Source organism: Acinonyx jubatus, chromosome E4, assembly GCF_027475565.1.
Source record: "Acinonyx jubatus isolate Ajub_Pintada_27869175 chromosome E4, VMU_Ajub_asm_v1.0, whole genome shotgun sequence".
Taxonomy (NCBI): domain Eukaryota; kingdom Metazoa; phylum Chordata; class Mammalia; order Carnivora; family Felidae; genus Acinonyx; species Acinonyx jubatus.
In genome coordinates, this window is record NC_069395.1 from 20,956,259 (window position 1) to 21,078,154 (window position 121,896).

At 37.2% G+C, this 121,896-nt stretch overlaps 3 protein-coding genes across 15 annotated transcripts; 1 reads left to right on the forward strand and 2 right to left on the reverse strand.

The window, feature by feature from the left end:
* Positions 1 to 35,726: 35,726 nt before the first annotated feature.
* UCHL5 (ubiquitin C-terminal hydrolase L5) lies at positions 35,727 to 77,482 on the reverse strand. Of its 4 annotated transcripts, none has more exons than XM_053209577.1 (11): positions 77,030 to 77,482; positions 68,544 to 68,607; positions 67,495 to 67,600; positions 54,053 to 54,178; positions 53,900 to 53,961; positions 53,694 to 53,824; positions 52,828 to 52,891; positions 47,929 to 48,031; positions 46,690 to 46,803; positions 43,822 to 43,920; positions 35,727 to 38,073 (listed from the first exon to the last, which is right to left on the reverse strand). In XM_053209577.1, exons 1-11 carry the CDS (start codon positions 77,256 to 77,258, stop codon positions 38,029 to 38,031), a joined length of 1,143 nt encoding a protein of 380 aa, XP_053065552.1. In that variant the 5' UTR covers positions 77,259 to 77,482; the 3' UTR covers positions 35,727 to 38,028. The 4 variants fall into 4 exon arrangements, with proteins under 4 accessions (XP_053065552.1, XP_053065551.1, XP_026930754.1 ...); XM_053209576.1 differs by having other exon boundaries at positions 46,690 to 46,800; positions 77,030 to 77,462; XM_027074953.2 differs by lacking the exon at positions 77,030 to 77,482 and adding an exon at positions 76,581 to 76,790.
* RO60 (Ro60, Y RNA binding protein) lies at positions 77,024 to 102,965 on the forward strand. 4 transcript variants are annotated; one of them, XM_027074947.2, is made up of 10 exons: positions 77,024 to 77,164; positions 81,455 to 81,528; positions 86,834 to 87,433; positions 92,106 to 92,326; positions 92,824 to 92,970; positions 93,225 to 93,362; positions 94,131 to 94,247; positions 94,564 to 94,677; positions 94,955 to 95,101; positions 96,660 to 102,965. In XM_027074947.2, exons 2-10 carry the CDS (start codon positions 81,522 to 81,524, stop codon positions 96,810 to 96,812), a joined length of 1,644 nt encoding a protein of 547 aa, XP_026930748.1. In that variant the 5' UTR covers positions 77,024 to 77,164; positions 81,455 to 81,521; the 3' UTR covers positions 96,813 to 102,965. The 4 variants fall into 4 exon arrangements, with proteins under 4 accessions (XP_026930748.1, XP_026930749.1, XP_053065550.1 ...); XM_053209575.1 differs by lacking the exon at positions 77,024 to 77,164 and adding an exon at positions 77,496 to 77,619; XM_053209574.1 differs by lacking the exon at positions 77,024 to 77,164 and adding an exon at positions 77,639 to 77,659.
* On the reverse strand, positions 94,869 to 115,098 carry GLRX2 (glutaredoxin 2). Of its 7 annotated transcripts, none has more exons than XR_008293287.1 (6): positions 114,948 to 115,098; positions 111,178 to 111,241; positions 108,360 to 108,536; positions 107,329 to 107,440; positions 95,892 to 96,038; positions 94,869 to 95,083 (listed from the first exon to the last, which is right to left on the reverse strand). XR_008293287.1 is itself a non-coding variant. In XM_053209578.1 (5 exons), the coding sequence occupies exons 1-5, from the start codon at positions 115,067 to 115,069 to the stop codon at positions 95,037 to 95,039; spliced, it is 522 nt and encodes a 173-aa protein (XP_053065553.1). In that variant the 5' UTR covers positions 115,070 to 115,093; the 3' UTR covers positions 94,869 to 95,036. The 7 variants fall into 7 exon arrangements, 4 of the variants coding, with proteins under 4 accessions (XP_053065553.1, XP_014932587.3, XP_026930747.1 ...); XR_008293286.1 differs by having other exon boundaries at positions 95,892 to 96,044; XR_008293288.1 differs by lacking the exon at positions 114,948 to 115,098 and adding an exon at positions 114,504 to 114,717 and having other exon boundaries at positions 95,892 to 96,044.
* Positions 115,099 to 121,896: the final 6,798 nt, after the last annotated feature.

Consider the following 121,896-nt stretch of genomic DNA (forward strand, 5'->3'; position numbering starts at 1 on the left):
TGATGTTTTGTGAAACCACGTCTTTTTTTTTTTCCACTGTTTTTTACTTATGATAAGAGAGAACACAAAAACAGAATGAGTCACTCCATGGCTGCCACTTCCCTTTCATTTTCCTTCCGGTTTTCCCATTGGAGGCTGTTTGTAAGGTCACTGATGGGCTCATTAGATTCTCAAATCAGTGTTAGATAAAAGTATTGAACAGATATTTCGTCCTTCATTCAACAAATATTTTTTCCAGACACTGTGCCAGAGAATAAAAAAATCCAAATAAGATACAGACATCTACTTTATGCAGCTACTAAAAACAATAAAATAAAAGCACATTTATTGGCATGGAAAGATGTTTACAATAAATGAAAATACATATCTATAAGTATAGTTTACTTTGGTGTGTAAGTGTATAATATCAAGATATTTTTTAGTTCATTATTTATATATATATACATATATATGCATATATATATACATATATATATGCATAGATACATGTGGAGGTGGAGAATGTTATTTTAAGAAAACAAAAACACTTGACTGTAGTCATTCTGACTTCTAAGGGTTGGTGGGGGTGGTAAGGAGTGGCAGAATTTGTGCGGGGGGGGGGCAGGAAATAAACCTCTGTTCTACTTCCTTTTGCTTACACAAACCAGTGCAAACCAGTTTTGCCTGAGAAAGATAACAATCAAAAGAAAGATTATAATTTCAAAACACCCAGGTAGATTAATTTTGCCTGATACATTTTAACTTTCCAGCAATGTGCACTATTTGTATTACAAGAATCTAAAATAATATAATTTCTATCTTCAAGGAACTCTTCTAGAAAAGAACTTATAAATAAAACATTGCCATACAATATGATAGGGGGCATTGGAGGGGAGATACATATACAGTGTATATTCATGAAAGCCCAGAGGGAGAAGCCACCAGCTCTGCCTGGAGGCTCATAGAAAAGCTTCCCCTAGGATTTGGCTTCTGAATTGGGTTTTAAACCAAAATCTCTCAGAGAGAATACCACATGTTAAAGCACAAAGAAGCCTGACAGCCCAGTAGGACTGGATCACAGATGGGTATGTATGGAGACTCACATAGGGAGGGAGAAGTGAGAAAAAGGAGAGGCTATAATTGTAGATGGTGACCAGATAATGAAAATACAACTTTACTTCATGAAGAAGCCATTGAAAATTATATTTTTAACCTTTTTTAAGTTTATTTCTTTTTGAGAAGAAGAGTGAGTGAGCACACAGGAGAGGGAGAGAGAGAATCCCAAACAAGTTCCACACTGTCAACAAAGAGCCCGTCACAGGGCTCGAACTCACGAACCATGAGATCATAACCAGAGCTGAAACCAAGAGTCAGAAGCTTAACTGACTGAGCCATCCAGGTGCCCCGAAAATTATATACAAAAAAGTAAGCACAATTTTTAAAGTTTTTTAATGTATATTTTTTTGTAATCATAGAACAAAAAGAGAATTAACTCTTTTCATAACATAAAGCTTTTGATCCTTTAGACTAATTCTTTCAGATTAGAGTAGTATATCCAAAGTGGGTCCCCAGATTAGGATCAGCCAGTGATAAATTTTCATCAGTCTAAGAAGCAATAAGAGAAGTAAGTACAATGTAGTGAATTTTGTATACAACTTAATATCTTCAATTTTTATATCATTCATTAACAACAAAAAAATTTGACAATCCTATGTTAGTGCCCCGAGTTTGTTTGTACTTTCTCATCCATGAAAGAAAGCTTAAGTTCAGTAAACCACTAGAGTATAGCTGTCTAGTTTCACTAGACACTGAAAATAACCAGAAAAAGGAACATAAGCTGAGCAAAAACACAGGAAAAACAAGAGAGGAATCAAAGAGTTAGAGGAAATTCCAATGGTCTAGGAGAAAGTGTGGAGGGGGAAAAAGAACTAAATTTAATAGCAAATAAAGCATTTGTTCCCGGCATGGTTGGAATAAATCTTTAATTTTATTTTAAGAGAGAGACAGTACATCTTTCTTTTAGATTTTTCATGCCAAAAATCTAGTTTACACATTTGTATTTCTAGGAGAATCATTCGGGGCCTGAAATACAAGGCGGCGGTATAAATTTCCTCTTTAGGAGATATGTGTCTTCTGCACAACTGGCTATCAGGAAAATTTTTTACCACATGAATCTTTAGTTGCCCATTTTTTTTAATGCTGAAAAACCTGCCTCAGTAGGTTGTGTTGACAGGTCTCACAGGAAGGAATTGTTCTGGCTTGTGGAGTGCAGCAGAATGGCAGGGTATTTGCTGGGAGTTTCACCTTATAATTCACTTTTCCTCTGCATGGTCTTTTTTCAATGTTGTTCGTGTTCTTCATTCTGTAGTCCATCTACTTGTAAGGGCTGGTTTGTTCTTGACTGGTTGTATTCTGCCTGCTACTGGCAGGTAAACCCCTTGAGGCCACTTACCTCCTCTTCTGTTTGTATCCCTGCAGGGCACCCAGGTCCACAGACTCCTGTAAGTCTGTTTGCCTTTTTCTTCCCACAGAAGCAATAAAGACAATGACCTTAGCTCCATAATCCTCATCCCTGATTTACAGACTGAGGTTAAACCATGAGTGGTTTTCATTTCAATCCTATCAATCAATGTGTTTTGGCAGGATATCTCAAAGTCAAACATCATAAAGCTAGATTTAATGTTAATTTATTGTTATATAAATGGAAATATCCTTTTCATATTTCACTTTCCATTTATGTTAGATCATAATAAAAATTAAATCCATCTGTCCCTAGCATATGCATGGTATGCTTAGTTAGAGACAAGAAGAATAGAAATTAGAAGGGTAGATTTGAAGACAGGTTTGAAAAAGACAAACAGATTTTCAAATTAGATTTAGCCTTTTTTAATATCTTTTTTTTTAATGTTTACTTATTTTTGAGAGAGATAGAGACAGAGCATGAGTGGGGGAGGGGCAGAGAGAGGGGGAGACACAGAATCTGAAGCAGGCTCCAGGCTCCGAGCTATCAGCACAGAGCCCGACGCAGGGCTTGAACTCACAAACTGTGAGATCATGACCTGAGCCGAAGTTGGATGCTTAACCAACTAAGCCACTCAGCCACCCCACCAATATCACTACTTCTTAAGATTAGTAATAACTACCATTTAATGAGTACTTACCATACAGAGGGCACTATGCTAAAAACTTCACAGACACATATTCATACATACATAACAGACATATGTAATTGTGTTTAGTCTTTATAATGACACTATAAGACAGGTGCTTTTAATGTCCCCATATTACAGATAAGGAAACTGAGGCTTATTGAATGGAGGCACTGGTTAGTAAGAGACAAAGCCAGAAATGAAATCCAGGTCTGTGTGTGTAACTCTGAAATCCGTAGGAATAGCCTGGATAATTATAAAACATGTAGGCCTACCTATTGGTAGCCCTATAACTCATGGTCACTCAACTCGTATAATACCAACACTGTCTGACAACCTTATTATAAATTCTTTAGTAAGAAAACACCCTTACCCCTTGCAAAGACCATTTCATACTTCCTCAATGTTTGGCACACTGGAGCCTCTCTCAATAAATAGTTGTTTAATAATAATAATAGTAGTAGGGACACCTGGGCAGCTCAGTCGGTTGAGCGTCCGACTTCGGCTCAGGTCCATGATCTCATGGTCCATGAGTTCAAGGCCCATGTTGGGCTCTGTGCTGACAGCCCAGAGCTTGGAGCCTGCTTCGGATTCTGTGTCTCCCTCTCTCTCTGCCCTTCCCCCACTCGCACTCTGTCTCTCTCGCTCAAAAATAAACATTAAAAAAATTAAATAATAATACTAGTAGTAGTAGTGATAATAATAGCAAGCACTTCGATAGCACCATACTCCAAGGACTTTTCTAATTTCATGTATTTTAACTATTTAATCCTCACAACAAACTTACAAGGTAGGAACTGTTGCTATCCCCATTTTACAGATGAGGAAACTGAGGCACAAACAAGTTAGAAAACATGTTTTGGGTCATATAAGTAGAACGTGGCAGAATTAGACTTCAAGCCCAGCAGTGTAGCAGTCTCTGTTCCATAGATCCATAATCTATAGCCTAACTAAATAGATGAATGAACAAACCAGAATGATTTCTGTCAACATAAATGAAATTATATCATTGCTTGCTTCAAACCCTTCAGAGACTCCCCATTGTATGTGTAATACGAATGTTAACTTCTTAGCCCAGCCTGTAAGGTGTTGCATGATCTCCCAACTTCATCTTTTGCCTCACTTGTTAGGCCCCTCATTCTCTTCAGTCAAAGACAACAGATTTCATTCAGTACTTTCTTCCCAATTCAGGCACTTCACACATGCTGTTTTTCTTCTCTCTTGGAATTTCATCCCCATACTCTTACCTGGTTCATTTCTGCTCATTATTCAAGGCTCCATCTAACTTCTTATGAGAGGCTTCTCTAATACACCAATATAACACAGATGTCCACTTTTGTTATATAATCTGAGAGCATTTAAAACAATTTCAAGTTGTATGTGTGTGAGGGTGTGTGTGTATAGATCTGATTGTCTTTCTCTTTTGACAGCCTATAAATTTGATGAGGGCAAATACCATGATTCTTTTTTTCTATATATGGCCTATACTAGGTATTTGATAAAGGGTGATGGAAGTAAGAATGAATTCATGAGTGAGTGAATGAATGAATGAACAGCTCAATGAAGAGCATTATTCACAATGAATTCTCATAATATCGTATGTGTATGTGTGTGACAGCCAACCAAATGTATCTTGCCAAGCACTAACTTAAAAACCAATACAGGCTGAAAGAATGTCTACCGTGTGTCTGAGGAGCTAGGATTGAACATGGTGATCAAGTCAAGGATAGAATGAAAACAAAGGCAGATTTACCCCCTCTTCTCTTTCTCACAATGCAAAATATGGTAACTGTCATTTTATCTGCTAAACCTGCAGTAACAGCACACTCCCTCTTCTTGGAGAAAGATCTCTTCCATATCACAGGACTTTGCCCCAGGTGGGAGCAAGGGATCAAGTCAAACCAGTCAGGGTCTCCTATACCTCTAATAGCAGTGATTCATTCAGAGATGAGCATAAAGTCCCCCCATGGGCCAATCAGAGCCTTCCATGTGCCTGTTAGGTTAGTTCAAATAAGGCACATTCCTCTTTGTCTTTGGAGTCACAGATATGGGAAGATTTAAATTTCAGCCTGCTTAACTGTCATCTTCCCAAGTCACATGGTGGAAATCTTTCTATATTACAAGAAAAAGAGGCCAACGTGCTAACATAAATAGAAATGAACAGAGATAAGAAACAGAGAGAAACCACCAGTGTCACTTAAACCCTTGTACCCAGCTATACCCGAAGTCAGCTATATCCCAGACTTCCAGGTATGTGAGCAAACAAATATCTCTTTTTCAAGAAATTGATTTGGGAAGTCCTTTCTATTACTTGCAGCCGTGGGCTCTGACTCACACAAAGTCCCAACCAACAACATTTCTAACACTTGAAAGCATAAGACCTTGAAAAGAACTGTTTTCAAGATTTGCAAATAACTTAAAGGTTATTGTTTGGATTCAGGTTTACAGTGAGCTTACACACAGTGTATAAAAACAGAAAATACTGTCCCAATCATAATATCATACCAGGCCATACAAAGGCAGAGAAAGTAGAATATCCTCCCTAGGGAAGGAAGCAAGAAGGAAGAAAGTACCCCTTCCAGAGAAGAGCTTCTGTCTCCCTCTCCACCGAGGGCAGTTGCTATTGCAAGGAAGGATCCTGGAAATCTGCTAACCATGGAAAGAGTCCAAATGTCCATTGACAGATGAATGGATAAAGAAGATGTGTTATGTATATACAATGAAGTATTACTCAGCAATCAAAAAGAATGAAATCTTGCCATCTGCAACAACACGGATAGAACTAGAGGGTATTATGCTAAGTGAAATTAGTCAGCCAGAGAAAGAAAATATCATATGATTTCACTCGTATGTGGAATTTAAGATACAAAACAGATGAACATAGGGAAGGGAAGCAAAAAGAAGATAAAAACAGAGAGGGAGACAAAACGTAAGGCTCAAATACAGAGAACAAACTGAGGGTTGTTGGGGGGATAGTGGGTGGAGGGATGGTCTAAATGGGCAAAGGGCATTAAGGAGGACACTTGTTGGGATGAGTACTGTGTGTTATATGTAGGGGATAAATCACTGGATTCTACTCCTGAAATCATTATTGCACTATATGCTAACAAACTTGGATATAAATTTAAAAAATAAAAGATGAAAAAAAAAAAAAAAGAGTTACCGTAGGGGTGGCTGGGTGGCTCAGTCAGTTAAATGTCCAACCCCTGGTTTCAGCTCAGGTCATGATCTCCTGGTTCATGAGTTTGAGCCTCACATTGGGCTCTGCACTGACAGCTTGGGGCCTGATTGGGATTCTCTCTCTCCCTCTCTGCTGCTCCCTCACTCTCTCTTTCTCAAAATAAATAAATAAAAACACTTTAAAAGTAAACAAATAAATAAAATGAGTATTATATAAAATTCGTACCACATATCTGTGAAGGTAGATCTCTATGTCCTTTCTTCCCCACTTTTGACCTCTAATTAACCCAAGACAGACCCTTAAAGAATAATTTAATCAAACCCTTGCAAAAAGGTAGTTTTCCAACTTCTATTTTGTCATTATGTAGCTAGAGGTATGCTGAAAAAGAAATACTCAGTAAATGGTCATCTACCTATATTTCTAACAGACTCAAATCTGCACAATTCAAAACTTGGGACCAGAGTGGGATTAAATGAAATACTCTATGTATAATATGAATTATACATTTGGAGAATAATTTGAATTCACAAATTTGATAATAAGAAAATATTTTTCTTCTTTCTTAAAGGTTTAGTCTGTCTTGGAGGGGTTCATGTGGGTCATTTTGTTTTTTGGAAGGAAGGAGCGGATTCAACAGTTATTTGTGAGACAAGGGAAAGAATAAAGAGAAGACTACAACTTACACTAGTGGAAACCTTAAAGAGGACCAGTCTCAAGACTGACCTGATCAGTTCTTCAGGGTCCTGGGGTACTAAGGTATCTGATGCAGCCATTATCACTCCCAAAGTGCCCTAGGGACTTAGAGAGCACCAACATCCACCAAAGACTGCCCTGTATGAGTCCTACCAGATTTTATTCTGAACGGATCCATTCAGATTTGGCCAATTGATACTGCTGAGAAGGAAAGTGTAAATCTTGAGGGGAATGTCAACTCTCATGATTAAAGACAGAATTACCTAAAAACTATATGCAGAGTGATTGTGGGTTCATGAATGTATACTATCCCCAAACTCATAGAGTTGCATACACTAAATATGCACTTTAAATATATATATATTAGAAATAATTCCAAATACATCACAAATCACACACCCAAAAAAGTACATGGAACACCATGGGCAGACTTAGAAGGTAATGTTCCTGCAAAGAGGGGAAAAGGGTTGATGACAAACTCTAAGGTAACTAGTCCATGACAGATTCAATTTTGTACATGCTTTTCCTTTGGACATGAAGAAAAGTCACATTCACAAAGGTTTTTTTCTCATCCTACCCTATAATTTCCATTCATCACCCAAACTCATCAGTAAAATCTAACATGCCTCCAAAGTCTTCTGTGTGGTATACAGAGAACAAAGGGGCAGGGCAGTAAAGGAAAGTATGATTTGCCACACATCTCATGAGTACCTTTTGGTACGCATAGGAACAGGGCTGCTACTGCTCTAGAAAATTGGGTTAAGAGGCAAAATTTGGCTTGTAATAGAAGTGGAGATGGCAAGAAGGAGAACATGATTTGGAGAATATTTGCTGGACAGAAACCTGAGAATAGATATAAAACACTCTCCTTTTTGACACTCATATACCAGCATAAGAGGACATTTAAGGAGAAGCAAAAACTGGCACCTGAGTTATAGCAGTTATATTGAATGATCTAGATTGGTGAGTTCTTACTCACCAAGGTACTGGTGATCACAATTAAGTGGTTTGGGTTAAAGGAACTGACTCTGGGCTCAGAGGATCTTTGGTTTCCCTCAAGCTGTTCTGTTAAGATTTTTCTGAGATATTTTAATCCTTCTTTGAGACCCTTTGCAGATTGGTCTTTGCTTATTAGCCCTGGAAGTGACTGTGTAATATTCTGTTTTCCTCCCACTGGAGTGACCTGATTCGTCGTTATTACATGTGCTCTCCTGAGTAATTACCTTCTCTAGGCAGAATTAGCACTCTTTGATCTGACCCCTTTGTTCTCTTGTTTGTTGTGACAATGGGAGACATTTCAAAGGTTCTCTGGCTAAAAGAGACTATTCCTGCCTGGAAATGAGTCCAAATGAAATAAAATGAGTCCAAAATGAAAATACATCTAACACTTGCATAGTGCCATTAAATGTCCTTCAGTAGTGGGAACTGTGGTGACCACTTAGGCACTCACTCCCTTAACTCCTGGCAGTGCTGTCTGCTCACAGCTGAGAACCTCCCAGGGAACTGGCCTCAGCTGAGGAGGCTGCCTTGACTATGTTCATGTTTGTCTCCCCACCCCAGATCAACCTGCTTCAAAACAGATACAAAGGCTTGGCCCCCTTGCCTTAATTGGGACAATTTTGAAGGCCACCCAGTTCCAGAACTCCTGTAGGATGGGCTAAAATCATGGCAGATCAATTTCTTGCTCTCTCTTCCTTTTTTATAAAACTTCTACATGCGACCATTCATCTCTGAGTTGTCCCAGGGAACCCAACCTAAAGACTAATACTACTAAGGTTTAATGATCACTCCATTTTCAATATCTTATGGGTTAGATAGATCTCTTGAAATTCATTAGACCTATTGAAATGTGGAAACAGAAATTAATAATTGAGGGCAGATTCTGCCATTAGGAAAGAAATACATAATTCATAATTAAATATTCATTCAAATTATTGGTCATTTTGCATTTAGTAATTTGTATTTACCAACATTTAGCTCTTTTAATAATGAGTTTATAGGAAATATGAATTAGATGAGAAAATCTCACTGACTTGTTTTATTCAGTTCTGAATATTTCATTTGTCCTAATTTTAGTGCAAAGCATTTCTATATAATTCAAAAAAGCTTGTGCATAACTTACCATTGTTTTTAGTTTCAAAGCTTTAGCTTCACTGTTAAATATGAAGAATTTTTTTTTTATCTCAAGAGACACTTCAAGTGTACTTCTGATTTTGTCTGTCCAGCATCCCTTCCTATGGAGAAATTCCCCATCCCTACAACTTATGGTCCTGATGGGGTGTCAGTCATGATGCTGCTCTAGCCCAAGGCATGAGCAGTGATCTGGGCTGTGCAATAAGAGTACTCTATCTCCTTAGCAGAGTGAGTTTATGAACTAAATAAGGCAAAAGAGAATCTTCCCTGGGATTGATATACACATGATAGAAAAGAAAAAGGATGTAGCCATGGACCTTCCTGAGCCACTTTTTCCTCCACATGCCAAGATCTTGCCAACAAAATGAAGCCAAAGCCCAGGGAGAAGCAAAGCTGAAAGATGATATCATTCAAGCCCCTGGTTACAGAGGGGAGGGTGGAGGGGTCCAGCCTGTCTTTTGCACTTCCCAATTATATAAGCCAATAAATTCTATTTTACTTGACAAGTGAGTTGGGTTTTTGTCACTTCAAAAGCCACCTAACACAAAGGTTTTTTTTAATGTTTATTTATTTACTTTTGAGAAAGAAAGAGAGAGAACAAGCAGGGAAGGCACAGAGAGAGAGAAAGAGAGACAGACAGACAGACAGAATCCAAAGCAGGCTCACAGTGCTCAAACCCACAAACCATGAGATCATGACCTGAGCCGAAGTCACTCAATGGATTGAGCCACCCAGGCGCCCCATACATCACCAACTTTACACTCACAATCATCCCTCTGAGGACTCAATTTCCAGAACCTTTTTTCTAAGAACAAAGGCAAGGGCCACTGCATTCCATACTCAACTAGACTTTCCCAGTCTTTTTTCCACCCTCCTCTAGCTATTTTCCTTATGCAGCCATAACACCTGATATTTTTAGTCAGCCGGTGCTTACATTTATTCATAAAGCATTACTTTACCATTTTGCAGCAAAAATCATTTCCCACATTTGAGCACAGACCAGTTTCTGTTCAAGAGACTTAAGTCCTGGTGTGCTACATTTTCTTAGTAATTTGTCTGTGTGCAAATGAGCTTTTGGAGTAATTTGTCTGTGTGCAAATGAAACTGCAACCAAAGCGCCGTGGTTTCCCTGATGGCAGTTTTTCCCAACTGCTGACATATTGCTTAGCAAAAAAATAGCCTCTGTAGTGCTAAATTTGCAAACCTCAATCTGTTGAGGCAGCAAATATAACATGCTTCATTAGAATAGTGAAGGGAAGTCAGTCATAGGACAATTAATTATGGAAACCTGCCACTCAAGTGCCTAATACATAAGCATTCCAAAGACTCTGTGGTGCTGGCTTTTTAAACCATTTTAAATCTGTTCAAGAATCATAGTGACAAGATTAGCTCATCAAACAAGTGATTTTTGCAGCTCTAGAGTAAAATTATTCTACAAATGAAAAGCTCATGACTTGGGTTATAAAGTGAGTTTAAGTTGATGTTCAACACATCTGTTAACTGCTGACATTTTCATAGGTGCTCAAGAAGCGTGAATATGGAGGCTCAAATAGAAGCACAAGCAGAACACACAGAGTAGACATCTCTTTGGCAGTCACAGGGGAGGCTATGGAGCTTATATAAAGCATGATTTGTACCCTATTTGCATAAGCAATTCTCCATTACAGAATCACAGGATGTTAGAATCAGGAAGCACATAACAGATCATCTAGCATAATTCCTTGAAACTGAGACTCAGGGAGGTATAATGCTTCACCTAAGATTTCACAGCTAGTGAATGACACAGCCAGGAGCGAGCAGATCCATTTCCTTACAATTTGTCTGGAGCCACCTTACTACCTCCCTTCCGTAAGCTGTTTCTGCAGCATAAATCACTGGTTTGCTCCAGCCTCTAGGTGTGATTTGGTGGCAAAAGCATTGGACATCGGGTGAGAGAGCCTAGATGTAAGTCCTGGCCTTGACACTCCAGATTTACGCTCTTGCTCAAATCACGTAACCTTCCTGAGCTTCATTCTCTGCATCTTCGTCTTTTCCTCTATCTTACAGGGCTGTTATTACAATTAAATAAAATAACACATAAAGGTATACATAGTTCTGGTGAACTATAAACCACTTAGCAAATATGAGGTATAATCTATAACCAAATTACAACTGTGGTTAAAAGAAAAAAGTAATCATCAATAGCTATTCAGTCACTGTTCCTGGCATAGCATTGAGCTAATTTTTCCACAAGGAAATTTCCAAGACAGTGAATCCCTATGTACAAGCAGCTGATATTCCAAAGAACAACAAAGGAGCAAATGAGTTTATGTTCTTCGGGTTACGCAAGTCAGAGTATTTTGCCCATTAAACAAAGATATAATGAATCTGGGAGACTGTCACTTAGGAGGCCTTTGGCTGTGAGGACCAGGAAGCCCTGACTCAGAGTATCCAAAAAAATAAAGGTAGGACAACTTCAGCTATAGTTTCTCAGGGCCCCAGTTCAGCTTCTTAGCAATTCTCTTGGGTCTGCCCTTCTTCATATGTTGTTTCTTCCTCAGCTGGTAGCAAGATGACTATAACTTTTCTGAGTATCACATCCCAACAGGATAAAATTGTTGAAAAGGTCTACATCTTTAGTGTCTCCTACTTAAAAGCAGAGAAGCTTTTCCAGAAGCCTCCAGTAGGCCTATATCTCTTTAGCTTGAAATGGATAACACAGAACTACTATGAATGGCTTAGGATAATTAGAATGCATTTGCCTGAGTGGCAGATGGAGCCAACTTTTCTTTGGGCTTAAGTTGTATGGTGAAGAGTTGGATACTTCAGCAAAATCAGGAAGAAGAGATGGGAGATTCTGGTGCCATACCTTCCTCATTGTTCTGTGTCTTTGTCATTAGTCATGCCTCCTAGGCAGCAATTATCAATAAAGGTGGTGGCCCTGGCAGAAGCACAGCTTGTCAATTATTAAACAGTGGGGAGTCCCTAGAAACTAAATCAGCTGGAGTTTGGTCAGTATTTTGTTTTTCTATTGTATGTTACCTTGCTGGGTGGCATTAGGAGAACCATGCTGAAAACATAAAAGCAAGGTGTAAATAATTATAAGTTTAATGGAGAAAACAGATTTTCAGAAATCTAGAAAGAAGAGCAGCATCAGTTTGGAAATTGTGGAAACTTATTATCTGAGGTAGAGAAAATGGCATCAGATGGATCCAAGAATGACATAGGAAATGTGTTTGAACACATGAGGGAGGTCAAGCAAAAAGTGAAAAATCAAAGAGCAAGGTTGTCATGACAGTCCAAATGGAGAAAGACATTCACATTCAAAACAAGCTTGAGAAAACTGCAAAAGCAGGGGCACCTGGGTGGCTCAGTCAGTTAAGCGTTGGACTCTTGATTTCGGCTCAGGTAATGATCTTGGGGTTTGTGAGTTAGAGCCCAGAGTCAGGCTCTGTGCTGGCAGCATGGAGCATGCTTGGGATTCTCTATCTTCCTCGCTCTCTGCCCCTCTCCCTCTTGTGCTCTCTCTCAAAATAAATACACTGAAAGAAAGAAAGAAAGCTAGCTGTAAAAGCAAAAAGAAAACCACTGGAGAGCCAGATCTGGCTCTTGGGCTGCCAATCTTTGACTATTGGTTGAGAGGACTCAACCAATTAGATTGAAGATGTCTAATTTCTAATATTCAAATGTAGAAACATTTGCAGAAGCCTAAAGTTTGGTAATTTTTTTTTCTAAAACATTTCCATCCTTTATTTTTTTTATTTAAAATTTTCATATATCCAATTCTTTTCTAAAAAAAAATTCTATTTGGTTCTATTTCATTTGTATGGATTTCACATATCATATCAACTGTAAAGAGTTTATCTAAATTATTATCCCAAACAACTTTATGTTTTGAAGACTGATTCTCAATATAAGTAAAATAGCCCATGTTCCTCAGCAGTAAGATTCTTAAATAACCAGGCAATTCAATCATCCTGTCCATTTCTACTCAAGTGGCACTGAATTGAGCAGGAATTTAATGTACTTTTGTTCTATCCAGTGAATCAAAGATGGCTACTTTCCACCTCTCTTTTAAGCATTCTTAGCTCTATGTGCCAAAAGTATTCAAAGAGAGTGGATGTTTCCTACATGATTTTATACAGGGTTTTGTTTTACAACCATAGTGCTAATAGTCACCCTGCAGCTCAGCTTTGCAATCTTATTTCTTCTCATACTATTCTTCACCCCAAATTGAATTACCATAAAAGACAACTGCAGTCACTTTCTCAACCATGTCAGGAGACCAGGGAGATGACTGCATAAATGTCAAAATAAGTCAGCGTTCATAAATGCATTGAGACAGGGCAAACGTACCTGAATCTATTTTTGGCTAGAGAAAACTCTTACCATTTTTGGCGGTGTGAACAGTCACGCGCCTGCAATCTCAGCTCAATGCAAACGCCGGCAGTAGCTTTGATTTGTTTCTATGGTTTCAAATCACTGCAGATGACACTCGTGATGCAGCTTACAGTAATGTCTCCTGCTAAAACTCAGGTTGTGACACCCTCCTTCTCCAGCTCCCTTTAAGAAATACTGCCACAAAACCAGCAATTCTGATTTCTGAGTTGTTTTTGTTTTTTTTTTAAATCACTACTTTAAGTGCTTGATATTTCGTTAATTATGGTCTACCAAGAAAAAGAGTTTGGGTTGGGTTAATGAAATATCTAAGTACTAAACAGGAAAAATGTGAGTTTTGAATTTCAAGAATAAAGCACTAAGACTCCTTTTATGTTACCTGGCTGATTCTCCTGACTCAATAATCATCATTGATATTTAATGAGACCTCAATGCACCTGCTCCAATCTTTCATTTGGTTAGTATTTTGTTATGTAACTATTCACTTTGGTCAGTTGAAAACATTTAAATGGAACATTATCAGATAAGTCAAATACATAAGGGTATCTCTAAGAAATTTAACAAGCCAGGGGCACCTGGGTGGCTCAGCTGGCAAAGCATCCAACTTCAGCTCAGGTCATGATCTCACAGTTCATGAGTTCGAGCCCTTCCTGGGGCTCTGTGCTGACAGTTCAGAGCCTGGAGCCTGCTTTGGATTCTGTGTCTTCTTCTCTCTGCCCTCCCCCTGCTCGCTCTCTCTCTCTCTCTCTCTCTCTCAAAAATAAATTAACATTAAAAATTTTTTTAACAAATTTAAGAAGTTGCAATCAAAGTTAGATGTATTCATTATGATGAGGGTAGCAAGAAGAAAAAAGAATTTATTATGATAAGAAGAAAAAATTTGGGGGGGATTCTAGACCCACAACCTCCTGCCGTAATCAATTTGTGAGAGACATTTGCAGAATGGATACTCTACAAATATATATACTTTATTCTATAGGGCTTAGACTAAAAATTCCTATGAGACTCTCACTCTTAATGCAATGGGTTGAATAGTGTCCCCAAAAACTTCATGTCTGCTCAGAACCTTGGAAGTTCATTCTATTTGGAAATAAAGTCTTTGCAGAGATAATTAGTTAGGATGAGGTCATACTGAAGCATGGTGTTGGGGACCTATATCCAATCACTGTGGTCTTATAAGAAAAGAACAGACACATGAGCAGAAGAACAGAGCAACACATGAGGAAGAAGTCTATGTGACAACAGAGGCAGATATTGGAGTTATGTAGCTATATGCCAAAGAACACTGAGGATTACCAGAAACCACCAATAGCTGGGACAGAGGCATGGAACAGATTCTCCCTCAGAGCCTCCAGAAGACATCAACCTTGATAACCCCGTGATTTCAGACCTCTGGCGTCCAAAACTATGAGAAAAGAAATTCCTATTGTTTTAAGTCACCCAGTTTGTTGTACTTTGGTTACAATAGCCCTAGGAAATTAATACACCTTGTAGGGGGCTGAGCCGTATATGCCATAAGAAGTCCCTTTGCCCATTTTCCTAAGTCCTAGACTAAAAGTTGCCCCATAGCTACTTTCTTTAAGCCTACATCCCACTGTTAGCCATCAAAGTCTTCTACCTTCCACAGAAGAATGACCAACTCAAAGAGAGTTTTTTCTTAAAGTCTTGAGCATACGCAACCTAATAGTCCATCCATACCTCCATTCCCACTAGATTCCACCTTGACCCTGATAGACAGCTAGAGAATCCCTTCCAAGTCAGAGGCTCCACCTATACCAAGGCCTTCTTATGATATCAGCTAAAGGGGAATTTTTTTTTTTTAACATTTATTCATCTTTGAGAGACAGAGAGAGACAGAGCATGAGCGGGGAAGGGGCAGAGAGAGAGGGAGACACAGAATCCGAAGCAGGCTCCAGGCTCCGAGCTGTCAGCACAGAGCCCAAGGCAGGGCTTGAACTCATGAACTGCAAAATCATGACCTGAGCCAAAGTCGGACACTCAACTGAGCCACCCAGGCACCCCAGCTAAAGGGGAATTTAAAGAAAGGAATTTAAAGAGCAGTCCAAGTTAAAGAAAGGGTTCTTATTTCTTTGGGTTTTTTTAATTTTATTTTTTAAAGGTATAATTGATGTATAACATTGTATTGACTTCAGGTATACAAAAATTGATTTGATATTTGTATATGTTGCAAAGTGATCACCACAATAAATCTAGCTCCTATCTGTCCCCATACAGAGCTAACCTTTAAGATTTACTCTCTTGGGGTGCCTGGGTGGTTCAGTTGGTGAAGTGTCCAACTCTTGATTTTGGCTCAGGTCACAATTGCATGGTTCGTGAGATCCAGCCCTGTGCTGGACTCTGAATGACAGTGCAGAACCTGCTTGGGATTCTCTCCCTCTCTCTGTCTCTGCCTCTCCTCAGCTCTCTCTTTCTCAAAAATAAATAAACTTAAAAAATATTTACTCTCCTGACAACTCTCAAGTATGTACTACAATATTACAGACTATAGTCACCATACTGTATATTATACCCCATGACTTATTTACTCTATAACCAGAAGCTTATACCTCTTGATCCCCTTTACCATTTCACCCATGCCCCAGCCTCCCTCCCCTCTAGCATTTGCCATGCTCTTCTCTACGAGTTTTGTTTTGTTTTGCTTTGCTTTTTTTCATTTTTGTTTCTAGATTCCACATATAAGTGAAGTCATACAGTATTTGTCTTTCTCTATCTGACTTATTTTGCTTACCATAATACCTTCAAAGTCCATCCATGTTGTCACAGATAGCAAGATTTCATTATTTTCTATGGCTGAATATTACCACATCTTCTTTATCCATTTATCCATCAATGGATATTTAGGCTGTTTCCATGCCTTGGCTATTATAAGTAATGCTACAATTAACATAAGGGTACATATACCTTGCCAAATTAGTGTTTTCATTTTCTTTGTATAAATACCCAGAAGTGGAATTTCTGGATCATATGGTAGCTCTATTTTTAATGTTTTGAGGAACCTTCATACACTGTTCCCCAGTGGCTGTACCACTTTACATTCCCACCAACAATAGGCCATTGTCCTCTTTTCTCCACATCCTCACCAATACGTATTTCTCGTCTTTCTGATAATAGCCATTCTAACACATGTGAGGGAACATCACATTGTGGTTTTAATCTGCATTTCCCTAATGATAAGTGATGCTGAGCATCTTGCCATGTGACTATTGGCCATCTGCATTCTTTGGGAAAATGTCTATTCAGCTCCTCTGCCTATTTGTTAATTGAATTATTTGGTTTGTTTGTTGCTTGCTTTGTCTGCTGCTATTGAGTTATGTGAGTTCTTTATACATTTTGGATATTAACCACTGAGGTTAGGTCATCAGTTAACTTGAAGAGAACGGTTTCCATGCAGTAATGGCAAGTATCTGTTGCCATGGTTTTAAGAGAAAAGGAAAAGAGAGAAATTGATGACAGTCAGTACAGGCAGTGCTTTTAAGGAAGTTTGCTGCAGAAGGGAGAAAAGAAGCTGAGTGTTAGTTATTGAGGAAACAGAGTCAAGATACTTTTTTTTATAAGCTACTTGAAATAATCCAGTAAAAAAAAAATGGAAAAAAAAATGATGTAGGAGAAAGAGGAGAGAATTTCTGGAATGCTGTCCTTGAGTAGACAAGAGGGGATAGTATCTAAAGACAAGTAAAGAAGCCAGCTTTAGATTGGAATATGGGGAGTTCATCTGCAGGAACAGGTAAGAAGGCAGACAGAAGTGTTAATGCTTTTAAGTAAGTAGATGTGGTGGTGGAAGTCTATGAAAATTTTCTTCTGATTGGTTCCATTTCTCAGTAAAGGATGAAGTATGACCATCAGCTGAGCACAGGAGGGATGATGAGGTTTAAGTAAAATGAAGAAAGCTCCCATATAATCACCTAGAAAAGAGAGATGAAGTAGCCTAGGAATGTATAGAATGTTTACCTGATAGAATTAAGGGCCCACTTGAGGTTCATGATCAGAATTTCAAGAGAGCCGAGGTAACTTGGTTTAGTGTTTTTTTCTTCAGTGGATCAGATGCAGGTTCAGAAAAATAGTGATTTGGACTTAACCAGAATGTAGTTTTGCCAAAAAAAAAAAAAAAAAAAAAAAAATAGCACAAAGAGAAGGGAAAAAGAATGAAGGATGTATGCAAGAGAGGGCATGTAATAACTGACCATTAAACTTAGGCTGGGAAAGGAGAGAATAAAGATATCAAAAAAAAAAAAAAAAAAGGAAAATTGGAAATGTTATGCAATTGATGGAAATGAAGACTCCAGTGGAGTCAAAAGATTGCTGGAATTAAAATGCTGGAAGGAGTGAGATAAGGAAGATAAGAGGTGGTGTTGAGAAAGAGGGACATGAAATTCAGGTTAAAGACATGCAATTATTGGTGATAAAAAAAAAATCAAGGGTATGATTACAGCATTGAGTGGCTTGAAGGCAAGAATAGAGAACACCACTGAAGGGAAAGACTTCAAAGCACTGAGTGACCAGGCTGCTGTACACTGAAACCATCAAGAATTGAGACAAGAGTTGTGTAGGAGTAAATAACATGATTCAGGAGTTAAAATTACAAAAAAGTGAGGGGTGTTGACAGCAACAATGAGTCATATAATTTGATGACATGAAATTCAAAAAGATCAAGTTTCAAGGAGGAAAGAAGGAGAATGAAAAGAGTCAATGGTGAACAAGGAAGATAAGACCTACTCAATCTCCAGACCAAGTGGAAGGAAGAAATAACCACCACTATTCAGCACTGGAGAAAGTCACATTTTCATTAGAGAAAGAACGTGCAAGAAATGTTGAAAATCCAGATTGAGAACACAAATGACATAAATCACACTGTGGGCACTATGGGTTTCTGAAGTTGGGGAGGGTGGCAAAAGGACACATAGAATCTAAAGATGATTACAGCGAGGAGGATAGGGAAGCAGGAGTATGTGGAGCTTTATGGTTCATAAATAGGTATAAAGAGCATCGTGAGCACAATGCTTTATTTGCCCATTCTTTTCCAGATCCACATTTGCACAGTCTTTATCAGTTCTCTATATCACAGCAAGTGTGATCTTATACAAATGTTAATTTGACCATATCATTCCCTTTCTTAAATCTCTTTAATGGTATCTACTAATTTTAGTATAAAGACTAAACTCCTTATTGTAATTCACAAAAATATGCACAAGCACTGTTAGCTCTCCAGACTCAACACGTGCATTTGCTTTGTGCACTCCAGTCACGACATTGCCTTTTTAATATTCTAAAACACTCTAAACTCTTTCCTATCTCACAGACTTTGTACTTCCTTCTGCCTAGAATACTTCCCTTCCCACATAACCCCCAGGTTTGGTCTACTTAATTCCCACTTGTCCTTCAGATTTCAGGTCGAACTCTCACCCAGGTAGGTCAAGCTCCCCTGTTTGATGATCTCACAGAACTCTTTGCTTTCATAGCACTTATAATAGTTTACAATTATGTATTTGTGATTATCTGGTTCATGTCTGTCAACCTCACTAGATAAATCCCATAAGGACAAAGATAGTATCTGTTGTTTTTACCATTACATGCCCAGAACCTCATTAACCTGATGCTTAGTGCATGTTCAATCAATATTTATTAAATGACTTGATCCAGAAGACATTGTCTCTAGGGACACCTGGGTGGCTCAGTTGGTTAAGCGCCAACTTCGGCTCAGGTCATGATCTCACAGTTCGTGGGTTTGAGCCCTGCATCGGGCTCTGTGCTGACAGCATGGAGCCTGGAGCCTGCTTCAGATTCTGTACCTCCCTCTCTCCCTGCCCCTCCCCCACTCACGTTCTGTGTGTGTCTCTCTCTCTCTCAAAAATAAATAAACATTAATTTGTTTTTTTGAAACAGATATTGTCTCCAGCAGTACAATGACACCAATATCATTAGCCTTAAGCCATCCATGTCAATGTTCCTCCTTCCTATTGATGGAGAAATCAATAGATTTCTATTTCTATTAGCTCCACTAATAATTAAGGAACATGGAATCACAAAGTATGCCATTACTACAGATATAAAACTACATGTTATTTTTATATTTTTATTTGAAACTAATAAAGCTTGATAGTTTTTTATTTGAAAATAATAAAGCTTGATAGTTTTTATATACAGAAATGAAAAGAGAGGGAACTTCTTTGTCTACTAATGCTGTCCTGGGAGTGGCCTAGATCTCCTGCTCACAGTAACTTTAAAGCTAATTAAATTTTAAAAAATGGATGAAATGAACAAAGTACCAACAAAATAGTAAGGAATTACCAGACCAAAAGAAAAAAGAAAAGAACAGTTTAAAAGAGAAGAAAACAGAGGAGCCAAGATGGTGGAACAGCATGAAAGTTTTTTTGTGTGTCTCGCATCCATGAAATACAGCCAGATCAACTCTAAACCATCCTGCACACCTAGAAAGCTGATCTGAGGATTAACACAACAATCTGCACACATCTGAACCACAGAACTCAGCAGGTACGCGGCACTGAGGGGTGAACTGGGGGAGAGAGAAGCCACGAAGGGCAGAGAGCTGTTTTTGCATCCAGAGAGGATGGAGATGGGGGTGGGGGGAGAATACGGGAAAATCACCCTTCCCTTGGCCAAAAGCAGCTGGAGAGAAAGTGGAAAAGTGGAAACAGCCGCAGGGACTGAACTAAAAAGGGAAAAAGGAGAAAGGAGATGGCTTAAATTCCATTAAGACTCTATAAACAGAGGGGAAAGCAGAGTCTGAAACTCTACAGCTCCATACCTGGTGGTGCTCTGGTGGGAAGGGCAAATCCCCAGGAGCAGAGTGAAGTCCGGGGCTTCGAGCCACATGAGGAAAAGCGGTTCCCCTGCTGGGAGGACGTCTGGTAGAAGCTGTGTGGCTCCCCCAAATGCAAAGGCGCCAGTGGACCCAGGAGAACAACCACATTCGCTGGTGCTGGAACAAGGTCATTGAGGGTGAAGCCTGGTGCCAGATGCGTGTTGTGATTTGCCATAATCCCTGAAACGCTGCTGCCACATGATTGTGTGAACTTTTTCTGGGGTGGACTGGCACCTGGCCGCAGTCTCTGGGCCTCAGCAGCAGCACTGTCCCGCGAATGTTCCTGGGTGCGGCTGGCAGCTAGCCATTGCTCGGTGAGACCCTCCCACAGAGAGGCAGAAAGGGTCAAAGCCGCAGTCCCACAGAAGTAAGGGGTCGGGGGAAAAACAGCCGCATCTGAGACGAAACTCAGGAGAGAGGTGCTGCCTGGGGCTTGGTCACGACAGTGTAAAAGCAGGGAGTGGACGGAAGCCGAAGGCAAAGGACAGGTGCGCGATTGCTGGTCGGGAAGAACAGAGGTTTGATACTAGAGACTGGTAGGTGGGCGACGCCATTTTCACCGTTCCCGCGCATGCGCATACACACCCACAAGCACCGCAACAATCCACCCTAGTAAGCTAAGCAGCTCCATCTAGTGGAGAACGGAGCCATTACACCAAGCCCCGCCCAACTGGGCCCAACTCACTCTTCAGGAACCCAAGTCTCTCTGCCTGCTTAGTTTACAGACTATAAAGCGCTTCATAGTTTGGCTTCTAGGGGAAAACAAAGCAATTTCAATCATATTTCAGTCTGTTCGCTGGTCCATCTAATCAATTTTTTTCCTTTTATTTTTCTCTTTTTCATTTCTTTTCTTTTTCTTGAATACAGAAAGAGAAAAAAAATTTTATTTTCAATTTTTATTAAAAATATTTTTCTTTAATTTTTTTCTATATTTTTTACTTCTGTGTAAATTTTTCCAAATTCTATTTTACTTTCATCTTTTCATTTTACTCTATTTCAGTGTATTCATTTCTTCAAATTTTCAAATGATTTTTTTTTCTTTCCCCTTTTTTCTCTAATCTATCAAGCCCCTTTCAACACCCAGACCCAAACACGCCTAGTATCTAGCATCATTGATTTGATTGTGTGTGTGTGTGTGTTGTTTTAACTTTTGAATTTTAATTTTTTTTACCTCAATAATTCCTTTCTCCCTTTAAAATGACGAAACGAAAGAATTCACCCCAAAAGAAAGAGCAGGAAGAAATGACAGCCAGAGACTTAACTAACACAGATACAAGCAAGATATCTGAACCAGAATTTAGAATCACTTAAATAAGAATACTAGCTGGAGTCAAAAATAGATTAGAATCCTTTTCTGCGGAGATAAAAGAAGTAAAACCTAGCCAGAATGAAATAAAAAATTCTATAACAGTTGCAATCTCTAATGGATGCCACGGTGGCAAGGATGGATGAGGCAGAGCAGAGAATCAGCAATATAGAGGACAAACTTCTGGAGAATAATGAAGCAGAAAAAAAGGGGCAGACAAAAGAGCATGATTTAAAAATTAGAGAAATAAGTGACTCATTAAAAAGGAATAACATCAGAATCATAGGGGTCCCAGAAAATGAAAAGAAGAAAAAGGGATAGAAGGGATATGTGAGCAAATCATAGCAGAAAACCTTCCTAACCTTGGGGAAGACAAAGACATCAAAATCCAGGAAGCACAGAGGACTCCCATTAGATTCAACAAGAACCGACCAACAAACCATATCATAGTCAAATTCACAAAATACTCAGGCAAGGAAAGTATCATGAAAGCAGCAAGGGAATAAAAGTCCTTAACCTACAAGGGAAGACAAATCAGGTTCACAGCAGACCTATCCACAGAAACTTGGCAGGCCAGAAAGGAGTGGCAGGATACACTCAATGTGCTGAATCAGAAAAATAGGCAACCAAGAATTCTTATCCAGCAAGGCTGTCATTCAAAATAGAAGGAGAGATTAAAAGTTTCCCAAACAAAAATTAAAGGAGTTCATGACCACTAAACCAGCTCTGCAAGAAATTTTAAGGGGGACTCTCTGAGGGCAGAAAAGATGAAAGAAAAGAAAGAAAGAAAAAAAGAGAAAGAAAGAAAGAAAGAAAGAAAGAAAGAAAGAAAGAAAGAAAGAAAAAGACAAGACTGAAAGCAACAAAGACTAGAAAGGACCAGAGAACACCACCAGAAACTCCAACTCTATAAGCATCATAATGGCAATAAATTCATATCTTTCAGTACTCACTCTAAATGTCAATGGACTCAATGGTCCAATCAAAAGACATAGGGTAACAGAATGGATAAGAAAACAAGATCCATCTATATGCTGTTTAAAAGTGACCCACTTTCGACCTAAAGATATCTTCAAATTGAAAGTGAGGGGATGGAGAACCATCTATCATGATAATGGTCAACAAAAGAAAGCTGGAGTAGCCATACTTATATCACACAATCTAGACTTTAAAATAAAGGCTGTAACAAGAGATGAAGAAGGGCATTATATCATAATTAAGGCGTCTATCCACCAAGACCTAACAATTGTAAATATTTATGCTCCAAATGTGAGAGCACTCAAATATATAAATCAATTAATCACAAACATAAGGAAACTCGTTAATAATAGTACAATAATAGTAGTGGACTTCAACACCCCACTTACAACAATGGACTGATCATCTAATCAGAAAATCAACAAGGAAACAATGGCTTTGAATGACACACTGGACCAGATGGACTTAACAGATATATTCAGAACATTTCATCCTAAAGCAGCGGAATATACATTCTTCTCCAGTGCACATGGAACGTTCTCCAGAATAGACCACATACTGGGACACAAATCAGCCCTCAACAAGTACAAAAAGATCGAGATCATACCATGCATATTTTCAGACCACAACACTATGACACTTGAAATCAACCACAAGAAAAAATTTGGAAAGGTAACAAATACTTGGAGACTAAAGAACATCCTACTAAAGAATGAATGGGCTAACCAAGAAGTTAAAGAGGAAATTAAAAAGTACATAGAAGCCAATGAAAATGGTACAACACAACCCAAAATTTCTGGGACGCAGCAAAGGCAGTCATAAGAGGGAAGTATATACCAATCCAGGCCTTTCTAAAGGAAGAAAGATCTCAGATACACAACCTAACCTTACGCCTTAAAGAGTTGGAAAAAGAACAACAAATAAAACCCAAAACCAGAAGAAGACAGGAAATCATAAAGATTAGAGCAGAAATCAATGCTATCAAAAACAAAACAAAACAAAAAAAATCCAGTAGAACAGATCAATGAAACCAGAAGCTGGTTCTTTAAAAGAATTTAAAAAATTGATAAACCACTAGCCAGTTTGATCAAAAAGAAAAAGGAAAGGACCCAAATAAATAGAATTAAGAATGAAAGAGGAGTGATAACAACCAACACAACAGAAATAAAAACAATAAGAGAATATTATGAGCAATTATATGCCAATAAAATGGGCAATCTGGAAGAAATGGACAAATTCCTAGAAACATATACACTACCAAAACTGAAACAGGAAGAAATAGAAAATTTGAACAGATCCATAACCAGTAAAGAAATCGAATTTATAATCAAAAATCTCCCAAAAAACAAGAGTCCAGGGCCAGATGGCTTTCGTGGGGAATTCTACCAAACATTTAAGGAAGAGTTAACACCTATTCTCTTTAAGTTGTTCCAAAAAATATACATGGAAGGAAAACTTCCAAACTCTTTTTATGAAGCCAGCATTTGATTCCAAAACCAGACAGAGACCCCCACTAAAAAGGAGAACTATAGACCAATTTCCCTGATGAACAAGGACGCAAAAATCCTCAACAAGATATTAGCCAACCGGATCCAACAATACATTAAAAAAATTATTCACCATGACCAAGTGGGATTAATACCTGGGATGCAGGGCTGCTTCAATATCCACAAAACAATTAATGTGATTCATCACTTCAATAAAAGAAAGGACAAGAACCATATGATCCTCTCAATAGATGCAGAGAAAGCATTTGACAAAATACAACATCCTTTCTGGATAAAAACCCTCAAGAAGGATCATACTTCGAGATCATAAAAGCTATATACAGGGGCGCCTGGGTGGCTTAGTCGGTTAAGCTTCTGACTTCAGCTCAGGTCACGATCTCGTGGTCCGTGAGTTCGAGCCCCATGTCGGGCTCTGGGCTGATGGCTCAGAGCCTGGAGCCTGCTTCTGATTCTGTGTCTCCCTCTCTCTCTGTCCCTCCCCCGTTCATGCTCTGTCTCTCTCTGTCTCAAAAATAAATAAACATTAAAAAAAATTTTTTTAATTAAAAAGAAAAAGCCATATACAAAGAGACCCAACGCTAATATCATCCTCAATGGGGAAAAACTGAGAGCTTTCCCCCTAAGGTCAGGAACAAGACAGGGACGTCCACTCTCACCACTGTTATTCAACATAGTATTGAAGTCTTAGCTTCAGCAATCAGACAATACAAAGAAATAAAAGGCATCCAGATCAGCCAGGAAGAAGTCAAACTTTCACTCTTTGCAGATGACATGATACTCTATATGGAAAACCCAAAAGATTCCACCAAAAAACTGCTAGAACTGATTCATGAATTCAGCAAAGTTGCAAGATATAAAATCAATGCACAGAAGTCAGTTGCATTCCTATACACCAATAATGAAGCAACAGAAAGGGAAATCAAGGAATCTATCCCATTTACAATTGCACCAAAAACCATAAAATACCTAGCAATAAATCTAACCAAAGAGCTGAAAAATCTATACACTGAAAACTATAGAAAGCTTATGAAAGAAATGGAAGACACAAAAAAAATGGAAAAATATTCCATGCTCCTGAATAGGAAGAACAAATATTGTTAAAATGTCAATACTACCCAAAGCAATCTATATATTCAATGCTATCCCTATCAAAATAACACCAGCATTCTTCACAGAGCTAGAATAATCCTAAAATTTGGATGGAACCAGAAAAGACCCCAAATAGCCAAAGCAATCTTGAAAAAGAAAACCAAAGCAGGAGGCATCACAATCCCAGACTTCAAGATATCCTACAAAGCTGTAATCATCAAAAGAGTATGGTACTGGCACAAGAACAGACTCTCAGATCAATGGAACAGAACAGAGAACCCAGAAATGGGCCCAGAAACATATGGCCAACTAATCTTTGACAAAGCAAGAAAGAATATTCAGTGGAACAAAGACAGTCTCTTCAGCAAGCGGTGCTGGGAAAACTGGACAGCAACATGCAGAAGAATGAACCTGGACCACTTTCTTACACCATACATAAAAATAAACTCAAAATGGATGAAAGACCTAAATGTAATATAGGAAGCCATCAAAATCCTTGAAGAGAAAGCAGGCAAAAACCTCTTTGACCTCAGCCACAGCAACTTCTTACTCAACATGTCTCTAGAGGCAAGGGAAACAAAAGCGCAAATGAACTATTGGGACCTCATCAAAATAAAAAGCTTCTGCACAGTGAAGGAAACAATCAGCAAAACTAAAAGGCAACCGACGGAATGGGAGAAGATATTTGCAAACAACATATCAGATAAAGGGTTAGTATCCAAAATCTATAAAGAATTTATCAAACTCAACACCCAGAAGACAAATAATCCAGTGAAGAAATGGGCAAAAGACATGAATAGACACTTCTCTCAAGAAGACATCCAGATGGTGAAAAGAAACTCCAATAAACCTAGATTTTTGGCTCTCTCAAAAAAACAGAAATATTTGGCAATACTAGCCCTATTTTTACTTGGAAATAATCAGGTACAGCTGAGGAATAGCTGTTCCATTTAGATAGAGTGGAACACTCTAGAGTGGAGTACTCTCCTGTTTCCTAGAGTCTCTGCCACCCTGGCCAAGTGTCCCTTGCTATTTATCTGTATATGTTCTTTCTTTCTCCCTCTTAGAGTAAACTTGAGAGAAAAATAAAATACTTGTTCTATCTCTCAGATGAAGGAAAACAGTAAATTGGACAAAGAGTGGTCTATATGTTATGAAAAATGGAGGAAAGCACATAACTGGTGGAAATGGCGAGTATCACTTTGTGGTTAGTATGCCAATATCTGGTCAGCTTCACTCCTTTATATTACTCACCTAGCTAGGTAGGTGTTGTTAACGACCTCTCAGTTACAGTCACATCCAAGTGGTTTGGGAACAGTCTGTCCCCTTCTAGGAACTTTCCCAATTCATACTCTGTTACGTGATGACTTTACAATTTAACTTTCAGAATACAATCTTCTCTACTTCCCAAGTTTCTGGGAAGGACCTCAGTAACCCCCGAATGCTAACAGAACTTAAAAGTTGTAATTGCTACTTATTCTATACCTTAAACTTTAACTGAAATTCAGCTAAGACCCCTATTCTATTTTCTCCTCATTTCCTCCTCCCAAAATAAGCTGTTACTGAATGTTAAATAAGAAAAAAGTTGACAGGAATATTCATACTGTGACCACAAAATATACTCGTAAGTTGATATCTCAAGTGTAAGTCAATCCTCATAAATATTTGTCCAAACATTATTACTGTATATGGGGCAAAACAGACTTAAGATTGTTTTGTCTAACGCCCTGGCAACAGTTACTTACCATAATGTTGTCCCGGCTCTTTGAGGAAGTTATCACCAGTGAGATTTATAATCCTACAAGGCTAAATCCCAGCCTAAACCCACAAGAGCAAGACTATGTCATTTCACCCATGTACCCCCAACCCAGCATTAAACCTGACTCATTAATGAATGAACAAGCAGACACTGAAGCCTATCTTCAATCTTGCCTCTTCTACTATAACACTCTCATGTGGTGTTTATAGTCGGGCTTCTGTCCTGACATTTACTGATGCTAAAATATATCATTCCAAAGTTCTTAAATGGTAATTCTATCATAAGACCCCAGAATTGTCTACATTTATTTAAATATGTTTCCAGAAAGGAGTTGATTTTCCTTTTGTGAATAAAGATTGTGTATACAAATGATTAGATTTAAAATTGGAGATGCTGTGTCAGAGTACATAGTTTATACAGATGTTCCCCAACTAATCAATTCAACTTACAGGTTTTCGACTCTTCCATGGTGCAAAACCAATAAACATTCAGTAAATTTTGAATTTTCAGCTTTTCTTGGGCTGGCTAATACACAATACGATGATCTCTTATGATGCTGGGCTGCTCCCAGTCAGCCACGTGATCACGAGGGCTAGCCCAACTGTAGGCTAAAAGAAGTGTTCTGAGCACATTCAGGGTAGGCTAAGCTATAATATTTAGTAGGTTAGGTGTATTAAATGCATTTTAGACTTACAATAATAGGTTTATCAGGACTTAACCCCACCATAAGCTGAGAAGATGTGTACTAGCTTACAATCTTCACACCATCTTAGAGATTAAAATTAGCAAAAGAACTGCTTCAAGATAATAATACAAATTAGATGTGTGAGTTTGTAAGGTTGTCAGTGTGGGGAGGCAGAGAGGTCCCCAAAACATAGGGATAAAAACTTAGGAAACTTTTTCTGAACACCATCTGTGTTTTAAAAGAAAGGCACATAAGCATGATTTCTTTTGTTTAGACTCAACCATGAGAGAGCGCAAGAAGGGCCAGAAGTGTTTGTGTCTAATCCAACAAAGCTTTAATAGAGCAGTATTTGTTTTAGGGGTTAGTCGTATAAACATATGTGAATTATGTTTGCTCTTTAAGTGCTACTTAAATATATAAGAAAGGATAAAGTACATTTCTGCAGATAATAGAACATAGGCCAAGATCATACACTGGTTAATAGCATAGCAGGACTAGACCCAGGTCTCCAAAGTCCAAGTCTGGTAGTCTGCCCTCCAACATACCACACCATTAGGTTACAACTGGAGAACAAATTGGTATGCAGAAAGTTCAGTGTTTCACTTGTGACACTGTTGCCAACTTCAAGAAAGTTCTTACAGGGGTAGTAGAGGCTAGAGTGACCAAGTCACTCATGGGACATATAATGAGGCTACTTAAGTTGACACACCATTGTTTTGTGTTTTTATTTATTTATTTTGAGTGTGAGAGAGACAGTGTGTGTGTGTGAGGGGAAGGGCAGAGAGAGGGAGAGAGAGAGAGAGAGAGAGAAAGAGAGAGAGAGAGAGAGAGAATCACACGCAGGCTCGGCACTGTCAGTGCAGAGCCCGATGTGGGCTGGATGCCACAAACTGTGCGATCAGGACCGGAGTCAAAATCAAGAGTTGGACACTCAAATGACTGAGTCACCCAGGTGCCCCAACACACCTTTATTTTTTATCGCGTTAATTCAAGTAGATTTTGGCCTAATATCTGAAAGAGTAACTGCATCACCCAAGGCATTCAGTATATTAGCAACACAACTACCCCAATAACGATCCTGTGTGCTCTAAATGAAACACTTCCCATCATTGTAAGGGTGCAGGTCATTCCAAATATGTAAGTTAATTATAAACTAGTTCAGGTGTGCAATATTAAGAAAGGTCGTATTGGCGATATTACAATAGAAACTGATTCCTCACACACAGGTGTTAAACAAGTTATAGAAAATCATCCCTTTATTTAGAGACAGTTTAAAAAATTAAATTACGGAGGCTGTCCAAATATCATGAAATAAAACTGAAATAAAATGAGTATAAACTGAAATTACAGCATTTTTTAAAAACATTTGTTGATATGAGAAGGGGAATAGGAAAATATCAACCAGAAAAGTGATCGTTAAAATTCTGTCATTGTGCCTGTAGCAACATACAGAAGGATGCAGTAACATTGTGACCAAGGGTGCGTGTAGTGTATGAGGCACATTTGGCTGGTGTGTTGTCTGGCAAAACATCTCATAGGTGGTCACAGCCAGTGTCTCTAAAAAATAAATAATTTCCTTTGGACCAATTCTACAGTTAACCAACCTTCTGGTCTTAATTTGGTTTCCTTGGTAAATTTATCTACCAGGGAGAGAATGTATTGATAGGAGTGTCTGGTCCACTTGGCAGTTATAATTGTAAAGTAAATTGGTGAAGTCTCTTTCAGGTGTACATTAGTCTACAAGTTTTATTAAGTTGTCTCAACTACCCAATGTCCTTATCACCTTCAGTGAGTGTACACTCAATGCCTCCAATCATAAGCTGAAAGGGCAGATCCTGGACTTTGGTAACTTCACTAGGAGACACACCCTGGGAGGCCCAACCTGGAGCCTGTTAGTCTCTAATCAAAATCGTAATTACCAGCCCACACAGAGCCCCTGGATCCCAGAGCTCATGATTACCACTTACCCTATGTATTCCTTAATAATTCAGCAAAGGTAATTACTGTCTCTTATAAAGCTTTTAATAAATTTTCACTGTATGATTCTGTCCATAATGCAACTTTCACCCCTAAGAATGCGGGGGGGGGGGGGGTTGGAGGAAGAAGAGAGCGAAGGAGGGAGGAGTGGAAGGGAGAGAGAGGGAGGGAGGGAGGGAAGGAAGCAGGGAGGCAGGGTAGGGTAAAGGGGGATGATAGGGAGAGAGAGGAAGGGAGAGAAGAAGGAAAGGAGGAGGGAAGGTAGGGAGGAAGAAAGGGAGGGAGGGAGAAAGGGCTCAGGAGCCAGTTAGTTGAGTTTGAATCCTAGGTTTACTGCTTACAAGTTGTGTGAACTTGAGTAAAATTACTTCCTGTTTTAGTGCTTTAGTGTCCTCATATGAAAAATGAGGGTAACAGGATCTACTTCACAGCTTATGAGAATTACACCATATGTAAAAATACTTAGAACAGTACCTGGCACATTGTGAATGGTTTTGCATTTTCCTTCTTTTTTTTTTTTAAATTTTTTTTTTTTTACTTAAGTAGGCTCCACACCCAATGTGGGGCTTGAATTCATGACCTTGAGATTAAGAGTCATAAACTCAGGGCAACTGGGTGGCTTTGTCAGTTGAGCATCTGACTTTGGCTCAGGTCAAGATCTCACAGTTCGTGGGTTTGAGCCCCATGGCAGGCTCTGTGCTCACAGCTCAGAACCTGGAGCCTGCTTTGGATTCTGTGTCTCCCCCTAACCCCACTTGCGCTCTCTCTGGTTCTCAAAAATAAACATTAAGGGAAATTTAAAGAATCATGTTGTCTACCAAATGAGCCAGGCAGGTTCTCCCCCCCGCCCTTTTTAAAGATTTGAGTCTTAAGTAATCTCTGCACTCAATGTGGGGCTCAAACTTACAACCCTGAGATCAAGAGTCACATGCTCCACTGACTGAGACAGCCAGGCACCTCTTGCATTTTATTTCTAATCAATTTTCTAATCCATTATGCTTTTGAATTTTGCTACTGAAACTGCAAATATCCTAAAATCAATAAAATCAAGTTCTTAACTGCAGAAAATATAGCACACTGCCCACTGATTATGAAAACATTTCCACAAATGTAAAAATAACCAATGAGGCTGTGCTTAAGTTTGAATGAGCACAGAAATTAACTGGGCGTCTTGTTAAAATGCAGATTCTAATTCCATTCGCCTGGAATTCTGCATTTCCAACAAGTTCCCAGGTGATGCTGACATTGCTGGTCTAAGAACTACACTTTAAGTAGCCCAGTTATAGATGGTTTGACTCTAACTAACTAAATAAATAAATAATAAACAAATAAAATGAACAAAGTAAAATATTTAAAATGCTAGGCACTGGGTGTTATGTATAAGTGATCAATCACTAAATTCTACTCCTAAAACCATTACTACATTATATGTTTACTAACTTGGATTTAAATTAAAAAATAAAACAAAATGCTAGGGATGGAGCTACAGAGTATTATACTAAGTGAAATGAATCAGCTAGGGAAAGACAAACACTATATGATTTCCTTCATATGTGGAATTTAAGGGAAAGAAACAAATGAAAATAGAGGAAGGGGGAAAAAAGAGGGAGGCAAACCATAAGAGGCTTGACTATAGAACTGAGGGTTGATAGCGGGGAGGTGGGCAGGGGATGGGTTAAACGGATGATGGGGATTAAGGAGGGCACTTGTGATGAGCACTGGGTGTTACATGTAAGTGATGAGCACTGAATTCTGCCCCTGAACTGATATTACACTATATGGTAATAACCGGAATTTAAATAAAAACTTGAAACTAAAAAAAATAATAATTAGAAAAATAAAATGCTAGGAGGATGGCTACCAGTGGGGAGTGCCCTGTAATCATCAGTATTATTGTTGTTAGGAAGACATTACAGGTATGCCTCAGATTATACAATAAATGTATTACTCAAATGTGTATGTCCATATACATATATATATACTGCATTTATTTAGGTTTTGTTCATGTTTAACTGCATTTTAGGGACATCTTATTAAAAGAAATTATAGCAATACTTTTGTCACAAGAATAATTGGCTAGCTTACTGATATGGTTTATTTACTTATTGTTTAGAATACAAAAGTAATATATTCTGGTAGGAAACATTTCAATCATCTCAGAACCCTATAAATTTAAAATGAAAAAGTCCCCACGTCAACCTTCCACTTCCCTGGGCCAGTAACTGTTGAGAATCTGGTGTGATACTCTCAAAAATTTTTCTGTTCTTACGTATACACATTTAAGGTTTTTCTTCAGAAAATGAAAATGGATTTATACTATACCACTATAGTGCAACTTCCATTTTCCTCAAAAATATATCAGACGTCCTTCCATGTTAACACATAGAAATTTATCTCATTATCTTCAGTGATTTGCATAGTATTCCAACAACATACTATAACTTATCCTCCCATTCCTTTTTGCTATGCTTTTAGGTTGTCTCTAATTATTTGTATCAAGAATAATCCTATGATGAATTTTCTTACACATGTCTGTATATAGTTTATAAATATATGTCTTTATATATAGTTCATATAGTTCTGTGAATACAAAGGTAATATGGTTCTTGCAAGTGAAATTACTGTGAGGATATGTACCATCTAAAGGTGAGAATTGCTGAACTGTTTTTTTTAATTTTTTAAAGTTTTATTTATTTATTTTGAGAGGGACAGAGACAGCACTGCACTTGGGGAAGTGGCAGAAAGAGAGGGAGACAGAGAATCCCAAGCGGGCTCCATGCTGCCTACACAGAGCCTGATGCGGGGCTTAAACTCATGAAACTATGAGATATGACCTGAGCCAAAATCAAGAGTTGGATGCTTAACTGACTGAACCAGCCAGGCAACCAGTTAAACTGCTTTTCAAAAAGACTTCCACCAACTGGTTCATGAGCCTGCCTATTTATACCCACCCTGTAAAGTGGGAGTTTACAATCACTCTAACTTCTTGATAATCCGACAGGAAAAAGGCATCCCTTTAATATTTTGATTTGCATTTTCTTGATCACTTGATCACAAAAGATTTACCATCTTTTATATTGCCTCTAGCCATTTTAATGTTTTCTATGAATTGCCTGTTCATATCACTTGCCAATTTTTCTCCTGAGTTACCTTTCCTTCCCTTTTCTTTGAGTGGGGGGGTGGTGAAAGCTCTCTGTATATTAGGTATTAATTATATTTCTAATATATATCTTACATCTTGTTATGATGAAATTTTATTGTCTGGCTTTTAAGTTTTTGTGTATAGAAACTTCTATACAGTCAAGTATTTCTCTTCTGGATTTTGTTTTATTTCTTGCTTAGGAAGCTTTTCTCTATCCCCAAATAAAATATTACCCCATATTTTTTCTAAAAACTTCAGTGTTTTAGTTTTCATGTTTACTTCTTTAACCATGGTATATATCAAATTGTTTTTAAAATACACTTGCATGAGACTTTTCCCACTGGTTTTATGGCTTATGTAATATTATACTACAATGCTACAAGAAAGTGTCACATAAGTTTATTATGGGGAATATCTGGATAGCCTAAAAAAGCACATAGGCCAGTGGTCCTAGCCTTTTCTATATGCAATTTTTATTCAACCTATTTTCATATTGAAAATCAAATCAATCATCACAAATCAACTTTTATAAACCAGTTAACTATCACACATTATTAAAAATTAATATTCAAAATTATTGCATGTTGGTTGTCTGTATGAAATCCTCTTTCATAGTGCTGAGTCAGTACTACAGAGAAAATGCTCTTCATTTAGATCTCTGTTTAAATGTCATCTCTTCAAAGGCATTTTCCATGGCCATCCCATTAAACCTCAGCTCCCTCCATTCTTTTGAGCTGCTTTATTTACAGTTTTGGGGTTTTTTTTTTTGTCTTTTTTTTATAGTTTTTTAGTTTTTACAGGTTTTTTTTTTTTTTTTATAGTTCTTACTACTACCTGTAGTAGTAGGCTTGCCTATTACCTGTCTCACCGCAAGGGCAGGGGCTTGACCTTGTTCGCCAATACATCTTCAGCATCTAGAACAACTCAGATATATGTTGAATACGTTATCAAAGAAAGTTCTCAAGACATTAATATAATCAAGTCAAAAATAAAAAAGTACTAGTATGCTAGAAGTGGTGAATCCGTCACCTATCAGCCACTGGATTTAGGCCAATTACCCACGAGCTAAGGAAAAGAACAAACTGAAGAACCTGCATGTTTGACTGATCTAGGAATTCATATCAGTTTAAAAACTAAATTCCTCCCCCCAAAATCAAACTATCCAGTTTGCCCATTTTATTTCTATGCTTTACCCCACACTACTGCAAGCCTGTTAAATATAGCATACCTACATAATGGAATACTAAGCAGCTATTTTAAAAAGATGTAGTACAAGCATTACTTTTCAACATGAAAGGTTTGTGGGGAGAAAAGCATGCAACGAAATATTTAATTGTAATCCTGCTTTCATAAAAATAAAGTATCTATTATTACACATGTGAGTGTAATAGTGCTGATTATCTCTGGGTAACAGGATTAGACTTGATTTTCACCATTTTTTTCTTCTTAACATTTTCTCATTTCTCCAAAATAAACATCTCACTTCAGTAAAAAGAAAAATTGTCACTGTATAAGAATGTAATAATGTGTGTTTTAGTGGATTTACCAGCCTCCTCCTAGAATGCCTTCCTACTCTGCAGAGCCTGGAGAGCTAAAAACTAATTTCCTAGATTCCCTTGCAGAAAGTTAAAAGTAAGGCAGAGGCCATCCGACCTGGTGCTTTACCTGTTCTGAGTGGCATCCTTAGCCGCGGAGAGGTTGAATTTTTCTCCAGTTCCAGGGTCTAGTCACTCGGTGACAACACACAGCTGCACCACATTCCTCATTGTCGGACCACAGCTCCCACAGCACGTCTTATCATCAGCGACTCCAATCGTGAACCCCCTGGACTGCTGCGGATGCCGCAGTTCCCCCGATATGGGCAAGGAATAGATGTTTTGCTAGGAGTCCTTTCTGGAGACCCAAACTTCAGCCTGTTCCTCCATACCTTCCAATGACTATAAGAAACTAAGTAGTTTCAAAATTCCCAGTATATTCCCCATTCCTCTTCAAATAGCTGGAGTGGCCTGTTTCCCGCAAGTAAGTTGTGATACAAAAATGATAAACTGCATATCATCTGCTCTAAAAATAATTTATACTGAACTCTACTCCTGAAACATATTGTACTAGCATGTTGGCTAAAATTTAAGTTAAAAAAATAAAAATAATTTGTACGACATCAATCTATTTTGGAAATCGGGGAGGACATGCAAGACTAACACACAAAAACATGCACACATATGGGGAAAAAGGATCACACTAAAATGTCAATGTAGGCATCCCTGATGGTAGAACTATGGGTGATTTAAATTGTATTTTTGCTTATATTTCTTGAATTTTTTTTAAAGGAAAAACCTTAAAAGCCATTGTTTTTCCTCAAAAGGCACAAAATCTTCTTGTAGAGAAGGAAAAAAAACGGAGTAATTTCTGAACGCATCTTGAAATGTTTTAGGCAACTAGGTTAACTGAAGTTATTAATCTGCATGTAACACCATATACACACTGAAGTATGGATCATGGTCTAAAGAGGGGAGCAAGTCCCAATGGTTCATGATCTCAGAACAAATATTTGTCTATTCTAGTGGCACAGTCAAGCTGACTGCTCTCTGCTAGAAAAAGGACAGCTATCTTGGGAACTAAACATATGAGGTGAGACTACCCAGTACCGCAGCTGTTGGCAAGCTTTCTTTGTTTATAATAGCAAAAGTATATTGCTTACAGTTGGCTAGCTATTTTAAAAGGCACACAACAGAATGGAAGTGCTTTCACCTACTGAAGCATTAAATGAGATTTTAGAAAAGAAAGGGCAAAAGTGAAACGAACAAAGAAGACTTTAAATACTTTTTAAAAAAATTTTTCCACATTAAGTAACATTTATATATTTCTGGATTGCTCTTTACTTGTCCATTTTCTCTACTCACCAGCTTCATGACTTAAGACCCAGACAAAGGCAAGTCATATTTCTTTATTCACTGGCAGACATTACCATGAAGGATCAGATCACAAAGCATTTACAGTCATCAAAGAAGCAGATAAAATAAATCGTTCTTAAGCTATGGAAATTCCTATCAAAGAATTTTATTAGAATTAGATTAATAAGAAAATATCCTTATACCTATTAACACAGTTTTATAAAGCTATTTTTAAATATCATTTGATACTAGTCACTCTTGTTAAAAGCATCTTTCAATGACAAGTTTTTAATTCCTATAAACACTGATTTTGGATCTTTTATGGTTATTGTTTTCTGTGACCTAAGAAAACTATGGCTATCCTCAAGTCACAAAGATATATTCACCCATGTTTCCCCCTAAAAACCTTTGTATTTTAACTAGTACATGAAGGCCTATGATCCATCTCAAATTCATTTTTGTGAAGAATGGGGAAGGAGCGTCTTGGTTCATTTTTTTCCACATGGATGTTTAGCTGTTTTGGCCTCATCTATTGAAAAGACTTTCCTTGTCTGTCAGATTGCTTTGCTACCTTTGTCAAAAATCAAGTAACCATATAAATGTGGATTTGTTTATAGGCTCTCTCTTGTATTCCACTGATTTACCGTTAATCCTTATGCTAGAATAACACTGTCTTGATTAATGGATACTACTGACTACAATATTCCTTGTATTGCTTTACAAAATTTGGGCCTCTATAAAACAGGATATATAAGGGCACCTGGCTGGCTCAGTCAGGAGAGCATGTGACTTTTGATCTTGGGGTTATGAGTTCAAGCCCCATACTGGGTGTAGAGATTACTTAAAATATCTTAAATACAAAAAAACCAGGATATATAAATTAAGTTGAAATAATTGAATGATCTCAAGATGAGCCTAAAATAATCTTTATGAAATCATTTTTTAAAATTGTATCATGGTTTTGAAAACACTCCGTAATTACTATTGTATCCAGAGCAAAATACATTTACCCACAAACAAATGAGAAACTACAAATTCTTCTTTATTACCTTCAACTGAAATTATGTATGAAAAATATTCATTAACTTTTCTACTCAATTTCCCACCAGATTTTCTCACATTAGTTTTTTAATAATACCACAATGTAGTTAAGTTTTAAAACAATCCTTAAAAAACTCATGTGTTTGAAGCTAGAAGATGAATACACAGTCCCCCTACATATGTTTAAACTTTTCCATAATAAAATGTTAAAAAGTCATGTATCAATTTCAGAAACATATCTAGAAAAAAAAAAGTAGATAATTGCCTTTATAAAAAGAAGTTTTATAAAATCTCCTTTAAAGTTTAAGTTGGAAAAGATTAGGAGCAAGAATACAATTATTTCATAGAATCAAAAACAAAGCAAATCCCAAAAGCAATTTTAAAAAATCCACTGTCAGCTAACTATACATGGTCCTTGGAAACTATTGGCTACACCAATTTCATTCAAATTGCCATAGAAGGATCCTCCACCATGACATCATATTATTTTAAAAAGCAGATAGCCTGAATTGTCAAACCTCTGATTTTCTTATAGATACATACAGCTTAGCAGTTTGAAAAATGTTGCCAAACTGAGAGCAACACTGAAAGTCTTGAAAATTTATCATTTGTTCTTAATCTGAAATTCTGTTTTGAAGAATAATACTCACACCTTCCTAAAATAATTCTATAATACATAAATAAATAACCCCAAACACTTAAAGAAAGTCTGCTAAAATAATTTGGACGTTTATTACTTTTTCTACTGGCAGCAATGAAAATCACTAAAAACTATACTTTTGTCTTTTTCAAATGGTCTGCATTAAAACCATACTTTCTCAAGATAAAATTCAGCTTTAAAATCCTCAAAATGTTTAGATATCAAAGACATATACCAATTTTCTTTTCATGATGAAGAGAAAACAAGAGATCCAGTTTAATCAAGATCTGACATTCATAAATTTTAAGCTTGTAACTGAACTAAGATTAATTTTAACAATTACAGGTAGAGAATATCATTTGTGCAATTTCTAGGTTCATTGTGATAGTATATATCCAGAGAACCAACAGAAGTTCTCAGATCCAATGTCAAATAATGGGATTTGGGCAAGCACTCTCAACATCACTTTTATTTAATATGCACCACATGCACATGATGCAGGTAGGGAAGGAATCCATGCATTAAAGACAAGACAGACTGGTACTACGCCAAACGTGCATTGAGTCAATTAGGATGTTGCTCAAAGTTCTTTATACTTAATGGTTTCCATGAAAATAAGTGCAGAAGCAGAAATGTGGACACATCCCAAAGCATCTTCTTCATTTGGTTTCCTGCGCTTTCTTTGCATTCTGTTTTTCTTTTGCCTAGAAGTTAAAGATTGTATTCTATAAAATCTTAAAAGTCCATTTTAGGTCACATTAAAATTTGTGTAAGAGGGTATCCTTAAGTTAAAAAGATTGAAACGCATCGTTTTTAAGATTTCTAGAGCATTATCTTTCATAACTCGAGAATTACAACAAACTACTGCGGACAAATTATAGTTATGCTTTACCCTCAGTAAAAAAGGATCATGTTTGGTTTGTAGTTCTTTCCTATCTGAAGTTAAAATGTATGATTATAATGATCTAAAAATACATAATTACTAATTCCATAAAATCATACTCACTCATAAATATTTCAAAACAATATATTTACATATGTGTCCATTTCTCATTCAAATTGAGTAAAAGAAAAATCTTACATTAGTTTCTGTATATTTGAACAAATGAGTTTAACATCTCACTAAAGGATTATGTATCTGTAGTATTGATAAACTTTATTTATACAACCCAAAAAATGCTCTCACACTTTATTTTATTTATCCTCATAACAATTATATAGCTTGAACCCAGTAATTCTATTTTATTTTCAGCAGATGAATAAGACAGAGCTTACAGATAACAAACTTGACCTAAGTCACACAGCTAGAAGAAAATAAAACCTCGAGAGGTCAAAGACACCTGTTCTAGAGCAGTGCTTTTCAATGTACATACCAATAACCTGGGGTCCCTGTTATAATACAAACTGATTCAAAAAAATAACTGAGGTTCTAAGTTTCTAACAAATTCTCATATGATACCAATTCTGCTGGTCCTCAAATGATACTTTGAGAATAATTCAGAGTACTAGAATATAATAGTCTTTCCACTATGCCACTTGAATCAAAAAGGAATAGAGTTTTGCTATTATACAACTAAGAAAAAAACATCCTTAGATTAAAAAATAGGGTAATTAGGACAATTACAATCTTTTTTATAATTCATTAGGTAGGGGTGCCCTTGTGGCTCAATAGGTTAAGTGTCCAACTTGGGTTCAGGTCATGATCTCACACAGTTTATGAGTTTGAGCCCCACAACGGGGCTCTGTGCTGACAGCTCAGAGTCTGGAGCCTGCTTCATATTCTGTGTCTCCGTCTCTCTCTACCCCTCCCCTGCTCACACTGTTTCTCTCTCTCTCTCTCTCTCTCAAAAATAAATAAGCATTTAAAAAAATTATAATGCATTAGGTAGTATAATTATTATACAAATAGTGTATTTTATTATGATAAAATAGAGTGCTATGACTTAGAATATTAAGAGGAAATATGTTATGTGTATCATATAAAATAAAACTGCTGGGGTGCCTGGGTGGCTCTGTCAGTTAAGTGTCCGACTTCAGGTCAGGTCATGATTTCACGATTTCTGAGTTCAAGCTCCACATCAGGCTCTGTGCTGACAGCTCAGAGCCTGGACCCTGCTTCAGATTCTATGTCTCCCTCTCTCTCTGCCTCTCCCCCACTTGTGCTCTGTCTCTCTCTCTCTCAAAAATAAATAAAATGTAAAATAAAACTGCTTGCATGAACATTTTTAGTTAACAAGCATAACTTGTAATTTGATATGTATACAATTTTTACAATAGAAATTGTTTCCAAATAATGAAAATACAATTCAACTTCAGATATAATTTGAAATTAAAATACATATTTTTCCTTATTGACCCCTGAATATACAGAATGTTTAGTTGGATTAACAAAAATAAATTTACTGGTTTATGACATAAACTTTATAACATAATTAAATGAGCAAAAACATAATGCAGAGCGTGTCCATATAATTATTAAAATATATAATTCAGATAAAATTAAGAAGAAGTTAAATAAGTTTTATAACTATGTATTTTTAGGTTTCATCCTGAGCAGTGTTTATGTAATGTATATTCAACACCTCAGATAAGAGTAGAAGCCTTATGTAACAAAAGTACTTAAAAGCCAAGATCTTAACCTAATTCATTATAGCCATATGCCCTTGGAACAAAGTCTTGATCTTTTCTTTATTATTCTGTAAAACAAATAGATTTCCAAACCCAAACACTTTCATGCCATCACAGGCTATAAGCAACTGTCTCAGTTACTCTGAGATCTGATCCTGGACAGGTTTGGCATTCAGCATCACTGCCGAGAGTAGTCTCATCTTTCCTGTTTGGTTCCTTCTACCCCTTTTATGCTTTGTTCCTTTATTCTACTTTCCCTTGGCATGGGGGTTTGGGGGGGGGAGGGGAGGAGCATTTCAACTTACTAATTTCTTAGTTAACTTCAACTTATCCATTTCTGAATTCTACATGTAATTTTTCTTAGAAGTATTACCATTAAGCATTTATCACTATTAAAGCCCTTGTATATAATTATAAAATCTCATCTTTATTCTTTCATTTGTAACATTAGCAGAAAGTGATATTCAATATGATACAATAACTCCTTTTTTCCAAATAAGATGAACAAAATATATTTGTGCTTAAGGAAGCGGACTTATTGGTAGACAATAAGCATTTGATTCTAACTACAGATTTAAAGTTTTGTGGATGTGAAACTTCAAGGGGCATAGCTATTTAGGAGCCCCGCTGTGCTCCCCACTGATCTTCAGCATGAATTTATTCTGGCACCTATCAGAACAATTCTATTCAACACGATACTATAGTTGTTTATTCCTTGCCCCAACTATATCATGAATTGCTTAAGAGGGAAGACATGTCTAGACTTTAAGAGAGGTCCAGGAATAAAGCTGCAACTAGATAAATGATGAATGATTTTAAAATTTCAAAAATTTTTATCAAGTAATGCATCTGAATTCCTTTAGGGGATACTCCTTAAAGGATATATTCCTTTAGGGGAATCCCTTAGGGGATAACAGATATTGCATATACACGAAGAATAAATGTAACCTCAATATTGCTTATGCAATATTATTAATCAAAAAACAGTTGGAAGAAAGAGGCAAGAGGTAGAAGATCAATAACTACCCCCTCAAAAAAACAGATGCAAACACAAGAACACACTGAGCTGGCGTTCCACCAACACCAGACGCTCATACTGCCACCCTGTGTCCAAACTAACGTCAACTCAGAAATTACAGTTCCAATGGAAAAGCTGAAAAGCTGTTCCAACTACACTTTCAAAAAACTCTGGGGATATACAGTCATTAAAATCAAACAAGAATGGTCGTTTTCCTAATTTGCACCAAAAAGTTTATTCACAGATCAATTTTGAAGCAAAATACATACATATTAAATTTCCCTAATAAACATTTGTCTGGCCTTTAATAACACTTATGTATATTTAGAATATGATGTAACATGATTTAACATAACAGCCTACATATTAATATTTTAATATTTTTAAGTGAAATATTTCATAGTGTCGCATGCAAAGAACACACTATGGAGGTACTTCGGAGATTCACAGAATCCTAATTGTTAATCTGAAAACCTAAAAATCAGTTTCCCATCTTACACTTTTATAGCTTTAATACCCTGGGATACATGAATAGAAAACCTATATGGAAAAGAGAAGATTGAGGGCGCCCTGGGTGGTGGCTCAGTCAATTAAGTATCCGATTCTTGGTTTTGGCTCAGATCATGAACTCATGGTTCCTGAGATTGAGCCCCGAAATGGGCTCTGTGCTGACAGTGCAGAGCCTGCTTGGGATTCCCTCTCCCTCTCTCTCTCTCAAAATAAATAAATAAACATTTTTTTTAATTTTTATTTTTTAACGTTTATTTATTTTTGAGACAGAGAGAGACATAGCATGAACAGAGGAGGGGCAGAGAGAGAGGGAGACACAGAATCTGAAACAGGCTCCAGGCTCTGAGCGGTCAGCAGAGAGCCCGACGTGGGGCTCGAACCCACGGACCGTGAGATCATAACCTGAGCCGAAGTCGGACGCTTCACCGACCAAGCCACCCAGGCGCCCCAATAAACATTTTTTTAAAAAGGAGAAGACTTAGCAGTTTTCTGCAATAATTTGTGTACTTAGTGCTAAAAGCAGAAGCACACATTTCAGGATCTGGGTAATAGGTATACACAAAAACCATAACTTTCACTTCGTATCATTTAAAATTTAAAATTTATGATGATATAAAAAAGCTGGGTTGAAATGTATCTTTGCTTCATACTTCAATTTTTTTTTTTTAACGTTTATTCATTTTTGAGAGACAGAGAGAGATACAGCATGAGCGGGGAAGGGGCAGAGAGAAGGAGACACAGAATCTGAAACAGGCTCCAGGCTCTGAGCTGTCAGCACAGAGCCTGATGCGCGGCTCGAGCTCACAAACCGTGAGATCATGACCTGAGCTGAAGTTGGACACTCAACCAACTTGAGCCACTCAGGCGCCCCTCTTTGCTTCATACTTTAAAATTAATAAGAAGCACATACCTACCATGTGCTCTGCTCTTAAGTTAATGATCCAAAATGTTATTTGCCTAGTACTGTCTTCTCAAAGTGTTTCTCAAAACGTGGTACACAAACAAGCTGCATTAGAGTCACTTGGGGTAACTCTAATTAAAAGATTTCTTCCCCTATATCAGAATATCTGGGGAGGGGCCAGGTAACATGTATTTTAAAGAGTATCCAGTGATGGTCACTTTTAGAAACACTGATTTACAGTATAAACTTAAAAACAATTTAATTGCATTGCATTTATTCAATAAATATTTAAGTGCCTTGTTCTGAAGATAAAAATCTTAGAAATCAGAATTTTTCACAAACCTTTGTTAGTTTTTCTTCAGCGGAAAGAATACTAGCTTCGGAATGAATACAAAAAACCTATTTCTTAGTCTAGGCTATGGTTATTTTTTCCCCCTTCAATGTCCATTCTAGTTTTAAATTCTACGATAATTCAAATTTTTCTTAAACTAAAGAACAAAGAATCAATTATCTCAATTATTAACATTAAAAATTTGCTTTCAGAGGGGCGCCTGGGTGGCGCAGTCGGTTAAGCGTCCGACTTCAGCCAGGTCACGATCTCGCTGTCCGTGAGTTGAAGCCCCGCGTCGGGCTCTGGGCTGATTGCTCGGAGCCTGGAGCCTGTTTCCGATTCTGTGTCTCCCTCTCTCTCTGCCCCTCGCCCGTTCATGCTCTGTCTCTCTCTGTCCCAAAAATAAATAAACGTTGAAAAAAAAAATTAAAAAAAAAAAAAATTTGCTTTCAGAGGCACCTGGGTGGCTCAGTCAGTTAAGCGTCCAACTTCAGCTCAGGTCATGACCTTGCAGTTCATGAGTTCAAGCCCTGAGTCAGGCTCTGCTGACAAGCTCAGAGCCTGGAGCCTGCTTCAGATTCTGTGTCTCCCTCTCTCTCTGTCCCTTGCCTGATCACACGCTGTCTTTCTCTCTCAAAAATAAATAAACATAAAAATGTTTTTAATAAACAAATTTAATAAACAAAATTTAATAAACAAATTTGTTTTTAATAAGCAAATTTAATAAACAAAAAAATATATTTTTTTTTAAATGTTGCTTTCAGCTTAAAGAAAGGAAAATGTTTTAAATTTTATTCTAATATATTAGGTACATTCTGAGTTCGTAACACTAAGGATTCCGGAAGGCTAAAGCAGTAGGGCAATTCCTTATTTTTATTTTACAATATCAGGTTGAATTAATGCTTATCTAGAATATAAAACAATAGGAGAAAGCCAAAAAAATAAAATAAAAATGCTTTAACAAATTTCACCTCTACTCAAGCCAAAAAAACAAAAAACAAAAAAAAAACAAAAACACTGTTTTGGGGGAATCTAAATCTAATAAGTATTCACCAGTAACTTACCTTTTCTACTAGTGGTATTAACTGCTGGTGTTCTGCTAAAGTCTTTAATAATTCCATAATGAAAGGCAGATAATTATGCTTCCTTCTGATATTTTCGATCTGAAAGTAAAACAAATATCAAAACACACTAACTTTACATTTCTACTAAGTTCCTAATATTGTAATTTTTGCAACCTACTCAATAGAAATGGGAAAAAAATCTTCCATTCTCATGAGAAAAAATATTAGAAATAATGAGATTATATCCCCACTGAGAATAAAGACTAATACAATAAAAAATACGAGGAGTTTCTTGGGTTATGGTTTCCCACCCTTGGCTTAGCAAATAGCAGAGGCTTTTAAAAGTCTAAAATTATTTATGAAAACTTAACTTATGAAAGCAAACTTAAGAAGGTCCACGTGGTAAATTAACTTGCTATTTGCTACTATAACTATGCAAATAATCAGGAAAGCCTAATGAAAGCAGCTTTATTCTGTGATCAAGAATAATTTTTCTCTGAATTACTTTTAATCAAAATAGGGTGGACTATAGGGAAAGACCTGTACTTCAAAGGAAAACTATGCATTGTCTAGGACACCTCTCCCAAGTTACCCAATTCGAGTTTTTCACTGCCATTAAGCTATTAAATATTCTGTCTAGCAATTTATTTCCCTTCTCCCGTAGAGAAAAGTTCCCATCTTTAGTAAATTCATTTCAATATTCCTTCAGATAAACTTGAGCTTCTTGACTTCTCACTTGAACTAGCTGTGACATCTTACAGGTTCCTCAAATTAAATAATGAATTTAATAAAATCTTAACATATGCTCATTTTATATCAGTAGGAGAATCATTTTACCTTTTGGAACAAACCATTCTCCAACAGTGTAGCAGGTAGAGATTCTGAAAACCAAGTGTGTGTTTTACTTTAGGCTAATATTAAAACTTGGTTAATTATGGAATAACCCTGCATAAGAATGCATAAGTGGTGGGTAGTTATTTTGTGTACCACATAAAATGGAAGATAAACATTCAAGCTTTTATTCCTTACCTCCCTGTCTGCATGAACTTGGCCCACCTTTTTCCTGCCTGGAATACTCGAGCCAGCCCCTACTTCCAACTAAAGAAATCTTACTAGTTCTAGGTTCACTTATTTTATTTAACAGTTATTTGTAGACTGTTAAATATGATGCAAAGCACTATGCTAACACTGTGATGATCAATTAAAAATTTTTAAAAAGACAATCCTTGCCTTCAAAGTGAGATTCAAATGAAAACCAGTGCTTTTCCTACTATGATACACATGAGAGATAATATAACTACCATTTCCAAACTCACACAAAATTCAGAGCTCCCTTCACACTTTTTACTGTCTCTGAAAAAAGCTTATCAGATTGCAAATGAAGGAGAATGACATTATTAAAGATCACATTGCTTTATATTTGCCTTTCAATTACATAAATGTTTGCCATAATTAAAATTAAATAAAAAAAAATTTAACACCCTAAAAAATTAAAAAGGAAAATAAAACAAATGAACCCAACTGTGTACCAAATTGGTGATAGAATCACACCAAGAGAAAATTTTCTGAAATTACTTTAAAAACATAGTAATTTGATTATATATCCAAAATGGGATATATCCTAAGAAAAAACTTTTCAGTTGTTATTAATGCTACTTACTACTATTGCTATTTCTGTACCTTTATATATATACACTTACATATACTTATAAATATACACACATGTTATATATATATAGCATAAAGCAAATAACTATTTGCTTATACATGAATATACTATATATATACAGCATAAAGCAAATAAGTAATTACGTTAATATTGTTAGGAATCAAGATTTTCAGCTTAAGGGAGAGAAATGTGAGGTGCCTGGGGGGCTCAGTCAGTTGAGCACCCGAGTCTTGATTTCGGCTCAGGTCATGATCTCAGGATTCACGGGATGGAGCCCCACATAGGGCTCTGTGCTGATAGTGCGGAGCCTGCTTGGGATTCTCTCTCTGCCCCTCCCTTACTCATGTATGTACTCACATGCTTTCTCTCTCTCTCTCTCTCTCTCTCTCTCTCTCTCTCTCCCCTCTCTCTCTCTCTCTCAAAATAAGCATTTAAAAAAGAGAGAGGGAGAAGATGCAAATAGTTAATTTCAAGTATAAAGCCATTTAATTCTTTCTTTTTTTTTAAGTAGGCTCCACATGCAACATGGGTCTTGAACTCATGACCCTGAGATCAAGAGTCCCATGCTCTACCAGCTGGGCAAACCAGGCACCCTAAGTCTTCAATTCTAAATTTGAATACTGAATTCACATTATATTTTCTCTTCAAACTAAAACAAGCAGCAAACAAAAATGTATTTCTTAGCTCTGAAAAGGCCTAGACATAATGACCAATTGGTATCAATCACTGTGTACCCAAAGAGTGGTTTCTAAATACCATTTCCCAACAATAGGACAGAGTTTCTTGAAAAAATGGCCAATCCAAGTCTGAAGCAGGAGATCTACAAGGTGATTCTGAAACATCTAGTCATGCTAGAAAGCAAGGAAACTATCAGAGATGAAGAGAATCCCATCAAAAGAACTTAGGAGACAGCCTGAAGTTGATCCTAATGGCCAAAGATGAAATAATCTGATCATCCATAACTGCAGTGAACTGAAGCATCAAATCAGTTAAAAAATCTGTTCATAACAACACTTCAAAAAAAAATTAAAAAGAAAGAAATCTCACGAGTTACCTTTGTGGGGTGCCACGGAATCAACTCATTATTCTGAAAACTAGTAATTGATGGGGGAAAACAATCAAGTATTCAATATACTTTCATGTTAAAATATACTACTCTATATTAAAACAATAAAGGAACAAATAAAAGGAAAACATACCTTATATCTTTTTAGTTTCTGTACTTCTTCTTCAATAAGCATCTGATTTTTGGCAACCTCTGACTGAATAGCACTTAACATATTATTACCCTGATCTGTATCCATGGGTTCCTCCTTAGGGTAAAGAAAAAGAAACACCATACCCTAATGATTGAGGCTTGAGTCCAAAATATTTTAAAATTATATACATAGTACAATTATTTCCAAATTTTACTCTTAATATTGGTGACAGAATTCCAGCCTACTAACTGCAATATTAAAGGACAAAAGCCCTAAGTAGTACCATCCATATTTCTATGTTCTACAATAACACATATGCATTTTTAACTAAAAACAATCTATACTGCAATATGCTGTGTTGCTATAATCTTTTGTTCAGCTATAAAATAAATATGCTTAAATATGTTCTTAAGAATATGGGATCAAAGAATGTAAAAAAGGTACTATTACTAATTATCTTCTCCAATCATATTTACTACAGAGAGATAATCAATCATATAGGCTAGTAAAGATTACATGTATCTAAATGTACCCAATTAATTCTTTGAGAAATATATTCTAACTTGCTTAATTATATAATGAAATTAGTTAATTGCTAATACTTATATCCATTTAATACTTGTTTTAAGTGGCTTACATATATCATCTCATTTAATCCTCACAACAGCCTTATAAGGTAAATACTATTTTCATTTGACCTTAAGAAACTGAAGCACAAAGAAATATTCCAATTTATGCATCCATTAAGTGACAAAGCCAGGAGCTGAATCTAGGCAACCTGACTCCAGAGTGTATTCTCTTAATCACCACTCAGGACACTTGATTAAATCAGGAAGGAAGGAATGAGGAAAGAGAAGGAGGTAGGGAGGGAGGGAAAGAGAGAGAGAGAGAGAGAGAGAGAGAGAGAGAGAGAACAAAGGAAGTAGAGCAAGAAAGAGAGATAAAGAATACTTTCCCTAAAATAACTAAACTAGAACTTTGCACTTAAAAACATAGCCAAAAGGGGTGCCTGGGTGGCTCAGTTGGTTAAGCCTCCAACTTCGGCTTAGGTCATGATCTCATGGTTCGTGGGTTCAAGCCCCGCATCAGCCTCTGTGCTGACAGCTCAGAGCCTGGAGTCTGCTTCAGATTCTGTCTCCCCCTCTCTCTGCCCCCTCCCCCACTCATGTTCTGTCTCTCCCTCAAAAATAAATAAATGCTTAACAAAAAAAAAAAAAAAATTAAAACATGGCCACAAACCTCAGCAAGTTGTCTTTGTAACTCTGCTATCTTCTGTTCATATATCATTTTTCTGTCAGACACAATGGCCATTAAGTTAAATCGAATTTCACCTTCACTGTACCTACAAAAAAGTTAAAGTTTATAATGTAATAAAGAATTGTAACACTATTACAATTAAAATAATCTATTGTGATTACCCTATGGCTCTCTAGGATAAACACAAATCTATCAACAGCTAACAATGAAAACAGACATTTAAAAAAGGCTTTCATATATGAAAGGATACAACTGCAGTAAAAAAACAACAACAACAACAAACACCTGGCTAAATTTAATCACAAACTTTTAAATGTTCTGACCTCAGAAAAAAATAACTAAACTAAGACCTCACATTTGTTAGATTAATTATACTGGCATTTTTATGGTAATTAACCACATTCCTAACTTACACTTTTTTCTAAGTCATTATTTCTAAGTCTAAGTTGCTATTTTTAATTAATATATTTTTAAATTTCACTTTATACTTTATATTTCATTATAAATAAGTTGTGAAATATTTATGTATTTTATTAATGTGATTATATCCTGTTGTAAAACTTCCGAATGCCATTTTCACTACTCTGATACCAGAGTATCACAATGATATAAGCTTGTTTATGATAGGGATTGACAGTAGAAAAATTACTGCCAATATTACATGAATGGTGCTTATTCAAGATGTATATAGAAAATGTAAGCCTGTCTTTGCATTATTCACCTCTAACATTTTCTCATATAAAATTCTATCCACTGGAAAGTACATGGCCCAATATAACCTATAGTGCTTTGAACTACGTACAAATGTTGTTTATAAAACTGCTATGGAACTTCCATTTCCCTATTCCTCCCACTAAGAAAATAACAAACTAAAATACTAGACATAATATATACATGTATATATGTATACATATATACACATATATATACATACATATATATATATATACATTTTTTTTTTTAAAGGCAAGGAAAAATGAAAATTCTGAGAGGTGGAGAGAAGGCAGGCAAGCTAGGGAACCAGGACCCAAAAATGACACAGTGGTACACTCCTTGAGTTATCTCATTTGCCTTCATATATCCTAGACTTGGAGAAGAAGCCAGCAACCAAGAAATGCCAACAGGCACAGACCAAAAAGAAGTACCAAAAAAAGTCTGATCTTTCTTATCCAAATCGGAAAGGAGCAATTCATGAGACAGAAAACCTTTAGACAATAACCACTCTACCAGAGCTAAACACAGTGGAAAAACTGTGGCCCCAACCCTATCTACAGCAAAGGCTGAGCAGGGAGATGGGACTTTCATCCCTGTGGGTGTAATGACACCTATGTGCAGTGTCCAGAGGAGACCAAATGGGAAGCCAAGTGGGAAGTCACTACCATACCGTGGTGAAGAAGCCTCCCCCACTTTAGCGACAGTGAAGCCACATAGCAAGCAGTAACAAGGCAAACCCAGCCAGGGTGGTATCAGCAGATACTCTTTTAGGGGCCAGAACTTCCATCCCTGCCTAGCATAACAAGGAAACCCTCCCACCTTAGGTATCAATGGAGGGACAGTGAGGAACCTGAATTTCTACTCCCACCTGCAGTAATGAGGTAGCATCCCTGATATACCCTGCCAGAGCAGTGCCCATATAAACCAGCTTAACAAGAAGTTTTATTATACAGAGTCCAGACGCTTATTATATAAAACCCCAAATGTCCAGGTTTCAATCTGTAATCATTTGTCATATTAAAAATGATGAAAATCTCAACTTGACTGAAAACACTAATCAAAAATAAAAAAGCAAGACTGGCTATATTACTATGAGATAAAGTAAATTTCAAAACAAAGAAAATTACTAAAAAGGGACATTATGTAATGATAAAAAGATCAATCCACCAAGAAGAAATGGCAACAAATGTTTATAACTCCAAACAACAGACCTGCAAAATATGTAAAGGAAAGCTGATAAAACTGATAAAGCTGATAAAATCCTTGGGGCACCTGGATGGCTCAGTCAGTTAAGATCTGACTCTTGATTTTGGCTCAGGTCATGATCTCACGGCTGTGAGATCGAGCCCCATGTCAGTCTCTGCACTGAGCTTCGAATTTCCTCTCTCTCTCTGTCCCTCCCCAGCTTGTGTATATGTGCACGCTCTCTCTCTTTCTCTCAAAAAAAATAAACATTTAAAAAAATTTTTTTAAAAGTAGACAAATCCATAACTGCCCTTATTTGCATATGGCATGATTATCTGTGTAGAAAATGCCAAGGAACTCATAAAAAAACCTTCTAAAGCTGGTGGGTAAGATCAGCAAGGTCAAAGGATACAAGAAAAAGAAAGAAAATAATCAACTGTGTTTCTACATATTAACAATGATCAAAGAAATCCTATTATTTGTAATCACTCAAAAGACTAAGAAATGCTTGGCTGTAAATCTGACAAAACATGTACAGGATTTGTATGCTGAAAACTACAAAATGCTGATGAAATAAATTAGAGAAGATCAAAGTTAATAAAGAGACATACCATGTTCAAGTCTAGACTGGAAGACTCATCATAGAAAAGATGCCAATTCTCCCCAAATGGATATAAATGTTTGACACAATTCCTAACCAAATCCCAGCAAGAATTTTTATAGATATGAACAAGATTATACTAAAATTTATATGAGAAGACACAGGAACTATAATAGCTGAAACAATTTTGAAGAAAAAGAATAAAGTTGTAGGTGTCAGTTTATCTGATTTTGAGACTTATAATATAGCTAGAGTAATCAACACTGTGTAGTACAGGGGCATGTAGGTGGCTCAGTCAGTTAAGCATCCAACTCTTAATTCTGGCTCAGGTCATGATCTTACAGTTCATGGGATCAAGCCCCATGTTGGGCTCTGTGCTGTCAGACAGGCTCTGCACAGAGCCTGCCTGGATTCTCTCTCTACCCCCCCACTCTGCCCCACCCCCACTCATGCTTGCACTCCCTCTGCCTCTCTCAAAATAAACATTCAAAAAATTAAAAATAAAGGTGAAAAAAGACTGTGTAGTACTGGCAAAGAGCAGACAAATAGGTCAACAGTTAGAACAGAGTAGTGAACCCAGAAATACCCAACACAAATATACTCAAACTGGTTTTTTACAATTCTACCCAAATTTCTACAGGAAGGACAGCCTTTTCAACAAATGGTGCTATAGCAACTGGACATGAACAGGCAACAAAATGAACTTAGACTTACTTTACAACATATACAAAAATTAACTCAAAGTAGATCACAGACTTAAATGTAAACTGTTAAAATATAAACTTTTTAGAAAAAAAGACCAAGAGAAAATCTTTAGGATCTATGGCTAGACAAAGAATTCTTAGACTTGACAACAAAAATACAATTCATAGTAGAAAAGATTCATAAATTAGACTTCACTGAGATTAAGAGCTTTTGCTCTGTGACAGACTGTGTGGGAGAATTAGGGGACAGGTTACACACTAGGAGAGAATATTTGCAGGCAATGTGTCTGATGAAGGACTAGTACTATCCAGAGTATGTAAAGAACCTCAAGGCTCAACAGTCAAAAAAAAACACACACACAATCCAATTACAAAATAGGCAAAAGTCATGGAAAGATTTTCAACATCATTAGTCATTAGAGAAATGCAGATCAAAGCCACAATGAAACATCACTATCCACCTACTAGAATAGCTAAAATAAAAAGTTTTGACAAAACCAAATGCTAGTAAGGATGCAGAGAAACTGGATCACTCATACATTGCTGGTGGGAATGTAAAATGGTACAGCCACTCTGGGAAAGAGTTTGGCAGTTTCTTAAAAAATTAAACATGCGGGGCGCCTGGGTGGCTTGGTCGGTTGGGCATCCGACTTCGGCTCAGGTCATGATCTCACGGTCGGTGAGTTCGAGCCCCGCGTCGGGCTCTGTGCTGACAGCTCAGAGCCTGGAGCCTGTTTCCGATTCTGTGTCTCCCTCTCTCTCTGCCCCTCTCCTGTTCATGCTCTGTCTCTCTCTGTCTCAAAAATAAATAAACGTTAAAAAAAAAAAAATTAAACATGCATTTACAACTCAGCAATGGCACTCTTGGGCATTTATCCCACAGAAATGAACTTATGTTCACACAAAAATCTGTACAAAGGTTTATTGCAGCTTTATTCATAATAGCCAAAAACTGAAAGCAATCCACATGTCCTTCAATGGGTAAATAGACAAAAAAAAAAAAAAAAAAAAAAGGTATATCCATACCATAGCTATTACCATCAAGAGAAAAGACTGAACTACTTTTAACAACCTGGATAAATCTTCAGAAAATTGTGCTGAGTGAAAGAAGCCAGTCCAAAAAGTTTATATATCATATGATTCCAATTATACAACATTCTTTAACGGACAAAAAATTATAAAACAGGGATTAAGGAGGCAGGAGGAGTGGCAGCAGGGGGAAGCATCGGTGGCTCTAAAAAAGGAAATCCTTGTGGTAATTAAATCATTCTATACCTCGACTATATCAATGTCAATATTCTGGCTGTTGACACTGGACTACAGTTTTGCCAGATGTTACCACTGCGGATTAAGGGTGCATGGGATCTCTCTGTATTATAGTTATAACTGAATATGAATATATAATTATCTCAAAATAAAAGTTTTAATTTAATAAAAAAAAATAGATGCCTAAAAACAAAACTCTACAAAACTATACAAAATATCTAAATGGAGATCTGCATGTCTAACTTTTATAAAGATGACATATTACTATGTAGAATTTAGAGATTTCTTCCTGAACACATTAATCCAATCCAAAGTAGATGTTCAACAAGCATTGCTAAAATAATAATAAAAGTTGAAAAAACAAGTTTAAATCCCAGAATACTATGCTAGTAAGATTAGCTGAGCATTTACTTTTGTATCCTTTTTTCTATGACCGGCCTCACTGCGCTGATCCAGTCATCTTGATTGCATGCACCTAGAAAGAAATTTGAAAGCAATTAAATCAAATAAAATCAATATTAAAATTATTTCAAAAGTTAGTCTAAAAGATCTTTTTATAAAAATTTTGGCAAATTCAGGATGGTAAAAATCCTTTTAGGATTAACTATCCTTATAAGCTTAACTATGTTAAGCTTCAATTCTTATTTTCTTAGTAATGGTAAGGGTAAAAAGCATTAATATAATTTGCATTACCACATTATTGTGTCACTTAGTAAGTGCTGAACAACTGTTCAAAAAAGTCACGAATCAGGAAGTTATCCTATTAAAATTCACAACTTCGTGAAATAACTACCTCCATTTTAGTGATAAAACTGAGAGCAAAGAAAAATCATCATCGTACTAATAGCAAAATAATCCTGACTCCCAACCATAATAACTATAAATTAAAAACTGAAATTCACATAATGCAAAACCAATTTTATCCAGTTGTTTTAATCCTCTTTTTCATCTTAAGTTTTAGCATAGCTACCAGTTTTATAGCAAAACTGACTGTTCTGTTTGATCTTTTACTTCCTTTATATTTGATAGGCTCTAAGGAATACAGAATGGGTGACCAGATAGAAGCCAACAGAGAAAATGTAGAGATCAGCAACATGTCCTTCCTGTGTTATTTAACTTCATAAACTAATGAAAAACTTAAGACTTTGACGACATTATACTACCTCACAGTTACCTTCCCCTTCAAAATCTAAGCAGTACTGTGGCTAAAATGAAGGAGAATACCCAATCTTTTTTCCTTGTCAAAAGTGAAATACCAGGAACAGGAACCAGAGTACCTAAATCAATCGGTCCTTCTCTTAATCCATCTAATTCATACAATCTTCCGTTTACAGGAACATAACTGACAAAATGAAAAGCATCTTCTTCTTTTGCGGACGTCTTTGCATCAAATTCAAACATTTGCTGTCTACAGTGAAGAAAAAAATAGTGAGACACAGACAAGCATGAAAGAAAGTGTTTATTTAACAAAAAGTCTCTTTACCTGGCAAAACTGTTGTGTACTTGTCGAATCACATCTGAATTGCTCAGTGCCAAACCTTTCATCTAAAATAATTTTTAAAGTAGCCTATTAAAAAAAGAATTATCACAAACTATCAAAAATGGAGCATTTTAGGAATAATATGATTATACTCACAGCTGCATCAAAACTTTGTGAAAATTCTTTAAACTCTGACAATGTCTCTCCTAAATGGACATCTTGATGGGTACAGTTCAGTAACACACTGACTATAGCTTGGGTAGCACAAGCATTGTTAATAACCTGTAAAATATAAAAGCAAAATATTATAAATTTATGGTTTAAAAAGCAGCTTTTAAATGATGACAATGCCCTCCAAAATACGAATAAAGCTAATAGTTTTCAAAATTTATTTCATATAGTCTTAACATAAGCATAATAAACATGTCTAATTCGGGCACCTGGGTGGCTCAGTCAGTTGAGCATCCAACTTTGGCTCAGATCGTGATCTCACAGTTTTTGAGTTAGAGCCCCACGTCGGGCTCTGTGCTGACAGCTCAGAGCCTGGAGCCTGCTTCGGATTCTGTGTCTCCCTCTCTCTCTGCCCCTCCCCTGCCTGTGCTTGCTCTCTCTCTCTCTCTTTCTCTCTTTCAAAAATAAATAAACATTTTTTAAAAAATTTTTTAAATAAACATGTTTAATTCCATTCTAATATATTTTTTAGGAATTTACTGCAATTCTGCAGTTGAGAATTCTAGGAAACCAAATAAACTCAGAACATCAAGAAACCAATCCAGTTAGGGTAGCAAGGCCAATCTTTCCTGATCTAAACACAGCTGATGAAACCAACAGAACTTGTCTTCCCTCCTATTTATGTCTTCCTACATTCATTTCTACCTATCCAAATTTAACCCATATTTCAGAACCCAGCACAAGCTCCAACTTACCTATGTGGCTTTTAGAGAAATTATCCAACAACTGCTATTTCTACCCTTCTTTGATTTCCTAAAAAGGATATACATTGTCCACGCATTTTTTCATCTCAGTCATATATAGTCTTTACAGTGCTGTCATTTAGCCGTTAACTATTTAAAAAAAATGAGTGGACCTTACATTCTAATCAGAGTGAAAAAACATTCAGATAGCTCCTTACTATCGCCAGGTACTTTTTAGGCAATTCATATGTATTAATTCTTTTAATTCTCTCAACAACCTATGAAGAAGGAGTAATATTATTCTCATTTTACATTTGTGGAAGCTAAGGTACAAAGAAATTAAGTAACTTGCCCAAAGGGTACAGAGCTAAGCAAGAGGCAGAGTCTGGTTCTAGAACCTGTACACTTAGCCACCATGTTAGGCTGGCTCTGTATATACATGTGGTCTCTCTAACCAGATTATAACCCACTATGGACAAGAGCTTCTTCCGTATTCCCTCTAGCCCCTACAGTGTTGAGATTATAGAGCTGGAAAGAACCTTAGACGATTACTGTGAATACCACAGCAACATTAACTGTAAAGTTGAACTAAATTTGGTAAATTATTTTTAAAAATACAACTTAGTCCTATTTCTATACCTTATTACTATGTTATCATTAAATACTATTTCTTTTTTTTAATGTTTATTTTGAGACAGAGTGCGTGCAGGCTCAAGCAAGCGCAAACGGGATGGGGAGGCAGAGAGCGAGAGAGAGAATCCAAGTAAGCCCCACACTCTTTGCGAAGCCTGATTTGGGGCTCAATCTCATGACAGTGAGATCATGACCTAAGCCAAAATCAATAGTTGGACGCTTAACTGACTGAGCCACCCAGGTGCCCCTATGATTAAATGCTATTTTGGAATTAGTGTCTTTCCAAAAGGCTAATTCACTTATGATTTTACAATTTAGTAAACTATTTACATCCTGCTTGATTTCAGAAGAAAAACTTCCAATTATCTTCTCTTTTAAATTCTTATACTCTTCTACTTTTCATGTTGCCAGAGGCTTTTGAGGTCTTGCGAAATCCACCAATTCTTCAATTTTTTCCTCCTGTATGTTTGAAAAACTCCTTAGTAAGACTGCTTTCTCCACTAGGGAACATAATCTTACACCCAATTCTCAAACAAATATAATGATACAACCATGCTTCTGTTACTCCTCTCTAATAATATCTTGTACTCAAAACTATCCCATAATTGACAAATAAGAAAAAAAGTAACAGGAAATCTAAAATCCAATTAATATTGCTGATTTATTTCAATATGTATTTTGTTCTGAATCACAGTTCTTTCATAAATTTGGATAAAAAATTTTAATGATTAAAAGAAATTTCATAAAGGTGGTTAACTAAAAACTTTGTTAAGACTCAGTGCCCCCTTATCTTGGACCAAAATTATGTGGGGTGAAATTATCTGGGAGTGGGTTGGTAGAAGTGAAGTCAGAAGAAGTTAAAATTTATACTCATTCACACATTCTTTCAAATTCACACATTAAAGATATACTACGTACCCAGTGCTAGATGCTGAGGCTCTAACAGACAGGCTCAACTACTACTATGACCTAAGGACTTGAAATCTGTAATCCATCACTTTAGAAACATTTTCTAAAGAATCAGAAACAAAACTCCTTCCAAACTCACCAAATTATATACATTAAATGTGTGGTTTTTTGTATAATCAATCAAATCTCAAGGTTTTTTTTTTTTTAAAGGTAAAAAAACCCGGCAGTTAATGATATTTCTCCTTCGATGTTAATAATGATTCACACTGTCCACGATTTATTACAACTCATTCCGTGTGTATATGAAGAATAGTAATCGTGGTGTGCAGAAGTATAAAAATACCTTTCAGGGTTTAAAAATGAGGTTAGCGCCACCAAGTGGTTATATTACATATAGTACAGAATTGCCAAAATTTTGGAAAGAAAAAAAAAACAAAACTTAAAAAAGATGCCAGTCACTCAAATATTTACTAAATATCTATAGTGTGCCAGACATTGTGGTAAGTGTGGCATGCACAGTGAACAAGACAGTTTAAAAAGGTTTTTTGCCTCATGAAACTCCCATAAAAATTACCTTACATACATCTATTTGGGAGAACTTTAACTTTAGTTCATGTCACAAAAAATTCATTGCAGCATAAATTATTTAGTCTCCAACTTCTTAAATATTTAGTTTTTAAATCTTTATCCTGGGTATTCTAATATATGCTCTGGCTTGTAACACGTTTTCAAACAGAGTAGTAGAGTTTGACAGTAAAAGGAGGCTAGAGTAAGAGGTCACAAGCAGGGCTCCCCTGGAACCTGAAGAATTTGGTTTGAATTCCTTTGAGAGAACATATATTCTTTAGTTTGTCTAGGCTCTTCCACTCCCTTTTCTTACACATGACCCGAGTCACACATGCACGCTGCCACCCTGACATTGCAGCCATGTGACCTGCAACCCCTGGACCAGAGAATAACTTGTTTTCAGAGTTGCTACAAAAGCATATAGTGGATGCTCAGAGAAATGCTCCTGAAATAGCTCATTATAAATTACCATCAGGCTTCACTGAGGTATAGCTATAAAATAAATGAATGTTTCAACGTTTTTTCAACGTTTTTTATTTATTTTTGGGACAGAGAGAGACAGAGCATGAACGGGGGAGGGGCAGAGAGAGAGGGAGACACAGAATCGGAAACAGGCTCCAGGCTCCGAGCCATCAGCCCAGAGCCTAACCCGGGGCTCGAACTCACGGACCGCGAGATCGTGACCTGGCTGAAGTCGGACGCTTAACCGACTGCGCCACCCAGGCGCCCCAATTAATACATTTTCAATATTTATTTATAGTCAAGGAAAAATAAGGTTGAGAATAAAACCGTGACTTCCTAAAGAGAAGACGACTCTAGAAAAAAGACAAAACAAAGAAAGGATACAATAAATGTCCGGCCTGTGGAGAATTTAGGGAAAAAAAAAACAAAACCCATACATGAAAAAGAGATGAGTAGAAAACCAAAATGATGAAGGAAGAAATAATCTTTAACTGAAATATCAGAGGTTTCTCTATGAATGTAAAATTTTAATAGAGCTTTGAAAGCTTGACAGGACCTAGGGAACAGAGAAGGAAATTCATTCAGGGAAGCAAGAAGGGTGTGAGCAAAGAAACAAAGTGACATACATGGTGCCTTCAAGAGAGGAGCACGCCGGTTCGTATTAGTATGGCTGTGGTCGCCACAGGAGGATATTTGCTACCTAGAAAATCACTGACCTTGTGCAATTAGTAGTTTGCCCTAGGAATAAGAGATTTTTCATGCTGAAATAACATAATCAAAATAGATTTTTTATTATGAAAGATTCAGCTTGACGATTTACAGCAAGGACTCAAGATGGCTGAAAACAGAAACAAGATCAGCTGGACGTCCACCCTACTACAGATAGGAAATAAAAGGTGATAGATTAATAGAGTACATAAAACCTCTATTACACAAATATGCTAGTCAGAATTCTGGGAGTCAGGAAAACAACTAAAAGTAAGATTAAAAAGAACAGGGAATACTAAGAACAACCATATGAAACACTTTCATAAAATTAAGTTAAAATGGAGAAATTTCAAAAGAAAAAAAAAAATCTTACCAGAACTAAATCAAGCAGAAATAAGTAGCCTGAATAGCCTTTTAACTATTAAATTGAACCAGTAGTTAAAACATATACTCACAAAGAAAATATCAGGCCCAGATGGCTGTACAGGCCAATTCTATCAAAATATAAAGAAACAGCCCATCTAAATTTTATACAAATTCTTTGAAAAATAAAAAAAGAGGTAATTCCAACTCATGCCATGAAGCCAGCAAATCCCTAATACTAAAATTAATCAAAGCCTTTACGAAAAAAGAAAATAACAAATGCAAAAATGCTAAACAAATACTACTGAATTAAATCTGACAGTGCATAACAAGAGAATACATCATGACCAACTGGGTTTATCCCAGATATGGAAGGATGATTTAATATTTTAAAAAGTCATTAACATAACTGACTGCATTTAACCTACAGAAAGAAAATAAACATGATTATTTCAATAAGTACAGAAAAAGCATTTGAAAAAATTTAATAAAGACAACTTACTAAATTAATAACAGAACATCCTTACCTGAAAAAGAACATTTAAAAAATAAAAATAAAAACTAGAGTAAACATCATCCAGCACAAGAAAATGGTGAAAGTATTCCCTTTAAAATCATGATGATTTTACTGAAGGTCTTAGCCATGCAATAAGAAAAATAAATTAGAGGCATAATGGTTTGAAAGGAAAAAACAAAACTGTTATTATTTGATATAATAATTTAAGATAGAACCCACTCAAAAAAAAAAAAACCCAACAAATTATTAGAGATAATAGGAGAGTTTAGCAAGATAGCTAAATATAGTATTAAAACATAGAAGTGAATTGCCTTTTCATTTCACCAACACTGAACACCTAGAAAATGTAACTGAAGACAATTTATAATTGTAACAGAAATATCAATGAATTAGGATAAATCTAACAAATGAATTAGATGTAAAAGGCCTCTACAGAGAAAATAATGTAACATGGTAAAGATAATAAAGATCTAAATAGATAACATACTATGTTCATGACTTAATATGAAGACATACATTCTCCCCAAATTGTTATATTCAATGCTATTCCAGTCAAAATTTCAACAGAATGTTTCATACAACTTGATAAGATGCCTCTGAAATTTATATGAAGAATAGAAGGATATTTCTGAAAAAGAGCAAGGAGAGGAGACATGACCTGTTAGATACCAGACCTTATGAAGAAGTGAAAAAAATTTAGACAGTGATATTGGCAGAGACAGACAAAGTGATCAATGGAACAGAGTACAGTCCAGAAAACACACACACACGTATGGAACTGATACACAACAGATGTGGCATGTCAGACAAATAGGGGAGACAACAGATGTTTCATAAATTGAGGATAGAAAAAAAATGATGATCCATATGGAAAAATATAAAATTGAACTCCTACTTCACATGATACACCAAAACCCAACTCCTGATGAATTATGGACATAGATGTCAAAAATTAAAATTTAAATACACAGGTCAATATCTTCTACAACCTCAAATAGATAACAATTTCTTAAACAAGGTACAAAAAGCACTGGCTCTAAAATATAAAATTCTATTCACCAAAAGACACCCAGAAAAAATAAAACAATAAGACGCTAACTTAAAGAAGTAATATCAAGAATACATAAACAACTCACACAAATCAAAAAGAAAAGCACAACTAACCCCATAAAAAATAAAAATAATTTCAACAGAAATTTCACAAAAGAAACAGTTAAGGCCACTAAGGATATGAAAACGCTTTCAACATGATTAAGTGACCAGGGAGATGTAAACCAAGACCACAATGAAGTACCATTTTAGAACAACATGGCCGGCAAAAATTAAAAAGGCCTGACAACACCACACATTGGAGTACGTGGCTACACAGTAATTCAGAGATTGCTAGTGGAAGTATAATTGCAGCTTTGATGTATTTATGTAGTCAACTCTACTTCTATATACAAGAGAAATTTGCACATTTACAACAGGAGACATGTACAAAAATGTTTATAGCCACACAATTGACAATAACTCAAATGTAAAACTCAAATGTAAAACTCAAATGCCCATCTAGGAAGAGAAAGCAAATAAACCCAGCATTTTCATGTAATTGATATCAAACAGTATGCAAAATTAAGGAACTACTACTATGATTAACAACTTAAAGGAGAAACTTAATGATAGAATATTAAGTCAAAAGAGTAAGTCCCCCAAAATTACACAGAAGATGTGAGAAATGAAATGAAATCAATCACTTATGTCAAAGGGTTATAAAATGGAGCCAAGAGGCCATTAAGGAAATGGGCCTTAGGTATCCTCACGGGATAAAACCAGGAATTTTGAACTGGGCCAAAAGGCATAAATTCCAAGGACTCTGCCCAAACACCTGCAACTTGCTACAGTTAAAATTTGCTTAGTGATAGTCTTAGCAACCAATTATATTCAGCCAAGATTAGTTTTCTGTGAGCCAACACCAATCAAAATTCTTTGCAAACAACACAACAAGCATTAGTTTTGTTTTTTAAAACCCTTGGCTTTCATTCCTTAGGGGAACATGATTTGGGTTGCTACCCAAATCTACGCTCCCTGAATTGCAATTGAGACCCCAAATAAATGTTTTTATTTCAGCACTGCTTTTCTCAGTTGAGAAGTATGATACTTTTTATCTATTAAAAATTTTATATACACAGACCCTTTTTAGTATTACAATACATAAAAGGGAAAGCAAAGAAATAATATACCAAATTCAACATGAGGATTGCAATGGATGAAGGGAGGGAGGATGAGAGTTTTGCTGAATAATCAGTGAGAGAGAAAGAAATAACTAGATGAAGTTTGTTTGGGTAGTGAGTTCTTCAGTGCTTACTATATTACTTACAATAACCAAACAAAAGACAGGAGTCATGAGTGTGTGTCATCAATCAAGGAATGTCATAATCCCCTTCCACGTACCTACTATGTCTGCTGCCTTCATCTCCACATCCAACCCATTACCCATTAAGGGTGCTACTTTATCCACTGAGTATTATTCAGATCTGTTCACATCCATCTCTACCACCAGTCTTTTATCTACTCTTGCATATACTTCTGCAAAAGCCTCCTGATTACTAGTCTTATATTCTATACTACCACCTTCTCCTCAAATGCATTCTCCACACTATGGCTACAGGGATCTCTTCTAAATAATAATCTGACTGTGTCACCCTTCTTTAAACACTTTAATAACCTTCTTTTACTCTTAGGATACAGACAGAAGTCTCAATCATGGCTTAAAATACCCTACATGATCTGAATTTTGTCAACATATGTGGCAGAAGGCTGATAGTTATTCTCTAATAACCACCTTCTCCTTCTTCCATATTCACAAAGTAACCCAATTTTTATCGGGGTTCATGGCCACCTAGAATGAAGACAACTTTCCCACTCTCTTTTGCTGCTAAGAACAGCAATGTGACTAAGTTCTGGCCAGAGAAGTAAGCATGTGACATAGACAAATTCTAGAAAATGTTCATTAAAGGAGAAATGTGCTGTCCCCTTCTTGCTGTCTGGAATGTAGAATTGAGGTAGAATGGCGAAGGCTCCAATAATCATCTTGAGCCACAAAGTAATCTTTGGAATAGAATCCACACACAAAGGAACAACAACAACAAAAGAGCCTGTAATCTTGACAGTTCTTGGAAGTGAAAAACGTCTATTTCTTATAAGTCATTGTATCTCTACACCTAACTATACCCAATTCTGATTAACATATGCCCTGCTCAGCTCCATATCATATGCCATTCCCCTTCTTGCTATCTATACTCCAGTTATACTGACCTTCTTCTAGTACATTTTACTAGTTATTACTTCCTTTTGCTATAAAGCTGTTATTAATCTGGGATGATCCTCAACCTCTTTCCCCCAGTTAATACCTACTTGAACTTTAGACTTCAGCTGAATTGTCACTTACGCAGAGCTTTCTCAGATCTCCTTGAAAAGGTCAAGTCCCATTGTTATATATAATAAAAAATTTAATCTTGCCCAAAGAGAGGCCTTGCCTTTGCCCATGGCTCCTGGGAGGTATACTTAGCTCTTGAGAAGCCAGGCCCCATAAGAACATCTTTGTTTACCTGAGGGATTTGGTCCACAAAGGCAGTCTAACACTGTGACTTAGGGTGGAATCTGGGGTCAACAATATCAGCTCAGCCTCCAGGGTGCCGGGAGACTGAGGTCAGCCACGTGGGTGGTCAACCGGGTCTGCGTGACTAAGGCCAAATAAAAACTCTGGATACCAAGAATTGGTTGAGATTCCCTGGATGACAATACTCTGCACATACTGTCATATATCGTTGCCAGGAAAGTTAGTGCCATCTGTAACTACTGGGAGAAGACAACTGGAAGCTCTTAGCAAGGGACTTTCCCAGACTCTGCGCCATGTATCTCTTCCTGTGGCTAAATTTCATCTGTATTTCTCACTGTCATAAACCATAACAGTTTTCAATAAGGTCTATGAGTTTTTCTAGCAAATTACAGAAACTGAGGGTGGTCTTGGGGACCCCCTAACTAAACGTGCAATTGCCAGAAGTGAGGATGGTTTGGGGACCCTGAACTCCATAGCCAGTGTGGGGAGTGAGCATAGTCTCACAGATTGTTCTCAAATTTTGCAATATAATATGGTCCTCATTTCACTCCAGGAAGCACTTATCACGACCATAATTGTGCATTTCATTGATTAAGACCAATCTCTTCCACTAAACTCTAAGCATGTTGCGGGCAGGGATCATGACTGCATATGATTCTCCAAGCACCTAGCACAGTAAGCAATCATCCTTTCCTGAAAGACTGAACAGACTGGAGTCAGACAAACCCAGTACCACTACGGCACAATCTTAGCAAGTAAATCAGTGAATTGGTAACAAGACAATGATGCTTTGTAGAGAAGTATTACCAAAATGTCATTCCTGGCATTCCTTAAACACAATTATAATTACTAGTAATTACAATTACTACTTTATTTCTTCAGTGAACCACGTACATGCACACCTATAATTACAGCATATGACTGATTAGTTTAAGACGGCCAGGATTAGTATTACCTTTCTAAATTGATGCAATTCCATCCATAAATACCAAAAATATGTATTTAGTTAATATGTATGACCGTATCATAAATAAATATAATTTTAATTATACTTTTAAAATTTCTGAAAATAGGAGACTCCTGGATAAAATCATTATTAGCTCTTGAAGCCTAGAATTAAGGATTATATTATTTATGTAATATAAAGTTTCTGGCATAGACTCATAGGAGGCATACACTAAAAAGACCAGAAGATATTATTGGGGAATTAGAATTAAAAGATATTACTGGGGAATTACTGATAGGTCAGTTCAATAAGAACTGTTGACATAATATAGAACAAAAACCACCCAGGATTATTAGAAAATCACTAATCCTACACATTAATAAACATGGCAAGTATAATACAAATAAACCATTAAATTACAGTTAAAACAGAAATACAGAACTAGAAAAATATCAAGGAACTCCAGAAATTATAAATTGAAACTTTAGTAACATTTATTTTCTTTATAGAGCACTTTCTTTCACCTTAAAAATACCTAGACCTCTATAAATCAGACATCATTAATATCTTAGTTAGTGAATACCACTGTTAATTGTAATATTCTTAGAGATGAAGAACTCAGTCTACATTTATTGGATATGTAGTATGTACCAGGAACGGTACATAAAAATAAAATCCCAGACTCTTAGGTTCACAATTTAGTGTGGAAGAAATATAGCATGGAAGAAATTAAACACACACACACACACACACACACACAAATTTGGAAGAATATAAATGATTTTCAGTGGCTATCTCTGAAACAGGGATTATAAAAGGGACTTTTATTTTCTATATTATATATTTATAATGCTTCAATTTTATAAAATGAGTGCATATTTTTATATACCTTAAAAAATAAAAACTGTCTTTAAAAGGAGAAAAAAACACCTGAAGGACTTTTAAAGTTGTCTGTCCCCTACTTTTTCTCTACTATCTAGATCTTGAAAACCAAACTGTGGTTTTAAAATTATAATAATTGTCACACACAAATATTAGTACATTAGTAGTACAGAAGTACACAAATATTATGATATACAAATTATTTGTGTTAGGGGAAGAGTTAGAAACTCAAAATATTGATCACTAAGAGATTAAATAAATTATAGGACATTTATACCAAGAATACTTTTAAAGAGTCAGTGTTGTGATGTGGTTGAGAGCAGACACTTCAGAGATATAGTGCCCAGGTTTGCACATCAGCTCTGCCAATGACTAGCTGCTTAACTTGGGCAAGTTTCATAATCTCTCTGGGACTCAGTTTCCACATTTGTGAAATAATAAGGAATCTGTAAAAACCACAGTGTTATTGAGGATCAACTACTACAAACAAATTAATAATAAAAAAAAATAATACATATTGGGGCACCTGGATGGCTCAGTTGGTTAAAGCATCAACCCTTGATTTCAGCTCAGATCATGATCCCATGATTCCTGGGCTCAAGCCCATGTCAGCGCAGAGCCCTTTTGAGATTCTCTTATTCCTCTCTCTGCCCCTCCCTCAGCTTGCACACATACTCTTTCTCTCTCTCTTTCTCTCTACCTCTCTGTCAAAACAAACAAATAAACACTTAAGGGAAAAAAAACCTCATGTGACCTCAGAAAAGTAAGTTAATTTCTCCAGGCTTCAATTTCTTCATCTGAATTTCTTCATCAGTAACATGAGGATAACAACCTCACTAAGTTGTTGCAAGGATTAAATAAACAATATATCTAAAGCACAATATCTGCTACCCAATAAGAATGATAAATGTTGGCTACTGTTGGCATAGTTATCATTGTAGTTCTTATTAAGAAGAGACACGCCTTGTCTTGTTGACCATTATATATACCTAGTACCTAATACCTAGCACAAAGTGCTCAATAACAACTTGTTGATTAAATGAATGAGTCAAACCGTTAAAAGTAGTTGGTAGAAATGGGTGTAGGATTATAAAGATATTCACTTTTATCACTATGTATTTCTGTAGTTTAAGTTCTATCATAAAAAAAAAAAAAACAACACAGGTTTTCTTAACCTGTAAAGTAAAAGCATGACAGTGTTAATTTCTCTAAAAACACTCAATTTTTAAAAGTTGGGGGGAAATGGAAAGAAGCAGTAAAAGAAAAAGGGAAAACAAGTTACTAAGTGGAATAGCAAAGCCTTGAGCTAAAGTGCAGTAATGAGAATTAGCACTTTTATTTTTCGACCTTTCTAAAGGTTAAACAGATTATCCTAAGCAATTTTTTGAGTCTCAGAAATAAGTGCAATTTTCAAACAAGTGCAATTATACTTAGCTTAGTTTTAAATATCAAACCTCTCTTACTTACTCTCTGTTTTCCAAACAATGGACCAGATAGATATACGGTGGCACCTAATACTAAACACTTCACTGTATGTCCTGGAACAGCCCTTGTCAAGTGTGGTCCATGGAACCCTGGGAATTCCTAAGACCCTTCTCAAGATGTTCATGAGCTCAAAATCATTTCTATGGTAATTCAAAGACAGTCCTTGCCTACTTCCCTGCTTTCATATTTGCACTGATAGTAAAATAGCAACCAATGGTAGATAATACTGCTGGTATTTTAGCACCAATCTAGGCAGTGGCATTAAACTGTTTCACTGACACAGATACACAGTTTAAAAAAAAAAAAAAAAAAGCCAATTTTACTGAAGACTGTCTTTAATGAAGCAGTAAAAGTTATTTTTATTAAATTCTGACCTTGGAGTACAAGTCTTTAATAGTCTATCAAATGAAATACGTAGCACAAATTAAAGCACTTTCTGCTGCAAACCAAAACATGCTAATCATTTCAAGGAAGGGCAGTGGTATGATTGTTTTGAGTTGTGAGTTAAGTTGGCTGCTTTTTTCCTGGAACATCATTTTCACTTGAGAGCACAAATGGAAGACAAATACGGTTTTTCACACAGGGCATGTGGCTGATATTTTTCTCAGAATTGTGTAAAATGAGTCTGTTACTTCAAGAAAAAAACCTGACAGTATTTATTGTCTTGATAAAATTTAAACTTTCAAGTGAAAACTAGAATTTGGTATGACTTAGATCCTCCATTGTGAGTTTAAAAGTTTCCTGATACTTAACAACTTTTCTAATTCTACAGATGGTAATATTAATACATGTGACTTGTTGATAAGGTATGTAAACAAATGTGGCAACATTCAGAAGATCTGTAGAAGTCGGTGAATATTTGAAATGACCAATGCACAATGTTGCTGAATGCTGAATGAGTATAAGATCCATTTGCAGAGAAAGATAAACCAAAAAAAATTTAATATAACAAAGAACAAAGTTCACTGATACTGTTTCAGATTTCACATTTAAAAAAGAAATATTTTTAGAGTTTTGATATAATATCAAAGAATAGAATTCTCTGAAAAAGATTATTAAAATGCTCTTCCCTTTCCAACTACATATGTGTGAGACTGAATTTTCTTCATATACTTCAACCAAAAACAGAACAAAACAAAAACACTGCAAGTAGGAGTATAAAGAAGTAGATAGGAGAATCTAGCTATGTACTATTAAGACAGACATTAGATTTGCAAAAACAGTATTTATAATTTGCAAAATATTTACAATTTGCAAAAACAACATAAAATGCAAATGTAAAACTTCTTGCTAATTTTGTTTTGGTAAATGTGATTATATTTCATTAAAAAATGTGTTATTTATGTTATCATGTAATGCATTTGTCATTTTTAAATCAATTAATAAGTAACTCTCAAATGCCTTAGTCTTAATGTCTAATATAATAAATATTGATAAATATAATCCATATAAACAGAGAAGCTCTTGGAGACCTCAATAATTTTTAAGAACGTAAAGGGATCCTAAGGCAGAAAAGTTTGAGGACTACTATACCAAAGACACAAAAGTGAAATACAGTTCTTTTTATCAAAAGGATTGCTCTCAAGACTTCAGAGTATCTGAGGACCATACCTGCTTGGCAAAAAATATTGTGTCAAGTCTGGAGTCCTGAACTACAGAGCCTGCTGGTTCTTCTCCTGGCTGCCACTTGAAAAGAAAAATTAACCCATGAACTGGCCTACAAAAGAAAGTACAAATTAGTGACACCAAACCTTTCTTGTTTTTTAACACACAGTCAATACATCACATTTCAGTCAGTTACTTACCAAATATATTGCGAATGAAGTTAAGTTTGAGAAATTTTTTAAAGATTTCTATTGTTATTCATTGTCATTAAAATGTTGCCTAAGACAAGGCTAATAAACCTTAAAATTACATCAGGTAAAACAGAATTATAATGAAAGGTTTATTCTCAAATCTGGATTTTCACTTCTACCTTGTATCACCTCTCTTAAAAACTGAAAATAAGAACATAGCAAAACTAAAAGAAGCAGTTAACCCTATATTGAATTCCAATATAGATGAATAAAGCCTACTCCTCATCATATTCCAAGAATCCAACAACTCTCCCGCCAAAGAAAATTTCCCTAGTCTTCCATTTGCAAAACAGGGTCCATTCTTACGGGCACAAGGTTGGGGATAAGAAGAGGCTCACAAGTCAGAAGTATGGGAGAAAGGAAGAAACTTCCTAGCATCTACATTTGGAATCTGAACTTTAACCTCACCAAGAAGCAAGGCGATAACACACAAATTCTGAATTACTATTAATATATGTTATGTACTAAATATGCTTTGTAGACTAATCTAATATTCAGGTATTCACATTTTTAATGTGAAAATGTGTTCTGTCTTCTAGTCCTATTGATCTATAAGTGAATATTATAATAAATTAATCAACCATCTTGATATGGAATTACAGAGACTTAGTTTGTAATCCCTTGCAAGTTACTTATATGAGTCTCAGGTCTTGATTATGATATGAGAGTAATAATACCTCTCTCACAAGATGGAAAAAAGACTTAAGGAGATGACATATTCAGCCTACTGTAATCCAAGTAAAATAGACAACAATCTGCTTAAAGTACAGACATTATTTTTAACACAACTAAGATAATACTTACTTTAATTTTTCAAAATTCTCAGGCTCTAAACTCCATATTTCTTCTACTTGGGCTCCTCGGCAACCTGAAATAAGAAATTATTTCTTCAGAAAACAAAATAACTCATTTTTCCTTCACCATTAAATAAAATACTAACTGAAAGGAATGTACATTTAGGGGCCATGAGACATGACAAATTAAAATGGTAAAACTGATAAAGCTCACAGACAAATCCTTTTAATTCCTTTACTATTTCCTAATTATTTATAATGGGAGTATATTACTTTTACAATTGAAAGAGGTTTCAAGTTTATTTTCACTGAAACACCACCCCGACTTCTCAGTCCCTCTCAATCTGTCTCTTTTATAATCCACTCTTTCTACTCAATTGCTGTTTCCCTTTTACTTACACTTTTTTTTTTAAGTGGTAATAAATAACTACCACTTACCAGTGACTTTCATATCACGTATTTAGCTCTGACCCTTTCCGTACATTCCAATTCTATACTTTTTAATTTATTTATTTAATTTTATTTTATTTTCAACTACCTCAGAGTCCACCAAACATACCCTTCCTTAGGACAGTGGTTCCCAATCAGGGAAACTTTTCTTGTCCCTTGCCTCCCTAAGAAAGGTTTTACAATGTCTGGAGACATTCGTCACAACTGTCACCAGTGGGAAGGCCTTGCATCTAGTGGACAGAGGCCAGAGATGCTAAACATCCTACACTGCACAAGACAGCCAAACAGCAAAGAATTATCTGGCCCAAAATGTCAACACTGCCAAGACTAAGACACCCTGCTCTAGTAGTACATATCAGAGTAACAGTGTACTGGTTAAGAGGTTGGCCTCAAAAATGCCACGGTTTGCATCCCAGCTCCTCCATTTACTAGCTATATAACCAACCTCTCTGTTCCCATATTCATGGAGTTGTTGTGAGGAATAAATGAGATAATTTTGTATGCATGAGATACATTTAATACAGTGCCTGGCACACTCTAAGGGTTTACTAAATGTTAGCTAGTACCATCAAAATACAAAAAAAACAGCCATATTTACCAGTGCCTTCTATGTGTAAAGTGCTTTAAATGCATTTTCTCTAATCACTGCAAGGCAAGTATTATACAGAAGAGGGTTAGGGATGTTAAGTGTCTTGCCTAAATTCACTACAGCTAGTATATACAAAAAAAAAAAAACTAATTAAAATCCACATCTGGTTCCAAAGTCTGGACAGTTTTTAATATTCCAGATTATTGTCAAGTAAAAGCTAGAGAAGCCTTTGGCCTATCTGAGAAAAAAAAAAAAAAAAAAAAGAAGTTACAAAAAAAATTCAATCAACCAACTACATGACTTTGGGCATTCATACCATTCCAGGACTCAACTTGTTATATTCAGCAACTATCTATTAAGAATTCACTCTTGTATTAAAGATATACATACAAGGAGAGTTATAGGCTGTTTGTAGTAGAAAACATCTTGATAGACATTTACATATAGGAAGCTGGGGGGAAAGAACTTACAAATGTAAACCTGTATTTATGAGCATTGAAAAGGGCACAAAAGGACACTAATGCAATTGTTAATACTGGTTACTGCTATTGGAAATCAATTGTAAAAAGGCCAAACATTAAAACATAGTATACTAAAAGAACAAAAGTCCACTGCATAAAAGTGTCCCCAAATCTTTTGCACGGGTAGAATTTCAAGTGATGATGCCTGTTTAAACAACTTTAAGCTAAACAAACACACAACTTTTGGGGTACAAAAGACATACTACTCAACTCTTAATACCTATCTCCTTATATACATTCAGTATCTAATAATTCCCTTATGTACATTCAATTTCAAATAATGCATGGTATAGGAAAGAGAAGCAATGATTCAAGAGGCCTGGTTCCAATCCGAGCACTGCCTTAAAGTTCTTAAACTTGAGCAAGAACATAATGTCCTAGAGCCTCACTATCCTCATGTATAAAACAAGAATACTTCCCGCTTCATCCAATCCACACAATTCTTGTGAGGTATACATTATCAAACACTAAATACAATGAATCACTTAATGCAGACTCCCTAACATATATTAAGTAAAAAGGTGGGTGTGGGGAGAAGGCTTTAAAAAGTTAACAAAATGCTGGTATTTTACAAATACCTTTTATGTGCCAAGCATGGTACTAGGTCCTGGCATGGACAGAAAATAATAAACAATAGTTGCAATACTTACGAACTTCACAACTAAGGGGAGCCTGGCTGGCTCGGTCAGTAGAGCATGTGACTATTGATCTCAGGGTCCTGAATTCTAGCCCCACGTAGTGGGTAGACTTTATTTAAAAATAAACAAAACAAAACCTCACAACCAGTAGGAAACAGGTATATACAACTCAAAGGGCAGCATGCATAACATGCCTATGAGAGGTACACCAGAGAGTCTTCTGGAAGTTAAGAAGCAGGAGAGATCATTACTATCCTTGCTGATCAGAGCAACTTTCATGGATAGTTGAACTAGGTCTTAAACAGGATTAACATAGGATTTGTCATCCAAACCAGGACTCTGCTCCAAAATGAAAGGAAGTACTGAAATGAAAACGTTTGAGATATTTGTGTATTGACTAACACATTTGTATTATGATACTGGTGGCTCTGTAAAATAGTTCTATTCAAAAACTAATTTCAAAAATAATTTTCTTTAAAATATACCTGGAGCTTTTCTCCTGAAGAAAGATAACTCTGGGAGGGCCCTCTGTTGCCAATGCTTTAAATTTAAATGTAATGCTATCTTCCAAAAGTTTTGACAATTTGTTATTCCCCTAACCTCACCAAATCTACGAGAAGTAAAGACATGGCCCTGGCTTCTACACCTCCTACAAAAAATAGTCCCAAATATCATCCCTAACCATGTCATTCAATGGTATGGACAAATGTCATTTAGTTAGTGATGTCACCAAGTAGGAAAATCTGCATTGTGTACAATCACCCCAAAAACAAGGACGAGACTCAAATATTTGTGAACCCCAAACTGGAGAGCTGTGAATTTGGATCCCTAATGAGAGGGCTCCATTTTGGGGTCCTCAACAATTATAAGCAATACTTGCTTCTAAGCATACTAGATGCACTCTCATAAGTATACTTTGACTTTCTGTATGAAAGCCAAGCATTAACTTGCCTCTCTCCTCCAAACAAGGGAACATGTACCTCAGGAGAACTCCTAACAGAGCTTCATGTCAAGGAAACACTATATTGGCCCCAAAAGTCACTCAGATTTGTCTCAACTCCTGGGCCAGAGTTGTTGTGAATAATGGAATTCTGCAAGACTCCCTCCTGGCAAGCCCAGGAGGAGTCTGTGCAATTACTACCTATACCTGAATTATGGCCTTCAGCCAAGATGAAAGGTCAAAACAAAAACTTAAGGAGAAAGCCACTGCTTTCTAATATAAACACAATAAGAGATAAATTAAACAGATTCGGCAGCTCTGTGGGTCAGATCAATCAGAGAAGCTGAAGGGATGGCATGTTTGGGGTAGAAAGGAAAAATGGATTTTATTGGGAGACAACTCTCAATGAGTTTCTCCTGTTTCTGCTTATCTTCTGGGAGGAGTTCTGGACTATCGTTTCAAGGATGTTATTTCAATAAACAGACTTGAAAGATAGATAATGTCTCCCCCTGGTGCAAAGACAAGACTTACGTGCTGTCCATAGTATCTTCCTAAAGCCAAAGGCCGAGCAGGTTTGCTAGCAGCCTCTTTAATAAAATTGGAAGTTCCCTAAACTCAGGGTTCCTTAGCTATGACACAGACCCATGTGTGCAACATCCACCTCTATCTACTGCCACTCCCATGGACTTGTAGGACAAGGGATCCAATGCAAATGTGAATCTCCTGTTGCCTACTGTGCCAAGGCTAATACATAATACAGTCTTTTATCTCTTTATCAATATATATCAATAATACAATCCTTTATAATATAAACAGGCTAACTTGTTAGCTGGCAAACAGGGTAAAATATAATAGTCCATATTTCTTAACAGATGTTGGATTTTATCAAATGCTTTTTGTGTCTATTAAGATAATCATATAGGGGCGCCTGGGTGGCTCAGTCGGTTGAGCGTCCGACTTTGGTTCAGGTCATGATCTTGTGGTCCGTGAGTTCAAGCCCCGCGTCGGGCTCTGTGCTGACAGTTCAGAGCCTGGAGCCTGCTTCCAATTCTGTGTCTCCCTCTCTCTCTGCCCCTAATCCACTGGCATTCTGTCTCTGTCTCTCTCAAAAATAAATAAACATTAAAAAATTTAAAAAAAAGATAATCATATAGTTTTTTGGTTTTTTTTGTGTTACTTTGGTGAATCACATTGAATCCCAAATATTAAACCAACACTGAATTCCTAGGATAAACCCCACTCAGCCATGACATACTGTCCATTTAATAGATTATTAGATTTGATTTACTAAAATTCTGTTTAGAATTTTTGCATTTATGGAGCGCCTGAGTTGTTCAGTCAGTTAAGCATCCAACTTTGGCTCAGGTCATGATCTCATGCCTCAAGGGTTTGAGCCCGCATCCGGCTCTGTGCTGACACCTCAGAGCCTGGAGCCTGCTCTGATTCGGTCTCCCTTTCCCCACTCATGCTCTATCTGTCTCTCTCTCTCTCTCTCAAAAATAAATAAACATCAAAAAAACATATTTTTTTAAGAATTTTTGCATTTATGTTGATGATGGAATTAGGTCTGTAGTTTCCTTTTCTTGTAATGTCTTTTCTGTATTGGGTGTTAGGATAATGATGGCCCTCAGAGAATATTGGGAAATATTCCTTCCTCTCCATTTTTTCTGGGAAAAGTTTGTATAAAATTGGTATTACTTAATCCTTAAATATTTGAAATAATATACCAGTGAAGCAATTTTGGCTACAGTTCTCTTTGTGGGAAGATTTTAAGTTACAATTTCAATTTATTTAATAAAGTAAGGCTATACTGGTTATCCATTTCTTCTTGTATAAGCTTTGGTAATTTATGTCTTTAAAGATATTTATACATTTCACCCAAGTTGTCAAATTGATTGGCATAATAATGTTTAGAATATTCCCTTATTATCTTTTTAATCTACAGAATCCATAGTGGTATCATCTTACTCCTAATATTGGTCATTGTGTCTCCTCTACTTTTTCTTTCCCTTTTTTTTTTTTTTTTTTTTTTTAAGATTTTATTTTTAAGAAATCTCCATACCCAACATGGGGTTTGAACTTACAACCCTGAGACCATGAGTTGCATGCTCTACTGGGGCACCTGGGTCGCTCAGTGGGTTGAGTGTCTGACTTCAGCTAAAGGTCATGATCTCATGGTTGGTGAGTTCAAGCCCCACACTGGGCTAGCTGCTGTCAACCTGTCAGCACAGAGCCAACTTCGGATCTTCTGTCCTCCTCTCTCTGCCCCTTCCTGGCTTGCATTCTGCCAAAAATAAATAAATATTTAAAAGAGTTTCATGCTCTACCAACTGAGCCAGCCAGGTGCCCTTTTCCTCTCTTTTTTTGACCAGGCTGACTTGGGGTTTGTCCATTTTATTGATCTTTGACAAACCAGCTTTTAGTTTCATTGATTTTCTCCACTACTTTTCTCTTTTCTGTTTCACTAATTTCAACTCTGATCTTTATTATTTCCTTTCATCTGCTTACTTCAGGTTTCATTTGCTCTTTTTTCTAGTTTCTTGAAATGAAAGCTGGGGTCATTGATTTGCTGTGGGAAAGTAAATGCAGTCCCTGCTATTCCATGCTGGCTGGAAACAGAAGTTTATAGCTTCTGTTTTTAATTGGTAGACCATCATAGTTTGTTTTGGTGCATTCATGAATTATGTATGTGCCACACCAATTAAAAGTATGTGTCTGCTCCATCAGTTTCTTAATAAGGATTTTGTTTTATCATGATGCTATAGTCCACTAAAATTTGTATTTATATATTCACTGACTCCACAAATAATTTCCCTTCCAATGAACTACCTTTTAAAATAAATTTACATTTGCATTCAGAACACAGTAAGATTGTCCACTTTTGAAAGAATGAACTTCAAAAAACTTTTTTAAAGCCAAGAACTGGCTAAAAAAAAAAATGGAAATGATTGAAATACACTTGTTTTCTCTTTGAAACTATCTGATGATGATATACAACTACCATCATTTAACTTTTTGCAACATTTTTCTGCTAATGTGGCCAATCCATTAATAGCAATTACTTTTAATTTGTGGTAGTGTAAGAAGACGCAGTTACATATTCTTTTATGCATGACTTTTATAATCATTTTCAATTCTAAGTTTTCTATACGTATGGGACTGAAGCAATAACTGTTAATGGAGTGGATTAATTTAAAAACAAACTTGCCTAGTATAGTATTTCTTAAAGTTAACTTTACTATATCATAATAGCTAAGGTTTTAAAGGTAAGTTTTATGGCTAAACCTACAGACATCTCAAACTCAATGTCCAAAACTGAATTTTCTCATCCATCAAGCTTGTTCTCTTATACTTCACCTGCCATTCAAGCTAGAAACTATGGAGTCATTTTCCCCTTTTCCCCTACATCCAGTCAGTCAGCAGTCCTATCGATTTAAATATAGCAAAATTATTGCAATTACCTCCTCCTCTTTAACCTATTAGTTTATGTCAAGCTAATCACCTGACTCCAACCATTTTAAGAGACTTCTAGCTTCTCTGGCTTCATTCCACTCCACCCTGCACACTACACTTGGTAAACCTTTTTTAATTATAAAAATGTCATTTCAGCATTCCAGTATCTTTGACAGTTAAGTCCCCAGTAACCACAGGGCAATCCAAACTATACAACTCAGCAAACAATCTAGCCTCAGTTTATTTTTCAACTTCAGATTGAAATATTCCTCTGGTCTGTCACATACATTTTTAGTCACTTTGCTAGGTGTTTCCTATGCCATATACTTTAACATTACTACTGTTTATGTTTTTCCTTCTGCCTGTGCTCTTCCATGACCTGTGTTCCCGTTACATTCTGTACACACTCTAACACAGCAATTAATACACCATATTAGTTGGAGTGTCAGATCTTTAGAGGAGCACTCGTGGTTCATTCACAATGAAAATTCCCAAACCCTCCCAGTGTGCCTAAGAACATACGCTTGATAGGTAAACATACGTAGGTAAACAAACGTAGGTAAACATATTCTTGATAAATTATATTCCAAACATTCAGCTATGTACGATAGTATCTATATCAACGTTTAATTTTCATCTCCAGTACAAGTTTTAACATAAGAGCTAGAATTAATAATACTTGAAAAAAAAAAAAACGTAGCCATAAAAATAAACTTACTGCCCAAAGAAAAGGATGGGAACAAGAAGGGCAGGAAAGGATAAAAAGTCAAATATGCTGACTATTTAGGATGTAAGACAAGGAACACAGCCAGAAAAAAAAAAGCTGAGGAAAGCATGTGGCCTCTGGTCTAGAGCACTAGCTCAAGAAACCACTTTACCGGAAGCCAAAAAACGATCAGGGAGAATAACCAGCGAAGTGGCTCGTCAGTCCCACGCAGTGAGCCTGTGGGAACGTCCGCAGAACTAATCACACACTCAAGGTGTTCGGCTTTGAGTAACTAGAATCTCGGGTTCCTGCGCGGCTTGGGCCATATACCCTACCGTGGAGGAGGCACACCCTAGGTTTTCTTGCAGAACTGATGGCCCGAGACGTGCACCTGGGCACACCTGCCGGGTATAGGGAGCGCTCCGCAGAAGAGCGATGGTAGAGAGGGAAAGATACACACGGAAGGGCGGGGGCGGGGGGAAGCGCTCCAGTCAATTAAGCAAGTAACTGCCGAGTCCTGAGGATACGACAGTGCACAAGGCAGATACGATCCCTGCCCTCGTGATGTGGAATCACTGCGGAAACGCGACTGCCCAGGACTGAGACGGGGACGAGAGCCCTCCGCGATCCAGGTTTCCAGAGTCGCTTCCCTTCAGACGCGAGGCGGCGGTGACCGCAGAGAACCACTCTATGCCCAGCCTGGGCCTCCTCCCGTGACCCCCGGCCCAGGACGGTCCCCTTGGCTCTCACCGAATCCTTTAATGAGCTCGGTGAAGACCCCGGGGTCGCTTTCCATGAGGCACCACTCCCCGGCATTGCCCGTCATGGCCCCGGCCACACACCGCCCCGCTCCACCTAAGGCTCTGGCCGCCCCCCGCACCAGCTGCCGCCGGGCACTGATCTCGGCAAACCCGCCGCTGAGCTCGTCAACCCCACGTCACCCCGCCTACTTCCCGACAGCCTCCGGGCGCCGTCACCTGCAGCGCGACTAAGCGCGGGAGGACGCTCTAGCCACCCAAGAGACAGTGAAACTCTTCCTAGGCCGTGCAGGACCCGTAGCGGATTCGGAAGGGGACGGGGCCTAAGAAGAAAGGGCGGGGACTCAGTACGCCGGAGGAGGTAACATCCGGGATCCTCGCCAGTCTGGAGCGAGGGCGGGGCAAAAGTAGAGGGGTGGGGCTTGTTCCCGGGAGCCGAACCTGCAGGCCCCGGCGTTAGTGGAGTTGGAGCAGTTACCGCCCTAAGGGCTGCAGCAGCTTCTACCCGTTTTCCCGCGCCTCGCAGGGCTTCTCCCAGTGGCGCTGCGGGTTCGGAGGGTCGGCCGGCAAGCACAGGTGAGGAAACTGCGGGAGGCCGACTGGGGCCCTTTGTGCGGTCTGAGCGGCCCCGGGGACGCGCAAGGTTTAGCTCATCCTCCATGTCCCTCATCCCGCATCCCTGCGACCGAGGCCGGAGCAAACACTTCGCCAAACCATCGTTCTTCACCGCCCTGCCTCCGCGTCCTGCCCTTGCTGGGTAACGAAACCAGCATCGCTGTGGGCACAACCTCGCTTGGCCAGGCTGACACGCTCCCCAGGGTGGGCCCTTCCCGAATCCCGGACCGCTCTGGCTTGTGCTTTCATAGCTTCCCACAGGCCAGCGTCCGGAGGGCCCGCTTTACTCCTCCTCTTCCTCCTCCTCCTCCCGCGGCTTCTGCGCCGGGAGGCGTTGCCCCGGCTCTGGGGTTTGGAAGAGGGATTTTGGTGCAAAGACAGAAGGCGAATTTATCCTCGAGGGAATGACGAGAAGAGTGAGATCTGTTCTGTAATCCGTGGGGACGATAGACAAGTGTAAGGGGATGCGATGCCTAAAAGAAAATTAGGTTGAAAAAAACGTAATGTATTAATCGAACATTTGTAATGTTTCTAAGATTAAAGGAGTTAAACCAAAAATGCCTATTTTCGCTAAACCGTGAAAATGCCCTCGTTCAGCAGACCTCTGTTAAGATTATAAATCTTTAAGAGTATGTGTATTTATGCATCACTCCTTAAAGCTCTGAGTTCCAAGAAGGGCCTTTGGCTTCCAGAAAAAAATATTTTAGTAGACAAAACTGATTCCTTGCTTCATAAACAGGTGTCCTATGCATCGGAGTTAGCGAGCCTTGTGTTATGGACTAGGTGAAGCCACAAAATTAACATGACAAATATTACTGAGGGAAACAACAGAACAGTTTTTATATTGAAGCAAGCATGGTTATGGGGCGCCTGGGTGGCTCAGTCGGTAGAGCATCAGACTCTTGATCTCCTGGTTGCAAATTAGAGCCCCAAGTTGGGCATAGAGATTACTTTAAAAAAAAAAAAAAAGGCCTGGCTATATTGTGGAGTAGAAATCAAAATTTGTATAAAATGTTTGTTTGTTTGTTTTCATTTGAAACTTTTGAAGTTTGTCCCTAGGAGACAGGAAAAAGTTTGTGAGGCACAGGAGTCTAGCTGTATTTCCTTAATGAACCATACCTAGAATGAGTGTCATTGGAGTCCATAGCTGTTTGTGATAATGTGTGTTATTTTATAATCTATGATATTGCCATGAACTTGAAAGTGTTTTCTGTGCTGAATAAATACATCATAACTAACATTTATTTATGAACTTGGTGGCTGTGGTAGAAAGACCCCCCCCTAACTGAAAAATTAGCCCTTTACACAACCTAGAAGTAACCAGAAAGGGAGTTTAAATTTTTTTTCACTTATTTTCACATTTAATCCTAAATTTGCATAAAAAATCCAGATTGCTGGGTCTTTGAGGAAAATGAGAAGATTTGGTAATAAAAAATGCATACTACATGGCGACCACTTGGCTGAAGATGCACGCCTTCGGGATGGCATGCTGTCATGTTTGCAACAGGTCCTCACCACTTTTTGTTGCATCCCACATGACATGATCAACTCAGGTACACCAGCAGTCTGAATGATAGTTGTTTGACTTTGTGGCCCCAGTTTTTGCAGTATTGTTTCTTTTAAGTTGTCTGGCACTCTCTCATAGGTGTACATCAGCTTTGACCTCATTTAAAAATGGTTAAGTTGCAAAACTTGTTCGACCTCATGGGATGAAACATTTTCAAGTAATAAACGGTCAACAGAGTTTGCAAAGATATTCAGATGTGTACATTCAAGAAAAACAGGAATCCTCAAAAACACTGTATTATTAGTACAGTTAAAAGATAACAGTAAACGTTGTTCTAATGAATACAAAGCAGAAAGAACTGCTGTTACATACAACAGTGCCCAAGGCAATATGTATATTGTAATATACAATATACATTTTGTATATTAATTACTGGCATTCACTGATTTGGCAGTCAATATTAAGAAAGAAAGAAGTGGGCAATGTATAAAATGTCCACAACCAACTTCCAAATTGTGGCTATGCCTTTAAAAATACTGTGACCTGTTTAATTCTTCCCCAAATTTTAATTTACAGAAGTTTAAAATAACTTCAGCTATATTAGAGTCTTTAGAATGGTGTGCTTTAAGAGCTCTGGATAGGACAGGCCAACCCAAAGAATTAACTGTCTTTTTTTTTTTTTTTTAATTGTTAATCTGGATTTACAACACTTGATTATTCAGGAGTGGATTAATTGATGACCAGGCTCTGACCTCACTCACTGCCCAACTGCCTTCTAAATCACTGACAGTGGAGCTTAAGCTCCGAGAGGGGAGATGATTGGAGTTGGGGAGAGGAGAAATTAAGATACTGTATATATCTGTGTGTATCTCAAATTGCTTTCTAAAGACAAATATAGGAAATACCTATAAATAAATAGTTAAGTAGATAAATAGTTAAATAGATAGTTAGATAAATAGTTAAATAGATAGTTAAATATCATTTGAATGTCTATTTAAATAACTTCCCAAATATAGTCAATTTTTAGTTTTCGTTTAATGACAGATTTTGGAGATAGAATTGACGTGTCATGAAATTCACTATTTTAAGTATGCAATACAGTGAATTTTAGTATATTCACAGACTTGTGTTGACATAGGCAGACTGGGTCCATGGACCCAGAAGGAGTCCTGCAGGACCAGCCAAGAGGATCCTTGGCCTTAGGAAGGATAGACATCAAGTGAGAGCAGAGTTTATTGAAGATACAGAGAGGTGACAGATACAGAGTATCTGAGAGACTCAGAAAGGAGAGTAGAGTAGTCTCAGTTTTGTTTGGGCTCTGGTGCTTTTATTAAGGATTGTGGTCTGGTCCATATGTCTTCTCAGGCATCCAGAAACTGGTCAGAACGAGGAGTGCTCAGGTGTCCTCCATAAGTCACTTGTGCCCTGGAGCCAGGGATATGGCGGCAGTGTGCCTGGAGTCAGTGTCTGCAACCTTGCTCTTTCACTCTGATCTGTGCTGGAAGACTCCAAAGAAATCATTAGCTCCTTGACCCTTACAGAAAGGGAATACATTTTTTGTACTAGAAGTGTAAAGCGTGTGTAAGGTGGGGTGCAGGTCCTAGCAAGTGTAGAAGCAGGAAAAGGAGCAAAAACACAGTTCATGGAGTCGCTTTAGTTTCTGTATCTCAGTGTGAGCGTTCACCATTGTCTAATTTCAGAACATCTTCATCACCCCGTAAAGAAACCCCTCACCACTTTGGCAATTCTTCAAAAGGTTAAATATAGAGTTACCATATGATCCTTCGTTTTACAATGTATGTGGGTCTTAATTTCTCCAGCTCCTCACCAACACTTCTTATTATTGTCATTTTGATTGTAGCCATCCTAGTGAACGTGAAGTGGGATCTCATTTCAGTTTTGTTGTACATTTTCCTGATGAGTAATGATATTCAGCATCTTTTTATATATTTATTGGCCATTTGGACATCTTTGAAGAAGTGCCTGCTCAGATGCTTTGCCTGTTTTTTAATTGGGTTATTATCTTATTACTGAGTTATGAGTTTTTTATAAATTCTAGATACAAGTTCCTTATGGTATGATTTGCGTGTTATTTTCTCCCATTCTCTGGGATCTCTTTTCACTTTCTTGAGGAAACACAGATTTTAAATATTGGTGAAGTGCAGTTTATCTTTTTTTTTTCCTACTGTCCCTGTGCCTTTGGTGTCTGTTTTGACCCAGTTCTCTGACACAAACTCAGTGTTCTGCAGTTCAGTTCAGTTCAGTTCCAGAGTTAGCTTAAGATCCCACTGATGCGGTTTTAAGTGTTGGGGTTCGGAGCCAACAACCAAGAAAGAATTATTGAGATGTTTTCAGTGCAAAAAAGTGGTTTTATTAAAACACGGGGACTGGACCCATGGACAGAAAGAGCTGCACTGGGGTTGCGATGGGTGACTGATTATATATCTTCAGGGGAGGAGGGGTCTAGTCTCGAAGGTATTTTGGAAACAAGGTTTCCAGGACCTTGAGAGGCTAGCTGCTGTTAGGAAAAGGTCATTTATTACTGTTTAGTAAAAACTCAGTAATGAGACCCTTCAGATATCTATCAGGGGACCATAAGCTTGGAGTATGATTGCCAAGATATATCTTGGGGGGGGGGGGTGGCGGGTAGTAGAGGTAAAGGAAGTTTCCAAAGGAGTGTTTATATGTCAAGTAGACATACGATTCTGGGGGGTCAGGCTAATAAGATTGCCTTTTGCCCTTAGCAAAGTCAACATCGAGGCAGCTGAGCTCCCAGAGGAATGTCAATCTGCCTGTCTTGAGGACTTGTCAATGGCCTGTAAGTTATAAGGAAATTTAATCTTTTATTCTTCTGCCTTTGTTTCCTACATCACCACAAGTTAAAGGGCAAGATCCCCAACAAGACTACCCTTTCTTGAGACACCTGTTATAAGTAGGGTCTCTAGTCTACGCAACCAACTATAAATTCAGGGCTTCGCACAACCCCCTCAGGGTCAATAATTCACTAGAATGACTCACATAACTCTCTAAAAACGCTATCCTAATGATTACAGTTAAATGATATGCCTGAGGACCAGCCAAATGGAAGACACCTATAAGCCAAAGTCTGGAGGCAGGAGAGGGATACCCTCTGTGTGGAATCCTGGCTGGTCACACTCCCAGCACATCAGTTTGTTTACCAGTTAGGAAGCACCAGTGAACTTTGATATTCACAGTTTGTATATGGGATTTTATTACTAGGCATGATTGGTTATGATTGGTTGACTGTGTGGTTGAGCCCAATTTTGGGCCCTACAGCCCTCCTGGGAGTTTGATCTGGCCCAAAATTCCAACCCGCTAATCAAATGATTAGTCTTTTTGGTGACCAGCCCCCATCCTGAAGCCCAGAATGAATCACCACATTAGCATAACAAAAAGACTTATCAATCTGGAAATTCCTAGCATTTTTGAAGCTCTGCCAAGAAAAAAACTAGATATTGTTTATTATACCGCTGTCTTACCACCTAGACAATTTTAAAGTTAATTTATATATCAGCAGTCAGGTACCAGGAGAGTAGCTTAGAAGTAGTGCCATTCTGCTTTTCATATTTAACTTTAAATTTTTGAGTCTGATAAATTTACACAAGCAAGTAGAGAGGGGCCATTCATGCAATCTGTCCTACTGTTTTATGTTTCATCCTGGAAAGAATAGTCATAGAACCATGTGAAAAGCTGGCCATTTTTTCCTGTAAAAATGTTGAAAGGGTATGTCTTCATGGTTGTCATTAATATATGCAAGGATAAGATTCCATTGACACAGCTATGAATAAGTAACTACATTTCTTATGGTAGAGATTACAAGGATTACATTTAGGGATTTTTCTTAGGCATCTTCCCTAGATTTAAAAGTTCATTTTGCTGCTTGCTCAACAAGATACTTATACCTGATACTAAATGCATTAGAAAAACTTTCAAAGAAATACTATTCTCAAAAGACAGTTTTACTTAGTATTCATTACTTCCTCTTCATAACTTCTCATGTATTATTTTTTATTGTATATCCATTTACTGCATATAGTACTTTTTTTCTAATTACAGAATTTATCTTAAAGGCTTGAATTATATTTTTAATTGCACATGTTGAGACTTATTTTTAAAAATGTTAGAGGGGGGCGCCTGGGTGGCGCAGTCGGTTAAGCGTCCGACTTCAGCCAGGTCACAATCTCGCAGTCCGTGAGTTCGAGCCCCGCGTCAGGCTCTGGGCTGATGGCTCAGAGCCTGGAGCCTGTTTCCGATTCTGTGTCTCCCTCTCTCTTTCTTCCCCTCCCCCGTTCATGCTCTATCTCTCTCTGTCCCCAAAAAAATAAACGTTGGGAAAAAAAAATTTTTTTTAAATGTTAGAGGAAAGAAAAGGCAATCATACATAATTCTTAGATGGTTCAGAAAATTACTTTAATATTCCTCTGTTATTCTTAAATATATATTACTAATTACTTAAGAGTGATATCCTAGGTTCAGAGAAGGGATACACAACTAAGACCCGGTCCCTGCTCTTAGTGGAACTAAAGATACCAGCCAGACATGCTGACAAAAAAATAATAAGGGAAAGAACTTTGAGATTTGAACTGGGCCCTTTAAATCACACTTCTTGGGCTTTGGTTCAGGAAAGCTGTTGTATTAGCATAATTTGATACTGAATATCATTTCTATATTATTCAGCTAATAAGCAGCAATAGCCAGGTGAAAGTACTACCCAAGGGTATTTTTGTAAAAGCTAAAGATGGGGCTAGCAATATCAAATGCAGTGCAAAGGTCAAAATAATATAGAAAATTTTCTACTGGAATTAGCAGTTAAGGTGTCAGTCTTTGAGAAGCCTCTTATCCTTCTCAAAAGTTTTTTGGATTAAAAGGCAGCTAAACAGCCATGTTAAAGAGGGGGTAAGAATAAATAGCAGAAGCATCATTACTGCAGCAGCAGTTTCAGCCTATGCTGCACTCAGTAAATCAGTCCCTAATGACTAATATAATATGATCATTACACGGTGACACCATCTGAGGCCTAGGCCTCATAATGACACTGATTATTTCCAACACAATTCAAATTACTGTCCCCTGCCCCCAGTCACCTTCAAAATGTGAGGCTCTCCATTCTCCCATGCATTTATCCCCATATCATGATGTGTTCCCCTCTCTGAGACCCAACCTCATGGCTCCCTTACCTGCCAGACTTCCCTCAATCTCCTTATTCCTCTCTTTTCTCAAATCTGTCTACACCCTTAGTGAAAGAGATGTCTCTCTTGCTGTCAGTAGGCCAGTCTCAACCTGGATGCTCTAAAGCTTATTCTGTTTGACTTCTTTTAGTGATCTCATCCCCTTGGTTACATCCTTTACTGTCTTCCGCTCCAAATTGAATCATTCCACTTCACCTCAATGTCTTCTCATCTCTCTTACCTTCCCTTTATGCTTCTGTAAAAGAGTAGTCCACTTGTGAAGCCTCCCTCATTGCATACTCCTAATCTCACTTACTTATTTTTAGAGAGGGCGTGTGAGTGGGGGGAAGGATAGAGAGAGAGAATCTTGAGCAGGCTCCCTACCCAGCGCAGAGCCCAGCATTGGGCTCATTGCTGGGCTTGATCTCACAGCTGTGAGATCATGACCTGAGCCAAAAGCAAGACTCCGATGCTTAACCTACTGAGCGACCCTTGCGCCCCTCCTAATCTCACTTTGTTCAGGCTCCTTCTTGCAGGATTCTACAACAATTGCCCTTCTTCACTCACTCCTGTTTGCTAAATCCAGTAGTCATTTTCCAGACTTTACTTCATCTCTGAGCATTTGACATTACAGCTATGGACTCCTTGAAATTCTCTTCCCTGTGGTCCATGATACCACTGCCCCTGGTTCACTTTAAGTCTGTGTACCCCACCTTCTCTTTCTCCTTTAAAGGGCCCTTTTCTCACTAGCTCTTAATTGTTAATATTCACGAGGATTCCATCTTAAGCCTTCCCTACAATATATAAACGTGCTTAAGCTTGTATCATCTTTATGAAGATGTGCAAGAAATACAGAATTTCTTTTATCTTGTGTTGCCCTTTAAGCTACTACTACCTTATCAGTTAACGTTACGTTACAGCTGTGTCAATATACTTAGTTCTTTTTCTAAAATCTAAAGACAGCAAGATTTCAGAAATCCCTTTCTGGAATACATTCCCCCAAACTTTATATACCAGTTTTTCAGTTTGCCTATTCTGCACAAGTCTTCCTGTATTATTGAGACAACATTATTTTATTCTCTGCTGACTCTCAGTACACTTCTATTAGAGCACTTAATTACAGTTTGCTTTGTATTATATGTATATTTCTACCTCACTGACTAGAATGTGGGGTTTTTTTGAGGGCAGGGAAAAACATTTAAAAAAAATCTTTTTAGGGACACCTGGATGGCTTAGTCAGTTAGGTGTTTGACTCTTTTTTTTTTCTTATGTTTATTATTTTGAGAGAGATAGTGGTGGGGGGGGTGGTGCGAGGGGGCAGGCAGAAAGAAAGGGAGACAAAGAATCCCAAGCAGGCTCTGTGGTATCCGACGTCTGATATTGGCTCAGGTCCTGATCTCAGGGTCGTGAGATTGAGCACTTCTTCAGGCTCTGCACTGAGCATGGAACCTGCTTGGGATTCTGTCTCTCCCTCCTCCACCCCCTTTCTCTGTCCCTCCCCCACATGCACATGTGCACACACACACACACACACTCTTTTTCTTAAACACTTAAAAAAAATCCTTTTAGTGTAACAGGGCTCTCTTCCATGTCTTACATCTAATATGCAATAAATGCTGGTTGAGCTTTATTTTCTGGTCGTGTTGTTTTGTTTGTCATGGGGAGAAACCTAGTGCACTATAGTGGTATAGACAGGAGACTTGGGACATCTAGATAGGCAGCTGTACTATAGTTAGAGTAGCAGTGGACTGATAAAGTAGTGGACATTGTGGTTGTTCCATTAGGAGGATAAAAAACGATATTGTTGCCATACAGCTAGTAGCTTTAGAGATAATGGAAGGAAGAAAGTACAGGTAGTTGATCACATAAATTACACATGAGCACAGTTAATAGGATGTTAATCAGTATGTTCTCAACTACAGGTAACAGAAAACTTACAAACGGCTTAGCTATACAAAATTTCCAAGTAAAGATGCAAGGATACAGAATTTCTAAGTAAGGCATTTCCAGGTTGCTCGATGATACCATGGACCCAGATTCCTTCTAATATTTTTTCTGTGCTACCATCCTTATAAATGAGTGTGTCTTCCTAAACTGGCTCCCCTGTGGCTCAAGATAGTTGCCACACTCCAAGCATCACTTTAAATGAATGTCTCAGGGTAGAAAGGGAGCGTTCTTAGTAAGAGCCCAAGCCCACTTTTAAGAGTGAAGAAAACCTCAGAAGTATTCTCTGCAGACTTACTGCACACTGGCCAGTTAGATGCCCATCCCCTATACTTGTCACATGGCAAAAGAAATGCGAGCATTACCTGAGTGAGAATTTGTGATCAGTACAAATGTGTGGGCCTCACCCCAGACATAAACTAAATTAAGAAAGAAACTTTGGGGGTGGTGGGTGGAACACACAATTCTGCATGTTAAGTAGCAATTCAGTTACTTTGGATGCACACAGAGTTTGAGAACCACTGGCTTAGAGTAAATCAAGATTCATCCCATCGGTCTGGAAAAAGGTCTAGCCTCCCCTAAAGGACATTACTGCCAGAAAGAGAGGGGAGGGAAGGAACGGATGTTGGATATGCAACCAAAACTGTGTATGCAGTTATTCAGGGAGTAAGACCTTTCTTAGCCTCAGCTACCACAGCTGCTCTCCCTACCCCTTTTTATTTTCTCTCTGGGCCTTCAGACTGCATGCTAAATTGCCTGCTTAGTCTCTGACGCAACAAACTTATACCTCCAAAATATAACCTCTTTGTTGTTTCTGGTTATCGTACTACCACTTAATGAGCCTAAAAAATGCTTTTAAGTTAATAGACTTTGTAACAGATTTCAAAAAATATACATTAATAAATGTTTTCAAAAATAAATAAAAATAAATGTATTCTTTCTTACAATTTTGTTTCTTTCTAACTATAATAACATTTTGCTTTTTGATAGGTTTCTTAAAAGACAGAAGAATGGAGGAATCAGTGAACCAAATGCAACCACTGAATGAGAAGCAGATAACCAATTCCGAAGATGGATATGTATGGCAAGTCACTGATATGAATCGACTACACCGGTTCTTATGTTTTGGTTCTGAAGGTGGGACTTATTATATCAAAGAACAAAAGTTGGGCCTTGAAAATGCTGAAGCTTTAATTAGATTGATTGAAGACGGCAGAGGATGTGAAGTGATACAGGAAATAAAGTCATTTAGTCAAGAAGGCAGAACGGCAAAGCAAGAGCCTATGCTCTTCGCACTTGCCATTTGTTCCCAGTGTTCCGACATAAGCACAAAACAAGCGGCATTCAAAGCTGTTTCTGAAGTTTGTCGCATTCCTACACATCTGTTTACTTTTATCCAGTTTAAGAAAGATCTAAAGGAAAGCATGAAATGTGGCATGTGGGGTCGTGCCCTCCGGAAGGCTATAGCAGACTGGTACAATGAAAAGGGGGGCATGGCCCTTGCTCTGGCAGTTACAAAGTATAAACAAAGAAATGGCTGGTCTCACAAAGATCTATTAAGATTGTCACATCTTAAACCTTCCAATGAAGGTAAGCATAACAGCCTTTGGGTTGGGGGAAGTTGTAAATACCGATAAATAGAAATATTTTATTTGAAACAGGCTTTCATTCTCAAAACACGTTGGTTGACTAATTCAAATGTTTAATACTACCTTGGAATTAAACCCTACCACAGGCAATCCGGACATTACTAATCAAGAATCAAATGACAGATTTACAGATTAATTTAATATTCTAGATCTCACAGTGTCACTGTGCTAGCTAGAATGCTTACCCAAGTGATTACGGACTATGACAGCAGCATGGACGTGATGAAAGCCGTAGGAAGCAAAGCGGCTCCTAGCCAGTAGACAGCAGATAGCCAGGCTGTACTCTTCCAGCCCCTTGAGATTTTTCTTTCCCTCCCTGTCTTCCTAGGACATATGTTCCATGGAACCTAAAGGCTGCCTGAAATAGTGCTGAACTTAACAATTCAGGATGTTAATTGTCTCCAAGCAGTCAGCCAGGGGACATGGTAACTTGGGGCAGTTTTCTATGTCTGTGGGAAGAGACTTTTGAGAAGTTAGTTGGATGTACACTAATTACTTAGTCCTTCTTAGAAGGGAAATAAAAACTTTTGGGCAAGAAGAATGTAAAGTATAAGCATCCACAAAAATCAACATGTCCAAAATTTGCTTTTTTTAATACCAGAAATAAAACTTGAAAAGACAGCTCCTCATGAATTCCTAATTTATCATTTTTTATTATGAGTGGACTTTTTAAAATGAAATTTAAGCAGTAAATTGTTGCGAATATTTACATATACAAACACCTGGATGTTTTGTTTTTTTTATTAGAAATTACATGCTTGTTTTAAATAGCTGGATAATACATAAAAATATAATACAGAAAGTAGAATCCTGCCTCTCAAAAGAAATTACTATATACATTGTATATTACTCCAGATTTTTCCTAAAATACGTTGTTTTATTTAAAATTTTTTTATAGACCTCCTTTGGGTTTTTTTGTTTGTTTTGTTTTTAATGTTTATTTATTTTGAGGTGGAGGGGAGGGCCATAGAGAGAGGGAGACAGAATCCCAAGCAGGCTCTGCACTGTTTGCACAGAGCCCAGTGTGGGCCTTGAACCCGCAAACTGTGAGATCATGACCTCAGCCGAAATCAAGAGTCAGACACTTAACCGACTGAGCCACCCAGGTGCCCCTAGACCTTGTTTCCGTTAAAAGCAGATTGGTATTTCTTCAAGTCAGTGGAAATAGTTGCAAATATACCATTGAATGAATACACTATAATTTATTTAGTCTCATTGAAGACAGTTAAGTAGCTTCTGGGTTTTCATACTATTACAAAAATACAGAGAAAAAATGTGTATAACGTAAATATTTTTATAAAGACTAAACCCACAAAGAGTATATAGAAGTGGCCAGTTTCCTGACATTTGAACAGTGACTATTACCAGTGGTTTTTAATCTTTGCCAATAGGATAGGTGAAAAATTATACCTTACTTGAATTTGTGTTTGTGGGCAAAAGTTTATCTTTCCATGTGCTGCTGCTGATTTGTAATTTGTTGCGGAGCATATTGTATCTTTGCCCTTTTATCCATTGAGTTGCTGTTCTTAATGTTGATAGTCACTATTCATTCAACAAATGTTTGTTGAGCACCTACTATGGATGGGCACTGTTCTAAGAACTTGGGACACTTAGGAATTAATAACATGTTATCATGCACTTTTCCCCCTTTTTTTCTTTGTCAATTTTTTTGATTGGGGTTTCTGGCACACTAAAGTTTGGAATTTTAATGTAATGACACTTACGTGTTTTTATTCATAGATTTTTGTTTTGTGTTAGATTTAAAGCAGCCTTTTCCAACATAAAGTCATAAAAATATTTACCTGTGTTTTTTTCCTTAAAATATTCATGCTTTAATTTTTTACTTTTAAATTTTTGATTCAGTATGAGAAGAATGTAGGGATCCAGCTTTATTTGTCTGTTGAGACACGAGATGGTGGTGTGGACCTAAGTGCTAGTTCTAATTGGAAAAATTGGTTTCTGAATTTGTGCAAATGGTTATACTGGGTTTTGAATTCTTGGTTGATAAAATGGAGAATTAGTAAATGTTTCCTAAACTTGTTCCCACAGACAGTATTCTTTAATTCTAAATTTTTTGAGGGCAGAACTCATACTTAAAATCTGGCGGTCATAACAGTATGTTCAGGCATAAGAGATCCCTAGGCTTCTCAGAGTGAAAAGAATTTAGAATCAAACTCTAAGCCACCAAGTAAGTAATATTTTATTAAAAAAAAAAAAGTTTTAGTTTATTCATTTTGAGAGAGAGTGAGCAGGGGAGGGGCAAAGAGAGAGGGTGAGAGAGAATCCCAAGCCAGCTGCACACTATCAGCACAGAGCCTGACATGGATGGGCTTGAACTCCGGAAATACAAGATCGTGACCCGACCCAAAACCAAGAGTCGGACACTTAACCAACTGAGCCACCCAGGCGCCCCCCAAATAAGTAAAATTTTAATATTTTGACCGAAATGTGTATTTAAAACAGATAAAACAGGTCAAAATATGATTTAATTAATCAGGTATTTATTGTGTACTTAACTGTGTGGCCACCATAGAATTTGGGTATGATAAAAATAAGAAGACTGCCTTTAAGAAAGTTTTATTTTAGTTGGAAAGACAAAATAGAAGACATGCTTACATATGAAACATTTAGTAATTTAAGGCAATATAAGATTTTGTACTAAAATCTGGAAGGTAACAAGTCACAGTACTTTACAAGTTTCTACATACTAATGTTGACTTTTGATCAAATTATTTAAATTAGAGACTAGGGACAACACATAAGCTCCAACTGCCTTAGAGATGGATTTTACTTGGCCTGCACAATATTTTAGAAAAAAAAATGAGGGACGCCTGGGTGGCGCAGTCGGTTAAGCCTCCGACTTCAGCCAGGTCACGATCTCGCGGTCCGTGAGTTCAAGCCCCGCGTCAGGCTCTGGGCTGATGGCTCAGAGCCTGGAGCCTGTTTCCGATTCTGTGTCTCCCTCTCTCTCTGCCCCTCCCCCGTTCATGCTCTGTCTCTCTCTGTCCCAAAAATAAATAAACGTTGAAAAAAAATGAATTCTTTGCTAATATCACTTTTAAAAAATCAGAAGATACATAAAAATACCTATCCTGGATACTTTTGAAAATACCCTTTTTGGCAGCACTAAGCCAAAACTTCACTAAAACATTTGTAGGGCATACTCACTAGTCCCACGGTCTTTTTTCTTTTTTTGAGTTTATGTATTAATTTTGAGAAAGAGAGCGAGAGCATGCGTGAGCAGGGGAGGGGTAGAGAGAGAGGGAGAGAGAGAGTCCCAAGCAGGCTCCGTGCTATCAGTCCATGTGGGACTTGAACTCACAAACCATGAGATCATGACCTGAGTGGAAACCAGCAGTTGGACGCTTAACTGACCGAGCCACCCAGACACCCCTCTAGTCCCATAGTCTTAACCACTCTTTATTATATAACCTGTTCCATTTGTTTATTTTACCAACATTTACCCCATAGACCTTTTTGAGTGTGATAACTCAAATCTCCCCTTCCACATTTTACAGAAGTAAAACCTAAGGCCTGGAATGATCACACAGCCATCTATTGGCAGAATGTAGGCTAGAACCCAAATTTCCTCAGCCCCGCAATCAAGAACTCTTTCAACTATTAAAAGAAATTATAGGGGCACCTGGGTGGCTCAGTCGGTTAAGCGTCCGACTTCAGCTCAGGTCACGATCTCGCGGTCTGTGAGTTCGAGCCCCGCGTCGGGCTCTGGGCTGATGGCTCAGATCCTGGAGCCTGCTTCCGATTCTGCGTCTCCCTCTCTCTCTGCCCCTCCCCCGTTCATGCTCTGTCTCTCTCTGTCTCAAAAATAAATAAACGTTAAAAAAAAAATTTATAAAAATCAGAAAATGGAAACAAAATAAAATTTGAAAAAAAAAAGAAATTATAGAAGATGGGGCGCCTGGGTGGCTCAGTCAGTTAAGCATCGGCTCAGGTCATGATCTCACAGCTCGTGGGTTCGAGCCCTGCGTCGGGCTCTGTGCTGACAGCTCAGAGCCTGGAGCCTGCTTCCAATTCTGTGTCTCCCTCTCTCTCTGCCTCTCCACAACTCACGCTGTCTCTCTCTCTCAAAAATAAACATTAAAAAAAATTTTTTTTAAGAATTTATAGAAGAAATGAACACATTGTTTTCCTTTTTTTAATTTGGACTGTAATACTTTATCTTTAAAAAATTACAAATTACCTACCTAACTGTCCACTTCCACTTACCTCTGCTATTTATAAATGCTTATTTATTTAGCAGCAGAAAGGGACAAGTGAAAGGAGATTAACTGAGACAGATCTGTACTTTTGTGAATTTTCTGAGATTGTGAACCTGAGATAGGTATTGTCTACCCAAGTTTCTAATGCTGGTGTCTCAAAAAGAAAAAAAAAGGTTATCATAAAATGACTAATGGTATAAGAGACTTTTCTCCAGAGCTTCTTTTAAAACAATTATGATGGATAAGCAAAATCATTTGACTCCATTGGTTTGAATGTGTTTGTTATATCACAGAAAGCAGCCTCACAGCTTAAAAGGTTAAGCTCCTCTGTGTCTAGTTATGTATATCCCATACCATATTCTCATGCTGTTTGACTTCTTTATTTTCTTAAAGGACTTGCTGTTGTAACCAAATATATTACAAAGGGCTGGAAAGAAGTCCATGAATTGTATAAAGAAAAAGCACTTTCTGTGGAGACTGAAAAATTATTAAAGTATCTGGAGGCTGTAGAGAAAGTGAAACGCACAAAAGATGAACTGGAAGTCATTCATCTAATAGAAGAACATCGATTAGTTAGGGAACATCTTCTAACAAATCATTTAAAGTCTAAAGAGGTAAGTGGCTTATAGTATGCATGTGATTAAGCATGAGTAATTTGATATGTATCAGGTATTAAAATTTATGCTATGTATAAAAGTAATTTATGACATGTGATTTATATGGATAACTATACATTCAGTTCTTTTTAACAAAAATCTAAAATATATCTTGAGATTAATATTTATTTAAAACACTTAATACAATGTCCAGATGGAGTTTGCATTCAGTTAAGTGTTATTTCTGCTTCAGAAAGGCTGGTTAATTTGCCTTGTTAATTAAAAAGAAATAAAATTCTTCTATGTGATTCCTTCGTAAAATACTTCACTTTCTTACTCTAGTGAAGAGCAAGTTAATTTGATAAGTCTTTGACCAATGCACACAAATTTTTATTTTAGAAATACTTTGAACCCCATAAGAAAACCTTAAAGAATATATTCTTAATATTATACAGTTAACATATTGATTCATTTCCTCTCAATTCCTTACATTTCAATCTATGTTACTGCAATAGGTATGGAAGGCTTTGTTACAAGAAATGCCTCTTACTGCATTACTAAGGAATCTAGGAAAGATGACTGCTAATTCAGTGCTTGAACCAGGAAATTCAGAAGTATCTTTAGTATGTGAAAAACTGTGTAATGAAAAGCTGTTGAAAAAGGTAAGTATTGCCTTTGTTAGCTACTACTAATTGAAAAAGTCAGCACCTAAGTTTTGGAACTGTAGTCAGTAGAGTTTTAGGTGTTCTGAGACTTATCATACCAAATTTCATTTTGACTTTGAAATCTAAGATTAATATGTCCTCATTTTTTCTTTATGAAACTTATTTATTAGCTACAATAACAAAACCTAAAGACATAATGAGTATTTTTCATTTGATTTTTGATTTTCTTTTTGTCTCTGTTTTGTTTCTAGGCTCGCATACATCCATTTCATGTTTTAATTGCATCAGAAACTTATAAAACAGGTCATGGGCTCAGAGGAAAACTGAAGTGGCTCCCTGATGAAGAAATTTTGAAAGCTCTGGATACTGCTTTTTATAAAACATTTAAGGTAATGGTTTGACTTTTCATTTCATAACAAATGACCCAATTCGGACTTCATATATTTTATAAAAGCACATTTTAAAGATGATACTTATAGTTTAACCATTTTTGATTAGATATTCATGTGTTTTTCCATAGTTCATGTAAATGTGGATATACAGTTAACATTGTAAGCTTAAGAATTTCTCCTCACCTTTGGATGATACCCAATTATCTTATCATTTTGATAAGTTTTGAAATACCAAATTTAAATTTTTTTATTCCTGTAAAGTCCTTTGACTTGGTCCTCTGTCATTCTGTTAATCAGTAGGGCATCTCTTCTGTCTTTATGGGAAGTGATTTTTTTTTTAGGACTGAAAATCCTACATTAAAGCCATAAGTTAAAATTTTTGGTTTTAAAATATTCTGGCCATTCAGCAAAATAGTAGCAACTAGGGGCATCTGGGTGGCTCAGTCGGTTAAGCATCTGACTCTTGATCTCAGCTCAGGTCATGATCTCACAGTTTGTGAGTTCGAGCCCCGCAATAGGCTCTGTGCTGACAGCTCAGAACCTGCAGCCTGCTCCGGATTCTGTCTCCCTCTTGCTCTCTCTCAAAAATAAATAAAGAAAAAAAAAAAAAGGCCAGACATTTTCAAATACTTGTCAATTGGTAAATCAAAAATAAGACCTGTTATCTTAGAAGTCTGAGTGAAAGATAAGTAAATGCGAGTTTTAGAAATTTAATTTTAATTTCTATGGTTGTTTTTCATGATTATTTGTTTTGGTTTTCTTTAGACAGTGGAGCCTACTGGAAAGCGTTTCTTGCTGGCTGTCGACGTCAGTGCATCGATGAACCAAAGAGTTTTGGGCAGTGTGCTCAACGCTAGCACAGTTGCAGCAGCAATGTGTATGGTGAGGACCCCTAAGGCCATTTCAGGATTTTTGCCACCCTAAAAAATGTTTAATGTGGGACAAAACTATGAAGGTAGATAATGATCAAGGATTATATTTTCATTTGTTTCTGTCATTTCATTTTATCTGGCACATTTTTATTTCAGTTAAATACTTCATATCTAAATATAATTAAAAATAAAGTTTTGAGTATACTGTATGCATATGGTAATGTAGGTATATTTATAAAGCTTTCAAAGATGAATTTTAAGAAATTCAAGATACTGTATTTGTTTTACCCTAATCTGCTAAAATTTACCACCTTTGAATTTTTCAGGTTGTCACACGAACAGAAAAAGATTCTTATGTAGTTGCTTTTTCAGATGAAATGGTACCTTGTCCAGTGACTACAGATATGACATTACAACAGGTTTTAATGGCTATGAATCAGGTAAAGAACAGTTTGATTAAGTTTACTTAACATGTGTTATATAATAATCTTATATTGATGTCGTGACTGATACTAGTAAATTCATGAGAACAAATTGTTTCATCTCAATTTCTCATGAGCACAAAATAAAAATACACACTTTGAGAAGGTCTGTGTATTGGCTCTAAGTAAAGTGATAATGTAAAAAATAGTATTTTTAAATATTTAATTATTTCAGACATCTCAGTATGGAAACTAGGGCACTTTTATTCTAATCCATGTTTTTGTTTTGCATTAGATCCCAGCAGGTGGAACTGATTGCTCTCTTCCGATGATCTGGGCTCAAATGACAAACACAGCTGCTGATGTCTTCATTGTCTTCACTGATAATGAGACCTTTGCTGGAAGTGTCCATCCTGCTGTTGCTCTGAGGGAGTATCGAAAGGTAACATTTTAAGTATTCTTTCATCCCAAAATAAGACACAGTTCTCAAATATTCACTGTTTTTCCAAAAACTGATACCAAAGATAAGTCTATAGCTTTGTATAGGAATACACGCCAGTTCTGAATGCAGCAGCACTTGAAATAAAAAGTATTGGCTATACATACATGATTTATTTCAACTAATTCCAATTCTATACATTACTAAAAACATCCTCTTTAAACTGCTTTTGGTAACAATCAAAATAAAGTATCATTTGTGAGTTTTGTTAAAGGATGACATAAAATTAAAGCAAAGCTATAATCTCTGTTTTAAGTTTTATGGTTGCTTCTTTGTTCTAATCAGTGCTCTCCAACTGAGCTCTCTGAAATCATGGAAATGTTATCTCCAGTATCCATTGTGGTAGCTACTAGTCACATGTGGCTGTTGAATACTTGAATTATGGCTAGTGTGGAAAAAGAAACAAATTGCTGAAGAGCTCCAGTTCTCAAAAGGTGTTTTTCCTACCAGCAGCTTGGCCCGGGATCTTGTTAGAAATGCAAATTCCTGGACCCTATAGGAGACCTGCTGAATCAGAAACTGGAGAGTCAGACTGTGTTTTAACAAAACTCTCCTAGGGATTCTGATGTATAAGTATGAGAACAAGTGAGAGAAGAGAATTTGGAGTCAAGGCAGCCTGGGTTTTGAGTCTCTTTTACCCATTGTGGATCTAAGCAAATTATTTAACTGATGTATGTCATAGTAGTATATTACTACTATAGTATAGGTCTTAGTAGTTAATAGTACTACTCACCAGAGTGCCTGGGTGGCCCAGTCGGTTAAGCATCTGACTCTTGACTACGGCTCAGGTCATGATCTCATAGTTGTGGGTTCGAGCTCCGCGTCAGGCTCAGTGCTGACAGCGTGAAGCCTTCTTGGGATTCTCTCTCTCCATCTGTCTCTACCCCTCCCCCCACAAAATAAATAAACTTTTAAAAAAAGTAGTACTACTTACCTTTTAGAGTTGTTAAAACAATTAGATAGATTACTTAAAGAGCTAATTACAGTTTCTGACATAGTGCATACTCAGTGATTGTTGGGCTTTCTCCAAAAATCAATTATTTTAACCTTAAGTTATAGCTATAGAGAACAGGGTCTTACATGTGACATGTATATGTTATATATATAATAAAATCATATCTAACATTGTTAATCATCAGGAAATACCTCTTTACATATACCCACACACACTGGCCCCACTGTTTGATATGTTGGTAAAAATACCTGATGCCCCCAAGTAATCCTGACAGGTTTCATAAGTAGAAAGTCTCTAGGCTGCTCAGGAATGTACTCTGGCCCACAGAACAGAAGCAGGAATTTCAGGCAGATTGTTCACACAATTTTATTTTTTGTTTTTCTGAAATCACAGAGTCTGACTGAAAGATGAACAGATTTTATGGAGAAAAAAAAAAGATTGACTTTGTAATGAAAAGCTAGATAGAATTTGAAGTGTTTTAACTTTGGAGGTTATTTGCTTTTGCTTGCATACAATTTTTTAATATGTATTTTGATCTTCCTACAGAAAATGGACATTCCAGCTAAATTGATTGTTTGTGGAATGACATCAAATGGTTTTACCATTGCAGACCCAGATGATAGAGGCATGTTGGATATGTGTGGCTTTGATACCGGAGCTCTGGATGTAATTCGAAATTTCACATTAGATGTGATTTAACCATAAGCACCAGCATGATCTAAGAGGTCCATTGCCATCAGTGATCTCGCTAAAAATATGTAGCTACTTCCCAGCTGATCTTACTTAATCCAGTGATGATAAGATGATAGTATAGGATGTGCGTATGTTACCAAAAAACAAAAACAAAAAGGAAGGAAAAATAAGATGAGCCCAAAGTTCTGTCTACTAAACTAGCTCTTGGGAAATAGCTTCAGCATACACTGTAGCTCCTTCTGTCTAACAGAGAACTTCTTATTGATAGATACCATAAAATAGTCAAACAGTTTTGCTGTGGTTAATAATTACATTTATAGTTAAAAGAAGTAAGAGCCAAAAGTGTAAGTAGTTCCACATCATGTCACTTGTTTGAGAAGTGCTTAAAATTTTCTTCAATGTTTGCATTGGAAAAGGACAGCTTTGGTAATGTCCAAATACTCTGAAATGCACTGGACCATGTAACTGTGATGGAATATGAAATTCATCTGTAAATTTTTATACCAAGGGGTTTTAAAAAAAAAAAAGACATTTGATTAAATTATGAGTGAGTTTTACAGATTCCTTGGAGTTTTCTAAGATCACATAAATAGCAGCTTTCATACTCAATGAAAAAGATACTTTGATTCTGATATTTTTACACTTGTAGGATTGTTAACATTAACAAGAAACATGGTGGAGACCCCTGAGAAGAGACTATAAAGTTTGTGTCAGGTGAGGGTCTATCTGGTTTACGTTTTGTTTGTTTTGGTGCATTTTATTGGTGTGAGCAGGGCATGACTTCACAATTTTTGCTAAAATGTAACATATCCACATGTAATCACACTTTTTTCTCACACTCTTAAATGAAAAGGACATACAATGTTTTAATCATTTAACTCCCCCACTCATAAATCTGAAAGTATGACCATTAGACTCTCAACTATAACCAGATTAGCTTTTTCCTTTAAAATAAATATTATTCTAATTACCTTTATTTTTTTAGCCAATTGTAAATGGGTTTTAGATATTTCCTAATTGTAAACATGTCAGTGACATATCTTTTTGTCCATTCATTTGTGACAAAACATTGTTTTTTGATAGTATAAAAAAAATAATAAAGCAAGCTAGGTCTTTCAGGTTTGAAAGTCAACTTTTGAGTAACATTATCTCTAGTCTATAAGAAAATTTTTTTCTATTTTATTTGTGTATAAACCTTTTCACTACACGAAAGTGCATTATTTTCTTAAGCAAATGTCCCTTCTTTCTGGGGTGGTTTAACCTATTGAAATGCCAATATCTCTGCTCATAATTATATCATGGTTGTTTAAGAGAACATAAAACTTCAATATTTATGTACTTTTCATAATAATGATTTATTGAGGATTTATAATGCTCTTCTCACTGTCATGGGAAAGTCAGACTAGTAAATGTAAATTATGGCCTTTTGTGTACTTAGGAATTACAGGTTTTGTTTGGAGTACCAAGGGGAAACTTTAGTAGTGTTAGAATTTGTGAAGAGATCTTCTGTTTTATAAGAAATTTGGGCTCTGGAAGTGACAAGAAAATGGTCCCTTTCAAACTTACTTGACATACTAATGCTGGCTCTATTACGTAGCCATTCCGCTGGTAGCAGTTTGCAAGTATGATTTATCTGAGATTTTTTTTGGTCAGCAAAGTAGTGCACACACCCCACCACCACCTCTATACTTTGCTTCTGGTGTCACTCTGCCAAGCATTGGATGTAAGGTGTTAGCTACATTTGATACATTAAAATATATGTTCAGATTGAATTTAAAGTTTAAAGAGCCTATTATATAATAGTATTTGGAGTTTCAAAGTAAACCCAAGATCTTAAATTAAAAATGACAACATGATCTAACTTTATTCCTAATAGAAATGTTAACTGGAATAAAGCATAAAAGTTTCTTTCCTTCAGTTATGTACTGGTCATATAGTGCTTCTAGGTGTTCACAAGCTAACAGTAATATTCAGTCCATCAGAGAAGATTAGATGTCACTTTTTTGAAATATTTAGATACATACAATTAACTGGATTAGGATAAGATTTAGGGAAGAAAAAAAATATAAAGGAGGCCATTATAGAAGGTAACTTTATTTTCAAATCATGAAGTTTTAGAGCTGGAAGAAACCTTAGAAATTTTTAAAAGTTAATTTTTATCTGTAGCCTAGGGATCCAAGGTCTAAGAGAGTATGGCTTTGGAGCACTAAATCTAGCAGTCTGGGCTCTTCATTCCCATTCCAGAATTCATCTCCCTACAAAATGGGTGACATAAAATTATTCAAGACTTTTATCTTTTTAGGTATTAGGAAATAATGTATATACATGATTGGTTTAGTAGTAGAAACACAAATTGTGAACATGTATACTTTTATAGGTCATAGTAACTCTCAAGCACAATTAATGTCTTAATAACTTGTGTTGCTATATATAACATAGTCCTATAGAAAAAAATTTAAAACTTTACCTCATTATGAGTAAAATGTACTCAAGTGATAAAGAAGTTTTATTTTCTGAATTACTTTTAGGATTATTGCTACATTAACATTTATGGAAATGTTGCTTTTAAAATAAATCAATCCTAAGAAAAACAACTAAACTTTATTTCCTAGAAAATATGTAAATATTTTCAGGATATAGTTGTAATTAGTGAAACTAAAACTAATCTTAAAATCCTACCATTCCTTATTAGTTGAAACCTCCTGAAAATTCCATTAACACTATTATATATTATTTAGTTTAGTTTTATGGGAACATTAGTGAGGAAGATGCCAGTGAGTGGAATTTAGTGTTACCTCTTTAGAACCTCTTGCTTTATCTAACTTACTATGTGAATGTAGACAACCAATTTAACTTACCAATTTTGTTATCTTTAAAATGTAACCTAGATGATGATTGGATCTTAGAAGAATCAACTATTTAATATCTATATAGAAGTTTAAATTAGGAGGAGGGCTTGCAATACAAATTAGAAATTTTTTTAATTAAAAGCATTCTTCACAGGAGTTAACATATTTTGAACAAATGTTTAGAAAAATATTCAGTAGGCTCAGTAATTTGTCATTTTAACAAATTTCCTGTTCTGAATGGGAAAATGTGAAAGAAAAACGTTTATTATAGTGAAGGTGAGTGTTGACTAAGAAGTCAGTATTCTCTGGTCAAGAGAAAGGAACATATTCCGAGTCTCAGATCCGCCTGGATAGACCTAGAAGAACAAACTTATAGTCTAAGTGAAGAAACTATTAATAAGCATTTGATTAATCTTTTAACAGGTAAATCCACAAATGATAGAATATAATTTCGTCAGGCTTTTCCCCTCATTTTATGAGATTTTGCAGAAATAATATAAGATCGTTCTGGAAATTTAAGGCACAATTCCTGAATGAGTCAGAGGATCTGACATTTCAGTGCAGAACATTTTTAAAAGTACATCTAAACCGTAATTGAAGGGAAATCACTGTGATCACTTACTGGAAGTGCCGTATTTGACCTAAAGATCTCATACCCACAAAGAAAAATGTCTTAAAAAGTGATGCCCTTACAGTAAGTTACCAAAAATGAATTTCTCTTCTTGTATACCACAGGTTTGGGGTGACTGGTTAAGGCAGTATCCTCTCTAGAGAAATGTCATACGAGCTCATGGTAAACATACACAAGGAAGAATTAGAAAGAAAAAAAAAGATAACACTATGAATTTAGTTGTATTTACTGTACAGATTTTATTTAGTATTTTCCTATTATCTGCTCCCTAATCTTATTTGTTGGAAAATTACTTTTATACCTCATTTTTTTCTTTTAAAATTACTTTATTCTCACATTTGTGTCCTCTGTTTCTCATCCTGCTCTCACCTGGGTAATAAAATGAATGACACAAAAATCACACATAGTTAGGTTTGGGATGAATCTTTTTGCAGATCTCCATTTGCTCAATATAGATTTAAGATCATATTTTTTCAAATTAATAATGGGCAGGTCTTTAGGAACAATAATTGGATTAGTATGTTTTCTCCCCAAATCAAGTTACATTGTATATCCTTTGTGTTAGATGTTTGCAGAAATTTTGTGGCCTTTGGGTAAGATTATTCAGCCATTGTTTGCAATTATAGATCTAATTTGCTCTTAGAAAAATAATTAACTGAATACTCTGAGCACATCTCCATGCTCATATTTCCATATAATGATCACTTTCAAATCTTTCATCTAAGTACTTCACTGAGCTTATATATACATCTTTTGTAGCATAAAAGATCTTGTAAATAACTTGTATTCACATTTAACATTTCTTTAATTGGTAAGTGTATTTGCTTTTGAAAAATTAGGAAGTTAATTTAAAATTCTATGGTAATATTTTTTCATGTAGAAATTTAATGTAGTTAAGCATACTGTTTGAATAAAATTATAATGTGACACATTTTCCTAAACCCTGAAAGTGTCAAATTATATTGGAAATTGGTAGAAAAATAAACTGAAGGAGTTACATTGCAACATCCTATTACTACAATTAAGGCATTTATTTTCAATGATTATGAATTTTGTAAATACAATGGAAATACACAAGAGCTGTTTCTGAGCCTAAAGAGATTTTTCCCTTTGCTTCTATTTAATTTAGCACCACCATGTATCATATTAACTTTATGAACACAATTGATACTTAATTTTAAAATATATTTAGATTTCTGTACTTTTAGAAGTTCAGTAAGAAAACTGAACAAAACAAATGGTAAGTTAACTACATTTCTGCTGGTTTCACTTAATGAACACTTGGATGGTTGAGGTAGTAAATGAGGTAAAACCTTGCTATTTTATGTATTATTACCACATAAAATTGATGAATATTGAAACTTATGTTTAGAATACTTATTAGGCTTTATTTGCAATGTAAACTTTAGAATCTATATACAGCCAAATTAAGTTTAAAATATTATACAATGAATAGTAATCAAAAATGTTTCTGTTGCTCTATTATTTTAAATATGGACTATACATAATGTGTCTTGGTATGACTAAACAAAGCTTTTGTAATGCATTTGAGTTACATTTTCTAACTTTATTGCCAGCTTCTGATAATGAAGAAATTCTCCAAAGGGATTGAAATCCTCTTTTTAAAAAAAATTGGTTGGGGGAAGGGTGTTATAATCTAGTTCGAAACTGTCCATTTGCTTTATATAAAGGCTTTGATTTCCATAAATGACCACTTACTATTTAAATTACACAGAATAATGCCTGCATAGAATAACATTTAAGTATGTAAGAGCCTTAAAGTGAAAAAAATGAATCTTGTGACTGCCTTAAAATATGACTAGCTCTCCAACAGGCATATTAGTTACTTTCCATAGGGTCTGTTCATTAAGTAATGCCTTAATAGTGTTAGTGTTTCTGAAGTACAGGAACTCTGAGGGTCTTTAGAGCTTTCATTGCATAATGAATGGAAATTTAACGGTTGAGTTTCATAACCTGATTGTACATTAGTAGTTTAAGCACCTATTAATAGGATAATCTGGGTACACTGATAAGTTCTACATACATGACTGTTAACATCACTAATATTTTGTGGTAGTTTAAGGTTTTTTATTGTTTGGTATAACAAACTATCCAAGAAGCTGGACTTTATGTAACATAATCTCCAAGGACCAAGCTGCATATTTAAACACCATGAATGAAAAATACAGATGTACAGTTTCAAAAATGATTAATTTTTTGAGGGAATTTTTGAAAACAAAAGGCAAATACTGTTTCAAGCCTATAAGCAAATTCATTCAAAGAAGTGAATACAGTTGTAAAACATTGCAATTGTTGCAATAAAGAGTATCCAGGCCAGTGATTTGTTTAATTACATTCACATTTTTACATTCACTTTGCCTTTCAAACCAGGAATATTTTATAAAATTGAAAGAAAACTTTAAATTGTCAAGCTGGTGCTTAAGGATACAAAGTTTGATTTATACAAGTTTCATTTCAAAGGAAGGGACCCTGGAAAGGGGGGTGGGAGGGTTCTTAGCTCTGTTGATAAACTTACTGATGCTTTGTTGAGTCTTCCAAGTTTTCACTGTAAATAATATACCTAACAATGTAATTTTGCTGTTTTTCTGATACAAAATGGATGAAATACTAAAGAATTAAATTTATTTCATGATAAAAGTTTTCACCAATACTGTGAAATTTTGACTTTCTCTCCTTTTCTAGCCTTGCAAAATGCCATACTGAATACATCATTTTAGACATGGGGTACAGACACACACTGCGGGAACGGTTTCTAGTCAACTGTATTGTAGAAATTGATAGACACACCAAATAAACTCTATGCACATCAAATAATTGTCTTTATTTCTTCAACGAACTAAGAATTTTAAGGTTATATAATATGTCTTATAAAAGCTAAGGCACTTAGTAATGTTATAATACTTGAATAAGATGAAATTAAAGTTTGATAATTAACGCTGGCTTTATAATGCCTCTAATTGTATATAATTATATTTAAGATACATGTGGTTGAGGATTCTTTTGTAGATCCCTGGATTTAACCAAAATGCACATTCTAAAGGAGTTTTAAAATAGTTTTATTTCGTGAAAAAATTACTCAGAGTTAGCTTTGGGAAAAGTGATGTTAACACCAAAAATCAATTATGCCAGCAAAAAGTTTGTTTTAGTGCCAATGCAGACATTTATTTTTTCTCTGAATTCCCGTAAAACTTCTGCTAAGATCTGAGCTGTAGGTTATGCAAAGAGTAAGTTACATCAGAATGCACCTACGAAGAATTTGGACATTTTTGTTGACTTTATAGTTCTCTATTTCAAGATGACTGTCATTATATGAAGAAAGATCGCAAGTTATATATGTCTTCACAGATGAGAAAACTAGACTTAAGAAGTAATTAGCAATATTAAACCTTATCAAGAAGACGTGACTTAAAAAATATTGTTCAAATGCTAATTTTTATATTAGTAAACAATCCAGATACATTAAGACAAAATACCCCTTTTTTTTCTTAACAGCTTTCCAGCTTCCCTACTAGCTATGTTGGTGATTCAAGTATAAATTGATCAGTGATAAAATGATAAACAAATGGCCCATGTTTTTAATATTGGTAGGCTACAGCAAACAGTTTATTTTTCATATCGTAACATGAAAAATAGATGGGGGTGCCTGGGTGGCTCAGTCTGTCAAACGTCTGATTTCGGCTCAGGTCATGATCTCACGGTTTACAGGTTCAAGCCCTGTGTCGGGTTCTGTGCTGACAGCTAAGAGCCTGGAGCCTGCTTCAGATTCTGTCTCCATCTCTCTCTGCCCCTCCCCCACTCGTGCTCTGTCTCTCTGTCCGTCTCTCTCTCAAAAATAAACACTTAAAAAAATTCTTAAATAATAATGTTCTCTGAAAAGAGAAGATATAATCACTGTTAACTGCTAGTTAACAGTTAACTAGCCCATTTCAGTTAAAACTAAAAGTCTTGGAGGGGGTGGAGGGAGGGGGGGAGCGGAGCCTGGGTGGCTCAGTTGGTTAAACGTCCTGCTCTTGGTTTTGGCTCAGGTTGTGCTCTTGCAGTTTCAAGGGTTTGAGCCCCTCGTCAGGCTCCACACTGACACTTAAGAGCCTGCTTGGGATTCTCTGTCCCCACGCTCTCTGCCCCTCACCCACTCATGCTGTCTCTGTCTCCCTTGAAAAAAATAAACTAGAAAAAAAACTAAAAGTCTTGGTCAAACAGGATTGGCATGTCAGGGCAGCTGCTCAGTCCCCAAGGCTGCCCCTCAAACCCCCACTTCAGATACCAATCTGCCTGACATTGGTTGTCATCTGTTATTCTGACTGACCAGCTATAGATGGGGGTTCCAAGAACCCAGTCCCTGGGACAACTGATTTGCTAGAAAGTTCACAACTCAGAGAAACATTTTACTTACTAGATTACTGGTGTGGCTTTTTTGTTTATTTGAGAGACAGCGTGCTAGCAGGGAAGTGGTAGAGAGAGGGGGAGAGAGAATCCCAAGCAGGCTCTGCACTGGCAGCACAGAGCCCAACTCGGGGTTCAATCTCATGAACAGTGAGATCATGACCTGAGCTGAAACCAAGAGTTGGACATTTAACTAACTGAGCCAGCCAGGTGCCCCATTTACTGGTCTATTTTAAAAGGACATAGCAAGGGGGGCGCCTGGGTGGCTCAGTCAGTTGAGCGTCCGATTTTGGCTCACGTCACAATGTCACAGTTCATGAGTTGAAGCCTCACAACAGGCTCTCTGCTGTCAACATGGAGCCCACTTCAGATCCTCTGTCCCCTTTTGTGCACCTCTCCCGCTCACTCTTCTCAAAAATAAACATTTAAAAAATAATAATAAAATAAGTAAAAGCACACAGCAAGAACAGCCAGGTGAAAGAGATACAGGGCAAGGTACTGGGAAAGGGTGGGAGCTTCTGTCCTCTTTCTGGGCACGTTACTCTCCCTGAATGTCCACGTGCTCACCAACCCGGAAGTTCTGCAAACCCTGTCCTTTGGGTTTTTTATAGAGGCTTCATCGCATAGTCATGATTGGTTAAATCACTTGCCAATGAGGGCAATCAATGTCCAGTTCCTCTCCCTCTCCTACAAGTGTAGGAAAGTTCCTACATTGTAATCACAGGGTTGGTTCTCCTGGCAACCAGACCCCATCCTTACGGGCGTTCCCAAAAGTCTTCTCATTAACATAACCCCTTTATGGCTCTCATCACAGCAAATTCCAAGGGTTTCATGGGCTGTATGCCAGGAATTGGATTAAGACCAAATACATATTTCCTATTATAAATTACAATAACACACAGGTAACAAGTATATTTTCTCTACTCTCTAACAAAAATTTTACAACATAGCAGATGTAAAATTTCTCATGACGTAATGCAGAATAAAGGACTAAAGGACATTCCATTCTCTGTTCCATTCCAGCGTTGTAATTTACCATATGAGAATGAAATAGTCCAAATTCTTGTTTTATCAAGGTCTCCTAATGGCAATTTAATAAGTCCATGGAGGAAGCATCATTGATGACTTATAGCCAAAAAAGCTATCAGCTGTCTTCTGCAGAACTATCCCAGATTCCTTGGTCCAGCTAGACCAGAAAGCAAAAGCACTCTTCTCTTACAGTGCATTGTTTTCTCTTCCCAGCATCTGGCAATCTGCCCTGGTGACTCTGTGGGATCAGCCAGGAAAATGCTTCCTAGGAAGTGCACTTAAAAAATTCTTGTTGAGGGGCGCCTGAGTGCCTCAGTCAGTTAAGCATCCGACTTCAGCTCAGGTCATGATCTCATGGTTCGTGAGTTTGAGACCCGTGTCAGGCACTGTGCTGACAGCTCAGAGCCTGAAACCTGCTTCGGATTCTGTGTCTCCCACTCTCTTTGCCCCTCTCCTGCTCGTGCTCTCTTTCAAAAATAAATATTTAAAAAAAATTTTTTTTAACTCTTGTTGATAAGCTTGAAACAGGGATGTGATTAATAAAGTATCCAAAATATTTTTACTTATTCTAAAATAAGACTTCCAAAAGATATATCTTATGACTAAGATATAGTTTGAATCAGTCACAGAATCGAAGACTATCTACATCAAAAATTACTAGAGGGACAGTCTAACCTCCTACCCAATACTTTGATCTCTTATGGAACATTTCCAACACCCTTTTGACACAGTTTGGAAAGCAGAACTTTCCACCTTACAATAAATCTCAAGTACATTTCTGAACTATTTCAAAAGTTCATTTTCATAAAATGCTGAAGTCTTCCTCCTTATAATTTCTTCCCCTTAGGTACAGTTCTGTTCCCTGGAACTACTAAGTCATTAAAGGAGTAATTTGGTTTCTCTGAAATAAACTTCATTCCATCTGACAAATTTAATATATTTCTCTTACCCTAGAAGTACAAAGTGTGAAGGTTTGTCTCAATATAGTACAAGGATATCCCTACTGAGCTGACAACCATAACTGGGAGAACCTTACATTTTAAAGAGAAAAATTACAAACCAGTCCTCACCACTGAAAGCCATAAAAGGTAAGGAATTAACTCCTTCTGAATACTACACAGAATAAAGAATCCCAAATGCTTAGCTTCTAGCTCTTGGTTGTAAAATTCATATATAAATTCCTAAAGGCTTTTTTTTTTTTTTTTAAGTAGGCTCCACATCTGGAGTGGAGCCTAACACGGGGCTTGAACCCATGACCCTGACATAAAGACCTGAGCTGACATCAAGAGTCAGACACTTAACCAACTGAGCCACCAAGGTGCCCCCATATTTAAATTCCTAATAAAATACATTCTCTCCTCATCTTTTGATACAACTCCCTTTAGTTTTAAATATCATCCCCTTTGCTCAAGAATTGGCAAGTAGGAAGAAGAGATTTCCACAGGAATTTATTGCTCATTAGTTTTAGAACTTTCCCATAAAGATAATTTACATTTTTAAAACATCCTCAAACATTTAAAAGGCATTATCAGGCATGATCATTTTAAATCACTAACATTTTACTAGCAACATTATGAGCACCTACATCACTGAAACTCTTTCCTCTTACTTTTTTTTAAATAACACTGATGAACTAGTGGAAGCAGTTTCCCTTCTTTGTGAAGCCTATGAGTGTCAGTTGCACCTCCAATAAAAGTTCCATTGACAAATATTCTTGGTACCTGTTGGATAAACAAAAGATTAGGTAATCACTCTCTTGTTAGAAGTATAAGACCATTTCACATAATAATAGACCCTCACACTCTAGGTAGTTTTATACACCAGATGTCAGACTACCCTCTTTCACAAAGTATGTACTTAAATCTTCACAACCCTTGAGGTAGGTACTATTTTTAGCCTTATTTTGGAGGGAAATGAGGCACAGGAACTTGTCCAAAGTCACAATGATAGTAAATGACAGAGCTAAGATTTAAATCTAGGGCAATCTGACACTTAAGTCCCTCCTTCTAATTGCTATGGCATATAAAAGGTAAAATAATAGTCTATAGTTATTGTTTATACGTTTAGGTGGTTCTTTCGTAGGTGGTTCTTTGTTTACTAAAAGGGAAGATATGCTATTAAACATCTTCCATGCAAACAGAAACAAAAAGGGAAATGGCAACATTGTATATTTTCCTGACAATGCATTTCACTGAAAAAAATGCATATTACTGGACAAATTTCAGGAATCTAAAAACATGAAGAACTAAAGCACTCCTATTAGCACAGTACCTGAAGACTGACCCCTGGTCTGTACTGTTCAAGTAAAGGGAGGAAGGATTTCATCTTAGGAGCTCCAGGAGGACCTTAAGGATTCACAAACACTCATGACAACACTATCACCCCACTCTTCCAGTCAAAACACACACACTCACACACACACACACACACACACCACGCCAAGAATAAAAATAAAATGAATGAACTCTGCTGTATCCAGTCTCTGAATCTTGTTCCCAGATCTGCCATTTCTTTATCAACACAAAATTCTTAGAGGATGAGTGAACACCTGGCCCACTTTTCCTCACACGACAGTCCAGGCTCTAGGTGACCCAAGTCACCACCTATCTGGGGGAAAAGCACCACCAAAGATACACTCACGGTTCTTTCACCGGTCATTTTGTAGAGAGCATCTTGAAATTGACTTCCATGTTCAAGCATGTCCAATTCCACCACTTTATAGTTAACATTCATGTCATGGAAAAGTTTTTTCGCCATCGTACAGTAAGAACAAGATGTTTTTGAGAAAATCACCACACAATTATCAGAAATTGTTTCCTGAAGTCAAACAAACAAACAAAATAATTATTTTAATTCTAGGCATTAACTCCTGGAAAGAAATCATGATTATAGTGGAAAGGGTATGGATTCTGGAGTCTCATGACACAGTGCTCAAACTAAGCCCCATCATCTATTTTCTTATCTGTATATTGAGAATATTATTCATTTCCAAGGGATGTTTTTAGGTCAAAAGGATGTAACAGATGGAAAGCTGGCATGGAGTGATAACAATAATCACAGCACATTCATATCCAGCAAACATGTCTGTGTGCCTTTACTAGCTAACCTAACCTTTACTAGCTCATTTAAGCCTCATTATAATCCTGAGATAAGGTCCAGTTATTATCTCTACTTTATGGATGGGGAAAGTGAGACACAGAGGAAACTAAGTGACTTACTCATAGTCCTCATCTAATAAGAGTTGGAAAGCTGGGATTTGAATCCAGGCAAGTATAATTCTACAGTCCAGGCACTTAAACTCTGTTACCTTGCCTCTTAAATACTCAGTAGGTATTCAGAAGTTAACTCCTTACCGTTTTTAACTTTTAATGCTGAGGACTGACACATGATTTCTCTTTAAAATGTAAGGCTTTGGGGCACCTGGGTGGCTCAGTCAGTTAAGCAGCCGACTCTTGATCTTGGCTCAGGTCATGATCTCACAGTTTATGAGTTCAAGCCCAGTATCAGGCTCTGCACTGTTGGTGCAGAGCCTGCTTGGGATTCTGTCTCTCCTTCCTTCTCTGTCCCTCCTTCCTTCTCTGTCCCTCCTCTGCTTGTGTTCTCTCTCAAAATAAGCAAATAAGCTTAAAAAACAAACAAACAAAAAAAAACAACCTACCCCTCAACTTCCACTCCTTCCTGTATATCTTTATAGTAAAAAACAAAAACAAAAAGACAAAACAAAAAAAAAATCTTATTACAGTATTGATAAGGCCTTCTTACACTGTTGTTCCTGGAAAACCCACTACCGGAAATGCTGATTCAACGGGTTTCATGCAGAAGTCAGAAACTACTTTTAAAAGGGGCGCCTGGGTGGTTCTTGATTTCGGCTCAAGTCATGATCTCAAGGTTCGTGAGTTCACGCTCCACATCATTCTCTGCACTGACCATGCGGAGTCTGCTTGGGATTCTCTCCCCTGCTTGTGCATGTGTGCTCTCTCTTGCTCACTCTCTCACAAAATAAATAAACTTTAGAAAATAAATTAAAAAAAAGAAACTATTAAAAAAAAAATGTCCCAGATGATTCTAAGATCAGCCTGGTCTGGAAACAACTCTCCAGGCCTTTATCACAAAGACCATGAGACTTTGCTATGCATTTGTGTCACCTGTGAAATTTGTTTTCTTTTTTGTCTCTAAATATTTGAATGCCCAGGTCCTTCAAGAGATTCTGAACAGACAGGTCTAGCACCCAAGCATCTGTCTAACTTGTTCTTATGTGGGTCATAAGCAACACCTTCCAGATGAAAGCCAAAAATCAAAGGGTAGAGTACCCAGGCAAAGTAATTCTAAAGATACATCCATCCTTTGGTGTCAGAAGGATTTTAAGGCACAGTCTAGCTATCTGCAAATGGGTCTACTTTTATGCTTTCTCTTCTGCTTATTCATAATATTTAGTATAGAAGTCTGTCTCGGGGAAAGCCAGTCACACTGGAAATGTATTAATGAATCTATGTTATAGGTGAGAAAATTGAGGCTGACAAGTTAACAATACTAGGATTTTACCCAACCTGTCCCAACACCAAACCCAGTGTGCTCTTTCCTCCACCATGCTGCCTGAGGTTATAGGCACACTGAAACCGTCATTTAGAGAGAGCTGAGCATCCCGGGTGCTGACACGCAGTAAAAACAGTGAAGAGATTCCAAAGTGAGTTGAAACCCAAGATAACGGTGACAGTTCCTCGAGTGATCCTTCTCACCTTCTCTCAAGCTCAACCTTGCTAAGTTTTCATGATTTTGTATTCTTTTCAAAGAGGCAATTCCCTCACAACAGGTTTCCAACATTGCTGTTACATTCATCAGCTGTTTTTTAGCCAAATAAATTAAAGGCAGAAATGTTTATATGTGGTGGTGGTTGGTGGTGAAGAACAGAGAAAGATAAACATGAGTATGTGATGTAGACTACAAGGCAAGAAAAACATACATACAAGAGAAGTTTTCTGAGGCAAAATTAACTGGGGTTTGCAGTGAAAGAGAGGAAAATAGTACACAGCAGCACACGGTGTTCCTGAGGGGATCATTTATAGAGTAACTACAGCGTACAAAGTTCTGTTAGGGAAGAAAGCTGTTAAACAGCTTCCCAGGCCAAAATCAAACACGATCCCTAGCTAAAAACATCTTGACTGCTATCAAAAGTAGACCTGAGTTAGGTCTGATGGAAAGGAGGAGCTAACTTCACAGATCCAACTTAGAGGGAGTAAAGGCTCTATTAATAATAAATCTCGTAAATTGTGACTACCAAAATGATCTAGAACTTTTCCTGCCACATGGATTATTTTGAGAGCAGATTTTAAAATATATACTTAGTAATTCATTTGCTGAACTATGTCAGTTCGGATACTGAAAAAGCACATTAAATGTGTAAGACATAATTCTTTTTCCACATAGGAAAGTTTTTTCCTACATCTCCCACATCACTCACTTGAATCTGATTCACAGGAGCAGTTGCTGACGTCCCCAAAGATGATGATGTGCTGTTCCCCATCCTAAAAAGAATTTTAAAAGGCAATGTAGCTTTAAACATTAAAGATAACATATCATTAAAGACAATATATCAGACAAGATCCATTTGAATAAAACCTGATATGCAGATATAGATCCAAATCTATGAAACAGAAAAAATAATTTTACTTATTATTAGTACAAAATATCAGTTTACAAAGTATTTGTTTACTAAAACCAAAAGGGACTGTGTGCTTCTCTAACTAGCCTCCTAATGTCCTTAATTATTTGGTTAAGTCGCATTTACTGTGTTTAAAGCCTGGTGCACTCTTATTTCTGAACACCAAATTTCAAACAGACTGTCCTAAAGACTGATCTTATGACCTGACCATTAGTTTAAAAATACAGTTCCCATTTTCTTATTAAAACATGCTAAATCTCCATGCACACCCTGTGAAACAGACAATCTACAAAGATTCAAAGAGTTTAAGGAAACTAAGGTATCTCAACCACAACATCCATAGCTACAAGTTTCCCAATCCGTAAAATGGGAATAATAGTCACTCCTGCATCAAAGGGTTTTATGAAGATTAAATGAATTGATAAAAAGTAGAACAGTGCCTTGATCACAGTAAATGTTCAATAACGTTTAACATTACTAATATTATTCCCTAATTACAGGAATCCTCTAGATATTTATTATCCAAAACCTAGCTGCTGGGAGCTTGTAAAAGGGGCATTCATTGTAACAGGAATATAGTCACTAAAAATTGACTAGTTTTGTATCACCAAATCTCTATGCCTATGCCTAAAACCTTTACCCATCCACCTATCTTTCATCATCAGCCAGGCCTTACTGCATTGTCCAAACCATATCCAGCATCCGGATGCAAACTAATTAGAGTAAAATTACAAATCTTACAAAAGAATCATAAAATAATCCAGGTTTCAAGAGAATTACTCAAATTATATAAAGATTAAGAGAGTAAGATAAAGAATTGAAGCTTCAAATATTTCAAAAAATATTTTCCTTACCATTATGTTGCAAAACTCAAGTTTTGATAGAAAAAAAATCTCCCTCTAAACATTTCATTCATTCACTGTGAGTGTTAAAATTTAAATGTTGGGGGCATCTAGCTGGCTCAGTCGGTAGAGCATGTGCTTCTTGATCTTGGGGTTGTGAGTTTCAGCCCCACATCAAGGCATAGAACTTACTTTAAAAAAAATAGATTTTTATATGTTATCCTTGGAGGATGAGTAACTGATCTATATAGCCATGCCTATGCACTTAGAATAAGGATGCTATAGCAAACATCACCTTCAGTAATTACAAGTTAGAGGCAGAGACCACTCCAAGGGAACATTATAACATTAGAACTCCCCAATGTTTACAATCTATTATTCCTTGCTTCCCAATGGTTGGCAAGGAAATATTTAAAACAAAAAGGGCCTGTGCACTTATCTCAGGAAAGGGTTAGGAGTAGCAAACTAGGGAAGACAACAGCCAACTTAGGAAGACAGCAGAGGGTGCAAATCAAGAAAAAAGCAGGCTGAGTTCCTGGAGCCTAAACCAGGGGGGAAAAGGGGGTCAGGGGCAGTAAGTAGCACTGACCTGGACCTAAGAAGGTGCTTTTAAGTAATAAATCAGCAACCTGTCTGGTTTATCAACTAAGAAAACAAGTTCCATTCATCTCTAGTCCCACATCTAATTATCATCCTCAAAACATCTATTACAATATTTACTATTGAAGCAGTTTCAACAGAACCTTCACAGGAATGTTTCCTTGGGGAGTGAGAGGAGTTAGGAGATGCATCTGAAATATCACCCTCTACCCACCCAAATAAAAGAATAAGTTTCTGGAAAGCAACTTTCTCCTCCAATTCTGGTTAAGCTTGGCAAAAGTTATTACCCAATAAAGAAAAGGACATCAACTGAGAAGTGCACAAGCAACTTTTCACTTCAGTACTCATGTACCCACTCGCCAGAACACATTTATGGAGCACCTACTAGATACTAAGTAGGCAAAATGCTAAATGCTCCAGGAATACATATCATTGGAAAAAAACACCCAAGGACCTGTCAGTCAAATAATTAATACCACGTGATTAGTGATTAGCACCTTCCCAAGTGGGTCACCAACTTAGCCAATAAAGTTAATCAAAAGTTCCTGGAGTCTTGGGGCGCCTGGGTGGCTCTGTCAGTTAAGCGTAGGACTCTTGATTTTGGCTCAAGTCATGATCTCAGAGTTCATGGGATGGAGACCCACCTGGGACTCTGTACTGACCACATGGAGCCTGCTTGGGATTCATTCTCTCTCTCTCTCTCTCTCTCTCTCTCTCTCTCTCTCTCAAAATAAATAAACATTAAAAATAAGAAGTCTGGGGTGCCTGGGTGGCTCAGTTGAGCGTCCGACTTCAGCTCGGGTCATGATCTCACAGTCTGTGAGTTCGAGCCCCACGTGGGGCTCTGTGCTGACAGCTCAGAGCCCGGAGCCTGTTTCAGATTCTGTGTCTCCCTCTCTCTCTGACCCTCCCCCGTTCATGAAATGTCTCTGTCTCAAAAATAAATAAACGTTAAAAAAAATAAAAAAAAAATAAGTTTGTGGAGTCTTGCAGAACTGGTCGGAGTTACCACACCAAGTAAGCAGAAAGAGACTCCAAGACAGAAGGATGGATGCACCATGGCAGGCACAGATATGCCAGCTGGCAGAACCACCTTGGAGCAGCGGCGGGGGCCTGTGGGTGACACAGCATCAGCCCAGGCAGTGGATCCTCCACAGCACTGGGGAAGTACAAGGAAAGCTATCCTCGGTCTAGCCAGAGGCGACATCAGCCTAAGTCACAATCCCAATCCTCAAACACTTGGCCATTTAGCAAGGAAGCGGCTCCTTCACTTCCTGCAGCAGCCTTGCCAGGTTTAGTTAGCAAATAAAAATGCAGAACGCTCGATTATATTAGAACTTCATATAAAGAGCAAGTGACTGTTTAGTCCAAGTATGATTCGTGCAACGTTTGGGATACACTAAGACTAAACAAATATTCTGTTTATCTGAAATCCCAATTTATTATGCGGGGAGGGCGGGGGGTGGGGGGGGGGGGCAAGTGACCACGACTCGGGTATTTCCATCCTAAGAGTCACAGGAGCCGTCAGTCTACACAACCGCTTAGGGCACCATTCTCCCCCCACCCTTCCTGAGCTCCCGCCACTTTCGAGGGCCCCCCACCCCGGCGCCAGGGGAAGAGGCCCCCGCGCCCACCGCTTGGTCCAGACCCCCGCGAGGCCTCCGCACCACGCCGACCCCGTACCCGGAGGCCGCAGCTCCGGCCGCCCGGCCGAGCTGGCGCGCGGAGCCGCTCCCGCGCCGGATCAGCCGCGTCCCCGACAGCGCCGCACGCCACCAGGACATGATCGGAGCGCCGGCCCGCGGCGAGCCGAGAGCGCGGCGACCGCGGCCGCGGAGAGCCCGCCTCCGCCGGCGGGTCCTACCTCCGCACGCCCGGCCCCTGCTCCGCCGGGCCCGCCTCGCCCCGCCCCGCCGGGCTGCCCGCGCCGCCGCCGGTCTCTTCGGCGGGGCCGCGCGCGTGCTCCCAAGCCCCGCGGCCCCAGAGCGCAGAGTCCGGGTCAGCGCGGCCCACGTGTAGTTAAACAGCCGTGCAGGCCCACGCGACGCCTCCCCTGCTGGCCTCGAGGGTTCGGCCCTGCCCCACACCTGTTTCTTTAGGGGGTTAGGGACGCTCATAGAGACTCACTGGCCGGTGGAAACAGCGCGTCGGGACTGTAGCCACCATCGTGGCGAAACGGAGAAGAAAAAAAGACTGTCTGAAAGAGAATCGAAGTGCTTGGGATGTTTACATAAAGATGGTAGCGTCATCGCAACTTCCGGTCGGACAGGTGTGCCTCTCTCGGTGAAGTGAGGGCCTAACTATGTCCTCTTAAAATTAGGCTACTGATCAGGAATCCATATGAATCGTGTGACTGGGAGGTTTACATCCAGAATTGAAAGAAAAAAGGAACCGAACGCAGAACGTTCATTGCAAAGAAAACAAGAATTGTGTTTATAAAAAAAGTGAAAGAACATAAAACTTGAAATAGTTCGGAGGTGTTTTGCCGTGGCTTTGAAAATAGGGAAGTGCTGTTAATGACAACATTGTGCCGCTCGTGGTAATAATAGCCCTTTATGCGTCGCTATGTAAGTTGAAGGGGTCAGGCCTTTATATTTATTTACTGAGGACATTGAGATCTATTTGTTAAGGGTAAAGGGCAAATACGGTATTTTTAAAAATCGAAGCAATTATTGGAACAACGCAGACCTTTTTGGATCCTTCATATTCAACTAGCTAAGTGTCAAATTTGTGTTACCAAGTTACAAAATTAGAACGTCTGTTTCTGACGTTTTTTTCCTATTTTCAAATGAGTTGTTTCATTACCTCATAAAAGGATGAAAGTTAGTTGCAAAAACAAATACCGCAAAAGCTGTGAAGTCATTCTTCATAAATCCAAAATTAACTTTAAAATTTAAGATATGGTATCTATAGTGTTGTGGGTTTTGATTTATTTTGAATCAAAGAAAGCTATTTAGGAAATTTACTTTTTTATTTTCGTTTTGAAGTAGAATTTTACCTTATTGTTTCAAATTGTTTTACAAAATAAAGGCCATTATGAAGTGAAACAATCATGTCACCATTCAATTTTAATATAGTACAGCCTATGGTAAGCACAGAATTCACTGGACAGATTTTTTAAAGGGAATCCTCAAATGAAAGTACTTCAAACAAAAGTATTATGTCTGAATTAAGTGTAATAATAATCTTCCAACTTCATTATGCTTCATTGCTTAGTTACAGAAGTGATGATTTTGGTCCTAATTGTGATGTCTATGATAGTACCTTAACAAGTATGCCTGCTGGCTGTTCACTGAAATGTATGGCGTGAACATAATGGGGGATGGCCAGTATAGGTAGATCAAGAATACATGGGTAAAGGGGCACCTGAGTGGCTCAGTCAGTTAAGCATCCAAATTCGGCTCAGGTCATGATCTCCCCATTGGTGAGTTTTAGCCTGGAGTTGGGCTCTGTGCTGACAACTCAGAGTCTGGAGCCTGCTTGGGATTCTGTGTCTCCCTCTCTCTCCGTGCCCCTCCCCCACTGGTGCTCTGTCTCTCAAAAATAAATAAAAACATTTAAAAAAAATTTTTAAGAATATATGGGTAAATGCAGCCTTACAAGTTCTATACTTTTTTTCATGACTCAATGTGATATCAATTAAAATAATTGACATACCTTTAGATATTCTTTCAAACTTTTTTTTTGAGAGAGACAGAGTGGGGGAGAAGGATAGAGAGGGGGAGAGGGAGGGAGAGAGAGAGAAAGAGAAAGAGAGAGGGAGAAGGAATCCTAAGCAGGCTCCATACTCAGCACGGAGCCTGACATAGGGCTCCATCCCACAACCCTGGGATCATGACCTGAGCCAAAATCAAAGAGTTGGGACGCTCAACTGACTGAGTCACCCAGGCACCCCAAACTTGTTTTTTGTTACTTAAATTGTCAAGTAAATCTCATACCTTTTCTTTTTTACTTCAAAACAAGTCTATCCCTTGCCTAGGGTTGAAAGCTACCATTGAAAAACAAAATTCAGCTGGATAGATTTGAAGATTTAACTGGCTTTATTCAACAGTTCATAAATTGGGCAACATCTCATCTGGCAAATAGAAAGGAACTCTAAGATACCGTACAAATGGAAGGCTTTAAAAGGCACAAAGGAGGTGGGACAAGGAAGTCATAAACCTATCTCTGGGGAAGGGGGTCTTTCAGGCAGATTACCTCACTAGTGCTAACCAGGAAATTCCTGATTGACCTACCACGATTATATTCCTGGGAAAGGCTGAAACTGCAATTAGGTTAGATAGTAAGTCTCCGTTTGGTGATGTGGACTTAGCACCAGTGACTCCTTTGGGACATGTTATTTCTTTTTTAACACTAAGATCAGTAAATTATGAGATCTTCTACATGAGAGGGCCCCTATGGGAGGTCCTCTATACTGGGTCCAGCCTGTGAGTCTTAGCCATGTGGAAAACTTCAAAAATTCTTCCTGCAAAGAAACTTTTTAAAGAAAAAAAAAAACATGATTATGAACCCACAAAGATCAGCTATTGTGTTTGTATCCTAAGGCTGCTGTAACAAATTACCACAAATATGAAAGAACAAAAGTATATTTTCTTACAGTTCTGGAAACCAGAAATCCAAAGTCGGACAGCACCATGTTTATTCTAGAGGCTACTGTAAAGGAGAGTTCATTTCCTTTATCTTCTACCTTCTAGTACCTCCAGGTGTTCCTTGGCTTCTTTGACTTGCATCCACATTACCTCAGTCTTTTTTTTAATATTTTTTTTTTGGGGGGGGGGTTGGACAGAGGGAGAAAGAGGGACAGAAGATCCACAGAAGGCTCTGTGCTGACAGCAGAGAGCCTGATGGCAGGGCTTGAACTCAAGATCTGTGAGATCATGACCCAAGCCAAAGTTGGACACTTAAGCAACTGAGCCACTCAGGAACCCCATATATCACTTCAGTCTTTGCCCATATCTTCACATTGCCTTCTCATCTGTCTATGATAATGACACTTGTGATTAGATTTAGGCCATCCCTGAATAATCCAGGATAATCTCATCTCAAGGTCCTTAACTAAATTGTACCTGCAAAGAGTTAGTTTTCCAAATAAGGTAACATTCACAAGTTCCAGGGATTTGACCTGGATATATAGGATCATTTTTTTAGCCTACCACAATGACAATACTCAAACAGCCTGGATAAAGCCTGATATTTCATTATTGTCTTATGTAATTTGTTAAGCTTCTGTGAATTTTATGTTATACTCATTTTCTGTTTTGGTTTTACTGCATTCATTCATCCTTTACTATGTCAGTCACTGGTCTAGGTAACAGGATACAGACAAGGTCCCTGCCCATAAGACATAAAATTCTATCTTTTCTCCAATTTTTTGAACATGGTATAAAACTCATGGTTTATAAAGGTGTGTCATGTTTTTACTTTGGTATCACTGTTAGATATCCCCATTTGCAAAGGTCAAAACAAATTTCTGTATGCCCATGCATTGTTTTAGACTAAACCACATCTCCCCCTTATGTTTTTCCCCAAATATATTACAGCTGTATTTAAAATCACGTTAGTTTAAAACCATTACTGAAATTCGTTATAACCTTTTTTAGCATTATAGAGTTTCTCATTCTACGAGTACAAAAATTACAGCATATTATTATTTCACAAGAAGGCTTAAGAAGGACCGTTTGTTTTTCCAAACCACAACTGATTTTCCAATGCTCTCATATCAACTGGGTATTCTACAACTCAGTTCAACTCTGACAAGAACTACCTGGAGTTAGTATAGACCCCACAGGTTAAGGGCTCAGTCCTACAAGACTGCCTCTACTTCAGACAACAGCCTGCACTTCTGCCCTGCCAACTACAAAATTTGGTGTTACCATGACCTTCCCTCAGGTTCAAAAATTTGCTAGAAAAACTCATTAAACTCAGGAAAATACTGTACTTACAATTACAGCTTTATTATGAAGGATACAACTCAGGAACAGGCAAATGAAAGAGATGCATGGGGTAGGTTGGGACAAGGTTAGGCCAGACCTTCCATACTCTCTTCAGGTGCACCACCATCCCAGCAAATCAATGTTCACCAACTCAGAAGCTCCCCCAAAAACTTGTCATTCAGGAATTTTCATCAAAGTGTCATTGCTAGGCATGATTGATCAATGGCATGATTTGCCATTGGTGGTTAAATCAATACCAGCCCCCTCCCTCCCCCTGAGGAGTGGAGGGTAGTGGATGGGGGGGGGGGGAAGAATTGGAAAGTTCCTTGAGTACAGCCAGCCCTTCCTCAAACGAAGGGCCCACCAACAACCACTTAATTACCATAAACTCAGTTATAAGGGAAAGAGCCTTGTTATGAATAACAAAAGACACTTCAGTCCCTCCAGAAATTCCAAGGGTTTTATGGGAGCCAAGGACCAAACTCAGGGCAAAAACCAATCATAGGGGTGCCTGGCTGGCTCATTTGGTGGAGGATACAACTCAGGATCTCAAGGTTGTGAATTCAAGCCCCACATTGGGTGTAGAGATTACTTAAAAAATAAAAACCTTAAAAATATTTTGAAAACCCAAATATATATATTTTTATTATACCACAAAGATCTATCTTGTTTTTTTATAGAAACCCAGGGATAAAAAGCCATAACAAATGGAGGTGTCAGATGTTATTTGAAGTTCTTATATTCAGAAAGCATGTAGTTCAGATTCCTAATTCAAGAATGAAATGAATAATAATAATAATAAATACCTTTGTTTGATAGAATATCCACCAGAAGAGTAAGAATGGAAACGATTATTTAAGGATTTACTCAGAATTTTTAAGTGTCAAATTGAAAGATATTTAAATTCTTTGAGCCAAAGGAACAGGGGAAGGAAAACTAGATAGTGAGTTATTATATGGAGTTATATGGAAGAATTAGGAACAGGATATTCCTGAACCAAGTATGCCTCAGATGCATTTATGAAGGCAATGAAAGATATATCACGGATTAGGGGGATTTCTGTTAAAGAATGTGGTAACTTCACTACTTCAATTCATTGAAGAATTAGCATCCAGTATGCTGTAACAAAAATATTTATCTAAAAAGCTTTTTGTTTTTTGCCAAGCACTATTTCCTTCCCTCTGTATCATTTCTATGTCCATAAAATATGTGTTTTTAAGTCTCTGGGTCAATAGACTTGGAATGATAAGACCAGAAAATATATTTTCTTTTGAAGTGTGAGTAAATTACTTTTTTAAAGATCTCTATAAGCCTTGCACTAGACAAATTTATAACTAACTCAGAGTGCCATCTGGTGTTGAACAAATAGCATTATGTGATAGATGTTTCCTAACCTTTGCATTATGAAGTTTTGTCTTTCCTATGTCTACGGAGAAGTCAATGTCACTTTGCCCAGTCTTATTTTCTTTTTGTCAGAAGGAGGCTAACCGTGTGTTTTTATTCTTACTTTTCTTTTAAATTCAAAGAGAGAGAATGAGTGGGGGAACTATGTTTTCAACTTTACTGGTGAATATAATCATATTTGAGACTAAAAATTTACTTAATAGTATGGAAAGGTTTTTTTTTTTTATTTTTTTACAGATTTATTTTTGAGAGACAGAGAGACAGAGCATGAGTTGCGGAGGGGCAGAGACAGAGCCAGAGAGAGAGAGAGAGACCATCTGAAGCAGGCTCCAGGCTCTGAGTTGTCAGCACAGAGCCTGATGCAGGTCAAACTCACAGACAGGATCGTGGGATCATGACCTGAGCTGAAGTCTGCTGCCCAACGGGCTGAGCCACCTAGGTGCCCCAATAGTATAGAAAGTTTTATCTATTGGTGCAGATGAATAAAAGATGTGTCTTGCAAAATTTATGAGAGGCACATGGTAAGGAAGTAAATTCACGTTCATAATATAGTAACATTATTTGGTTCAGACTAAAGACTAAGAAATTTCACTGATGTGTCAAAAAAAAAAAAAAGCTATAGTAGTAGCTGTGTTCCACAGAATGTCTAACTCTTTATGATGTAATGATCGATACAAAAGTGTGAGGGAACAATGCAATAGGAGTGCATCTAATCCAAATCTCTTAAACTTAATTCAATTCCCCTGTAATCTTAGAGGCCTTTCCTCATCAATCTATCTAAAATAGTACCTTTACTCTGCTTTGTTTTTCTCCAGGACAATTTATCACCAACTGACTTTGTACATAGGTATATATGTATGAATTGTCTTCTTCTCTGTGAGAATGAAGCACCAAAGGGCAGAAAATTTGTTTTGTTCACTAGCAGATCGTACAAAAATTTCCTTAAGAAACTAGACTTTTGGGGGCCCCTGGCTGGCTTGGTCAGAAGAACATGCAACTCTTGATCTTGGGATCATGAGTTTGAGCCCCACGACAGGTATAGAGATTACTAAAAAATAAATAAACTTAAAAAAAAAGTGTAGAGTTTTCACTATAGTTGCAGAAATAAACAAATATTTGTGCGTTTTAAAATTAATAAATGTGGGGAACCTGGGTGGCTCAGTCGGTTAAGCTTCCGACTCTTGATTTCAGCTCAGATCATGATCTCACGGTTTGTGAGATTGAGCCCTGCTGTGGACTCTGCTCTGACAGTGCGGACAGAGCCCACCTAGGACTCCCTCTCTCTGTCCCTCCCCTGCACAGGATCTCTCTCTCTCAAAATAAATAGATAAATTAAAAAAAAAAAAAGGTAGGCTGATAATTTACAGGGAAAAAAGAAACCTATGATGATCTTGTTACTCATACTGAATTTTAACTTAAAATTAAATGGTTTCTACAATATAAATATGTAGAAAAAATAAATATGGTAGAAAAAATAAATATGGTAGAAAAAATAAATATGGGAGAGGAGAGGGCAATGCAATAGGAAGATATATTTTTTAATGTTTATTTATTATTGAGACACAGTGTGAGCAGGGAAGGGGCAGAGAGAGAGGGAGACACAGAATCTGAAGCAGGCTCCAGGCTCTGAGCTGTCAGCAGAGTCTGATGTGGGGCTTGAACTCACGAACTGTGAGGTCATGACCTGAGCTGAAGTCTGACGCTCAACCGACTGAGCAACTCAGGCGCCCCTACAATAA

Bases quoted from the DNA above. Each gene is read 5' to 3' on its own strand.
- UCHL5 (XM_053209577.1), bottom strand. From the start codon at position 77,258: ATGAGGGACATGGAGGATGAGCTAAACCTTGCGCGTCCCCGGGGCCGC. The intron at 67,601-68,543 runs GTAAGTATTATC...TTTCTTTTGTAG, and splicing joins GAGAATTTTGAAAAATTAAA to GCCAGTTCATGGGTTAATTT. The intron at 54,179-67,494 runs GTATGGTCCTCA...TATATTTTACAG, and splicing joins CAATATTTTTTGCCAAGCAG to GTTATTAACAATGCTTGTGC.
- RO60 (XM_027074947.2), top strand. The intron at 92,327-92,823 runs GTAAGTGGCTTA...TTACTGCAATAG, and splicing joins ATCATTTAAAGTCTAAAGAG to GTATGGAAGGCTTTGTTACA. The intron at 95,102-96,659 runs GTAACATTTTAA...ATCTTCCTACAG, and splicing joins CTCTGAGGGAGTATCGAAAG to AAAATGGACATTCCAGCTAA.
- GLRX2 (XM_053209578.1), bottom strand. From the start codon at position 115,069: ATGACGCTACCATCTTTATGTAAACATCCCAAGCACTTCGATTCTCTT. The intron at 111,242-114,947 runs GTGAGTCTCTAT...AATTCTTTTTAG, and splicing joins CGCGCTGTTTCCACCGGCCA to GATGGGGAACAGCACATCAT. The intron at 108,537-111,177 runs GTGAGTGATGTG...GTTTGACTTCAG, and splicing joins CTCCTGTGAATCAGATTCAA to GAAACAATTTCTGATAATTG.